The sequence below is a fragment of the Grampus griseus genome (assembly GCF_964374135.1).
Source record: "Grampus griseus genome assembly, chromosome: 8".
Lineage (NCBI taxonomy): Eukaryota > Metazoa > Chordata > Mammalia > Artiodactyla > Delphinidae > Grampus > Grampus griseus.
Genome location: NC_139002.1, coordinates 49,188,254 through 49,316,877, shown reverse-complemented (window position 1 = coordinate 49,316,877; position 128,624 = coordinate 49,188,254). Strand labels below are relative to the sequence as shown.

Below are 128,624 nucleotides of genomic sequence, written 5' to 3'. Positions count from 1 at the left end.
AAATAATGAACACTTTGTTGGGCAGGTGGGGAAGAGCAAGTTAAAGAATAAGAGCAAAAATGCACCCATGGGGTGCCCCAGTGAGGGATTAGAGGTGAGCACCAAAGGGAAAGAAAGAATGCTTGGGAAGTAAGAGGGTCTATAGGCAGAAAAGAGTAGAGACGGTTACCAAAATCCACTTAATTCTTGTCCTGGAGTTGGTCCTACTCCCTCCTCTAGAACTAGATGAAAGAGCTGGTTTACAGGGGATTAGAGGAACAACCTGACTTATCACCCCACTTTGGAAAAATTGAGGTAGAGATGGAGGACTAGCCAATTTTACTCATTGTAACCATAAGCTTCCTACTTAAAAGGGTTTTGAGTCTCTGGAATGCTGAGATGCCCACTTCAGTGTGTTCTGAAACCTGTTTCACTTGAGAAACTTCCTTCATAGTCAGTCCCTCACTTACCTCGAAATCCCGTGCAATCTGGTTTTTACATCTTGCCTATTTCATTAAAATTGCTCTCCTGAATATTATCAATGACTCCTTGCCAAAACCAGTGTGCTTTTCTTAGCCTCTTAATCGCTATTGGCCCACATAATTCTTTTTTTTTAATTGAATTTTTTTTTAATTTTATTTATTTATTTTTGGCTGCGTTGGGTCTTTGTTGCTGCTCACGGGCTTTCTCTAGTTGCGGCGAGTGGGGGCTACTCTTCATTGTGGTGCACGAGCTTCTCATTGTGGCTTCTCTCATTGCGGAGCACGGGCTATAGGCGTGCAGGCTTCAGTAGTTGTGGCACACGGGCTCAGTAGTTGTGGCTCACGGGCTCTAGAGCACAGGATCAGTAGTTGTGATGCACGGGCTTAGTTGCTCCACGGCATGTGGGATCTTCGTGGCCCAGGGCTCAAACCCGTGTCCCCTGCATTGGCAGGTGGACTCTCAACCACTGCGCCACCAGGGAAGCCCGGCAGGCAGATTCTTAACCACTGCACCACCAGGGAAGCCCAGGCATTCTTTTATAATTATCAGTTTATTAACGTTTTCTAACTCTTCAGCCAATTTTTAAAAAATTTATATTTTCCTAAAAATTGTCCAAGTCTGGGCTTCCCTGGTGGCGCAGTGGTTGAGAGTCCGCCTGCCAATGCAGGGGACACGGGTTCGTGTCCTGGTCCGGGAGGATCCCACATGCCACAGAGGGGCTGGGCCTGTGAGCCATGGCCGCTGAGCCTGCGCGTCTGGAGCCTGTGCTCCGCAACGGGAGAGGCCACAGCAGTGAGAGGCCCGCGTACCGCAAAAAAAAAAAAAAAAAATGTCCAAGTCAATTTTCAAGATTATAAGGTTACACTAAATAATTCACTTGTTTTCAAAGTCCCTAATATCTGTAATGTGTTCCCTTTGCTTCTGATATTGTTTTCTCTCTTCTTCTTCCTCAGATTTGCTGTCTGTTTATTGTTCTTTTTGAACATCAGCTACTATTATGATCAATTTTATTTTCTATTTCTTTAACTTCTGCTTTTATTTTTAATTCCTTTCGAGTTTATTTTGGGAGATTTTACTTTTTCTGCTTCTCTATGTTTCTGTTTCCTTTTCTAATCCTTTCCACCAAGTGTGTATCCTTTAAGAGTGTGCTGCCTTATTCCCTCAGCCTCAGTGTGTTTATCCATACAACAGAGCAAAAAAGTAATGCCTTTACCATTATTATATAAGTGGCTACAAACACTGTATTAATTTGGAGTTCAGTCATAGTGGGTTCCAACTCCCCACCACCTAGTTATGGGATCTTGGCCAAATCTTGATTTCTTCACCTGTAAAAATAGAAATAATAATACAGATTAAGACTATTTGCAAATCATTTAGCATAAAAACTGGCCCATATTAATAACTCAATAGATGTCTGGTAAGACAATAGGCCTCAGTTGCCCCATTTCCAAAAATGAGGGCATTGGGCTGACTAATCCCAAATTCCTTTCCAACTGAAAAATTTTACTTTTCTTACTTTTCTTTTGGCCACGCCAAGCAGCATGCAGCATCTCAGTTCCCTGACCAGGGATCAAACCCATGCCCCCTGCAGTGGAAGTGCAGAGTCTTAACCATTGGACCACCAGCAAAGTCCCTGAAAAATTTTACTTTCAATCTATCAGTTCATCCACCAGACAATCAACCAACCATCAACCCACTTACCCACACAACAGTTAGTAATTCCTTCCCTTCAACTAAGTATTCTAAATGTTAGGAATGCCATGATGAATAATGATACAGTTTCCACCTTCCAGAAGGTCAGAGTCCCTGGGGGGTAGGGGTGAGAACCACCTGTTAAACAGGTAATTGTAATACAGTATGATAAGTGGTCTAATATAGGATGTGGGAATTCAAGAGATTTCGAGGAGTATGCACAGCAAAATCAAAGATCTAGGTTGGAAACCTAATGCGAGGACTTAATACTTACTAGCTGTGTACCCTTAGGCAATTAACTTTGGTGCTGTACTTCTCTAACTGTAGTAAGGAACAGTAATACTATCCTGGTAGGTTAGGTGAAGGATTAAACAGAAAAACTAATATAAAGCGCTTAGTACAGTGCCAGATTCATCGTAAGAACTCAACAAATGGAAGTTATTAATGTTACAAGAGGCCATGAAAGTTAAAGAAAGGCATTTACTGTATTTCAAGAGAGGAAAGGTAGGGTCGGGGGAATTTGCCAGCTGTGTTCACTAAACAAAACCTGTGGCAAAAGGATAGGAAAAAACAGGGTAAAAGGAGAATCAAGGTGGGTGATGCCCTTGGAGGGCAGAGAATTCTAATTTCTGTATTTTCAGCTGCTAGCACAAGACCTGACCCATATATTTGCTATAAATATGAATGGAAGAATACACGTTATGCAGTAGGCTTGCAGAAAAAGATCTGGGCCAAAATGTTGAAAGTAAACATTTTACAGTGAAAGGAACCTTGGAGTCAGGAGACCTGGTGCAGCCTTTTGACTGATGACCTGTTTTTATACTGGCTTCACAACTTACCTGCTGTTGGATCTTAGCAAATTACTGATACCTTGAATCTCCTCACCTGTAAAATGGGGATAACACCTACCTTACAAAATTAGTGTGAGAATTAGTACCAAGCGATTATCAAAGAGCCTGGCAGTAGTAACACGCAACAATGATAGCGCTGCAGCTGCTAACTCCTCCGTTAGGTCTTTTGTCCATACTTATGAAATGATAGGGTAAGAATATATTTTCTCCAATGCTCCAACCAGCACTGAAAAATGACACTCGGTTTGCCGAGGATAAAAGGCCCTGCCCGGCCCGAGGCACACACGCAGGTCACCTACATCGACTGCAGTCCTGGAGTCTCCACGTGCGTCGCCGAGCCACGGCGGGCGCGACCTATGCCAGGCCGTTATAGAGGCGGGGCCTAGACAGGCTGAATGTGAGACCGAGCGGAACTTCATCGAAAACCGGTCCATTCCACAATCTCTAGAGAAGAAGCTTAGAGGTTAAAAAACAAAAAACAAAAAACAAACAAACAAAAAAAAAAATTGCAGGGAAGCCGGAAGTGACGCACGACCGCGAGGGAGCGGAAATGACCGCAGCACGCCGGAAGTTTACTCATTTCCAAGGCGACGGCTCCACCATCGCTGCAACGGCTGGAGTCGGGACGCTGGAAAGCGACTTAGAGGAGAGGGTACTCGCCGACGGCGGCCGCCGCCACAGTGAATCGCGGGGAGTAGCAACCGAAGACGGCGGCCGCCGCACCAGCCATCGCGTGTGGAGGATAAACGGCCTGCACGGCCATCGCGGCGACCAATCCAGGGAAAGAGTTAGCGAAGGCCAGGGCTTTAGTCGTAGCGAAGACAGGGAAGGAATCCGTGAAGGCAGCGACCACCGCTGCAGGGTACCGACGGGAAGAGCAAGTGAAGACGTCCGCTTCTCCCGCAATGACTCAAGAAGGGTCAGTGAAGACCTGGGCCACCGTCGCAGTGTCTCTCAGGAGAGAGTCAGGGGAGACCGTGGCCACCGTCCCAGCAACTCTTGGGAGAGAGTAAGGGGAGACCGCAGCAGCGACGTGAGTTTAAGTGAAGTCGGAAGCCACCCCACTAGTGACTCCGGGGGAACGGTCAGAGAAGACCGCGGCCTCCATCTCAGTGGGACTTGGGAGGGAGTCAGGGAGCTCCGGGGTCCCCGAACCAGCGACTCTGGGGAGAGAGGCAGTGACGACCACAGCCGCCGCCTCAGTGGCTCTTGGGCGGGCGGAAGTGTGGATGGCGGCCGCAGCCTCAGCAGTTCCTCGGAGGAGGGGGTGAGTGAAGACCGCGGCTACGTGGCCAGCGACTCCTCCGTCGTGAGCGTCAGCGAAGACGCCAGGCGCCGCCGCTTCTGGGAGAGAGAAAGCGAAGACGAAGGTTCCCGCTGCCGGGGCTCCTGGGAGAGAACGACGGAGGACGGCGTCCCCGGGCCTAGCGACGACGAGGAAGACAGCCGCTGCTGCACTGGCTCGTGGGTGACAGCGAGCGAAGACCGCCGCAGCAGCAGGGGCCTGGACTCGACTCCTCCCCGGAGTCCGAGGGGTCGCACCATGCCCGGGGTGTCCGGTTCAGGCCCCTTCACCTTCTGCACGGAGACTGCGACCCCGTGTGAGTCAGATTACTTCACTGGCCCTCATCTCTGCCACACTCCTTTTCTCACTTCAGCTCACAGGAGCTTCGCCCCTTCTGGCAGTTCCCTTTCTCACCTGTCACTCCTCATTTCCCTTAATTGATCTGTTTTCAGTAGGTCACAGAGCTGCTCACCTGGCCCCCATCCTTCCTCATTTCAGCTTTACTTCCTTTTTTATTTTTCTATCTGCGCGCATTCCTGAGACTTCGTTCCCAGCTGACATCAACTCTTGTTAAAATGTATGGACCCTTTTAAGTTCTACCGTCTCTGCAGTATTTGACTCTGGAGATAATGTTAGACTTATCTCATTTTCTTCCTTCCACTCTGCTGACTCTATCTATCTATCTATCTACCTACCTACCTATCTATCTACTTATCTACCCTGAATTTTCTTCTATCCTCTTTTTAAAACGTTGCTTTTTCCCTTGGATAGTGCCATTATTAGTGTTTTTTTCCTTGTCATGTACTATCTTCAACCCTAGTGACGACCCCGGAATCTGTTATTCATTCAGTCATCCAGTAAATATTTATTGAGTGCCTATTATGTGCTTTGTCTTAAGGATACGTAAGCAAAGAAGACAGGCACATTCCTTCCTTCTAGTGGGGAAGATGAATACTCAACAAGTAATTACTGGTGTGATGAATGCTATAAAGAAGAATAGAGAGCCGTTGGCTCCAGTATAGGGTGAGGTTGGGGATGAGAAAAAGCTGCCTAATACTGAGACACAGCTAACACTGAGAACTCAACTCCAGGCCTCTCACTGGAGCTGTAGACTCATATGTACAACTCCTTTCTGGAACTCTTCCATGGGCACCTCAAGATCAACACATTCAGAATATAATTTTGTATTCATATGCCCTCTCTGTCCTTTCGTGTTCGCTGTCTCAGTGGCAGTACACCACTTATGTAACTAAGCCAGACACCTTGGAGTTGTCCCGTTACTTTTCCCTTATTTCACCCACTATATCCATCCAAGTTCAATTCATCCTGCTTCCTTAATACATGTTGAATCTGTCTCCTTTTCTGTTCCTACTGCCATTCACTTGGTTGAGGGTCTCAACCTCTCTGGTGTAGACTACTGTAGATATCTTCCTACATGGTCTCCTTGAGTCTATACTCTTGCGCTTTGCTCAATGAATTCGCCTTACTGCAGCCAGCCATATACAAAGCATTACAAATCTGATCATTCTTATTCTTCTGCTTAAAATCCCTCAATGACTCCCCACTCTGCTCAAGTTCAGCAAGTTCCAGCACAGCCTGCCTCTTGTCTAATTCTAGCCTCTTTTCCTTCCACTTTATGCTTCAACAATAGGGTGGGTATTTTTATAGTTTCTTGACCTGTCCAGGATGCCTTTCCCCACATCCATTTCACCTGGCAAATTCCTGCTAATCCTTGAAGATTCATCTTAGGTGTTACCTTCTCTAGGAATCTTTTTCTGCTCTCCTTCCCTCCTACCCTAGCTAAGTTAGAAGTCTTCTGTGTTTTCATAACTTCTTATGAATATTTCTGTCATTGCTCTTACTACATTGTTTTGTAATTGTGTTTGTATATCTCTGTGAGTCCCTTGAGGATAGAGATCATGTCTTATCTTTTTATCCTTATGGTAGATACCAGATTAATGTTGAGTGGATAGATGGGTGGATGAATGAATAAATTGGAACGGAATGTGGTGAGAAAAAAGGCTGTCAAATTAGATGGAGCCAAATTATGGGAGGGCATAGACTGTCATACTGAGGGCTTGGATTTGGTTCTCTAGACTAGCAGTGGATAACCAGAAGCAGTTCAGAGTGGAGGAATGAAGTGATCAGAATAGTGTCCTTGTATACGATGGATTAGAGCGTCCCTGTATAAAATGTATTAGGGTGGGTAGAACGTCATTTGCAGTACTAATTTAAAGGAGAATAATGGAAGGCCCTGGAGGTCCAGTGGTTAAGACTCCGTGCTTCCACTGCATGGGGCACGGGTTCGATCCCTGGTCGAGGAGCTAAGACCCCACATGCCTTACGGCATGGCCAAAATATAAAAAAACAAACATAAAGGAGAGTAATGAAGGTCTGACCTAGGGGATTAACATCATTAAACATTTACCAAGTGGTTTGGTTTTCTCGGGGTGCTTCCTTACTCTCTTTCCAGTATGCATAGATCTTAATTGTTCTTCAAAGACTTGCTTTATTTTACCTGTAATCTCTTAGGATGTTACTGTCAGGTTTTTGATTTCATCGAATTTATCCCAATAGATTTTAAAGTGTCAGTGGAAAGAAAATGTCTTAAATTCATGTCTATTCATTGTGTTATCATAGCGCCTGGCATATGGTACATGCTCAAAGGACTTTTGAGTAAAATGCATAGCATTTTGCTAAGGGTTGGTATAAGAAATGATTTCAGCTGTCAAGAAATTAACATGCTAATTGTGGAGAGAGGACATATACATAGATATAAATAGTAATACAAGGCTGCATAGATTATCTGCCAGAGGTGTTGGTGAGTTCTTTTCAAAACAATTTGAGTTCAGGAATTGTGCCTGTTTGTTTGGTTTAGGAAATGCTTTGATTGAACTATTTACTTCTTCCTTCTCCAACAACTGTCTGTTCGTGCTTAGATACTTTTATTACTTCTGGTTCACAATGCACATTAAAATATTTCACGGTACAGTAAGGCTGACAATCCAGTCTTGATGTTTGGAACATTATATTATAAAATATAAGACGCTAGAATGTATGAAGTAAAAATTGTGACCTGCCATTCCTTTCTTAGTGTAGGACATATGAGGAAGATATGAAAAATATTAGTAAAATATATCTGCCTATGTGAGATAAGGTTCTGGTAAAGTCTTTTTCACTGGAGAGTAGGCCTTTGTTACAGAGAATAGTTGGGCAGATTTCAAAATGGTTACCTCTCTCCCCCTTTACCAAAGACATGAAGTGATTTTTCTTGGTTTTTCACAGTGATAACCTGGTGGCGTTTTGAAGGTAAAATCTATGAAAATGAGGGGACCTCCTAAGACTATGGCCCCGAGGAGTTTCTCACTGTTAGGCTACTACATACCCAGTCCCCAGCAATTTGTCAAAATTACTATTTAAGTGCTTTTAGAAGCTTATGGTTCTAGTGACTTCTGCTCCAGGTAAGCTGAACTTGACTGTGTTTCTCTGTATTTGCCTGTCTCTCCAAATTCAGGGTGGCCGTTTGCCCCGAGACCTCAATTCTTTGATGAGTGCAAGAAAAGTTGTTGACTTTGTTTGTTCTGCTTTTTTCCTGTATGGATGGGGGTGACAACGTCCGTGCTCTTTACATATTAGAGCTGAAATTGAAGTCAGATTAAGATGTTAATCACAAACATCTTTGTAGTAAATTATTTGGAAAGCCAAAGTGATTTTGTACTTTCAGTTCAGTTGTTGCTTTAGTCTTTTTTTAGTTTTGTAATATATTTTAAGCAATTTTGTTTTTCAGTGGGTGCCAGGAAGAAAGTGCATTTTGGTAGCATACATGATGCAGTACGCGCTGGAGATGTAAAGCAGCTTTCAAAAATAGTAGAACGTGGTACCAGCATTAATGAAGTTGACGTTCTCCATAAACTTACCCCTTTACATTGGGCAGCACATTCTGGCAGTTTGGAGGTAAGAAACTATATAAGTTATTAAACTGAGGTAAGTTTAGCGCTGTTGACAGTTCTGTAAATTTAGCAAACAGGACTGAGGCCTTATGCTAGGCACTGAAAATATTTTTCTTTTCTTTTTTTAAAAAAATTTATTTTATTGAAGTATAGTTGATTTACAATGTTGTGTTAATTTCTGCTGTACAGCAGAGTGATTCGGTTATACATTTATATACAAATATTTTTCTTTTCAGTTCAGTCTAACATTTGGGTGTTCTGGTTACCTTAGTAATAAGTTATCCTAAAACTTGGTGGTATAAAATAACTATTTGTTTATGCTCAGGAGTGAACCAAGAATTTGGATTTCAGGGACAGCTTGTCTCTACTCCATGATGTTTGGGGCTCCACCTAGAAGATTTAAAAGCCAGGGCTGGAATCTTCTGAAGGCTTGTTCATGCAGACATCTGGTAGTAGATGCTGGTTGTAGACTGCGCCCCTTGATCCCTCTCCACGGGGGTCTTTTTGTGAGGTCCCCACATGTGGGTTAGTCTGTGCTTCCTCACAGGGTGGCAGCTGGGTTCCTAAGGCAAGCATACAGGGTAACTTGCAGAGGATAACGTAATGCATACCTGGCTGTATGAAATCCTAATATTTTTGCTGTAGTTGCTTCAGATTTTTGGAAAAGAAATGGAGTATCACAGATACATTTGAAGTCCCTGAGCACCCCTCCCAGGTGTCATTTCTCTCCTTCCAACTCCAGAGATAACTATTACCCTGAATTTGGTGTTTATTATTACCATATATGTTTTATGCTGTTATTACATATGATTATATCACTGTTTTAAAGAACATGTTTTATATAAATGTCATCATATTATTTGTATCATTCTGCAGCTTGCTTTTTTTGTTCAACAATGTGTTTTTGAATTTTAACGACGTGGTTACATATATATACTCTAGTTCATTCCTTTCAGCCATGTTGTAATAGTCTATTCTTAGATGAATATCAGAATTTATCGATTTTTTTGATTGATGGATATTTCATTGGTTTCAATTTTTCACTAGTACAAGCAGTGTTTAGTGAATATTGTTATGCACAACTTCTTTTTTTATTAATTTATTTTATTGAAATATAGTTGATTTACAGTGTTGTCTTAATTTCCGCTGTATGGCAAAGTGATTCAGTTATACGTATGTATATATATTATTTTTTATATTCTTTTCCATTATAGTGTATCACAGGATATTGAATATAGTTCCCTGTGCTGTACAGTAGGACCTTGTTGTTTATCCATTCTGTATATAATAGTTTGCATCTGCTAATCCCAAACTCCCAATCCACCCTCTCCCACCCCCCTCCCCCTTGGCAACCACAAGTCTGTTCTCTATGTCTGTGAGTCTGTTTGTGTTTCATAGATAAGTTCATTTGTATGCACAACTTCTTATCCTTGGGCTGTGTGCAAAGCCAACTGGAATTTTTCTCACAATTCATGGTTGTGTGTGGGGAGCTTATTTTAGCTATTACATTTCTCCAGTCTGTAGGCTGCAGTAGGTCTATTCACTATGCAACTCTCTTTTTTCCCTGCCACACAAACAGAGTCTGCTTTCCATGAATATGGCTCCTCTGTGTGATTTCTTTGTTTGGGCTTTTCTGCTTTTTGGAACCAAATCTGGTCCAAAGAATCTCTCTGCACCAGTTTGTGTGCCCCACTTGAACTGTAGGGGTTTTTGCTTTGGCCTTTTAGTGGCTTCCTCTCACCTGGGAGAAATGTGCCTTGACGGGTCTTTCTGTGCTTGCAGCCCTGCATGGGGATTTTCTCTGGTGTTTGCTCCCACATTCCTGTTTGATCTATATTTTGGCAGCTTTCCCATCTGTTTTGTGGTTTCAGATATCTCCTAGCTTCATCAAAGATGGGGTTTTCTTGCTCTTTTTTAAATTTTTAAAATGATTTTGAAGAGAGGAGGAAATACTGATTTTACTCTGCCATATTTGAAATAAGATAGGACTTGTTGCTATACCATTTATTTCATCTCTTTCCTGGGATCTTTTCAGCTTCTCTGATTAACCTACCCTGCCTTCTCTAAAATTAGTGGTTTTCTTTATGCTTTTGCCAATGGGTGTCTCTCTTCAACTTTACACTCTCTCTCCAGGCCATTTTTAGACTTCCTTGGCTTAATCACTTCTACATAATAATTCATTGATTCGCTTTCTCTCCAGAATTTGAATTCTGGTTTCTGCATCCGGCGCTTATCAACAGCTCATACATATCTGACTGGCATCTTAAATTTAGTTGGTCTAAAACTAAACTGTTATTCTTTTCCCTCCCTTTCTTAGTTTTCCAGGCTAATGTCCTTTGCATCATATTGAGTTGTGTCAGGATTTTACAGAAGCAAAACACAGTATCAGCATTTGTCTAGGTCAAGTGCTTCATGATGCACATTGATGTAGTGAGAACTGATCCCTAAGTCAGTTGATTCTGTTCCATCTTTGTCTCTCAAATTTGTCCTTTACACCTTCATAGCCACTGCCTTAGAGCTACTTGATTTCCTTCTTTCCTCTCTTGTCTACTTCTAGTTCATAACGGGCATACAAAATTATTGCTCTAAAACAAAAATCTGCTATTACTTAAAACCTTCCTTAAGTCCCTGTAGTGACTCTCTATACCCTGTAGGATGAAGTTTAAGCTATTTAATATGGTAGACTTACCTCTCCAACCTCATCTCCCATCAGACTTGTTTCATGTTGCAGTACTGGTGACTACTCTCATTTCCCAAACTAGTCCACTGTTTCATATTATCATAGACTGTGTACATGCCGTTTCATCTGGCTGGTCTCACCTCTTCCCAGTGGTTAGCTTGTTGAAATCCAGGTCAGGTAGCACCCACTTGGCAGGGCCTTCTGTGTTTCCCCCCTCAGTATCCTCCAACTAGCAACTTTTCCCTCAATTTTATACACATTTAAAAAATTGTATTTATCACATTGAATTGCATTCTCTGTTAGATATTTTTTAATATTCTTTTATTAAAAAAATAGTTATTTATTTGTTTTTTATTTATTTGTCTGTGCCGGGTCTTAGTTGCAGCATGCGGGATATAGTTCCCTGACCAGGGATTGAACCCGGGCCCCCTGAATTGGGAGCACGGAGTCTTAACCACAGGACCACCAGGGCAGTCCCTCTCTGTTAGATTTTGAGCTCTTTGGGGCCTCCCTGGTGGCGCAGTGGTTGAGAGTCCGCCTGCCGATGCAGGGGACACGGGTTTGTGCCCCGGTCCGGGAGGATCCCACATGCTGCGGAGCGGCTCGTCCCGTGAGCCATGGCCGCTGAGTCTGCGCGTCCGGAGCCTGTGCTCCGCAACAGGAGAGGCCACAACAGTGAGAGGCCCGCGTACCGCAAAAAAACAAAAATAAAAACAATAGATTTTGAGCTCTTTGAAGGTACCATTTGGATTTTATTTATCTTTTTTCCCACAGCATCTAGCATAGTGTCTGGCATATTAGAGTCACATTGCGGGTTCCCAATAAATGTTTGTTGTATTGATGAATTTGTTGAATTAAATTTATATTTTTACTGTATAGCATAGTGCATAGCAGCTGTTCAAGAAATGTTTGTTAAATTTTAACAAAAATAAATCTAAATCAAAAGGTTTTGGCGACTTTCTACTTTCCCATTTGAGGATCATCTCCTAATTCTCTACTTGAGTACTGCATTAATACCTTTACATTTTGTTATCCTTTCTGAAATTTCTTAAGACTCATGGTACTATGTTGGTAGTATAAAATGATCACTAAATTAACAGCTGGTGAAAATTGTGCTTTGTTAGACTTCATTTTTTTTCTCCTGTCAGATGAAATCAGCTTTTGAGCCCCTGTAGTAAACTTTTATTTCAGATATACTTTGCACCTTCAGAATTTTCTTTTTTTTTTAAATTCTGTCTCTTTATTTTCTATTTGATGAATCATTGTCATCATATTTTTGTTTGATTCATTAAACATAAATTTTTAAAAATTAATTAATTTATTTGGCTGCATTGGGTCTTCATTGCTGCATGCGGGCTTTCTCTAGTTGCAGCGAGCGGGAGCTACTCTTTGTTGCAGTGCGCAGGCTTTTCATTGTGGTGGCTTCTCTTGTTGCGGAGCCCAGGCTCTAGGTGTGCGGGCTTCAGTAGTTGTGGCACGTGGGCTCAGTAGTTGTGGTGCACAGGCTTAGTTGCTCCACAGCATGTGGGATCTTCCTGGACCAGGGCTCCAACCGGTGCCCCCTGCATTGGCAGGGGGGTTTTTAACCACTGTGCTAACAGGAAAGTCCCAACATAAATTCTTTAAAAAATAATTTCTTTTAGTTCTCTAAAGCTATATGTAATAGCTGCTTTGAAGTCTTTCTGAGCTGAGCATCTGGGCCCTCTCAGAGATGGTTTCCTTTTTTTTCTTTTTTGTCCACACCTCATGGCATGTGGGATCTTTGTTCCCTGACCAGGGATGGGACCTGTGCCCACTGCATTGGAAGTGTGGAGTCTTAACCACTGGACCGCCAGGGAAGTACCTCAGAGATGGTTTCTATCGATTCCTTTTTATTCCTGTGTATGTGTTATACATTCTTGTTTTCTTTGTATGTCTCATAATTTTTTAGTTTGGACATTTTGAAAACTGGACATTTTATTTTTTGCAGTGCTTAGTATTTATTAGGTGCCTTGAGTTTTGGTATGTATTGACAAAGTATATTGTCTATTCCTCACAATAACTTTGATATTAGAATTCTTTTTTAAAAAATTTTATTGAAGTATAGTTGATCTACAATGTTGTGTTAATTTCTGCTGTACAGCAAAGTGACTCAGTTATACATATATATATATCCTTTTTATTTAATATTTATTTATTTATTCTAGGCTGCGTTGGGTCTTTGTTGCTGCGCACGGGCTTTCTCTGGTTGTGGCGAGTGGGGGCTATTCTTCGTTGCGGTGCGTGGGCTTCTCATTGCGGTGGCTTCTCTTGTTGCGGAGCATGGGCTCTAGGCATGGGGGCTTCAGTAGCTGTGGCACAGGGGCTTAGTTGCTCCACGGCATGTGGGATCTTCCCAGACCAGGGATCGAACCCTTGCCCCCTGCAGTGGGAGCGTGGCGTCCTAACCACTGGACTGCCAGGAAATTCCCCTCTTGTTTTTATTTTTAAGCCTGGCTTCATAGGGGTCACCCCTGGGTCAGCATAGCTTAGTGATCAGCCAGTGATTAATCAGAGGTTGTGCCTAAATACCTTGAGCCAGTAAGGAGTCCATCTTTTGCTGATAGATCTGTGTGTGGTTTGGGGAATGTTTCCAAAGTCCAAGCAGTTTACAAGTCAGCCTGGCTTTTTTTTTTTTTTTTTCCCCCTGTGTTTTCAAGGCCTTATGTCTAGCCAAGAATGTCTAGCCAACTTGGGACCTCTTCAGTCTTTCCTGAGTATGAGTGACTTTGTACATGTACACAGCTTTTTATATCACAAGGGATAAGTGGAATCTTAGCAAGGCCCACTTTGGCTGTCTCATTTCTTGTATTTTTCTGTCAATTTTCTAGGTGGTTTTTAGTTTTGTTGTTTGCCCCAACAAGTATCATGACTTCAGGCTAGCTCTGATGTTGGCTTTCCTAAATTGTTGCCACTGAGGATTAGAATTGTTTTTGAAAATGTGCCTGGGCATGGACTTTTCAGTCCCTCCAGCAGGGCAGTGGAGCTGTCCACCTGGGTAGAACTTATGCATCATGACGCTACGGGTAAGGATCCTTGTAGTCCCAGGCTACTCTGCCACGGGCTCTCTCTGTTCTAACTGAGAATCAGTAGATTTTTCTTGAATAAATGCTTCTCATTTTGTTGTATGCCTTCCAGAGTCTTTAAATGGTTTTTTTTTGGCCACACCACGTAGCATGTGTGATCTTAGTTCCCCAACCAGGGATCAAACCCGTGCCCCCTGCAGTGGAAGGTTGGAGACCTAACCACTGGACTACCAAGGAATTCCCTAAATGGTTGTTTTTGACAACTTTGTCTAGCTTTGTCATTGCTTCTTGGGGGAGGATTTACCAACCTCCTCACTTAGTCATTTCTGAAGACCTGCTGATTGGTCAGTTGATTTTTGACAAAGATGCAGAGGCAATCTAATGGAGAACAGAGAGTATTTTTATTAAATGGTGCTGGCACAGTTGGACAGTCATACATAAGAAAATGAGCCTCAACTCATACTTGGTACCATATGTAAAAATGTACTGAAAGCAGATGATAAACAAATGTAAAACTTAACCTTCTAAAACTTCTAGAAGAAAACATTGGAGAGAATCTTTGCAAATCATAAATATGACTAAGAACTTGTAGCCAGAATATATGAGACTCTTACAATTCAGTAGTAAGAAAACAACCCAATTAAAAATGGGCAAATGACTTCATTAGACACTTTCTCAAAGAGGACATGTGGATGATAATGAGCACATGAAAAAAGTGTTCAACATCATTAGCCATTAGGGAAATGCAAATTAAAACCACAATTAGGTGTCACTACACACCGGTTAGTATGGCAAAACAAAAACAAAAACATAACCCAGAGAAATGATAATACCAAGTATTGACAAGGATATGGAGCGACTAGAACTCTCATACACTGCTGGTAGAAATGTAAAATGGTACAGTCACTTTGGAAAACAGTTTGGCAGTTTCTTATAAAGTTAAACAACATATACTTACCTGTGTCCCAGAAATCTCACTTCTGCATATTTACCCCGGAGAGATAAATAACTTGTACACGAATGTTTACAGTGGTTTTATTCTCCAGTACCTGTACAGTGTTAGCATATAGTTGGTTCTCCATAAATATTTGTTGAGTAAATGAATGACTTACTGTGATTATTAGTGAGGTTCAACTCTACCCCTCCCCATATTTTATTGGCCATTAATCTCCATGACAGGCAAATGATACCTAAATGATTAGCCTTTTCAAAAAATGATATCACAATGATTGATGTGACAGTGTATCCCAATGATACAATCAATTCTTTTATAAAGAAAGAAACTTCTTTAAGGTAGAATCTACAAACTTGAATATATAAAGAGAGTAACACTATATGCGTCACAGACCTCTAGTACTGAATTATATTGAGACTTAAGTTAATTAAAAAAAATCTTAAATGAAGATGTGTTTTACTCCCTCACTTTGTTTAATATGCCACTTATTTTCTTAGAAAGTATCATCAGAATTACAGTGTCTTCTCTGATACAGAAGTTTCTGGACCCATTTAAAGATCTATGGCAGAGATTGTAAATTGGCAGCTGTTGAGTGAATTTGACCACAGATGTGTTTTGTTTGGCTTGCAGAGTATTGGTCAAACGTAAGATATGGACCAGCATTTCACTCACTGCAAAAACTGGCTAGAATTGAGTAGTATTTCACCTTATGGACAGGGAATGTGGTCTCCAGTTTGCCATAGCTCCTACCACTCCATATTGTTTACCCAACAGTAAGGCCAAATGTGGGTTACCATATCATTGTGCTTGTGCTTTTGTTTTTCTTATACCTGGCCCCCTCATTCACTTATGATGCTTCTCAGGCTGTAGTATTTCATGATGATAGACTAACTTTAAAGATATAAAAATGTTAAAAATATCTGCTAACATGGTTAACATGGGTATTTTCTTAACGTAGTGTCTTCATTGGCTCCTCTGGCATGGAGCTGATCTCTCACGAGCAACCATGAGAGGTTGGACAGCAGCTCACATAGCTGCCATCAGGGGACAGGATGCTTGCATGCAGGTAATAATAACTTTGGTTACTTTTTTTAAAAATTCAATAAGTTTAATTACTTTAGCATAGTTCTGTTGGGCTATTGCCTTTATTCTAATAATTTGATCCCATAGACTTAGTAGTTCTGTGTTCTAAACAAAAACTTACTGGATTCCAGGACTCATATTTTGGTACCAACTGTCACTCAGACAGATTGTATAAGATCGGAAATTATATTATCTCTAAAGCAGTTGGCTATCTGTTTGGGTTGTTTTAAGGGATGTCATAGTCATGCCCAGATTATCTTCTTTATAGCTTGCCATGCCTAAAATTCCTCATTTAATGTATTTCCTGGCCAGAGTTATACATTAATATGTGGCAGGATCTAGTTTATTAGAGTAAATAGACTTAATCAATGTTGTGAAATGGACTGGAGCTTCGAGGAATACAAAATCATATAAGCAAACAGTCCCTGCCTATAAGAAGCCTGAGATTCTATTGGGAATGACAGTAGCTTTACTCAGTGAGTTACAAAACAGTACAAATCACAGTCTCTGAGTAAGGTTCTCATGAAAAGTATAGATGAGAAAAACTGTAGAACTTAAGAGAAGATAAGGGAATCATAAATGGAGGAAATGAAACTTCAGCTAATCCTAAAAGAATAGGTCGATTTTAAAAAGATAAGTAGTGAAGAAGCATTGTAGGTAGGGACGGTGTCAGGAGCAAATAAAAATAATGATTTTAATTTATTGAGCACTTTTTATGTGTCAATCACCATCTCCCATGCATCACTTCATTTAATACAATAATCTTATGAGTTTCCCTTCATGTAGATTAGGAAACAGATTCAGAGAGTTAAGTTTGTTGCTTAAGTTAGTGACAAAGCCAGGGTTTGAACCCAGACTTTGTCCCATTAACCTTTATGCCGTAATTCTATGTGAAATCTTTGAATTGGAAAAATGAAGTGTGTTCAAGGAATATACCATTATATGAGTTTGACTGAGTGTAGATGATTTGTTCTGAACTAAGTTTAGATAAAGCCAGACTTGTAAAATGTCTTAGGAATAGAATAAAGATTCATTTGTATAGGAAAGAGAATTTTATATGTATACTATACACATGTATATGTGTGTATATATATGTATATACACACACATACATACATACACACACACATGCACATAGACATTAACAGGGGAATGTAGTAATGAAAACAATATTTCAAAAAATTATTCTAGCAAGATGTATCCAGGATTATGTAGGATGAAGAGGGTGTTTGGAAGCAAAATAATCAGAGACTTTTGATATTATCACTAACCATAGAGGGTGAGATTAGTTGGTGGCAGTGGGAAACAAAGAAAATTATTTAAAACATCTTGCATAGCAGGCATTGGCAAAGTAGTGAGACTGTAAGGTTTTGAGTCAGAACGACAGATAATTATGGCACTATAGATAGGGACATCTGAAAGGCAGGGGAGGTTCGGGAGGAAGGATGTTGAGTTCAACTTTGGCCCATGTTGAGTTTAAGGTGCCTATAGGTCATTCGGGTGCCGAAGGACAGGGCAGTTGAAAAGGACACTGGTGACAAAGATTTCAGGAGTAATAAAGCTTAGAGAAGAGTACAGAGTACTGAGGATTGAATGGTGAAAAATGTTACTAGTAGGGATGGGAGGAAGCAGCGAAATGAGTAAGGAGTTCAGAGGAGAAAGAGAGATAGAGAGTCAGGACCCATTAGCGCTGTGCAAATGAAGGAAGAAGTTGAAGTCAGGCAGAGTATCACTTACAGAATAAAACTAAGGGGAATAGCACTTAAGGAAATGCCATTGAACTAGCGAACTCTCTATAGGGAGAGGTTGGCTATATTTCTATGCAGTGATAGGGACAGCACCCAATTTGCAGGTGGATTTGAAGTCGAGGCATTGAGGTATTTGAAAAGTAGGCAGTGAAAGAAAGGAGCAAATACAATAGTAACTTAAGGGGATATCAGGGTCAAATGAAGCTTTACTTGTTGCTTTCCTTCCTCTAAGCATTAGTTTAACCCACTCCCTCTCCCTTGATTGTCCTTCTGTTCCCCAAAGTGATCTCTTCATTCTTAGAGCTTTTGTGATGCTTTGGGGTACTATACTTTGTAGTTGTTACTTACCAAGGACTGCTTTGTATAGTTGATTGTCTTTGTCTCTACATGTGTCCTAATTCCCTAAGTTGATATATCTTCATATTCTTTGTAGTGACATAGTAAGCACTCAGTATATGGTTTGTGATGATTATTGACTAGTTTGTTAATGGGAGTCAGGCAAAATCATGGATACTGTTCTTCCTAAAACTCTTGGGAGGAATTATGACTAAGTAAACTTTTGCTGAGATGCTGGTAAATATAGCCTGGTTAAAAGAAAAAAAGTCTGAGGGAGATAAAACTGAAAAATATTTGCTAATAATTTTTTAAACCAATTACTCTGTATATTATATAAAGGGGTGTGTTGTGTATATGATATAACCCATATACAGAAATTGGGCCAATTGTAAATTCAGATGGAATCTCCTCAGATGCCGTTAGAATTTTGATTTGGAGCTTAGAACTGGTTACTTTAGTAATGAAATCCTTTTATTGTATTCAAAACCCAGTTAATAAAAGATTCTGCTTTTGAAATAGAGGAAGTTTAAATTTCAATTTTATTAGCTTAGCATTAAATTATTTAGCTTAGTGGTTGTTAATCTGTGCTCATGAAAAGTTTGTTTTATAAATTGTATGTACATGCTCAAATCAGAATGTGAAATTGGGTATACATGTCTCCTAGGCAATGTTAAAAAGGATCTCAAGCATTTTCTTAGGACTAGCTAAGAATTTCTCACACTTTGTGTGTAGCACACATGTAAGAATTTACATAATAGCTTAGCTATAGGTTAACAAATTCCTTGCCTTTAAATAATCTGCATCTGCATTTATGATTTAACATCTATCTTCATATAAACTCATTCTTATGTCTCTACTTTCAGACTCTTATAATTAATGGAGCTAATCTGGCAGCTCAAGATGATCGTGGATGCACTCCTTTACACCTTGCGACAACACACGGACATTCTTTCACTTTACAAATAATGCTCCGAAGTGGAGTGGTGAGGGATTCCTGTTAATAAGTGAGAATGTATAATGATATGGACTATAGTCCATACAGTCCATATCATATGGACTAACATTTGTTAGTCTGGTTATCTCTTCCTGACTTTGTAAATCCCTTATGTGACTTTGAGGAAGTAATTTGATCTCTCTCTTTAGCTTTTCTATCTTTAAACATGGGAGCAATAATTTAGATAAATCATCAACAACAACAAAAAAAACAGCTTAATGGTACAAAATATTTCAGAGGCTATGAATTCTTCATGTTAGTTCAGAGTTTAACAGGGAAGATTCTGAAGCTTCCAGACACATCTTAACCAGGGATTGTAAATCTTTCTGACTTGCTGTGTGTTTACCTGTTTCTTTGGTAACTCTTATTTCATACACTAATTTAGAAAGTGATTTATATCTCCAGAAATTTCATTTATTGTGATATTTATTTTTAATATTACCCAGTGGCTGTAAAAAGTAACTTCTTATAAGAGTTAAATATTTTTTCATTAACTCTTTGGTTATGCTCCCAAGGATAATATTTGATCATTTGAATCCATCTCTTTCATTTTATTGGTCAGGAACTTGTGACCAGTAAAATGACTAGTTAAGTTCCTTTTTAAAAAGAACCGATTTTTATGTGGCTAGTTATGTTCTTTTTTAAAAGACTTTATAATTTCATTTGTATATTATTAGCTCATATGTTCAAATCAGTGGTTGCAGTAAATATTTCTATGATATTTAGTGTTTGCCTTATAGTTTTAAGGACAGCCTCCAATTCTCATTTGCAGAATTAAGCTGCTAGACTTAGTGTTTCCCCTACAAAACGTAAAAGAACTGAGTCCTTGTGAATGTTACCTCTAGGATCCCAGCGTGACTGATAAGAGAGAGTGGAAACCTGTGCATTATGCAGCTTTTCATGGGCGGCTTGGCTGTCTGCAACTTCTCATTAAATGGGGATGTAGCATAGAAGATGTGGACTACAATGGAAACCTTCCAGGTATTCGCAAAAGCAAATATTTTGTTTTTCTATTAATGTAAACTTTAACAATGTTTGATCATGTTTAAGAAATTTGAACTGTCATCATTCTGATATTTCCTAACAAAACTAAGGTAGTAAATATGTTGACATGAACATTTTTTATCTTATATTATGTCTATGTTATGTACCCATCATGTGACTGATTTTTTTTTCTGGAACCATATTAGCAAAAGAGAAATATCCAAAATTAAACTTGGATTTACTCTTCCCACCAGCTGTTTCCCTCATCTACTCTCTAGTGTTATTGTTTTTTAACTTCATATGTCTCTTCCCCACAGATTACTTAAAAAAGTAATAGTACAGATAGTGGACACTAGTATATTTGAGTTAATTTGCTAATTGCAGTTGTCTAGCCTGCGGTCAACTAGCCAGCTGAGACCTATACTCTTAAGTACCCTGTCTTCTTCTAAGAGGTGCTGTAGAAGTTCAGAAGAGAGTTAGACCACAGTGAGATTGGTTACTGAAACAATACTTGAACTATGTCTTAAAGGAATCTTAGGTAGCAAACAAATGAAGGGGAAGTCCAGGCAAAATAATCACTTTGATTATTAAAAACTCCCTAGATCCCAGTGGATCTCTGATTACTTAGCTTGGCATGCTGGGCCTTCATAATTTGGCTCTGACTTTCCTCCCTGCCCTCATCTTCCATCCCTTGACACTGCTATCTTGGATCATTTTGCTTCTTTCTGAAGGACATCCTTTAGTGTTCATTTAGTGAAGGTTTGTTGGTATGACCCTCTCGATTTTTGTGTATCTGGAAGTAACTCTTTTACTCTCAGTCTTTTTAAAAAAAATTTTATTTTTGACATATACATACAGAAAAACGCCCAATTCAGATGCACAGCTCACTAAATTTTCACAAGTGAACACTTCTCTGTGACCATCAGCTAAATCAAGAAACGGGGTAGTCTCCTTTGTGTCCTCTTTCTAGTTACTGCCAACTTCCAAAGTTAATCACTACCTTGACTTCCAACATAAAAACTAGTATTGTTTTTTTTCTGAACTCCATGGAATAAAATAATACACTGGTGTCCGTTTGTGTGTGGCTTCTTTTGACTTTCCAAAGTGGTTGTTATCAATTTATACACCCACAGGCAGTGTTTAAGGCTTTCAGTTACTCCACTTTCTCATCAGCACTTGACACTATCAGTTTTTTTAGTTTTCGTCATTCTTTTGAGTGTATAGTAATATCTCATTGTGGTTGTAATTTGAATTTTCTCTGATGACTAGAGATGTAGAACATCATTTCATATGATTAATGGCTGTTTAGTTATTTTCTTCTGTGAAATACCAGTTTGAAGCTTCTGCACTTTTTTTTTTTTTTTAACTATACGTGGGCCTGTCACTGTTGTGGCCTCTTCTGCTGTGGAGCACAGGCTCCGGACGCGCAGGCTCAGCGGCCATGGCTCATGGGCCCAGCCGCTCCGCGGCATGTGGGATCTTCCCTGACCAGGGCACGAACCCATGTCCCCTGCGTCGGCAGGCGGACTCTCAACCACTGCGCCACCAGGGAAGCCCTGCATTTTTTTTTTTTTTTTATTGAGTTGTTCCTCTTTTTTTCTAATTGAGTTGTAGGGGTTCTTTATATATTCTAACCACAAGCTCTTTGTCACTTACATGTGTTACAAATATCTTTTCCTTTTAAGTATCCTTTCCATTCTATTGTCTTGCCTTTTCATTCTTTTAAGATATCTTTTGATGAACAGAAGTTTTCATTTTACTGTAGTCCAGTTTAATAAGCTCTTCCTTTATGGTTAGTACTTTCTGAATCCTGTGAAAAAAAAAGTAAGGAAAGACTTTTTTTAACAGGATTCAGAAAGTCTTCATTTCATGAAGACACTCTTTTATATTATCTTCTAGGAATTTTATTATTTTATTTTCACATTTCCACCTGGAATTGACTTTTCTTCAATACAAGGTAGGGGGGAATTTCATTTTTATTTAGTTCTTTATTGAATTTGCCTGATCACTTTGTTAGTCTCTTGTTGCCCGCTCATTGAAAAAAAAATCAACTTTTATTTCCTTAAACATGTATAATTATTTTATAACCATGTGTAGTATATTTTTTAATAGTATAAGGTAGAGGTTAAGAATGTGGCCTCAGGACTAGACTGCTTATATTCAGACCTCTCTGTTAAAAACTATTAATTCAAAATTTATTAAGCATCTGTGTGTCAGTCCCTAGGTGCTGGGGATATCACTGCAAATAAAACAGACAAAAGTCTCTGCCTTTGTGTGTGGTGAGGTGGGAGACAGACAATAATAAAAATGAATTAACAGAATATATATTGTATTAAATAGGGATATGTGTTTAGATTAAATAGCAAAGGGGAGTAGAGTGTTACAGGGGATGAAGTTTGAAATAGGGTAGTCAGGGAAGCCTTCACTGAAGAGGTGACATTTGGGTGAAGACTTGGAGTTGAGGGAGCAAGTCTTGATATCCTGGGGGACGAACATTTTAGGAAGATGTAACAGCAATGTGTAAAGTTCCTGAGGCAGGGTCATGCCTTGCGTATTTGAGTAACAGCAAGTCAGTGTGGTTGGAACAGAAGTGAGGGTGTAATAGATGATGAGGTCAGAGAGGTAACAAGAGCCATTGAAGCATTTTGAGCGTGGGAGTGACATGATCTATGTTTAAAACCATCATTTTGGCTATTGTGTTTATAATACTAGATTGTAGTGAGGGTGTGGGCGTGAGTGGTTAGGAGCTTGATGCAATAATTCAGGTTACTGTTTGGTTGGACTAGATAATGAGAAGTAATTGGGGTCTGTGTATCTTTTACAGATAGAGCCAGTAAGATTTGCTGATTGATTAGATGTGGGGAGTGACAGAAATGGGAGTCAAGGATGGCTCCAGGGTTTTTGGCTTGACCTTCATGGAAAGGAGAGCATTTCCATTAACTGAGATGGAGAAAGCTGTGTAAGGAATATGTATGCAAAAAGGGTAAGGAGTTCAGTTTTTGACCTGTTAAGTTTGAAATGCCTATGATACATTTCATGTATATGATGAGTAAGCAGTTAGAGGAGTCTGAACTTTCAGAGGGAGTTTTTTAGTGGAAGGTTCAGCTGAGAAAGTGTACACTGTCATGTGCTAACTACTTGTGGACATTGTTACTTAATTGATTCTCCTGAGTTTTACTGGTGACTTGGGCACTGCCCTACTTCTCCAGAGCCAAGATTTGTATACAAATTGGAGTCTTTCCCAAATAGTCACTTCTCAAGAGGTGTAAAGGCTCTCTTGTTCTTTGTGATCATTGCCTCTAAGCTTGTAATACCCCAGAACCATTCCTGTTTTTTGCAGCTTTTGGGTTATGGCTGTCCCTCAATCTGATTCATTATATTGATATTTTCTTTCAGGGATTCCTTAACATTTCTTGTCTGTTCGTGGTGTTCTTGTCTGTTTTTCTTGTCCTTTATGGCTTTAAAAAATATCTTTCTATTATTTTCAAGAATTTAAGAGAAGAAATGGTGAGATAGTGTGTGTGCTTAGTCTGCAGTTTTGATCTAGTCTTCTTGTTTATAATAAAAATAATGTTTATGAAAAAGTGACAAAATACATAGTGATAAAAATAACATCACCCCTATTTGCATAGTGACTATTTTGGTTTATTTCTTCCACTTTTTTCCAAAATATTAAGATAAATTTATCTATCTAGCACCTATATTACATAGAAGGCATTTTTTTCATATAATTATAAGCTGCGCAGTTGGGATTTCACTTTCCAAGAGAATTGTCTGAGACCTGCTCTTTGGTGACCCTCACTTGGCCTCTCTACATTCACAGTAAGTGTAGCTATTCAACCATTTAATCTACTGCTGTGGCTTGACTAGAAGGCTGACTGAGTAAGGACATGTAAGCTGGAAAAATGGTCTGTTATCCTTGCATCCAGAGTACATCTCTGTTATATAGGATAGGGATAGTTGTCTCCCTAGGAGGTTTAGAGTTAATGTGTTGTTTCTTTTTTCAAGATATTTTATTGTCAATTTAAAATTAAATTATTATTATTTTTTCTCTCACCTATAGTTCACTTAGCAGCCATGGAAGGCCACCTTCACTGTTTTAAATTCCTACTCAGTAGAATGAGCAGTGCCTCCCAAGCTTTGAAAGCCTTCAATGATAATGGAGAAAATGTATTGGACCTAGCCCAGAGGTTCTTTAAGCAGAACATTTTACAGTTTATCCAGGGGGCTGAGTATGAAGGAAATGATCCAAAAGATCAAGAAAGTAAGTAATAAACCTGAAGTGTTTTAGCATTTAATAAGTAGAATAAATGGAGGAGGAAAAGAAAGGAGTTATAAGACATGTTATATTAAAATATGTTATGTATCATTGTCCACACATTCATCCAGATTCTCTTCTTTATATGAAATATTTTAAGCAGAAATATAGAGAGATTAATGTAATATAATGAACACTTCTTTTTTTTTAACATCTTTATTGGAGTATAATTGCTTTACAATGGTGTGTTAGTTTCTGCATTATAACAAATTGAATCAGCTATACATATACATATATCCCCATATCCCCTCCCTTTTGCGTCTCCCTCCCACCCTCCCTATCCCACCCCTGTAGGTGGACACAAAGCAGCGAGCTGATCTCCCTGTGCTATGCGGCTGATTCCCACTAGCTATCTGTTTTACATTTGGTAGTGTATATATGTCCATGCCACTCTCTTACTTCATCCCAACTTACCCTTACCCCTCCCCGTGTCCTCAAGGCTGTTCTCTATGTCTGTGTCTTTATTCCTGTCCTGCCCCTAGATTCTTCAGAACCATTTTTTTTTTAGGTTACATATATATGTGTTAGCATACGCTATTTGTTTTTCTCTTTCTGACTTACTTCACTCTGTATGACAGTCTCTAGGTCCATCCACCTCACTACAAATAACTCAATTTCATTTCTTTTTATGGCTGAGTAATATTCCATTGTATATATGTGCCACATCTTCTTTATCCATTCATCTGTCGACGGGCACTTAGGTTGCTTCCATGTCCTGGCTATTGTAAATAGTGCTGCAATGAACATTGTGGTACATGACACATTTTGAATTACGGTTTTCTCAGGGTATATGCCCAGTAGTGGGATTGCTGGGTCGTATGGTAGTTCTATTTTTAGTTTTATAAGGAACCTCCATACTGTTCTCCATAGTGGCTGTATCAATTTACATTCCCACCAGCAGTGCAAGAGGGTTCCCTTTTCTCCACACCCTCTCCAGCATTTATTGTTTGTAGATTTTTTGATGATGGCCATTCTGACTGGTGTGAGGTGATACCTCATTGTAGTTTTGATTTGCATTTCTCTAATGATTAGTGATGTTGAGCATCCTTTCATGTGTTCGTTGGCAATCTGTATATCTTCTTTGGAGAAATGTCTATTTAGGTCTTCTGCCCATTTTTGGATTGGGTTGTTTGGTTTTTTGATATTGAGCTGCATGAGCTGCTTATAAATTTTGGAGATTAATCCTTTGTCAGTTGCTTTGTTTGCAAATATTTTCTCCCATTCTGAGGGTTGTCTTTCGTCTTGTTTATGGTCTCCTTTGCTGTGCAAAAGCTTTTAAGTTTCATTAGGTCCCATTTGTTTAGTTTTGTTTTTATTTCCATTTCTCTAGGAGGTGAGTCAAAAAGGATCTTGCTGTGATTTACGTCATAGAGTATTCTGCCTATGTTTTCCTCTAAGAGTTGTATAGTATCTGGCCTTATATTTAGGTCTTTAATCCATTTTGAGTTTATTTTTGTGTATGGTGTTAGGGAGTGTTCTAATATCATTCTTTTGCATGTAGCTGTCGAGTTTTCCCAGCACTACTTATTGAAGAGGCTGTCTTTTCTCCATTGTATATTCTTGCCGCCTTTATCAAAGATAAGGTGCCCATATGTGCGTGGGTTTATCTCTGGGCTTTCTATCCTGTTCCACTGATACCTAGTTTTCTTTTTGTGCCAGTACCATGCTGTCTTGATTACTGTAACTTTGTAGTATAGTCTGAAGTCCGGGAGCCTGATTCCTTCAGCTCCATTTTTCTTTCTCAAGATTGCTTTGGCTCTTTGGGGTCTTTTGTGTTTCCATACAAATTGTGAGATTTTTTGTTCTAGTTCTGTGAAAAATGCCATTGGTAGTTTGATAGGGATTGCATTGAATCTGTAGATTGCTTTGGGTAGTATAGTCATTTGACAATGTTGATTCTTCCAATCCAAGAACATGGTATATCTCTCCATCTGTTTGTGCCATCTTTAATTTCTTTCATCATTGCCTTATAGTTTTCTGCATACAGGTCTTTTACCTCATTAGGTAGGTTTATTCCTAGGTATTTCATTCTTTTTGTTGTGGTAAATGGGAGTGTTTCCTTAGTTTCTCTTTAAGATTTTTTGTCATTACTGTATAGGAATGCAAGAGATTTCTGTGGTTTAATTTTGTATCCTGCTACTTTACCAAATTCATTGATTAGCTCTAGTAGTTTTCTGGTAGCATCTTTAGGATTCTCTACGTATAGTATCATGTCATCTGCAAACAGTGACAGTTTTACTTCCTTTCCAATTTGGATTCCTTTTATTTCTTTTTCTTCTCTGATTGCTGTGGCTAAAACTTCCAAAACTATGTTGAATAATAGTGGTGTGAGTGGGCAACCTTTTCTTGTTCCTGATCTTAGTGGAAATGTTTTCAGTTTTTCACCATTGAGGATGATGTTGGCTGTGGGTTTGTCATATATGACCTTTATTATGTTGAGGTAAGTTCTGTCTGTGCCTACTTTCTGGAGGGTTTTTATCATAAATGGGTGTTGAATTTTGTTGAAAGCTTTCTCTGCATCTACTGAGATGATCATATGGTTTATATCCTTCAGTTTGTTAATATGGTTTATCACATTGATTGATTTGCATATATTGAAGAATCCTGGCATTCCTGGGTTAAACCCCACTTGATCATGGTGTATGATCCTTTTAATGTGTTGTTGGATTCTGTTGGCTAGTATTTTGTTGAGGATTTTTCCATCTATGTTCATCAGTGATATTGGCCTGTAGTTTTCTTTCTTTGTGACATCTTTGTCTGGTTTTGGTATGAGAGTGATGGTGGTCTCGTAGAATGAGTTTGGGAGTGTACCTCCCTGTGGTATATTTTGGAAGAGTTTGAGAAGGATAGGTGTTAGCTCTTCTCTAAATGTTTGATAGAATTCGCCTGTGAAGCCATCTGGTCCTGGGCTTTTGTTTGTTGGGAGATTTTTTTTTTTTTTTTGGAGGTACGCAGGCCTCTCACTGTTGTGGCCTCTCCCATTGCGGAGCACAGGCTCCAGACGTGCAGGCTCAGCAGCCATGGCTCACGGGCCCAGCCACTCCGCGGCATGTGGGATCTTCCTGGACTGGGGCACGAACCCATGTCCCCTGCATCGGCAGGCGGACTCTCAACCACTGCGCCACCAGGGAAGCCCTGTTGGAAGATTTTTTATCATAGTTTCGATTTTAGTGCTTATGATTGGTCTGTTTGTTTTCTGTTTCTTCCTGGTTCAGTGTCAGAGGGTTGTGCTTTTCTTAGAATTTGTCCATTTCTTCCAGGTTGTCGATTTTACTGGCTTATAGTTGCTTGTAGTAATCTCTTATGGTCCTTTGTATTTCTGCAGTGTCAGTTGTTATTTCTCCTTTTTCATTTCTAAGTATATTGATTTGAGTCTTCTCCCTATTTTTCTTTATGAGTCTGGCTAATGGTTTATCTATTTTGTTTATCTTCTCTAAGAACCAGCTTTTAATTTTATTGATCTTTGCTATTGTTTCCTTCATTTCTTTTTCATTTATTTCTGATCTGATCTTTATGATTTCTTTCCTTCTGCTAACTGTGAGGTTTTTTTGTTCTTCTTTCTCTAATTGCTTTAGGTGTAAGGTTAGGTTGTTTATTTGAGATTTTTCTTGTTTCTTGAGGTAGGATTGTATTGCATAAACTTCCCTCTTAGAACTGCTTTTGCTACACCCCATAGGTTTTGGGTCATCATGTTTTCATTGTCATTTGTTTCTAAGTGTTTTTTGATTTCTTCTTTGATTTCTTCAGTGATCTCTTCGTTTTTAAGTAGTGTATTGTTTAGCCTCCATGTGTTTGTATTTTTTACAATATTTTTCCTGTAATTGATATCTAGTCTCATAGCATTGTGGTTGGAAAAGATACTTGTTACAATTTCTGTTTACTTATATTTACCAAGGCTTGATTTGTGACCCAAGATATGACTTATCCTGGAGAATGTGCCATGAGCACTTGAGAAGAAAGTGTATTCTGTTATTTTTGGATGGAATGTCCTATAAATATCAATTAAGTCCATCTTGTTTAATGTATCATTTAAAGCTTGTGTTTCCTTATTTATTTTCATTTTGGTTGATCTGTCCATTGGTGAAAGTGGGGTGTTAAAGTCCCCTATTATGATTGTGTTACTGTCATTTTCCCCTTTTATGGCTGGTAGCATTTCCCTTATGTATTGAGGTGCCCCTATGTTGGGTGCATAAATATTTACAGTTGTTATACCTTCTTGGATTGATTCCTTGATCATTATGAAGTGTCCTTCTTTGTCTCTTGTAGTAGTCTTTATCTTAAAGTCTATTTTGTCTGATATGAGAGTTGCTACTCCAGCTTTCTTTTGATTTCCATTTGCATGGAATATCTTTTTACATCCCCTCACTTTCAGTCTGTATGTGTCCCTAGGTCTGAAGTGGGTCTCTTGTAGACACCATATATATGGGTCTTGTTTTGTATCCATTCAGCCAGTCTATGTCTTTTGGTTGGAACATTTAATCCATTTACATTTATGGTAGTTATTGATATGTATGTTCCTGTTACCATTTTCTTAATTGTTTTGGGTTTGTTATTGTAAGTCTTTTCCTTCTTTTGTGTTTCCTGCCTAGAGAAGTTTCTTTAGCATTTGTTGTAAAGCTGGTTTGGTGGTACTGAATTCTTAGATTTTGCTTGTCTGTAAAGGTTTTAATTTCTCCGTTGAATCTGAATGAGATCCTTGCTGCGTATTTTTCCCTTTCATCACTTCAAGTATGTCCTGCCACTCCCTTCTGGCTTGCAGAGTGGCTGCTGAAAGATCAGCTGTTAACCTTCTGGGGATTCCCTTGTATGTTATTTGTTGCTTTTGCCTTGCTGCTTTTAATATTTTTTCTTTGTATTTAATTTCTGATAGTTTGATTAATATGTGTCTTGAGCATATGTGTCTTGGCACGTTTCTCCTTGGATTTATCCTGTATGGGACTCTGCGCTTCCTGGACTCCATTCACTCTTTCCTTTCCCATATTAGGGAAGTTTTCAACTATACAACTATAATCTCCTCAAATATTTTCGCAGTCCCTTTTTTTTTTCTCTTCTTCTTCTGGGACCCCTGTAATTTGAATGTTGATGCGTTTAATGTTGTCCCGGAGGTCTCTGAGACTGTCCTCAATTCTTTTCATTCTTTTTTCTTTATTCTGCTCTGCGGTAGTTATTTCCACTATTTTATCTTCCAGGTCACTTATCTGTTCTTGTGCCTCAGTTATTCTGCTATTGATTCCTTCTAGAGAATTTTTAATTTCATTTATTGTGTTGTTCATCCTTGTTTGTTTGCTCTTTAGTTCTTCTAGGTCCTTGTTAAACGTTTCTCATATTTTCTCCATTCTATTTCCAAGATTTTACATCATCTTTACTGTCATTACTCTGAATTCTTTTTCAGGTAGGCTACCTATTTCCTCTTCATTTGTTTGGTTTGGTGGGTTTTTACCTTGCTCCTTCATCTGCTGCATATTTCTCTGTCTTCTCATTTTGTTTAACTTACTATGTTTGGGGTCTCCTTTTCACAGGCTGCAGGTTCGTAGTTCCTGTTGTTTTTGGTGTCTGCCCCTAGTGGGTGAGGTTGGTTCAGTGGGTTATGTAGGCTTCCTGGTGGAGGGGTCTGGTGCCTGTGTTCTAGTGGGTTGGACTGGATCTTGTCTTTCTGGTGGGCAGGACTGCTTCTGGTGGTGTGTTTTGGGGTGTCTATGACCTTATTATGATTTTAGGCAGCCTCTCTGCTAATGGGTGGGGTTGTGTTCCTGTCTTGCTAGTTTTTTGGCATAAGATGTCCACCACTGTAGCTTGCTGGTTGTTGAGTGGAGCTGGGTCTTAGCGTTGAGATGGAGATCTCTGGGAGAGCTTTTGCTGTTTGATATTACTTGGGGCCGGGAGATCTCTGGTGGACCAGTGTCCTGAACTTGGCTCTCCCATCTCAGAGGCTCAGGCCTGACACCCGGCTGGAGCACCAAGACCCTGTGAGCCACACAGCTCAGAAGAAAAGGGAGAAAAAGAAAGAAAGAAAAGTAAATAAATAAATAAATTTATTTTAAAAAATATAAAATATTATTATTAATAAAAAATTAAGAAGTAAAATAAATAAAAAGGAAAGGAAGAATGGAAAACAAAAAACGAAAGAAACGAAAAAACAAATCCACCAATGATAAGAAGCGCTAAAAACTATACCAAAAAAAAAGGGACAGACAGAACCCTAGGACTAATGGCAGAAAGCTATACAGACAAAATCACATGAAGAAGCATACACATACACACTCACAAAAAGAGAAAAAGGGAAAATAAAATATATATATATTAAAAAAAGAGAGCAATCAAATCAGTAAACAAATCTACCAGTAATAATAAGCTCTAAATACTAAACTAAGATAAACATAAAACCAGAAAGAAATTAGTTGCAGAAAGCACACCCCAAGTCTACAGTTGTTCCCAAAGTCCACCATCTCAATTTTGGGATAATTCGTTGTTTATTCAGGTATTCCACAGATGCAGGGTACATGACGTTGATTGTGGAGATTTAATCCACTGCTCCTGAGGCTGCTGGGAGAAATTTCGCTTTCTCTTTGTTGGCACAGCTCCTGGGGTTCAGCTTTGGATTTGGCCCTGCCTCTGTGTGTAGGTCGCCTGAGGGCGTCTGTTCCCCACCCAGACAGGAGGGGGTTAAAGGTGCCACTGATTAGGGGGCTCTGGCTCACTCAGGCCAGGGAGAGGGAGGGGAATGCAGGGCGAGTCTGCTGCTGCAGAGGCTGGCGTGACGTTGCAGTGTGTTATCCCAGGGAAGTTGTCCCTGGATCAGAGGACCCTGGCAGTAGCGGGCTGCACAGGCTCCCGGGAGGGAAGCTGTGGATAGTGACCTGTGCTTGCACGCAGGCATCTTGGTGGCTGCAGCAGCAGCCTTAGCGTTTTATGCCCATCTCTGGTGTCTGCTCTGATAGACACGGCTTGCGCCCGTCTCTGGAGCTCGTTTTGGTGGTGCTCTGAATCCCCTCTCCTCGCGCACCCCAAAACAATGGTCTCTTGCCTCTTAGGCAAGTCCAGGCTTTTTCCTGGACTCCCTCCTGGCTAGCTGTGGAGCACTAGCCCCCTTCAGGCAGTGTTCACGCAGCCAACCCCAGTCCTCTCCCTGGGATCTGACCAAAGCCGGAGCCTCAGCTCCCAGCCCCCACCCGCCCCGGCGGGTGAGCAGACAAGCCTCTCGGGCTGGTGAGTGCTGGTCAGCACCGATCCTCTGTGCAGGAATCTCTCCACTTTGCCCTCCACACCCCTGTTGCTGTGCTCTCCTCCGTGGCTCCGAAGCTTCCTCCCCACCCACCCCCCGTCTCCGCCAGTGAAGGGGCCTCCTGGTGTGTGGAAACTTTTCCTCCTTCACAGCTCCCTCCCACTGGTGCAGGTCCCGTCCCTATTCTTTTGTCTCTGTTTTTTCTTTTGCCCTACCCACGTACGTGGGGAGTGTCTTGCCTTTTAGGAAGTCTCTGAGGTCTTCTGCCAGAGTTCAGTAGGTGTTCTGTAGGAGCTGTTCCACATGTAGATGTATTTTTGATGTATTTGTGGGGAGGAAGGTGATCTCCACATCTTACTCCTCTGCCATCTTGAGAGTCTTCAGTGAACACTCTTTATACCACTAGATTTAAGAATAAAATATTATAGATAAGATACACTTGAAGCTTCCTGGTTCTCTCTCCCTAATACCATTCATTTCCTTTTCTCCCTCAGAGGTAACCATTATTTTGGATTTATAATTCCATTCTATGGTTTTATATTTAGTATATATATATACTCACAAAAATTTGCAGTATCATTTTGTGTATTTTTAGTTTAACAGACTAAACTGTTATATCTAATAAGAAATCCTAAAATTCAGCAGCTTAAATTATATAGAAGTTTATTTCTTTTATATAATAGCCCTGGTTGGAGAGTGCATCTGTTCTATGTAGTCATTCAGGGACCTGTTATCTTCCTAACTAGCTCTCTCTAGTTGTTGCTAATCCAGCAGGAGGTGGGGAGAGAACAAGAGTATAAGCTAGGATTTTTTTTTTTTTTTTTTTTGCGGTACGCAGGCCTCTCACTGTTGCGGCCTCTCCCCTTGCGGAGCACAGACTCCGGACGCGCAGGCTCAGCAGCCATGGCTCACGGGCCCAGCCACTCCGTGGCATGTGGGATCTTCCCGGACCGGGGCACGAACCTGTGTCCCCTGCATCGGCAGGCCTATTCTCAACCACTTCACCACCAGGGAAGCCCTAAGCTAGGATTTTTAAGGTCTAATTTGCAGTCATCACTTTTGCTAACATTCTATTGGCAAGAGTTTAGTCACATGGCCACACCCAGCTGCAAGGAAGCCTGGATAATTTAGTACCCAGCTGAGAGGCCTCAGCTCAGATGCAGCTCTTGTTACTGTGGAAGGAAGGGGATTTTAGTGGACAACTAGAAGTCTTTGAAACTTCTTTTAAAACTTTATAAAAATGGCATGAAATAGTAATGTATACTTCTCTCTAACTTTCTTTTTTCACAAAATGTTATGATTTTTGAGGTTTATTAGACAGATAGATGTATTCTAGTTTATTCTTTTAAATTGTTTGTGGTATTGCATTTGATAAAACACTGTTTATCCATTCTCCAATTTGATGTTTAGATTGTTTACAGTTTTCAGAATTACAATCACGGTGGTAATTGATATTCTTGTATGTGTCCTTGTTTACATGCACAGGATTTTTTTTTGTTTGTGTTTTTTTTTGTTTTTTTTTGTGGTGCGTGGGCCTCACTATTGTGGCCTCTCCTGTTGCGGAGCACAGGCTCCAGACGCGCAGGCTCAGTGGCCATGGCTCACGGGCCCAGCCGCTCTGCGGCATGTGGGATCTTCCTGGACCGAGGCACGAACCCATGTCCCCTACATCGGCAGGCAGACTCTCAACCACTGCGCCACCAGGGAAGCCCCAGGATGTTCTTTAGAGAAGTGCTTCCCTACCCTTTTCACACTTTGCCCACATAGAAAATGATATTTGTGTGGCATACTGGTACTGTTGGATGAGGCTTCTTGAGGTACTGCCTATCTTCTCTGAAGATTGAGAGTTAAGAGCACTGCCTTGGTAAATAGTTGGGAAACTCTACTTTTAGGTTTTGCTTGTTGGGATATGCCCATTTTCAGTATAAATAGTTATAAATGCTGCATTCTTTATCAGAGTGGTTGTAGTAGTTTACACTCTCATCAGCAATGTTTGGTGAGAATTTAGAGAAACAATATTCAGTATTGTCAGACGTAAAAATTTTTGCCACTTAGTTGGGTATGAAGAGGTTTAACTTGTGTTTTTATTTGCATTTTTTTGATTACTAATGAGGCTGAACATTGTTTAGTAAAGTTATTGGCTGTTCTAGTTTTCTATTGAATTGCCTGTAAAATTGTGTTCTTTGTCCTTTTCTAAATAATTTGAGCTGTTTTATATAGTTCTGATACCAATCATTTATTAATTTTATCTGATATAGATATTTTCTCTCACACTGTGGCTTGTTTTTTCACAAATGATACCCTTGTTTAAAAAAAGCAACTTTATTAAAGTATGATTTACATAAAATAAACTGTATTTATTTAAAGTATGCAGTTCATCTCAAATGTTTTTTCATACCCTCTTGTAGTTCATCCCTCTTTTCACCCTGGCCGCACACAGCCACTGATTTGTTTTCTGTCACTATAGATTAGTTTGGGTTTTCTAATGGAAATGGATTTCTAATGGGTTTCTCTAATCTTTTGAGATTCATTTGTGTTGTGTATATTAGAAGTTCGTTACTCTTTATTGCTGAATAGTATTCCATTGTATGGATGCATATTTTGTTTATGCATTCTGTCTTATTGGTAGGTCTCTTTGCCAGTACTACAAAGTGTTTTTTTTTTGAAAGAGAGGAAGCAAGCTCTCGTGTCTTTCTTTTTTTTTTTTAAATAAATTTATTTATTTTATTTTTGGTTGCATTGGGTCTTCGTTGCTGCACGGGGGCTTTCTCTGGTTGCGGTGAGTGGGGGCTATCCTACTGTTCGTTGCGGTGCGCGGGCTTCTCATTGCAGTGGCTTCTCTTGTTGCGGAGCATAGGCTCTAGGTGCACAGGCTTCAGTAGTTGTGGTTCGTGGGTTCTAGAGTGCAGGCTCAGTAGTTGTGGTGCACTGGCTTAGTTGCTCTGCGGCGTGTGGAATCTTCCCAGACCAGGGCTCGAGCCCATGTCCCCTGCATTGGCAGGCAGATTCTTAACCACTGCACCACCAGGGAAGCCCAGTACTACACAGTTTTGATTACTGTAGCTTTATAGTAAGACTTACAGTCAGGTATTATAAGTCTCCAACTTTGTCCTTTTTAAAATACTCCTTGGGTATTCTAGGTTGTTTCCTTTCCATATGTAGAAATGAGAATAGCTACCTCAGGGTTGTTGAGGGGGTTAAATGAGGCAATCCTTACAAGTGCGTACTACCATGCTTGGCATTCAGTAAGGGCTCAGTATATCTCGTTGTTATCATTAAAAACATTTTATTAAGTATTTACTATGTGCTAGGCACTAGGTCAGGTGTATTCACACCTGTGTCTATGTTTATGTATAGATACACACATATACTTTATCTCCTTCCAGTTTCTTTTGCTTTCTTCACTTGTAAACGGGGAGGGAGTGGTCTATGCAAATGTAGGACTTGAGACCAAGTATGTCTTTATACAAAGGGTTGAAAATGACCATCTCCTTGTGTTTTGTGGTGGCCTGAGAGAAACAGGGAAGATGGCAAGAATAGTTCTGGTACCATATATTCCTGGCATGTTTGAGATCCTGAGGGATGGAAAGGCTACACAGTTAATAATAATCTTATTTTATGATTCTCTTTTTATTACTTGTCATTGCATCAACTGAACTAATTCCAATGTAACATTCTCATAGTTGAGTTAATACTGAAACCTGAAATGTGTGACTGATTAAGGCAGGGAAAAGGAACGAATTCCTATGTTTCCTGAAATGCTGAATTTTTAATTCATAGCTTTAGCATTTCCAGGTCATGTGGCTGCCTTTAAGGGTGATTTGGCAATGCTTAAGAAATTAATAGAAGATGGAGTAATCAATATTAATGAACGTGATAATAATGGATCAACTCTTATGCATAAAGGTAAGTTATGATTCCTGCTTCATCTTCAGTTCTGACACAATTACTGTTGAGTTATTTAGCTTTTATTTTTTATTTATTTTTTAAAAAAATTATTTATTATTTATTTTTGGCTGTGTTGGGTCTTTGCTGCTGCGCACTGGCTTTCTCTAGTTGGGGCGAGCAGGGGCTACTCTTTGTTGTGGTGCGCGGGCTTCTCATTGCAGTGGCTTCTCTTGTTGCGGAGCACAGGCTCTAAGCACACGGGCTTCAGTAGTTGTGGCACATGGGCTTAGTTGCTCCACGGCATGTGGGATCTTCCCGGACCAGGGCTCGGACCCATGTCCCCTGCATTGGCAGGCGGATTCTTAACCACTGCGCCACCAGGGAAGTCCCCCCTCAGGTTTCTTGACTGAGGTCACACAGCTAGTAAGAGCAAAGCTGAGGTTTCATTCATTTTTTTCCATTTATTTATTCATCAACTCTATAGACGTTTATTGAGTGTCTTTATATGCCAGCCACTTGCTAAGTTCTGTCCTGTCCTGCAATCTGTTGTTTAGTGGACCTAAACTCAGATCTTTTTAGACTGAGTTTCCCCCCAACAGTTTCCCTGCATTTTGAGATGGACCTAGAAGGAGGGGAGAAATTAGATGATCATATGATTGAGTGATGGGCACTAGGTGAGAAGACACATAAGCAGAGTTGTGGAGGTGAAAGTTAATATTGAGTGCATGTGTTTTAAGGAAAGGTGGTGAACAGTTTAGATAATCAGTGAGGGGCCCTGAACATTTTGAGTTATGAGGGTCAGAGGAATAAGCTACTTATACAAGATGGCAAAAGATTTTCAAAGTCTTTCACATTCACACAGATTGCACTTACATTTGGCCTGGTACAAGATTGGTCAGGAGCTATGAATACAGTAGATGAGCACTGGATAAGGATTAGAAAAAACCTAGATTATAGTTTCAAATCCATTACTTACTGGCTGTATGATGTTAAATAGCCTCTTTGAGCTTCAACATCTATATCTATATGTAAAGCTCTCTGCATAGGGGCTGAGTACAGCAGATACTTTATTAAATATTTGTCTAATGAATGAATAAATGAACTAGAGAAAATAACATCTGGCCAACCTACTTCTGCTGGTTATTGTAAGGATTAGTATTTACAAAAATACTCTGCAGTGGTACTGTCCAAAATTTTAGAAAATTGTTTTAATAACAGTAAATTTTTTGTGTGTACATTTTGTTTTGTTTTTACAGCTGCTGGGCAAGGCCACATAGAGTGTTTGCAGTGGCTAATTAAAATGGGAGCAGACAGTAATATTACCAACAAAGCAAGGGAGAAACCCAGTGATGTGGCTAAGAGGTATCCCTATCTGCTTTGCTTCTTTCTTTTGTTTTTAAAGTTTTGCATTTACTCTTCTATACTCAGAAATCTCTGAAGATTTCTGGATTATAGGACTCAGTCAAATGCTGATGGAATGATAATTTTCAAGCTGAATTGACATTTGACAACATATCAGCTCTTCTCTCTAAAGCAGTGATTCTCAGCTGGGAGGTAGTAGTCCCCCTTCTTGGGGGGTGTGCATTTGGAAATGTGGGGAGGGGGTTGTCACAGTGATGGAGACCATCACTAATGTTTCATGAGGTCAGGTCCAGGAATGCCAGACATTCTACAGTGCTCAGAACAGTAGTGTACAACAAAGAATTGTCCCACCCAAATGCTGGTACCTGTTGAGAAATGCTGTGTGATAAAAAGGAGTAATCAAAAGGAGTCACATGGATTTTGAAACAAATTTTAATATTTATATTTGAATTAAATGTAACACCTATTATAGAACACCTCTAGCTCATTCAGGTCAGGCCCTCACAGAATATTTAGTTCATCCATTTGTTCATTTGATTGTTTTTTCATTCAACTTCCTGTATACTTACCATGCTCCCCGTGCTATGGTTAGCATTAAGTTTACCAAGATGACAAAAAATAGTCCTTGCCCTCAAGAAACTTACAGTCTTGTGGAGAGACAAATGTACAAACATAACTTTTATTGATTATAATCAGTATGTCGTATTACATGTCATATATAAGGTGCAGTAAGAGCACAAAAGAAAAAGTGCCCAAGTATTCCTGTTCTAAAGTTGTGGGGGAGAAATGTTAATACAGATGATGGTAAGAGTTATGAAGGCAACTGCGGGGGACAGAATTTATATAGAAGTCTGGGAAAACTTTTTTTTGGAGAAAGCAACATTTATGCTGACACTTGAAGGAGGAAGAGTTTTAAGATAACACGTTGTTTGTCTGAGGAACGCATGTGGTTCAGAACTGCTTGAATCTAAACTAGGAGTGTGGGCTAAAAGTTACACATGAGGCTTGACGGGATGCAAGGGCCTAATTATTCATTAAATTGCCATGCAATTTTTGTTTGTGAGTTCATGTTCCTTAAAATTTTGTCTGTGGGATCTCTTTGAAGCCATGGAATATGGTTTTGTTTTACCACATAGTAGCATCATTATCAACTCAGGCCCACTATTTTTTATTTTTTAAAATAGCTTTATCAAGGTATAATTGGCATATAGTAAAGTACACATATTTGTACAGCACAAACTGATGAATTCTGATATATGTATATACCTGTGAAATCATCACCACAATCAAGATAGTGAACATATCCATCACCTCCTAAAATCTCCTTGTGCACCTTTGTAATCTCTCCCTCCTACTGCTTTCCACTGCCCCATCCCCAAACAGACACTAATTTGCTTTCTGTCACTATAGATTAGTTTGCATTTGCTAGAATTTTATATAAATGGAATCATACGGTATGTACTCTTATATATTTGGCTTTTTCCACTCAGCATAATTATTTTGAAAATCATTCATGTGTATTAGTGGTTCATCTCTTATTGCTGAGTAGTATTCCATTGACTGTGGAATTCCATAGTATTCCATAGTTTGCTTATCCCCTAATCTGTTGAAGGATATCTTGTTTGTATCTACTTTTTGGTGATTATGAATAAAGCTGCTATAAACATTCAGATACAGATTTTTGTGTGAACATAAGTTTTCAGTTCACTTGAGTAATACGTAGGAGTAGGATTGCTGAGTCAGATGCTAAGAGGGTGTGTTTATCTTTATAAGAAACTGCCACAGTGCCTTCCAAAGTGACCACACCAATTTGCATTCCATCAGCAGTGGATGAGTGTTTCTGTTGCTTCTTACCTTGCCAGCATTTGATATTGTCAGAATTTTTGATTTTCGTAATTCCAGTAGGTGTGTAGTGGTGTCTCATTGTGTTTTTTGTTTTTTCCTAATGGAAAATGATTTGGGGCATCTTTTCATATACATATTTGCCATTTGTATGTTTTCCTTTGGTGAAGTGACTGTTCAGATCTTTTATCCACTTTTAAAACTTGGGTGGTTTTCTTATTGTTGAGTTTTAAGAACTCTTTCTATATTCTGGATACTAGTTCTTTCTCAGATTTTTGTTTTGTGAAGATTTTCTCCCAGTTGTGGTTTGTTTTTTCATTCTCTTAACAATGAAGAGCAAAATTTTTTTAATCAATTTGCTCTTTTATGGGTTATGCTTTTGGTATCACATCTAAGAAATCTTTGATTTACACCAAGTCACAAAGATTTTCTTTTATGTTTTCTTTTAGACATTGTTATATATACAGTTTTAGGTTTTACATTAAGGTCTGTGATCCATTTTGAGTTAATTTTTGTATGTGGTATGAGGTATGTATCCAAGTTCTTTTTTTTGCATATGGATATCTAATTGTTCTAGCACCATTTGTTGAAAAAGCTGTCCTTTTTCTTCTATTGCCTTTGTGTCTTTGTCCACGTCAGGTGTCCATGTATGCGTGGGCTTATTTCCGTAGTCTGTATTTTATCCATTGATCTATTTGTCTGTCTTTATATCAGTATTACATGGGTGATTTAGTACTGTATCTGAATATATTCATAATTTCTGACCCACATTTCTTTGTCATTCATGCACCAAAGTGCTAGTGTGAGTGTAGTGTTATAGAAACAACCTTGAATCTGGCATAAAGCAAGTACTCAGTAAATGATAGCTGTGAAGTGACAATCTAGTAATAGAGATAACGAATTCTATTAACCGTACAACTTCCTATGTTTATTACTATATTGTTAATGATTTGCAGTACCTGGTGAAAGGTAAAGATATATGTGTGCATGTGCACATGGTTATGGAAGTGTGTGAACAAAATAAAATTTGAGGTTTTTATGTTTAGCGAGTAATTCTCCATGTCCTGAGAAAGCATTGAACATTTTTTTAAAAAAAATTAATTTATTTATTTTTGCTTAGGTTGGGTTTTTGTTGCTGTGCGCGGGCTTTCTCTAGTTGCAGTACGTGGGCTTCTCATTGCGGTGGCTTATTTTGCTGCAGAGCACGGCCTCTATGCGCACAGGCTTCAGCGGTTGTGGCACACGGGCTCAGTAGTTATGCCTTGCGGGCTCTAGAGCGCAGGCTCAGTTGCTGTGGCCCACAGACTTAGTTGCTCCGCGGCATGTGGGATCTTCCCAGACCAGGGCTCAAATCCGTGTCCCCTGCATTGGCAGGCGGACTCTCAACCACTGCACCACCAGGGAAGTCCCAGCATTGAACATTTTAATTAGCAAAACTGTGGGAAAAATAATGCAGATTACATACAATCACAACAACAACTTGAAAACCAAGGGTATATTATTAGAAGCTTCATAGAGATGTGGGAAAGATCAAAGAAAATAAGAAATGTGGATATGAAAGTCATTATTTTTCCATTAAATTTCAAAGCCATGCTGAGTGCTTTGAGGGTTGAGGAAGGATGACGATTAAGGGGGCTAGAGCTATAGTTTTCCCTAAAACTGGAACCAGAACTAATTCTATGATCTAAATTAGGCCATCAGGAAAAGGTAGTAAATACAGGTAAATCAAGTAGGGTGGTTCCGGGCTTTCTACTCAGTTGAGCAGTTCCGTTTGGGGACACACCAAATATTCTTTTGATATTGGGTCACTTCTTTCAGTTGGATTTTTGCCACTAAAAAATGGAATCTGGGAATTCCCAGGCGGTCCAGTAGTTAGGACTCCTCGCTTTCACTGCCGAGGGCCCGGGTTCAGTCCCTGGTCGGGCAGCTAAGATCCCACAAGCCCCGCGGCATGGCCAAAAAAAAAAATTCTGGAATCATTCTTTAATATGACTGCTTGTCCTTAGTTTCCACTAACTGTTTGAATTCCCCGCATTGCTGGATATGCATCAAATTGTCACTGACCTTCAGATACAGTTTTCGTTCTTCATTGGTGTGTGAGTTGGTGGGATAATGTAGAGTGTAATTCCCTAAATTAAATGCAAACTGCTATTTCAATTTGAAAAAGATTGTGGATCTTGTAATTACTAATTCTTTTCTACAGGTTTGCCCATTTAGCAGCAGTAAAGCTATTGGAAGGACTACAGAAATATGATACAGATGATGAGAGTGAAATTGATGAAAATGATATTAAGTTTTTCATAAGACATGGTGTTGAGGGAAGCACTGATGCCAAAGATGATATAGGTCTCAGTGAGTCGGATAAAACAGATGCCAGAGGTAAGTGTGCCAACTCTTCCATGATTTTTCCTTTAAAAAATACCACAGATTTGAGAATTATTTTAAAGACAACTACCATCTACAAGGTAAAATACTTTGATATTTTTTGGGGAACCAGAACTAGTACAGATTTTTGTACTAGGGGTTGTTGAACATATAAAGAATGTGAGACATGATCTTTGTCCCTCAAAGAGGAAAGGGGTATTTTCCTGCCATATAACCCTGATTTCACTTCTCATGATATTTGTCAGAGAGCCATGGTTCATATGAATGGATGAGAAAAACTGTTTCAATGGCACTCTTTCATAGAAGAAAGGTGAGAAGGATCTTTTTGAACGGAGGCTAACCAAAGCAAAGGCAGCTGTAGTAAAGTGAGCAGAGCTTGGCACTGGATTCAGACATCAGAGCTTCACCTCTTTCTAGCTGTGTTACTTTCTGAACCTTGGTTTCCTCATCTGTAAAAATGAGAATATTAACGTAATGTCATCCCACAGACTGCACTAGAGAATGGGAAGTGCCTAGAGGCTTAGTAAATGTCAATTCCCTTCCTCGTGATCTCTGGAAAGTATTTTCAGTTATTCTGGCAGGAAAAACTAGTACCAAAACTGTATTGTCTGAGAAAAACTTCTAATTCAGGTCTAAATTTTTAAAAAAAATTTTTTTTAAGAGCTCCCAGAACATCGTCAGGCAGAACCTCACTCTCCAGGTGATGGTAGAAGCCTCTTTCCTGGTGAATGCAACCTAAAAGATGCTGATATTAGGGGCTCCCAACAAGCAGCCCACCACAGTGAGGCTCAGAGTCAGTGATCCCTTCAGAATTTCCTGACAGCTTTATTTTAAATAGCTTCACTGAGATATAATTCACATACCATTCAATTTACCCATTTAAGGTGTACAATTTAATGGTTTTTAGTATATTCAGATTTGTGCAACCATTATTACAATAAAATTTGTAACATTTCCATCACCCCCCAAAAGAAACCTCATACCCATTAGTAGTCAATCCTCCTAACCTCTACCTTCTTCTCCCTTCCCCTCAAACCACCCCCCAATTAGGCAACTGCTAATCTACTGTCTGTCTCTATAGGTTTGCCTATTTGGGGCATTTCATATGAATGGGATGATACCATATATGGTTTTTTGTGACTGGTTTCTTTCACTTAGCACAATGTCTTCAAGGTTTATGCACATTGTAACGTGGATCATTACTTCATACTTTATTCCTTTTTATTGCCAAATAATATTTTTGTATGGATATACCACATTTTATTTTATTTTTAATTTTTAATTTATTTTTTCCTAAATTTATTTGGCTGCACTGGGTCTTAGTTGTGGCATGCAGGATCTTTGTAGCGGCATGCAAGCTCTTAGTTGCAGCGTGTGGGATCTAGTTCCCTGACCAGAGATCACACCCGGCCCCCCTGCATTGGGAATATGGAGTCTTAGCCACTGGACCACCAGGGAAGTCCCTATACCACATTTTATATATCTACTCATCAGTTGTTGGACATTTGAGTTGTTTCCACATTTTGGCTATTAAGAATAATGCTGCTGGGACTTCCCTGGTGGTCCAGTGGGTAAGAGTCCACGCTCCCAGTACAGGGGGCCCGGGTTCGATCCCTGGTTGGGGAACTAGATCCCGCATGCCGCAACTAAGAAGTCCGCATGTTACAACTAAAGATCCCGCATGCCTCAACGAAGATCCCACGTGCCACAGCTAAGACCCGGCACAGCCTAAATAAATAAATAAATAAATGTGAAAAAATAATGCTGCATGAACATTTGTATACATTCCTTTTTGAAAATGGAAATGTATTTTCATTGCTCTTGGATATACACCTAGCAGCTGGAATTGCTGCATCATCTGGTAAAAATATGTCTAACATTTTGAGGAACTTTCAAGCTGTTATGCAAAATAGCTGCACCATTTTATATTCCCACCAACAATGCCTGAGGGTTCCAGCTTCTCCCCTTCCTTGCCAATGCTCGTTATTGTTTGTCTTGTTAATAACTAAAACTGTTATAGTGAGTGTGTAGTGGTATCTCAGTGTAGATTTGATTGGTGTTTCCCTAATGAATAATGATGTTGAGTATCTTTTCATGTGCCCATTGATCATTTGTATATCTTTTGGAGAAATGTCTATTCAAATCCTTTGCCTATTTTTCAACTGAGTTGTTTATCTTTTTACTATTGAGTTTTAAGAGTACTTGCAGATATAAGTCCCTTATATCAGCAAGTATAAGTATTTGCAGATACTTTCTCCTATTCTGTGGGTTGTCTTTTAACTTTTTTTTTTTAACATCTTTATTGGAGTATAATTGCTTTACAATGGTGTGTTAGTTTATGCTTTATAACAAAGTGAATCAGTTATACATATACATACGTCCCCATATATCTTCCCTCTTGCGTCTCCCTCCCACCCTCCCTATCCCACCCCTCTAGGTGGTCACAAACCACCGAGCTGATCTCCCTGTGCTATGCGGCTGCTTCCCACTAGCTATCTATTTTACGTTTGGTAGTGTATATATGTCCATGCCACTCTCTCACTTTGTCACAGCTTACCCTTCCCCCTCCCCATATCCTCAATTCCATTCTCTAGTAGGTCTGCGTCTTTATTCCTGTCTTACCCCTAGGTTCTTCATGACCTTGTTTTTTTTTTTTCTTAGATTCCATATATATGTGTTAGCATACGGTATTTGTTTTTCTCTTTCTGACTTACATCACTCTGTAAGACAGACTCTAGGTCCATCCACCTCACTACAAATATCTCAATTTTGTTTCTTTTTATGGCTGAGTAATATTCCATTGTATATATGTGCCACATCTTCTTTATCCATTCATCTGATGATGGACACTTAGGTTGCTTCCATGTCCTGGCTATTGTAAATAGAGCTGCAATGAACATTTTAGTCATGACTCTTTTTGAATTATGGTTTTCTCAGGGTATATGCCCAGTAGTGGGATTGCTGGGTCGTATGGTAGTTCTAATTTTAGATTTTTAAGGAACCTCCATACTGTTCTCCATAGTGGCTGTATCAATTTACATTCCCACCAGCAGTGCAAGAGGGTTCCCTTTTCTCCACACCCTCTCCAGCATTTATTGTTTCTAGATTTTTTTGATGATGGCCATTCTGACTGGTGTGAGATGATATCTCATTGCAGTTTTGATTTGCATTTCTCTAATGATTAATGATGTTGAGCATTCTTTCATGTGTTTGTTGGCAATCTGTATATCTTCTTTGGAGAAATGTCTATTTAGGTCTTCTGCCCATTTTTGGATTGGGTTGTTTGTTTTTCTGTTATTGAGCTGCATGAGCTGCTTGTAAATCTTGGAGATTAATCCTTTGTCAGTTGCTTTGTTTGCAAATATTTTCTCCCACTCTGAGGGTTGTCTTTTCGTCTTGTTTATGGTTTCCTTTGCTGTGCAAAAGCTTTGAAGTTTCATTAGGTCCCATTTGTTTATTTTTGGTTTTATTTCCATTTCTCTAGGAGGTGGGTCAAAAAGGATCTTGCTGTGATTTATGTCATAGAGTGTTCTGCCTATGTTTTCCTCTAAGAGTTTGATAGTGTCTGGCCTTACATTTAGGTCTTTAATCCATTTTGAGTTTATTTTTGTGTGTGGTGTTAGGGAGTGTTCTAATTTCATACTTTTACATGTACCTGTCCAGTTTTCCCAGCACCACTTATTGAGGAGGCTGTCTTTTATCCTAACTTTCTTAATGATGTCCTTGCCAGTGCAAGTTTTTAATTTTGATGCAATCCATTTTATCTATTTTAAAATTTTGTTTGTGCTTAAATTTCTTTTTTGTTGATTGTACTGAGAATTAGCAAGGACTTATTAGCACTGCAGAAGATGAACAGTTGATTTGTAGAATTTCAGTGTCTTCTGAAATTAGTTGATTAGGAGATTTTTGTGAAGTGATCATTGTCAGTGAATCACAAAAATTTTAAAAGATGTTTAAGGAAAGACCAAGAACGAAGCTAGAACAGTTTCCTTCTGTGGTGTGTTTGACACAAATGCACTCTTACACCCTTGCCATATAGTGAGGCTCTGGCTGGTGCCCAGCTGGGGTGCTTGCAGCTAGTGAAGGTACTATATATGAAGTCATGTGCTATTTGACATAACTATTTAATTTTATTCCAGGGCAAAATCCAAAGGACTGGCCAGTCTCTTGGAATACTAGGTTTTGCCAGAGTGCCTACGGGGGACTGAATGGATTTCTTGTCATCACAGACTTCTTGGAACTGAGCCTCAATTCAGAGCATTCTTTAGTGAATTAGGTTTAGGGTCATGGCATCATAGAACCCCATTTGAGGTTTGATTCCTGGCTCAACATTCCTGTCACATGTCATCCAGCATCCAATCACCTTCAGTGACAAGGCCCCCACTATCACCCATGTGGCCCATTTCTACCTTTTGACAGGGGTAAATGTATAAGGCACTTATCGTAGTGTCCTTCCCATCACAGGCACTCCACAAATACATGATAGCTCTTAACTGTTTTTTTTTTTTAACATCTTTATTGGAGTATAATTGCTTTACAGTGGTGTGTTAGTTTCTGCTTTATAACAAAGTGAATCAGTTATATATATACATATGTTCCCATATCTCTTCCCTCTTGCGTCTCCCTCCCTCCCACCCTCTTAACTGTTTTTGTTGAAAAGTTTCGCCTTTGTTAAGATCTTTCTTCCTGGAACTAATCCCTATTAATCCTAGCTCTTACCTCCGATGATCCCATAGAACAGCCCTTTCAAAACATAGCCTTCAAATGTTAAAGAATTAAATATACCATCACAATTCTTTCCATTTTATGTAACATTAAAAAAAAATCCCCTCTACTTGTTTGCTATTAGTTATGGTGGATCCCAAACCTGTCTGCCTGTCAGAATTGTCTGAGGAGCTTTTACTAACTACTGATACCTGAATTTGTAGGACTGCTATGGGGCTCAAAAATATACATTTTTAAAAAGTACCCCAGTTGATTCTGATGTATGTAGTTTGGAACCTGCAGCTCTAACCTATTGAGAGATAAATCAGAGTGGTGAGTGTCAGGGAGAAGAGGCTGTGATTTGCTAACCTGGTTGTAAAGCAGAGTTTCTCAGCTTCTGTGTTATTGACATTTTGGGCCAGATACTTATTTGTTGAGGGGGGCCCACCTGTGCATTTTAAGGTATTTAGTAGCATCTTGAGCCTCTACATGCCAATAGTCTGTTTCCCTCCATGCCCCGAGGTTTAACAAGTAAAAGGTCTACAGATATTGCCAAGTGTTCCTTGGAGGAGAAGATCACCCCAGGTTGAGAACTTGTACCACAAAGGATAGAAAAAATCATGGTTTTGATAGCTGGAGAATAGCTCAAGGTAGCTCTTAACACACTTCCTTCTCAATATCCTCTTGCCTAGATATTACAAGTGACTAATCATAAAATTGGGGGGCTGAATTAGTTCTGATTTATCATAAATCAATCAAGCATATTTCAGTTTTTCTAATTTTCTGACATAAATAGATTGTGCATGGTCCTGTAATGTACAACTAGTCCTAAAACACTGCTAGCCAGCCTCCCTCCCCTCCCCTCCCCTCCCCTCCCTTCCCTTCCCTTCCTTTCCCTGGTATTAATAGTCATAACAGTGATATATCCTCCAACAGCAGGAACAGAATCCTCCATTTAGATATTTCACTGCTTGTTCACCCTAATACTCTGCTACTGATATGTGTCCTTCTATATAGACACCACCCTCCCTCCATCTCCTTCCCCGAACCATACAGACACTGACCATGCAGACACTGGCTTTAGAGGAAGAGTATGCTCCAGGACCAGCATCCTGTGAGCTCATGAGCTGTTATCTGTCTAAACTAGGTTCCTGTTCAACTTTGTCTTGCAGTGAGAGCTTATAAGAAAATTGTAGAATTGAGACACCTCCTGGAAATTGCAGAGAGCAACTATAAACACTTGGGAGGCATAACAGAAGAAGATCTAAAGCAGAAGAAAGAACAGCTTGAGTCTGAAAAGTAATGTCCTCAAAACTTTGATGGTTTGTTTTTACTTACCTTTCTAAATGCCACGTGAGGGTTTGTTGATTAACAACTTATTTTTTCATCCCCACCAAAGGGTGTGAGTTTCCAACTTGTTTTCCTCCTAAGCCCCCAGATGGAGAAGGTGTTAAGATTTTTAAAAAATTGTGGTAAGGGACTTTCCTGGTGGCACAGTGGTTAAGAATCCACCTGCTAGTGCAGGGGACATGGGTTCGAGCCCTGGGACGGAAAGATCCCACATGCCGCGGAGTAACTAAGCCCGTGCACCACAACTGCTGAAGCCCGCGTGCCTAGAGCCTGTGCTCTGCAACAAGAGAAGCCACCGCAGTGAGAAGCCTGTGCTCCGCAACAAAGAGTAGCCTCCACTTGCTGCAACTAGGGAAAGCCTGCACGCAGCAACAAAGACCCAACACAGGTCTTCGTTGTGGTGCCAAAAACTTGTGCACCAATTTAAAAAAATTTTTTTTTAATTTTTTAAAAATTAAAAAAAATTTGTGGTAAAATACACATAAGCATAAAATATATCTTAACTACTTTTAAGGCAGAATTCAGTAGTGTTAAGTACATTGCACATTTTTGTATAACCATCCTCCAGAACTTTTTGTCTCGCAAAACTAAAACGCTAAGAAGAGTTCCTGTTTTCGTTTTTTTGTCTGTTTTTTTTTTTTTTTGCGGTACACGGGCCTCTCACTGCTGTGGCCTCTCCCGTTACGGAGCACAGGCTCCGGACGCGCAGGCTCAGCTGCCATGGCCCGCGGGCCCAGCTGTACCGCGGCACGTGGGATCCTCCCGGACCGGGGCATGAACCCGTGTCCCCTGCATTGGCAGGCGGACTCCCAACCACTGCGCCACCAGGGAAGACCCTTTGTTTTTTTTTTGTTTTTTTTTTTTTGTTTTTTTTTTTGCGGTACGCGGGCCTCTCACTGCTGCGGCCCCTCCCGTTGCGGAGCACAGGCTCCAGACGCGCAGGCTCAGTGGCCATGGCTCACGGGCCCAGCCGCTCCGCGGCACGTGGGATCTTCCCGGACCGGGGCACGAACCCGCGTCCCCTGCATTGGCAGGCAGACTCTCAACCACTGCGCCACCAGGGAAGCCCGACCCTTTGCTTTTTTGAGACCACAGCTACTTTGAGCTTTTCAATCAACACAGTCTCTAGCCATCCCTATCGAATTGGACTGCTTGCTTACAAGTCACCAACCTAGTCCTATGATCACGGACAGTGGCACCCCTCAGAACGCTTGCATATTCCCTCACCTTTCACTTCTTGCACCTGAAATTGGCTCTCGGTACATATGGTACCTCTCTAGTTAATTAATGGCTGCTGGGATAGAGGATGCAAAGTGCTTATTTCCTCCCACTGCCTCTTTTCTTGTCTCTGCTTTCCACAGTGGACAGGGAACACAGGGAGACAGGAGGGGAGACTTGTAGTTTAATCAAAACACGGGTCTGTAAAGAGCAGTGCACATGGATTCTCCACTTCCCCTGCCCTTTCCTTTGGTTGGGTCTCTTTCCCTCATACTCTTAGAACCTCCTGTTTCTCTTGCATTCACCCTCTTCTGAATTTAATCTCAGTAAGAGGTCTGGTAAATGTATTCAGAGTAACATCTAAATCTTTGATAAGATGGGTACTTGGGAGTTTGAACAGAAGACAAAATCTTAAGCCAAAATACTCTGTCTCTTAATGGGATTTTAGGCACCAGGAAGTTGTGGTAGACCAAAAAGAAATTTTCTTTTTTTTAATCAGGGGCCTTCTTGGTATCTCATAAATCACATCACATAAGTAGCTGTCCACTGCCTGTCTCTCTCTCTCTCTCTCTCTCTCTCTCTCTCTCTCTCTCTCTCTCTCTCCCCCTCTCTCTCTCTCTCTCTCTCTCTCTCTCTCTCTCTCTCCCTCTCTCCCTCTCTCTCTCTCTCTCTCTCTCTCTCTCTCTCTCTCTCTCTCTCTCTCTCTCTCTATATATATATATATGTATGTATGTAGGTATGTATATTTTGGCTGCATTGCACAGCATGCAGGATCTTAGTTCCTTGACCAGGGATTGAACCCGTGCCCCCTGCAATGGAAGCGTGGAGTCCTAACCACTGGACCACCAGGGAATTCCTGACTGCCTCTGTATTGATTAAAGTGTTTGAGATGTAGAATATTTTTAGTATTGGCCTCTGCCTAAGAACCTAGCCGAAAGTTCTTAGCTCCCTTGTAGTCTAGAAAAGTACTTCACAGTAGAGCAATTATTTCCTAGATAATGAGCTTTAAATTTTGTTCCCTTTACCTCTCTTCCAAGACATATTACTGTACTACTGCTAGGGATGCTTGTAGTACTTCTGAGCACTACTGTATGGTAGGCACTATATAAGCCTCTTGTATATATTGTTTCATGCAGTCTTCACAGCTCCATTAGCTATTATCTCAGTACGTGGATTAGGAAACCAAGACTGAATTTACAAGTAACTCGCATGAAGTCACAAAGGGAGGACTAAGCGTGGGGGATGGAGCCAGGATTTGTGTCTGAGTCTATATGACTCCAAACCTATTATCCAAGGTCATTACAATTTTAATAATAGTCTTTAATGGAACGTTTAATTCTAATGTTCACATTTCAGTGTGAAATGGTTATTATATTGATGTAAGTCATTTGAGCAGGATTTTTTTTTTTTTATAAAGATTGCTTTAGCCTTTGTGCCAGATTGTAGTTTCCTATTAGCTGAGACTGCAGTGTTTCCTCTGAGTAAGCTTTACTTCTTCTCTAGTATGTGTTTCTCACTTTGTGTTGAGTACATCTGAAGACATTTATTCTTTGGGTACAAACTCCTGATCTTATATCTAATTGTAAAGGAAACCTGGATAAGTATTAGTTTGAGAGATGTCCTTTTGCCTTTGTCATTATTGATTGGTTAGATGAAACTCAGAATACAGCAAAACGTGGTTGTGTTATTCTGTCCTGGGGCTGATTTTCTCTTCTCATTTGCTGAATTCTAGGTTTCCACAGTTAATGTTCTTCTTTCCTATCTCTAACCTCAACCCCACTCACTTCCATACCAGGGCTACTACTGTATACTCTTAGATTGCCCTCCTTCAGACCTGACATCCAACTCAACATGCCTTGGGAGTTCTGGTGCCCTCACCATCCAGCAATAAGGCAGAAAGAAACCCTGGTTCCAGTCCTGGCATCGCTTGTCTGGGTATATTCTAACATCTTCCTGATATGTCTCCCAACTTCCTGTCCCTGCTCCCTCACGCCCCACCCTCATCCCCTGCAGTCTGTTCACCATGCTAAAACCTAAGTCAGATAAATCTCACATATTATTGACTGAAAGAATCCAGGCACACAAATGAATATAATGTACAATTTCATTTACAAGCAGAGACAAAACTAATCTAACACGATAGGTATTCAGAAGTGTGGTTACCTCTGCGAAGTGAGGGTTGCCTGGGAAGGGCATGAAGGAACTTTCTGAGATGATGGAAGTATTTTGTATCTTGGTAGTCATGGTGGATGCATTAGTGGAAACTCATTGAATTGTTTAGTTGATATTTGTGTAATTCACTCAAAGTAAATTTTACATCATTAAAAAAAACAAAGCTAAACAAAGCAAAAGACATTTAAGTTAGAGCATGCCGTTTCTCTGTTGAGATCCTCTAATGGCTTCCCATTTCACTCAGAGTAAAAGCCGAGTCCTTGTTGCGACTTACCAGGCCCTACTTGTTCTGGCTCCCTTTTACCTCTCTGACTCTACTCCAGCCACATTGGCTTCTTTCTTCGAGTTCACCAGGTGTTCTTCTGCCTTAGGGCCTTTGCACTTGCTATTCTCTCTGTCTGGGATGCTCGTCCCCCAGATGTCTACTTGATTATCTCTTATTTCCTTTTGGACTTTGCTCACAAGCCCCCTTCTCAGTAAGGCCTTCCCTGGTCATTGTGTATGGGGTATTAACCCCCTCCTCAACAACATTTCTATTATTTTCTTGCTTTATTTTTTTCTCCCTTAGCATTTATCACCTTCCAGCATACTTATATTTACTTACTTATATTGAAATACATATATTTACTTATTTATTTTCTTTACTGTCTTCCACCACTGCTGCCAAGGTAGGCCCCACAAGGGTAGATTTGGCCTGTTTTGTTCACTGCTTTTATCTCCAGTATGTATAGATCAGTGCTGGCTCATAGTACACTCTCAGTATATATTTGTTGAAAAAATGCTTTCTTTGTTTTATTTGCCTTAAATATAATGTATATAATGTATGGATACTTTATTACCAAAAATAATTGCTAGTTGATATTGGAGATTGATTGAAACCAAATTTTTTTGACAGGACTATCAAAGAGCTGCAGGGCCACCTAGAGTATGAACGACTACGCAGAGAAAAATTAGAATGTCAGCTGGATGAGTATCGAGCAGAGGTAGATCAACTCAGGGAGATGCTGGAAAAAACTCAGGTTCCCAACTTTGCGGCTGTGGTTAGTATCCTTCTTAACACATTTATCTTTCTCAAGAAGTAGTATACAAGAGTAGCTAAGAGTACCAGCTTTGGAGGGGGCTATTTGGGTTTGAATCCTGGCTGCAGCCCTTTTTGGTTTGGACAAGTCATTTAACCTCTCTTTGCCTTATTTGTAAATTGGAGTTAATAACATATTTTCTAGGAGTAAGGAGTAAAGGAATATACATATACACATACATATATATATATATACACACACACACACACATTACTCTATAAAACTATATATACATACACATACATATGCGTCTATGTACCTACCTATCTCTCAGTTGGAATAGCAACCTGGTTCATATGTGTGCAGTAAGTTTTATTATTATTGTATCATGTAAGGAAAAAAATTTTATAAGCAGAGTAATCAATAAGAATTCTGAGACAGCTATGGAGTATGTATGTTTTAATTCTAAATATCCAAAATAAACTGCTCTAAAAAGAAACTGACATGAGAAACATAACAAAGAACAAATGAAGAAAAGCAGGTGGAGTATAGAAAATAGAGTGAAAGTGACAGCAAGAAACCCCCAGTGGTGCTTGCCTTTCAGGCCATCCAGTCTCAGTAGAACAGGCAGAAAGCTCACCAGGGAAACTTTGACCCTCACTCTCCCCTGCTCTGAAGATGTGGCCTTTGTGGACAGTTCATGTGACATAGTGTAGGGATTCAGGTACGTTTCATATTTTCTTTCCATAGGGAATTTTTTTCTTCAGTCCTCGTGGGTAAGTTAATTTTGTTCAGATCTACATAACCTCAAATATGATATATAATAAAAACTTCCTGGCTTCTTTTTATTTTGTACAAACTAATCATTAGTCTCTTTAATAACCACTTAAAAAGTATTAATATATGTGCTTATTGTAAAATGTTAAAAACAGGGCAGACGCTCCTCCCCATATCAAGTTCCACTCTCCAGAGGAAGTCGCTATTAATGGTTTGGTCTCATATTAGACAACATTCTGTTCATCTGCATACGTGTGTATTTCTGTATACAAATTCACTTTCTCTGGGTTTTGGTATCCACCAGTGCTTAATTTTCCAAGGGATAGAAATAATCATCATAATCCATTATCTTCATTCTTGCAGTGACCATCTTATACCACGTTTAGCCTCTGGGAACACTTTAGTATGGAGAGGCTGGCTGGGGCAGTCATGTGGTGTTGGCTAGCGGACATACACCTTTTATAAACTACCACTGACACTCCAGATCCGCTCCCTCTCCACCTTGTGGCAGGAACTCTGCCTATTCTAGTCTCCTCAGAGGCAAGAACATACATTGTTCTTCGCTAGCTAGCTGCCTAGATCTTTTGGAGATCACCCGAGCTGCACACCTTTTGAGTCAATCCAGATTGATGGTCTACATAGAAAATTTTTGGGTTTTAGCTATTTAAAATTATTCTTTTCTTGCCCAGAAATGTCTGTTCCCAGGGTGGTTTGATGTCATACACTAATAGAGCACATCCTTCCTAAGACCTTGCTCTCTACCAACAATGTGTAGCTTTCAGGAGCGCTGACTCGAGGTCCCTGTACTCTGGGCCCATCGTTTTTTGCGGTCCTGCTGTAGGTTACACGAGTTTTTGTAAATGAGCAAATGTCACTGACCTCTAATGGCAGCTGCTTATTTTCTGTTCTGCAAGAGCTTCTGGGTCTCAATTTCCTCATCTTTAAAATGAGGATAACACCTACCTCATGGGATGGTATTGATGTTAGATGAAATACTGTGTAGAGCTCCTGAGGTATTTTCTGTCTACTAGTATTCATGGTATTCTCCCTTCCTCATATCCTTTTCTTTTTTTTCCTTTCTTTCAATTTTCTACATTTGAGTTGTATAAACAGTCAGTGGATAAATGTGTGTAGCCCTATGCATCTGAAAGGAGAAGGAATTAGTTTATTGTGGAGTCTAAATATGTAAAGTATAAATAAAATGAACTTTTGATTCAGTGCTCATTTATATAGAGGCTTCAAGAAGCTCTGACTAAATCTCTCCTGCCACCTTCTGGTAAGGACCTATGATTGCATATGACTTTTTCCCCTATAAAAGAATCTGCAAGAGCATAATTTTTAGCCAGAAAAAAATTCCTAGGATAGTCTGACATAATGCACTTAAATAGGTTTTTTATAATAATAATAACTGGTTTTGATAATAATACATTTTTATAGTGCTTTCTCACATATTGTCTCAGCCTGCATTAACCCACTTCACAAGCCTTATTTTCTATTCTCCTACACGTCGCCTACCTTTTCTGAACTTGCCCCACACTTTCCCACCCCCAAGCCTTTGCTCGTTTTGTCCATATACCTTGAAGCCTTTCTGTCAACTCTGCCTCTCAAAATCCTCTTTAGGAACCATCTTGTTCATCAACCTTGTCCTAACCCCCCGGACCACAAATGATCTGTCCTCCTTTCAGCAAGCACTTTGTACTGCTCTGAGGGCACCTCACCATTTGTATTATAGTTCAATTGGCTACTTTACACACAGCACTGAAAATTTAAATTCTGTGAGATCTAACTTGCCTTGATTAATAGCATCATCAACAGTTACTGAGTACTTGCTATGTGTTGCGCTCAGTGCCAGGAACTTTATATCTGGCAGATGTTATTTCTTCATTTTACAAATAACAAACCAAATCTCAGAGAAAATAAGGAATTTGCGTAAAGTCACACAGCTTGTTAGATGGGCAGCCATGATTTGAACCTAACTGCCTAACCCCCTTTTAGTGACACTTGTTACTGTCACTTGTGTAGCCCCTTTGCCCTTCCAGCTCACTCACTGTGCTTATGAGAAGATTTAGTTTGAAAAATTGGTCTTAAAAAATTTTTTTTAAAGAAGATGTTGGGGGTAGGAGTTTATTAATTTTATTTATTTTTGCTGTGTTGGGTCTTCATTTCTGTGCGAGGGCTTTCTCCAGTTGTGGCAGGTGGGGGCCACTCTTCATCACAGTGCGCGGGCCTCTCACTATCGCGGCCTCTCTTGTTGCGGAGCACAGGCTCCAGACTCGCAGGCTCAGTAGTTGTGGCTCACGGGCCCAGTCGCTCCGTGGCATGTGGGATCCTCCCAGACCAGGGCTTGAACCCGTGTCCCCTGCATTAGCAGGCAGACTCTCAACCACTGTGCCACCAGGGAAGCCCGGTCTTTAAAATTTTTGATGTTAGGTCTTCAAATAAGTGAATTTATTTATGAAAATTTAAATATAAAATTTATAGTAATTTGATAAAATGTTACTTATACTGGAATTATACACAGTAATTCAAACATTTATTTCAAGATATGTCTTAAATACAAAGTTGAGGTGATGAAGCTTCCAAAAGATAACACAGTGGGATATCTTTGTGACCTTGGGGTAGAAAAAAAATTGATAGATTTGACTTTATTAAAATAAGACTTCACTTTATCAAGGACAACATTAATAAAGGCAAGCCAAAGAGTAGGAAAATATATCTCCTTCCTTATTTTCCTTCCTTCTATCCAAAAGCACAAAGAACTTACACAAACCAGTATGAAAAAGACAGACAACCCAGTAAAAAACCGGGCAAGACAGGATCAGGCGCTTCACAAAATAAGATATACAAGTGGCCAATAAACATGAAAATGTACTCAGAAGTGTTACCAGAATTATTAGTTATCACAAATATAAATTAACACCCAACAAGATGTCAATATACCACCAAAATGGCTAAAACAATACAAAACAGACACTACCAAGTATTGATGGGGATGTGGAGCAAGTGGAACTCTTATTCACCACTGTTGGAGTGTAAATTGATTTTTAATCACTTGGGACAATTGTTTGGCCACATTGAGTACAGCTAAACATATACACATCTGTGACTCAGTTCCCAGTGCAATGAGTACATGTCTCTTGATGTACACAGATGGGCACCAAAAGACATGAACAAGAATATTCATATTAGCATTATTATAAATATCCCCCAAACTGGATAAAAAATTCTACCAACAGTAAGAATAAATACATTTTAGTATAATCATACAATGGAATATTATAAAGCAATGGAAATGTATGAATTACTGCTCTACACATCACTATGGGTCAATTTCACAAACATAATGCTGAGCAAAAGAAAACTACAGTATGATACCATGCAGTCCCAAAATATGTAAAATAAATCAAGTTAATAGTGCCTGGGAGGAGGCAAATGGATGATTCTGGGATACAGGTAATGTTCAGTTTCTTGTTCAATTTCTTGATTTCAGTTGTGGTCACATTGGGTGTTTTCACTTTGTAAAAATTCATCACACTGTACACTTTTTGGGGTGCTCTTTGATAGGTGTATTGTACTTAAAAATGTTTACTTAAAAAACGTAAACTAAATGGGAACTATAATAGCTTTGGTAGAGATGTCTGTCTACAGATTGATGCAGGACTGAACTCGCTTCCATCTCCAAAACCAGTATCATTCGAGAAGTCGCTGGTCTAAAGCTTTGGGCCATGCTTGCTAATCAAGAACAGCCAACCTGGAACTGGTAATATTCTATGAATACTTCTGTGTTTAACTTACCCTTGTTTTCTCTCTCTGCTGGGCTTCTCCCTGTCCTCTGACATCCTAGCCTGTGAGCCTGTAAGGGTCCTTGGAGCCTGTAAGGGTCCTTGGAGCAATCTGAGGGCTTAAGTGAGTTTATCCAATCTGAGCTGTTAGTCTAAGGAAGTTCTAGAAATTTGTGATTTCTCTCTATTGGTTACTGCTTTGACACTCTGATAAGAGACTGTTCTGGTAATCAAAGTGGGATTTATCTCCCTTTAGTTGTGTATGCTTCCCAAAACTTATCAGAGTGCATGAAATTGTTTTAAAAACAAGAATTCCATATACCCAGGCAATAATTTGTAGACACATAACCTGTCAGCAGTTTCACGCAGTATTATTAATCTCTTCAACAAACCTGTAAATTCTTTCAGATGGAAACCGGTTAATATTTAAAATATATACATTTTCACATAGGGGTGGTGGTTTAATTTACACTTAGAATTGCTTTAGGTGTCTAAGCACCATGAATCATGTGTTTAATATCTCAGTATTGCAGTTCTCTTTTCCTGAGTTTGCGAGAAAACACATATTAGGGAGAAATATGTTTCTGTCTATAATTTATGATGAGGAAATGACTAATCATGGTGAAGAATGTTCCCCAAATGCAGAAACTTCTGGAATTTGGAAGTTTGGAACTTTCAACGAACACTTACTGGAGGCCTATTGAGTGCCAAGCACATATTTTCTTTTGAACTAGTTTACAGTAAGGCTTGCTTGGTTTGATAGAACAACATACATATTTGATGTTAGTAGATGCTTTGGTATTTGACCACTATTTCTAGAGTATTTGGGATTGTTTAAACTCCTTCAGGAGTTAGCATATATGAAAAGTAAAGGAAAATAAATATTAACTGTTTCTGAAAGTCTGGTAACTATTAAGCACTAGAAAATTGGCTACCTCTGACAAGTAGCTTCCTCTCTTTTCCTACATTTTCTATATTCTTTCTCTAATTCTATCTATCTAGTTGGATGAGGTTAATAAACTCCTGCCCTACCTCAGTGTTCTTTCATAGACATTTTTGCATTCATCCCCTAATGATCTTGAGGACCTCTTGAAAGCTGGGGAGTGAACTGAGCACCTCTTTTATATCTGCTATTCCACCACAGACTCCTGAGTGGGAATCAGATCTCATTCCTTTTTGTATACCTGTAGCATAGTATACACAGTATACAGTGTAGTTTTAGGAACTGAATGAGCAAATTTTTTGCTGGAAGACAGGATGGAGGAATGGTTACAACATGAACTTTGGTGTTGGACAAAATTTGGATTTGAATCCTGCCATTTACTTAGTTTTGTGACCTTGGGAAAAGTTGATTAATGTCTTTGACTTCTGTCCTTGTATCTATAAAATGTTGTTAATACAACCTATTTCACCTTGTTATATATGTAAAGTATGAAATACAGTGGGTACCATATGCTAAGACCCAGTAAAAGGTTTGTTGTTACTGGTCTTCAGACTGGTTGGTAAGATTTTTCAAGAGAAGGGACCATCATGTTGCCCTATGCTTACCAGTGCCTGGCCACTATATGGGAGGGCCAGCAGATTCCCCATCTATTCCTCTCTCAAGGGGTAGGGAACGTGTGTGGTTCTGTTTTCCTGGGTGGTGTTGGAAAAACAGCAGTTTGCTTCTATGTTCACACACTTCTATGAGTTAAGCTGACTGACCTCATTAGCAAAGGTGTAGGTGGGAACACCTTGGGGAATCCTACCTCCAGCCAGGGGCTCTCCTGATGGACATGTGGCCTTGTGATGTTCCTGAAACTCCTGCATTCAGATCTGTCCTGCCCAACTGGGTGCAGAGCACTTTTCTGACTACAAGAATTATTCAAAGATGACTGACATCTAGTGAGTATCCACTGTGTTTCTAGTCCTCTCTTACTCCTTCCCAGAGCATGTATTAAGAATCTTCTGTGCTAGGTACTGAGAGTACCACAACGGATGAGAAATATTCAGAAATGGTGTGTGGCAGGGCAAAGTGAAAGAGACAAGAGCAGTTGAGGGATGTTTTGTGAACAGAGGAGGAAATACAGGATCCAGGAAATGTGATTCCTAACAGAATGGGGCTTGCATAGAATCCAGAGGATGCCATGCTAATGCTTTGTGTTATTTTGTTTAGTAATATGTTGTAAAATGTTGGTCTAAAATAGAAGCAGAAACAACAAGGTGTTCTGTGTGGGGGATGTATGAGGTAAAGGTAGGACTGGATGATTTCTCAAGGTGCCTCCCAGTCTGATGAATCAGCACAATATGAACTGGTGCTTCTGATGTAAGTATTTACACAAAATTCTAAAGGAAATGTAAATCAGAGTTGAAAATGTTGTCATGGTTAAATTTTTTCTTTTGGAACAGTAACGTAGAAAGACAAAAATGTGTCTAGCATAGAAATCTTATTTGGCTCTCTTTTCCTTTGTAGGAAGATGACCCTTCTTGTGAGTCAAGCAAAGAGAAGAGGCAAGTGAAGAAAAAGGTGTCTTCTGGGGGAGTTTTTGTGAAAAGGTACTAATCAGTGAAATAACTTTAAATAAACCTGCTTGATTTTTCTTTTCTTTTTAAATTGATATAAATGTAAATCTATAAATTCTTCTCAGAATTACTCAGACATGCTGTTATTCCAATTCTGAAGGCAGAAATGTATAATGTCAAACGGATTAAAATTACATGGACTCAGTTGTATTCCCCCTCCCAATATACTTTTTATATATTTATGTAGGCAAGTCAAAACTCTAGATTTATGAGTAGTTAATTTTGCAAGTATTGACATAAACTTTACAATATAAGATAACACAGTAATCAAAAGGTCTAGTTATAAAGATTATTAGAAGTTCTATTATGGCTTCATAATAGAATTATATTTCTTTTACTTTCTGTAGAGAGTACCCTTTTACTAGTGTAGGTATAGCTTTTCTCCCAACTTTTCAAATGACTTGATTTTTTTAAAAAAATTTATTTTATTGAAGTATAGATATATAATGTTAATTTCTGCTGTACAGCAAAGTGATTCAGCTATACACACACACACATTCTTCTCCATTATGGTTTATCACAGGATATTGAATATAGTTCCCTGTGCTATACACTAGTATCTTACTTGTTTATCCATTCTATATTTAATAGTTTGCATCCCAATCCATCCCTCCTCCACCTTTCTCCTCCCTTGGCAACCACAAGTTTGTTCTGTGTTAGTGAGTCTGTATTTGTTTGGTAAATAAGTTCATTTGTGTCATATTTCAGATACCACATGTAAGTGGTATCATATATGTCTTTCTCTGATTTACTTCATTTAGTATGAAGTAAATGTTGCTGCGAATGGCATTATTTCATTCTTTTTATAGCTGAGTAGTATTCCATTGTGTATTTATACCACATCTTCTTTATCCATTCAGTTTTTTTTTTAACGGTATGCAGGCCTCTCACTGTTGTGGCCTCTCCTGTTGCAGAGCACAGGCTCCAGACGTGCAGGCTCAGCAGCCATGGCTCACGAGCCCAGCCGCTCTGCGGCATATGGGATCCTCACAAACCGGGGCACGAACCCGTGTCCCCTGCATCGGCAGGCAAACTCCCAACCACTGCGCCACCAGGGAAGCCCTATCCATTCAGTTCTTGATGGACACTTAGGTTGTTTCCATGTCTTGGCTATTGTGAATAGTGCTATGAACATAGGGGTACATGTATCTTTTTGAATTATAGTTTTGTCTGGGAATATGCCCAGGAGTGGGACTGCTGGATCATATGGTAGCTTTATTTGTAGTTTTTTGAAGGCACCTCCATACTGTTTACCACAGTGGCTGCACCAATTTACATTCCAACTAACAGTGTAGGACAGTTCACTTTTCTCCAGACCCTCTCCAGCATTTGTTATTTGTAGATTTTTTTTTATTTTGTCTACATTTTTTTAACATCTTTATTGGCGTATAATTGCTTTACAGTGAGTGTTGTGTTAGTTTCTGCTGTATAACAAAGTGAATCAGCTTTACATATACATACATCCCCATATCTCCTCCCTCTTGGGTCTCCCTCCCACCCTCCCTATCCCACCCTCCCACCCTCCCTATCCCACCCCTCTAGGTGGTCACAAAGCACCGAGCTGATCTCCCTGTGCTATGTGGCTGCTTCCCACTAGCTATCTATCTATTTTACGTTTGGTAGTGTATATATGTCCATGCCACTCTCTCACTTTGTCACAGCTTACCCTTCCACCTCCCCGTGTCCTCAAGTCCCTTCTCTAGTAGGTCTGCGTCTTTATTCCTGTCCTGCCCCTAGGTTCTTCATGACCATTTTTTTTTTTTAGATTCCATATATATGTGTTAGCATATGGTTATTTGTTTTTCTCTTTCTGACTTACTTTACTCTATGACAGTCTCTAGGTGCATCCACCTCACTACAAATGTTGCCATTCTGACGGGTGTGAGGTGGTACCTCATTGCAGTGTTGATTTGCATTTCTCTAATGATTAGCGATGTTGAGCATCTTTTCATGTGCCTATTGGCCATGTGTATGTCAAATGACTTGAGTTTTAAAAAATCTGAACTTAGGAGACAAAGACAAGTAAGTTTTAGAAAAGGACAACTTTTTACAATAACAACCAAATATCTCCAGGGAAGTTTACATAAAATGAAAATCAGCTTTCATAAAAAGAAAAAAAATCGTAACGCATGTTTGCCAAAAATATACATTTAAATAATCTGCTTTAGAATTCAACCAACCATAACAGAGATGAGGTTGACTGGACAGGATGAAAAATATGTGGCTTTATTATTCTTTCTTCTCTTTTTTCTCTTTTCCCTTGACTTTGCTGACCAAAGAACCACCATGGCATTTCATTTCAGTTCTGACTTCAATTCCCTCACTTTTCCTACTCCACCCTTTTCTTCCTTGAGCTAGCAAAGACGTGTGACTCTCTTGGGGCACTTGTGTAGTTTCTGCCTCCCTCTGAAGATCTGATTGCTGGCTTTGAGCTTGCTTCACTGGCATCAGCCTTCCTACCATACCCCAGACTGCCCATCTCTAGGCCCTGGCAAGTACCTTACATGGACAGGCCATTTTGGCCCAGTATCATCAGGACCAGTTTGCCCTGACACAAGTGCATTTGATTGCTAAGACCAGTTTAGGCTGGTCAAAGGCCTGTAAGGAAGTGTTCAAAAATGGTTTACCTATCCTTTTCATAACCTTTATAGTCATTATTGTTAGTTTCTCTGTGGTTTCCAGTAGGCTTTCAATCTGTAGTAAAAACATTTGTCAACATTTATTGGGCACTTACTATGTGTGTGATCTGTACCAAGTCCTTTACATGTATTACTGCTTAATTCTCACCACAGCTGTATGAAAAGAGGTACAGCATTTCATACATGGAGATTAAGAAAGTCACCCAGTCACACAGCAATGTGAAGCTGGGATTCTAACCTTAGGAGGGGAATTTCAGAGTCTGCATTCTGGAATTCCCAAAGCCAACATTTCTCTCACTTTCTGGGACTACACACAGCCTTACCTTTTCCTTCTAGCCTGGTGACTCTAAAGTAATCCCAACCCTGGAAATAGTTTGTTACACTTCCTCCTGTTTTCTCAAGGCCACATCTCTAGTCTCTGTACAAGTGAGGTAGGAAATACCAGAAGAGTGTTGTAATAGAAGCATGCACCCTTGTGGCAGAGGTTCCCTGGATGTCTCCCAATACCTCTTTCTCCCCTTTTTCTATAGTATTTATTAGGGTTTACCTGGGCTTGTGGCTGCTCAGGATAAGGACTGACTTCCCAGTCGTCTTTGCAGCTAAGATACCAAGTGTGGCCAATAGAGTGTGAGCGAAAATGGTGTGTAAAACCCTAGGGGTCATGTCCCTAAAGGGAAACGGCTTTCCCACACCTTCCCCTTTCTTCTTCTGGAATGTGGGGTGGTAGCGAGTCACTGAACTTTGCAAATGAGAGCACTACCAGGGGTGATGGAGCATAAGACAAAAAGGAGCCAGGACACATGGAAAGAAGAGCCTGGACAGTATTGCTAAGTATTAGCAAAATGCAAATCACAACTACAGTGAGTTCTCAGAGAACTCAACTTGGAGATTACTCTTACTATCGAGTAAGAACATAAAATCTTGAGTTAAAGTCTTGTGACTTATCTGCCATGTGATCTTGGCAACCTCACCTGTGTGAAGTTACAACTGTGTGACCTTAACTTCACTTACCTGGTTTCTTTAGCTGTAAAATGAGGATAATACCACCTACCTAAGAGAACTGTGATGAAAAACAGGTGAGTTGATATATATCATTTAGTATATTCACTGTTATATATATAGTCAATGTAGCTATTCTACAAAATGACAATCACTAATTTTAGTGTTGGTGATGACCACAGTGCTTTCCACTGCCTCATTTTTTTCCCCTTTATAAGTAGAGGGATGTGGAGCTCACCTCCTCCCACAAATACATCAAAAAATCCAGCCACGTGTGGAATAGTTCTCACAGAACACCACTGAATGCTTTCAGATCTCATACAACCAAAGCTTCAAGAAAGATCCCCATGTAACTGGGTAGGATGAAGGGAAAAGGGAGAAGAGGAGGAATTGGAATGGGACCTGCACCCCTGGGAAGGAGCTGTGAAGGAAGAATGCTAACCTCACCGTGGGAACCTCCTTCACCAGCTGGGAGGTATGCCAGGACAGATAGGGAACTTCAGAGGCTGAAGAGGAGGGTATGGGAGTTGGCCTGAGACACTGCAGGGTATGGAGAGACCAACACAGAAGGTCCTGACCACATCACCACGCTTCCCAGCCCAAGATGTACGCCTGCTGGTGTGCAGAGCGACTGGGTGCTGAAACTCAGGCTTCAGCAGACAGACCCAAGGAGAGGACTCTGGTTGGTTGCATGGAGATAGACCAAAGGGTCTGAAGCATGGTCCAGACCATAACTGGGGGCGTGTGCATGTGGAGGTGGGGCTGAAAGCTGAACTGATAGCTGGCCATCCCACTGTGGTTGCTGGGATGCAGCTCTGGCAGGTTCCTGCTCTGGCGGACTTTTCACTGGAACCACACATGTGTGCCTGAGGGCACCCTGGGCTGACTGCGGGTTCAGGGGATGCAGCTCTAGTGGGTTTATGTGCTGGTGGCTTGGTGAGCGCGTATGCTCTGAACTTATTACCAGGAGGTGGGCCCAAAGGGCAGTGCCAGCAACACTGATCTTTGTGGGTGCACACACCAGGTGGCAGGCGGCATCACAGAATCCCACGTCCTGGCAGGCAGCTCCTGGGGAGGAACATGCAGTGGCTCCTCTCCCAGAGGGAGCGCTCCAGTCCTGCCTACTTCACACCACAGCTGAGAACCAGATCTGGGGATCTGCACTACAACAGCTGGGGAGCAGACCCTGCCCCTGACAGGGCTGTGACACCCAGAGAGCAAAGAGGAGGACTTGCTCAACATCCATTATGGGCTCTGGTCACCATGACACTAATCACACTTCCCTATCAAGGGGATAATGGCTGGCGCACACACAGGAAAGACGTGGCAAGCATCGATACCAAAAACAGCTCTTGCACCAAAGATATTGGACTCAGGCAGGCTACACTGGGATGTTCCCACATAAAAATAGCCCTTCCAGACCACAGTAGATAACTGCTTCTCCTAAATTCATAGAGAAAATATAAGAAAAAAGAAGCAAAGGAATTACTCCCAATTAAAAGAACAAGAGAAATCCCCTGAAAGGACAAACAGTGAAACAAACCTCTACAGTCTACCAGACCCTGAGTTCAAAAAGGAGGTAATAAAAATGCTGAAGGAATTAAGAAATGCTATTGATGATAGAAATGTAGATCACTGTAACAAGGAACTAGAAACTGTAAAGAGGAGCCAATCAAAATTAGACAACTCAATTGCCGAGATGAAAACCGAAGCTAAAGGCAATAAACAGCAAAGTAAATAATGCAGAAGAACAAATAAGTGATCTGGAAGATAGAATAATGGAGATCACCCAGTCAAAACAGCAGACAGAACGTATGCTATCTATGGGATAATATAAAGCACACTAATCTACTACGTCTAATAGGGTTCCCAGAAGAAGAAAGAGAAAAGGGGATTGAAAATGTATTCAAATAAATTATGGCTGAAAAGTTCCCAAACCTAAAGAAGGTATTAGATATCCAGGTCCAGGAAGCACAGAGGGTCCCAAACAAGATGAACTCACACAGATCTACTCCAAGATATATCATAATTAAAATAGTAAAAGAGAGGATTCTAAAGGCAGCAAGAGAAAAACAGTTATAAAGGAACCCCATAAGGTTATCAGCTGATTTCTCTACAGAAACTTTGCTGGCCAGAAGGAAATGGCAAGACATATTCAAAGTCCTGGAGGGGAAAAACCTGCAACCTAGGATATTCTACCCAGCAAGATTATCATTTAGAATAGAAGGAGACAAAAAGAATTTCTCACACAAGCAATAACTAAGAGTAAACAGCAATATTAAACCTATCTTAAAAGAAATATTGAAAGCTCTTCTCTAAATTGAAAAGAAGCAACAATCTATAGGAAAGGGAAAAATCACAATAGAAAAGGTAAATATATAAAAGGATTGAAGATCATTTAAATAAGACAGTACACAGTTAAAAAACAATCCAAAAAATTCTGTGAAAATGATTGAACAGAAAAGGATAAACATGAAGATGTAAAATAGGACATGAAAATCACAAAATGTAGGGAAGGGGAGTAAGAAATGTAGATCTTTTAGAATGTGTTTGAGCTCATATGACTACCAGTCTAAAGCAAGTAGATATAGTGACAGTTAACATAGTTGAAAACCAGAGTAACCACAAATCAAAAAAACATACAATAGATTCCCAAAAACCCAAAAGAAAGGAACTCAGGCATAATACAAAAGAAAACTATCAAATCAAAAAAGGAAACACAAAAAGAAGAAAGGAACAAAGAAGAAATACAAAATCAACTGGAAAACAAGGTTTAAAATGGCAATAAATATATATTTATCAATAATTACTTTAAATGTCAATGCACTAAATGCTCTGATCAAAAGACACAGAATGGCAGACTGGATAATAAAACAAGAACCTACAATATACTGCCTACAGGAGATCCACTTTAGGGTGAAGGACACACACATAGATTGAAAATGAGGGGATGGAAAAAGATATTTCATGCAAATGGAAATGACAAGAAAGTGGGGGTAGCAATACTCATATAAGACAAAATAGACTTTAAAAAACAAAGGCCTTAAAGAAAGATAAAGAAGGACCCTGTATAATGATAAAAGGATCAATACAAGAAGAGGGTAGTACACTCATTAACATATATGCACTCAATATAGGAGTACCTACATATATAAAACAAATGCTACCAAACATAAAGGGAGAAATTGACAGGAATACAATAAGAGTAGGAGACTTTAACACTGCACTGTCATTAATGGACACAGATCTTCCAGACAGAAAATCAGTAAGGCAACAGAGATCCTAAATAGCACAATAGAACAGTTAGACTTAATTGATATCTTCAGGACATAACACCCCAAAAAACCAGTATACACATTCTTTTCAAGTGCACATGGGACATTCTCTAGTATAGACCACATACTAGGACACAAAACAAGCCTCAACAAATTTCAGAGGATAGACATTATTTCAAGAATCTTTTCTGACCACAACCCATGACATTTTTCACAGAACTAGAACAAATAATCCTAAAATTTATACGGAACCACAAAAGACCCAGAATTGCCAAAGCAATTCTGAGGAAAAAGAACAAAGCTAGAGGCATAACCTTCCCAGACTTCAGACAATACTACAAAGCTACAGTAATCAATACAGTGTTGTATTAGCACAAAAACAGATATCTGGATCAGTGGGACAGAATAGAGAGCTGAGAAACTCACACACCTATGGCCAATTAATCTTCAGCAAAGGAGGCAAGAATATACCATGGAGAAAAGACAATCTCTTCAATAAGTGGTGTTGGGAAAACTGGACAGCTACATGTAAAAGAATGAAATGAGAACATTCTCTAACCCCATATACAAAAATAAACTCAAAAAAATGAACTGATATAAGGACCTAAATAATACCTTTATTTACTGATAAAACGGATATTGGAGAATGTGGTTAATATCTTCAGTCCAGTAAACTTATCACTGACCCCCGAATCGGACTTACCTTGTCCCAAGTATCACTGTACTAGAGCAGGCCTCACCCTGTAGAGGTGAACTTGATCCTACAGGAGCAGAACAGAATGAATGTTCTCTGTAGACAGGCTGGTCCCAAACAGGAATGGGGAGAAGTGGCTGGGCTACTTGGGCCTTGTTTCTCCTTTCACCTTACTTAATCACCTAGGGCAGGGTGGTTGAAGGAAGAGTGATTACAATATCATGCTATTGGAGCTTCCTTCACATGGAGGAAAGAAATACTCCCTCTCAGTATTTTAGCATATTTTAAATTGTAACAAATGAATAATTTACCTGTTTACTGTCTGTCTTCTCCAACTAAGATTGTCAGTTCCATGATAAGGAAGCCATGTTCAGCTCTGTGCACATGGGTACCAGCATGTTGTCTGGCCCATAGCAGGCATTCTTATTTACTGAGTGAGCAAATGTACTGTAGAGTTTATTACAATGGAACCTATATGGTCTTTATTTATTAATCCAACACAAATTTATCTACAGTGTGCCAAGAATTTTCTTAGGCAAGAGGATTCTGAGATATTTTGAATCAAAATACAGAAAGTTTTGTTTTGAAAACAAGCCAACTGTTAGCTCTTTGAAAAAAACTTAGTTGGAGAGCCTCTGATTCTCACTCGCTGGACCATACAAGGTCAGTCTTTTGATTGCTCTATACTTTAGATTCCCTATTTATAACTAAACAAGTTTGCAACACATACCAAAGAAATCCTGTATGATTTACAGTTGTTCAAGCAAACAAGAAAACTCTGGTTCAGTTTCTATGAGCTATCAAAAGGATAAAGACAAAATGCCTGTCTATCTCAAATCAATCAGGTTTTGAATGGCATCTTTTCAACATAATGAAATAAAGACATATATAAAAAACAAAGACAAAATACACCTTCCCATTCTAAAACATTTCCTTTAGTCCATATGTACTTTAAATAATCTTGTATTAAGTTTCTACTGCAACTTTCAATGTTCAGAGTAAATCCATCCTGGCACAGTGTTTGTTCTAAAAAGTCAACAGCAGCAGGAGTAGGAGCATAATATAGTAGTTTCACTGTTATTTCCAGAGTCTATAAAATCCCAACGCTATTGCCAGGCAAGTAAACACTGAGGCTGTGAAAAGAAGAAAACATGTTATAGGTAATGCATTTGTGATTATCTTGCAGAGACAAAGAGAATAATGTCATCTTCAATTTAAATTGAAAGCAAAATCAGGAAATCCAACCAGTTTTCTTTTCTTTGCCTGCATTGAGCGGCATGTGGGATCTTAGTTTCCCAGCGAGGGATCAAACCCACGCCTCCTGCATTGGAAGCATGGAGTCTTAACCACTGGACCACCAAGGAATTCCCAATCCAACCAATTTTCTACTTTAGGTTTTTAATTCCCTAGAAAATTAAGCTAAGGATAAAGGGTATCCATTAGGGCTGGATTAATATCAATTCTTCTTAAAAGCTTCCTGTATTTTAAACCAGAATAAGGATGACAGTAATTTAAAAGTGTACATTATGTCAGTTAGAATCTATAAAGTGTTTAAAGTCATTATTAACATTAGCACTATTAACAATGACTACTTTAAATAATTACAAACTCTAATTTTAGAAATAATTTATAAGTGAAAAACCACCTTTCTTACATGTACTGAAAAATTACGTAGTTAAGCCAGTAAAACAGACATCCGTATCATCCAAAAGAAAATTTTAATTGCCTTTTCAGTACATTTAAAAATGATTTCGTGCCTGCTGAGCTCCCAGGCCAGTCCCCTGCCCTCCAAGGCTCCCTCTTCGCCACCCTCCCACCCAGCTGCATTGGTACTGGGGGCATAGGAAGGAGGCTGGGGAGATCAGGAGTGGCAGGCAGGAGGGGCACTCCCAGACCCCAGACTGGAGGAGCAGGAGAGGAGGGCGTTTGCCCTGCCCACTCGAGCCCAGGAAGCCTGCTGGGCTCCAAGGTGAGGTCCCCTGCCCTCTGAAACGAGGGGTGGGGGGCACACCTGGGTCCCTTCTGTTGCTTGAGCCTAAGCCCTACCCCCTGGAGCCCCCGGGGCCTTTTCCAGCCCTGTGGGTCCTGAGCATTGGCCCTGCCCATCGCCCAAACCTCACCCTTGCTAAGGTCCTGCTCTCCACAGCCAACGCCCTCCCCCCGATCTTTTTTCTTTTTCCTCCTCCTCGTTTTTACTATTGTGGTACTGATGTCCCTTCCGGTTGTCGATTCATCTATATTTTTATTTTTACATTATTTCTAACATATCTGTTAGTTTCCTAGTCTAATTTTATTTTTTACTTTGTTATTTTTTTTTTGCCACCCCATGCAGCTTGCAGGATTTTGATTTGTGAGCCCAGGGTTAGGAGGAAGCTCCTGTGGGGGGAGCTCCAAGTCCAAACCACTGGACTAACAGAGAACCTCAGACCTCAGGGAATATTCATCAGAGTGAGGTCTCACAGAGTTCCTCATCTCAGCACCAAGACCCAGCTCTACCCAATAGCCTACAAACTCGTGTTGGAAGCCTCAAGCCAAACAACCAGTAAAACAGGAACACAATCCCACTCATAAGAGAAAAAAAAAAAAAGAGATGGCAAAAAAAATATGTCACAGATGAAGGAGCAAGGTAAAAACCTACAGGACCAAATAAACGAAGAGGAAATAGGCAATCAACCTGAAAAAGAATTCACAGTAATGATATTAAAGATGATCCAGAATCTCAGAATGGAAGCACGGATTGAGAAAATACAAGAAATGTTTAACAAAGATCTAGAAGAACTAAAGAACAAACAAACAGAGATGAACAACACAATAACTGAAATGAAAAATACACCAGAAGGAATCAATAACAATAACAGAGGCAGAAGAACAAATAAGTGAGCTGGAAGACAGAATGGTGGAAATAACTGCTGAGGAGCAGAATGAAGAAAAAAGAATGAAAAGAATTGAAGACAATCTCAGAGATCTCTGGGACAATACTAAACGCACCAACGTTTGAATTACAGGGGTCCCAGAAGAGAAAAAGAAAGGGTCTGAGAAAATAATGTGAAGAGATTATAGTGGAAAACTTCCCTAATGTGGGAAAGGAAATAGTCACCCAAGTCCAGGAAGCACAGAGAGTCCCATACAGGATAAACCCTAGGAAAAACACACCAAGACACATATTAATCAAACTAACAAAAACTAAATTCAAAGGAAAAATATTAAAAGCAGCAGGGGAAAAACAAAAAATAACATACAAAGGAATCCCCATAAGGTTATCAGCTGATTTTTCAGTGGAAACTAGCAGGCCAGAAGGCAGTGGCAGGATATACTTAAAAGTGATGAAAGAGAAAAACCTACAACCAAGATTACTGTACCCAGCAAGAATCTCATTCAGATTCGATGGAGAAGTCAAAAGCTTTTCAGACAAACGAAAGCTAAGAGAATTCATTAACACCAAATGCTAAAGAAACTTCTCTAAGTGGGAAACACAAGACAAGAAAAAGACCCACAAAAACAAACCCAAAACAATTAAGAAAATGGTAATAGGAACATACATATCAATAATAACCTTGAATGTAAACGGATTAAATGCTCCAACCAAAAGACACAGACTGGCTGAATGGATACAAAAACAGGACCTATATATATGCTCTCTACAGGAGACCCACTTCAGACCTAGAAACATATACAGACTGAAAGTGAAGGGATGGAAAAAGATATTCCATGCAAAAGGAAATCAAAAGAAAGCTGGAGTACCAATACTTACATCAGATAAAAGAGACTTTAAAATAAAGATTGTTACGAGAGAAAAGGAGGGACACTACATAATGATCAAAGGATCAGTCCAAGAAGATATAATAATTATAAATGTTTATGCACCCAACATAGGAGTGCCTCAATACATAAGGCAAATGCTAACAACCATGAAAGGAGAAATCGACAGTAACAATAATAGTAGAGGACTTTAACACCCCACTTACACCAAAGGACAGATCATCCAAACAGAAAATAAATAAGAAACACAAGCTTTAAATGACACAATAAACTAGATAGATCTAATTGATATTTACAGAACATTCCACCCAAAAGTGGCAGAATACACTTTCTCCTCAGGTGCACATGGAACATTCTCCAGGATAGATCACATCTTGGGTTGCAAATCAAGTCTCGGAAAATTTAAGAAAATTGAAATCATATCAAGCATCTTTTCTGACCAAAATGCCGTGAGACTGGAAATCAATTAAGAGGAAAAAAACTGTGAAAAACACAAATACATGGAGGCTAAACAGTGCACTACAAAAAAACCAAGAGATCACTGAAGAAATCAAAGAAGAAATTAAAAAATACATAGAAACAAATGACAACAAAAACACGACGACCCAAAACCTATGGGACGCAGCAAAAGCAGTTCTAAAAGGGAAGTTTACAGCAATTCAATCTCACCTCAAGAAAAAAGAAAAATCTCAAATAAACAATCTAACCCTACGCTTAAAACAACTAGAGAACGATGACCAAAGAAAATCCAAATTCAGTAGAAGGAAAGAAATCATAAAGATCAAAGCAGAAATAAATGAAATAGAAACAAAGAAAACAATAGCAAAGATCAATAAAACTAAAAGCTGGTTCTTTGAGAAGATAAACAAAATCGATAAACCCTTAGCCAGACTCATCAAGATAAAAAGGGAGAGGGTGCAAATCAATAAAATTAGAAATGAAAAAGGAGAAATCACAACGGACACTGCAGAAATACAAAGGATTATAAGAGACTACTACAAACAACTATATGCCAATAAAATGGACAACCATGAAGAAATGGACAAATTCTTGGAAAGGTACAATTTTACAAGACCGAAACAGGAAGAATTAGAAAATATAAACAGACGTATCACAAGTAATGAAACTGAAAGCATAATTAAAAATCTTCCAAGAAACAGAAGTCCAGGACCAGATAGCTTCACAGGCGAATTCTATCAAACGTTTAGAAAAGAGCTAACACCAATCCTTCTCAAACTCTTCCAAAAAACTGCAGAGGGAGAAACACTCCCAAATTCATTCTACGAAGCCACCATCACCCTGATTCCAAAACCAGAAAAAGATATCACAAAAAAAGAAAATTGCAGACCAATATCACTGATGAACATACATGCAAAAATCCTGAACAAAATACTAACAAACAGGAATCCAACAGCACATTAAAAGGATCATACACCATGATCAAGTGAGATTTATCCCAGGGATGGAAGAATTCTTCAATATATGCAAATCAATCAATGTGATATACCACGTTAACAAATTAAGGAATAAAAACCATATGATCATCTCAATAGATGCAGAAAATGCTTTTGACAAAATTCAGCACCGATTTATGATAAAAACTCTCCAGAAAATGGGCATAGAGGGAACCTACCTCAACATAATAAAGGCCATATTATGACAAACCCACAGCAAGCATCATATTCAATGCTGAAAAACTGAAAGCATTTCCTCTAAGATCAGGAACAAGACAAGGATGTCCACTCTCGCCACTCTTATTCAACAGTTTTGGAAGTCCTAGCCACAGCAATCAGAGAAGAAAAAGAAATAAAAGGAATACAAATTGGAAAAGAAGAAATAAAACTGTCACTATTTGCCAATGACATGATACTATACATAGAAAATCCTAAAGATGCCACCAGAAAACTACTAGAACTAATCAATGAATTTGGTAAGGTTGCAGGATACAAAATGCACAGAAATCTCTGGCATTCCTATACACCAACAAAGAAAAACAAGAAAGAGAAATTAAGGAAACACCCCCATTTACCATTGCAGCAAAAAGAATAAAATACCTAGGCATAAATCTGCCTAAGGAGGTGAAAGACTTGTACTCAGAAAACTATAAAACACTGATGAAAGAAATCAAAGATGACATAAACAGACGGAGAAATATACCATGTTCTCTGACTGGAAGAATCAATATTGTGAAAATGACTATACTACCCAAAGCAATCTACAGATTCAGTGCAATCCCTATCAAACTACCAATGGCATTCTTCACAAAATTAGAACAAAAAAATCTTACAATTCGTATGGAAACACAAAAGACCCCGAATAGCCAAAGCTATCATGAGAAAGAAAAACGGAGTTGGAGGAATCTGGCTCCCTGACTTCAAACTATACCACAAAGCTACAGTAATCAAGACAGTATGGTACTGGCACAAAAACAGAAATATAGATCAAGGGTACAGGTTAGAATGCCCAGAGATAAACCCACGCACATATGGGCACCTAATTTATGACAAAGGAGGCAAGAACATACAATGGAGAAAAGACAGCCTCTTCAATAAGTGGTGCTGGGAAAACTGGACAGCCTCATGTAAAAGAATGAAATTAGAACATTACGTAACACCGTACACAAAAATAAACTCCAAATGGATTAAGACTTAAATGTAAGACCAGACACTATAAAACTTTTAGAGGAAAACATAGGAAAAACACTCTTTGACATAAACCACAGCAAGATCTTTTTGAACCACCTCCTAGAGTAACAGAAATAAAAACAAACACATGGGACTTAATTAAACTTAAAAGCTTTTACACAGCAAAGGAAACGATAAACAAGACAAAAAGACAACCCTCAGAATGGGAGAAAACATTTGCAAATTAAACAACAGACCAAGGAATAGTCTCCAAACTATACCAACAGTTCATGGAGCTCAATATCAAAAAAACAAACAATCCAGTTAAAAAATGGGCGGAAGACCTAAACAGACATTTCACCAAGGAAGACATACAGATGGCCAAGAAGCACATGAAAAGATGCTCAACATCACTAATTATTAGAGAAATGAAAATCAAAACTACAGTGAGGTATATCACCTCATGCCAGTCAGAATGGCCAGTATCAAAAAAGTTAGAAACAATAAATGCTGGAAAGGGTGTGGTGAAAAGGGAACCCTCCTACACTGTTGGTGGGAATGTAAATTGATACAACCACTATGGAAAACAGTATGGAGGTTCCTTAAAAAACTAAAAATAGAACTACTGTACGACCCAGCAATCCCACTACTGGGCATATACCCTGAGAAGACAATAATTCAAAAAGAGACATGCACCACAATGTTCACTGCAGCACTATTTACAATAGCCAGGACATGGAACCAACCTAAATGTCCATCAACAGATGAATGGATAAAGATGATGTGGGACATATATACAATGGAATATTATTCAGCCATAAAAAGAAATGAAACTGAGTTATTTGTAGTGAGGTGGATGGACCCAGAGTCTGTCATACAGAGTAAGTCAGAAAGAGAAAAATACCGTTATACTAACGCATATATATGGAATCTAAAAAAAAAAAAAAAAAATGGTACTGATGAACCTAGTTGCAGCGCAGGAATAAAGAGGTAGGCATAGAGAATGGACTTGAGGACATGGGGTGGGAGGGCAAAGCTGGGAGAAAGTGAGAGGAGCATCGACATATATACACTACTGAATGTAAAATAGTTGGCTGGTGGCAAGCAGCAGCATAGCACGGGGAGATCGGCTTGGTGCTTTGCGATGACCTAGAGGGGTGGGAAAGGGAGGATGGAAGGGAGGCTCAAGAGGGAGGGGATATGGGTACATGTGTATGCATATGGCTGATTCGCTTTGTTGTGCAACAGAAACTAACAGTATGGTGAGGCAATTATTAAAAAAAAATGGCAAAAAGAAAAAGTGATTTCATAATTATTAAAAATTTATAAATAAAAAATGAAATTTTAATGGAAGCCCCTTAAAAAAAAACTCAATGAGGTAGAAGAAAAGGCAGAGAAAGCATCAGCCTTTTTATTTTTTTAAAAATTTATTTATTTATTAATATGTTTGTGTTTGGCTCTGTTGGGTCTTCATTGCTGCCTGTGGGCTTTCTCTAGTTGTGGCAAGCGGGGGGGATACTCTGTTGCGGTGCGTGGGCTTCTCATTGTGGTGGCTTCTCATTGCAGAGCATGGGCTCTAGGAGCACAGGCTTCAGTAGTTGTGGCACATGGGCTCAGTAGTTGTGGCTCGCGGGCTCTAGAGTGCAGGCTCAGTAGTTGTGGCGCCCCGGCTTAGCTGCTCCGCGGCATGTGGGATCTTCCTGGACCAGGGCTAGAACCCGTGTCTACTGCACTGGCAGGCGGATTCTTAACCACTGTGCTGCCAGGGAAGGCCTGCATCAGGCTTTTTAAACAGTTAATATACCACCTGTTCTCTATGTTACATCATACTGGATAGAAAACCTTTCTGTTCTCCTTAAGAAGGTGAATTTGGGTGAGGCTTTTAGGGACTCCCTAGATTCTAGTCTGTTTAAACACCCATGATTTTAAAATAGAGACTCTGAGATGAAGAGCAAACTTCTATGATTAAAGACACAAGAGGGACTTCCCTAGTGGCACAGTGGTTAAGAATCCGCCTGCCGATGCAGGGGACACGGGTTTGAGCCCTGGTCTGGCAAGATCCCACATGCCGCGGAGCAACTAAGCCCGTGCACCACAACTACTGAGCCTGTGCTCTAGAGCCCCTGTGCCACAACTACTGAGCCCATGCACCTAGAGCCCGTGCTCCGCAACAAGACAAGCTACTGCAATGAGAAGCCCGTGCACTGCAATGAAGAGTAGCCCCCGCGTGCCGCAACTAGAGAAAGCCTGCACGCAGCCAAACAACTAAAAAAAAAAAAAAAAAAAAAAGACATGAGAAACAGCCTTTCATAGTTAAGGCTATCCTATTTTTTTAATGTGTAAATCTAATTATACATTATCCCATTTGGTCACACTACTTACTGAAACTTGATTAATGACAAGATCATTTCCTTTAAGAAATGGGATTAGGTCTCTCTGAGACACAGGGGGAAGCTGGACAGTTGAGGAGAAAGAATAACACTTAAACAGTTTCTTGTCTTGTTGCCACTGGTCAATTATACATTCTCTCATTTGATCTTACTACTTACCATGCTACTACTTACCATGTTCCAGATAGTGTGCTAAAGAATTTCATGTATCACCGTATTTATCCATAATTAAAACCCTATGAGGTTGGTGATAGTATTCCCATCATACAGACGAGGCAACAAGCCCAAAGTTTTACTGCTAGCAAGTGGTGGAAGCAGGACTCAACACTATGTGTACCTGTCTCCAAGGTAGTTGCTGTTGCTCTTAAAAATAAAGGGTGGTGCCTTCAGAACTGTTAGTTGTAAATCCACAGTGAAAAAAGGAAAGGAAGATAACTCTTTAGGTAAATACATTAGAAGAAGCTGAGTGGAATACAAAGCTCTTCCTAACCTGGGGTGCTTTGAGGTCTATTTTGAAAGTGGGAATGAACACTGCAAACTGTGCTGATTTGGCATTTCCTGTTAGCATTCCTATTGGACAGATGATCTCTGGTTCCAGAGACTTTGCTAGAATAGGGGTTTTCAAATCTTGTTTTAGCCTTAGAACCCTTTCTTCAAATGGATCTTAGATGCTAAGTCATTCAAGTTGAAGAGAGGAAGGGGGAGTCGGGGTGTGCATCAGCTGAGGGCTAGGGGCTCCATCTCTACTCCTGCTGCCGCTTCAACATAATTAGTGCCTACCCAGAAAATCACTGATGGTATAAAGCAGCAATTTTATTTTGGACAATTCAATAACATAAAAATTTTAAATGTGCCTATCTTTTTGACCCCAATTTTTAGATGTGCATAAGCAATTTATTATACAGAAATACTAGCATGATGGCATAAAGGGGTGTGTGTGTATTTACTCACACATATATAGGGCTACTTGGTCCAATATTTTTTAAAATAAATTTATTTTATTTATTTTTGGCTGCATTGGGTCTTCGTTGCTGCACGTGGGCTTTCTCTAGTTGTGGTGAGCAGGGGCTTCTCTTGTTGCGGAGCACAGGTTCTAGGCACATGGGCTTCATTGCTCCATGGCATGTGGGATCTTCCCGGACCAGGGCTTGAACCTGTGTCCCCTGTGTTGGCAGGTGGAGTCTTAACCACTGGCACCACCAGGGAAGCCCGCAATATTGTTTTTAATAAAAACAGTTGGGAGCAGAATGTCTGTTAATAGAGGTTTGGATAAATAAATTATGGTATTTTCATACAATGGAATAGTATGTTTTCTAGTAAAAAAAAAAAAAGTCTATATATGTATTCATGTGGAAAGATAATCAAAACATTTGGTTAAATTTTTAGAAGTTGTACTCTGTACAGTATCATCTAATTACTGTTTAAAAAATCTGCAATGTTCACATATAGAAAGAAAAGCCTAGAAAGATATATACTACTAATAGTAAATACACATGGGGAAGGAGAAGGCTTTCACTTTTACTATATTGCTTTTGAATTATATGAACAATTTAGGATGAAAATGTATTACTTTTTTATACAAAGAAAAATGTACTACTTGACTAGGGCATTCTTTCTAACTCCTTGGGGCTCTGTAAATTGGTCAGGTCACATGGTACTTGAGGAACTCAGTATGTGACAAATAATCTAATTCTGGGTAGTATCCCTGCTCTGTCAGTTGGATTCAAGATAGGAGGTAGTTTTTGCCCCTTTGCTTGCTGTGGTTTTTAATGGTCTGTATCTATTTTGGTGATCTTTATCTAAAAATTTTCGTTTTTTTCATTGTGGAATACCCAGTGTATCTTTGCATCGTTTTGTACTTGTGTTTATGTTTATCTTTGACATCCATATGCTTTTTCCCATTAGGAGGATGCAGAGTTGCCTGTTAAACTTATATCCTAAATTTACTGCCTGTTAAACTTACATTTTCCAAGTACTCCAGGGAACCAAACAATAAAGGAGATCTGTTACAGCTCCTCCTTTTTTCTTCTGTACCCCATGGCTACCTTGGGAGGTAGGAGCTAATAAGTCCGAAAATCAAATGACAGTAATTCCTTTCTCTGACAAACACAGCCTTACCTGCAAGGTAACGAATTGTCTCAAGCTTGTTAGACTCCATTAGGGTTTTTAAAGAAGCAATTTCAGTGTCAATTTTGTTACCGGTCTCTGAAATAATACCTCTGGTTTTGGTATCCTGTAGTAATTAAGAATAAGACAATTAAATTTTGTCCCTGTGTATCATGGAGAAAAATGTTTACTTTAGAAATCCTCACTTATGGGCTAATTTTGTGTAACAAAAGTTTTAAGTGGGGAAACAGTAAAAAAGCACAGTGATATTAAAAAGAAAAAATAACACTACATGAATACTACAAATTGACAAAAGTATTCCTTCCACTTTGATATTTGGAGACTATTTCTTAGGATTATCACATTCTGGGCACCTTCTACTAAAAACCTCACAGGAAGATACAGGCATACCTCATTTTATTGTGCTTCGAAGATGCTGCATGCTGTTTTTAAACAAATTGAAGCTTTGTGGCAACCCTGAGTCAAACAAGTGTATCGGCGCCATTTTTCCATGAGCATTTGCTCACTTCATGTCTCTGTGTCACATTTTGGTGATTCTTGCAGTACTTCAAACTTTTTCATTATTACTATATTTATTATGGTGATCTGTGACCAGTGATCTCTGATGTTACTATTGCAAAAGATTACCATGCACTGACAGCTCAGAAGATGGTTAGCATCTTTTTAGCAGTTATTTTTAAATTAAGGTATAGATATTGTTTATTTAGATATAGTGCTACTGCACACTTAATAAACTACAGTATATTGTAAACATAACTTTTATATGCACTGGGAAACCAAAAAATTTGTGTGACTCACTTTATTTCAGTATTTGCTTTATTGCTGTTGTCTGGAAATGGACCTGCAATACCTCTGAGGTATGCCTGTATTTGAGACCTAAATATATGAGGATAAACTAAGAAGCAAAAATGTTAGTCACAGAACTATCACCTTATTTGTATAAAGTCCTTAGGATATCATAGTTAAAACTTTAAATATATTTTGCAAAAGGAAAAACCAACTGGGTTTATAATATGAACTGGCACCAGTATTTAAAGGAGATGGCAGAAATGCTTGTTGGGTAACACTGAATGCTATATGCATAGGGACTAAGGGGTAGAAAGAGAAATGAGATGATATTTATAGCTCAGAAATTAGCTGGGAGAGAATTTGTTGATTTCCTTGTTTATCTCCTTTATCTGGCCAAGAAGTTAGAGAAGGGAATATAGGCTGCTTAGAACGGCAAATGGGACCTTCGCGTCTACTGAATTATAATCAAGAGTGATGTCTCTTATGTTAGACTGTAGACTGAGTGACTTCTTAACTTTTAAGAAAAGGACTAGGCTGAGTCAGAAAGCTAGGTTTTACTCAGCCACAGAGGTTAATTAATGATCACAATTTAGGATTACTGAGAGGTAAACAGTAGTTATGAGTATGGAATTTAGAATCCAGGCTGACATCTGGCTCTACCACTTTTTAGTTGTGTGACCTTAACTTCCTTCTGCCTCACTTTCCAAATTGGTAGAATGGGAATAGAGTGCCTACCTCACACAGAGGCTGATATGAGGATTAAATAAATTAATAGACAAAAAAGTTAAGTAAAACAGTATCTAACATAAAAATTTTTTATTTGACTGAACCTAGGCATTCCTTAAATACTAATTGTGAATCCTTGTCTTTTTAAAAAAATAGTTCTCTTCCATATAATTAATTCCAATAATTTAGTTAAAAAAAGGTATGCTACCTGGAAAGCTTGATTCTGACTCAGAAGTCACAGCTCAGGTACTCCCCTCCACCTGGTAGCAGCCTCCCCCAAAGTACTGGTTAACTATAACAGCTATGAGGAAATCATGGAATCTATAGGGCTAGCTTGTTGAAGTCCAAACTTATAAAATGATACATATAAAGGCAGTTACATAAGGCATGAGAGCTATACAGAAGAGAAACTTTTACATGGCAGCTTACATTTTTGGTAAATTCTGTGGTTGCCTCCATAAGTTTCTTTTCTTGATCTGTAAACTAAACGATATGGTTTATCAAGAGGTTAAAAAAAAGACTAAAAGGAATTAAAAAGGAGTAAGTGCAAAAAAGTACATTTAAAAGCACATTACCATATCTGTTACTCTGCTCCTTTCTAGGTTGATATCCAGTTTATTATCTGCTCTGATTCGACTGGTTTCATTCTTTAAAGAAAAAAAAAATTAAGAAAGTGATCTTGTAATGAATATTTGTTCTGAAATTAATGAACTATTCTGAAGTGGGGAAAAAAGTTTCACTTACTATCAGTTGTTGCTTAACTTGTTCTAATTCAATTTTCATTTTCTAGGTATAAAGAAAGATCACACACAATTGGTGTTAAATCAAAGTCCATATTATGATTTATTAAAAAAAATCTGAAACCTTGCATAAGCAAAAATTGGACATTCTGTGGATTTCTAATACATTATCTGATAAAGAATAAAGACAAAAAAAGAACTAATAGTTCATCGTATTCAGAAAATAATTATGAACATAACATTAGACAATGTATTTATGTTTCAATACAGTAGTCCCCCCTGATCCACTGGGGATATGTTCCAAGACCCCAAGTGGATGAAACCTCGAATAGTACTGAACCCTATATGTACTATGTTTTTTCTTATACTAATGGGTAGGTAGCATATACAGTGTGGATACACTGGACAAAGAGATGATTCATGTCCTGGGGGGAATGGAGTGGGACGGTGAAAGATTTCATCATGCTACTCAGATCAGTGTGACATAAACATATGAACTGTTTATTTCTGGAATTTTCCACTTAATATTTTCAGACTGCAGTTGACCACAAGTAACTAAAACTGTGGAAAGCGAAAATGCAGATAAGGGGGGACCAACTGTATTCTACTTAAGAATAAAAAAAGATTGATATTCTAAATTTTAAAATATTTTAAGCTAGTGGGTAACAACAAAGTTCTGACTGAATTACAGAAACATTTTTCTCTTAAGTGACAAAATAATTATTACAGAACCAAAAAAATGGAAAATGCTACATTACTGTCAGTTCTGAGAACATTATTCTGAACTACACTAGAAATTTAATAAAATATATGTAGATCAAAGATTTCCTTTTATGTGACCTGTTTAAGATACAACTGTCATTCTTTAGTATGCAAGAAACTATGATGTATACATAGATTAGGTATGGTTAACCATGTATACTTTTATCTAAAAACTTGCTAATAATTATTTAATAACCACATGAAATTGTTTTGGGGTCCTATTCTTCACCAAGTAGGATACTTATGAAATCAGTTATTTTATTAGTAATAAACTGAGACTTGTATCACCTGGTTCTCTGCTCGCAGATTTGCAAATTCACTTTTCTCTAGGATGACCATGTCTTTCCTGATGGAGTCCAAATGAGCCATTAACTGCTGTACTGTTATTTCCTAAAATGAAAAATTAAAATAACTGAGTGATGCCATCCCCTTGCATGGAGTTGTTCATGAAAATTAAAAAAAATTATTGTCTTGCTACAAGGTATAATGTTGCTTGGCTAAGTAAAAAACAAAACAAATGAAACCTATATATCTGAAATATCAAAATTAAAAGAAGTAGGAGATTCAAGGAAGAAAAAGTATTTCCCAGTGAAGAGAAACACATGTCTAGGTCTTTTCAATGAAAGAATCCCAATTAAATGCTTACTTAACCTCCAAGAGCTCCTCAGCAAATACTCTTTTTTTATTGTTTATTTATTTTAAAAATATCTACATGGGAAAGTTTTTATCTTTCATTGCTTTGCTTTTTTTTTTTAGTTTTTATTTTTTGGCTGCGCGGCTTGCGGGATCTTGGTTCCCGACCAGGGATCGAACCTGCACCCCAGACAGTGGAAGCACGGAGTCTTAACCACTGGACCGCCAGGGAAGTTGATTTTGAAGGATCTTCTACCATCAGAAATTTCTAGGATACTGAATAAGACTTAGAAGTCAGGTAATAAAATAGAAGTATCGTTTAAATAATTGTCAGTATAACATAGTTTGGTTTAAATTCCTGAGTATCTTTCCTATATTTGGCACTACAAAGAATTTGTGAAAGAAAAGGTGGCCCCTATCTGATAGATTTATTTTTTTAAGTTTTTAGTTAACACCTCCATCACCACACAAGTTCGTTCTTTTTTTAAAATTTATTTTATTTATTTTTGGCTGTGTTGGGTCTTCATTGCTGCGTGTGGGCTTTCTCTAGTTGCAATGAGCGGGGGCTACTCTTTGTTGCGGTGCACGGGCTTCTCATTGCAGTGGCTTCTCTTGTTGTGGAGCACGGGCTTCAGGAGTTAGCGGGCTCTAGAGCACAGGCTCAGTAGCTGTGGTGCACGGGCTTAGTTGCTCCGTGGCATGTAGGATCTTCCCAGACTAGGGATCGAACCTGGGTCCCCTGCATTGGCAGGCGGATTCTTAACCACTGCACCACCAGGGAAGCCCTATCTGATAGACTTATAAACTTTTACTTTGCTAGGGAGGGACATTTTTGTAGAAATGATTTAAAGCAGTCTTACAAGGCAAATGTAACGTTAACCACTAAACTTCTCAAAATCGTGTAGCTTGCTGACTCATCTTTTATCTCTTTTTAATCAAAAGAAAAAGTAGATGAAGGTGTAACCTTGAAAAAGACCCTCTATAACAGGGTTTATAAACAAAACAGAAAAACCCAAACAAGAACAGAATGACTAGTGGAACTCCCATTTTGTCATAGTTTGTGGCTAGGAGTGCATTGTTGGGGTTACAGTCCTCCACTGACCACGATATGGGTGAAAAAGGCTATTTCAAAACTGCCTTGACGTTTAGAAAACAGAGGCTACAGTAGTTCCAGATGCATGGCTACGGAATGACTCAGTCTTCAAAGGGTCTGGAATGCACACATGTTCTCTAAGAACAGCGGTCAGATGGCACAGCCACATAGACTGGAGGTTAAAAATGTGAGTTCTGGAGTCAGGCTGCCTGGGTTTGAATCCAAACGCTGACATTTACTATGAGCCTTTGGGCACGTTATTTAGCTTCTTTGACCTCCTCTTTGCTGAAATGGGAATAAAAACTACCTATATCTTATAGAGTTGTTTTGAGGACTAAATGATATAATGCATGTAAAATGCTTACAGTAATACTTGGTGCACAGTTAGCATTCGATGAATGTGATGAGACAGGTGTCTAATGGCTGAAGCAGGACAGTGTGACTCCAATGTTTTGATGTGGAGGGAGTTTTGCTTTAAATATTATTCCTATCATAAAATGAAAAAGTATTTTTTACTGTGTACAATAGACATCCCTGACTCTTTCCCTATCCCTGACTAATGCTTTCCCTATCCCTCATCTATATTATTGGGGAGGGAGGTTCATTTTCTTTTATGCAGTTCTGCTTGAAATATTCATGAGAATTACCTCAGAAATCATACAGAAGTGGCCTCTAGGGGTTGTCGGTCTTGTTCCCCCCAAATATCATTATGAAGGAGTTCGAAGACATTAACTATAATATTATTTTTGTTTAAGTCTTTAATAAAATGTTATTTTATTACCAGAACTACATACAGAAGAGTAGAAAATGTAACTACATACTTCTTATAGACTCTGAACCTGAGAATAAGGAATTACTGTACTGTGACTCTAAACTCTTTCTATCTCCCTTTCCGCCTCTAAATAGTTTGGGACTCAAAAAGCCTATAAGATAGCACGTATGTGCATCTTCAAAAACTTTAAGTGGAAAAATTTAATACAGTCAAATCTATTAAAAGTGTGATCATTGTAACTATTGTGGCGCCACCAGAGAATATGAATGTTATTCAGACAATAAGCAAATTCAGAATATAACCGAATTCTCAGACTGAGCACACTTGACTTAGCATGGCTCTTTCTGAAGTGATCAGGTATGAAGCTTGTTTGCCTCATGGCCTATGGCTCAAGGATGGAATGGGATTTTGATTTCATACACCAGTAATAAAAAACCCAAAAGTTCAGTAGTAGTGTTCCTACATCCAATCCTACATTTTGTGTGTGTGTGTGTGTGGTACACGGGCCTCTCACTGTTGTGGCCTCTCCCGTTGATGCGCAGGCTCAGCGGCCATGGCTCACGGGCCCAGCCGCTCCGCGTCATGTGGGATCCTCCCAGACCGGGGCACGAGCCCGTGTCCTCTGCATCGGCAGGCGGACTCTCAACCACTGCGCCACCAGGGAAGCCCCTAATCCTACATTTTAAATGTAAGATTAAATGGCCCTGGCAGCATAAAAATTCCTCAAAAAAGTTTTAATTCACTGATTATATTGCAGAGAAACTTAAAAATCTGATTTAAGAGTACCATTAGCTCTTTCAGGATAGCTCAAAGGTTTGGGGGGGATTAAATGAGTGGCTTTTTCTTTGGTGGATTTAATATTAATAGTCTGTTATGATCCTGAATAAATTTAGCTAAAATAATACACATACAAATTTAAAGTTAAGTTAAATCTAGGGGCTGAATGCTTTTAATTCTAAATACATAATTAATTGGATATTACAGAAAAAAATCTTTTAAAAATTTCGCTCTTTCATGACCTTTGAAGTAATGACATTTTATGCAAGAGCTCCTAATTTTATGTAAGAAAGAAATCCTAATATTTCTCTGCTGTGAAATATTTATCTGAAGAAGAAAGCCTAAATTTAAAAAATTAAAAAAATATAACCAGAGAAAGAAAACGGATTCTTCAACACAGTAATTAATTCATGATTGACAGATTATGAATTATTATTCTACAGTTAAGTTCATTTAGCTTATTCTATCCTTCATATAAAATTATTGCTTTTTGTCCATAGCACCACAATGACAACTCTTGCAAATTACTGAACCTCTCTGATCCTTTCTTCAGTGGTAAAACAGAATAATTCTACCTACTTTTCAAGGTTGTTAGAGAGATTAAATAAGATCATATATGAGCAGTCCCCAGCACTGCCTCTCACTTCTTAAGTTCTTCGTAAATGGTATTACTTGGCGTTTAAGGATTCAGCTATCTGGTCAGATTAAAGCATCTTAGGTGATTTATGAACTCCTTCCCAGCCATGTATGTAAGTCCCTTCCAGCTTTCCAACTTTGTGAAAATTAACCAGAACATACACATGACTGCAGTAAACTGGTCAGCTCTTCTACTGTGGTGGGCTTTCTATGTGGAAAAAGTTGTTTCACTAACAACCTACCACCATCCCATGACTCAAATAATATAATTATCTTACACAATGAAAGATCTGACAAAATTTTACTCTTTGTGTTACCATAATTTTGTGATGACTATTCTAACTCCTCAGTCTCTCTGGATACTGACTTTGCTACACGTTTTTCGTTTTTGGTTCCTTTAGAGAGAATAATAAGGAAGATGCAGGTGTGTTTAGAAGGTGGGTGGCTAAACAGAGATGCAGTTATGAAAAAGATTGTCTAATGAAACTGTCAGAAGTGATAAAAATGAAAACATTACCTGTTGAGCTTGAGTGACCATCTCCTTATAGATAGTATCGAGGCTGACATTCGATAAAATGGTTAATGCTGATACAATTGTTTCTGCTTGTGCTTTGTCAAATCCTACAAGTGGCAAATAGGTATTTATATTTTTTAAAAAGTGCACATCCTTCTCAAAATAGACAGCTAGAATAACTTCTATCATTTAAATTTTCATGCAGTTGACTCTTGAACACATGGATTTGAACTGAGTGGGTCCACTTAGATGCAGATTTTTCTCAATAGTAAATACTACCATACCACACAATCTGTGGTTGCTTGAAGCTGTGGATGTGCAATTGCGGATACAGAGGGCCACTATAAAGTTACATGCAGATTTTTGACTACACAGGCGGTCAGTGCCCCAACCCCTGTGTTGTTCAAGGGTCAACTGCAGTCTTTTAAAAAAATGGTTATAATTAAAAATCGACAGATTATGCTAAATTACTCTCTAAAAAGCACTCTCCAATTTTAATTCCACTGATCCATTTCCCCACATTTACATCAACATGGGTATTACTAGTCTTTTTTGAGTGTATAATTGGCATTAAAATGGTATTGCATTATTATTTTTATACTTAAAATTTGCATTTCCTTGATTAAGCATCTTTACGTACATTTATTGGTAATTTATTTTTCTGTGAACTGTTTATGGCCTTTGTCCATTTTTCTATAAAACTGCTTAACTTTTCTTATTGATTCATATGAATTCTTTGTATATTAAAGCAATAGGCTCACTGTCATATGTGTTGCTAACATTTTTAACCTTACGGATCATATCCTTCGATACACAGATTTAGATAAATATTTCTGTAGTCACATCTGTCAGTCTTTACTTTTACTTTCATTGCTTTTGAGTTTTGTCTTGCTTCCTTACTCTATAAGTCAAAAAATATTTCTATATTATAATATTTTTCGTAGTCTTTCTTTTTTTTACATTTAGCTTTTCATCAATCTGGAATTTATTTTTCAGTAAGGGAATCTATTTTTTTCCAATGGCTAGTCATTTATCATAGCTCATTTATTAAACAGTCCTTCCTTTCCCTAATTTGTAATGCCTTCTTTATTGCTTTCTAAGACACACGTTTCTGAATACCATTCTATTCCATTAAATCAACTCTTCTATTCCTATAGTTTCATATACTTTATTTATTTATTTTTGCGGTACGTGGGCCTCTCACTGTTGTGGCCTCTCCCGTTGCGGAGCACAGACTCCGGACGCGCAGGCTCAGTGGCCATGGCTCACGGGCCCAGCCGCTCCGCAGCACGTGGGATCTTCCCGGACTGGGGCACGAACCCATGTCCCCTGCATCGGCAGGCGGACTCTCAACCACTGCGCCACCAGGGAAGCTCTTCATATACTTTAAATAACTGTTTTGACATCTGGTAATTTTTTGTGACATTCTTTGATTTTCTTTTTTTTCTATTCTTAAACATTGTGCTTGTACTTCCACATAAACTTTAGTATCAGCCTAGAAACTACAGTTGTTTTTTTACATAATTGGAATCATTCTGCACATGTATCTTGAGCATTTCTCACATCAGTAAATACTCTTCAAACTATACCATTTTCGTGACTAAAATATTCTATTTTATGGATGTTTATGGATGGTTCATATTTAAATAGTGACTTTTTTTTTAACATCTTTATTGGAGTATAATTGCTTTACAATGGTGTGTTAATTTCTGCTTTATAACAAAGTGAATCAGTTATACATATATCCCCATATCTCTTCCCTCTTGCATCTCCCTCCCTCCCACTCTCCCTATCCCACCCCTCTAGGTGGTCACAAAGCACGGAGCTGATCTCCCTGTGCTATGCGGCTGCTTCCCACTAGCTATCGGTTTTACATTTGTTAGTGTATATATGTCCATGCCACTCTCTCACTTTGCCCCAGCTTACCCTTCCCCCTCCCCATGTCCGTAAGTCCATTCTCTAGTAGGTCTACGTCTCTATTCCCGTCTTGCCCCTAGGTTCTTCATGACCATTCTTTTTTTTAGATTCCATATACATGTGTTAGCATACGGTATGTTTTTCTCTTTCTGACTTACTTCACTCTGTATGCCTGACTCCAGGTCCATCCACCTCACTACAAATAACTCAATTTCGTTTCTTTTTATGGTTGAGTAATATTCCATTGTATATATGTGCCACATCTTTATCCATTCATGCAGCTCAATATCAAAAACACAAACAACCCAATCCAAAAATGGGCAGAAGACCTAAACAGACATTTCTCCAAAGAAGATATACAGATTGCCAACAAACACATGAAAGAATGCTCAACATCATTAAATCATTAGAAAAATGCAAATCAAAACTACAATGAGATATCATCTCACACCGGTCAGAATGGCCATCATCAACAAATCTACAATAAATGCTGGAGAGGGTGTGGAGAAAAGGGAACCCTCTTGCACTGTTGGTGGGAGTGTAAACTGATACAGCCACTATGGAGAACAGCATGGAGGTTCCTTAAAAAACTAAAAATAGAACTACCATACGACCCAGCAATCCCACTACTAGGCATATACTCTGAGAAAACCATAATTCAAAGAGTCATATACCACAATGTTCATTGCAGCTCTATTTACAATAGCCAGGACATGGAAGCAACCTAAACAGTGACTCTTAATTGTTCATAATGGTGATGTTGTCTTGACTAGGTAATTTGTTATGAGTGCTGCTGATATTCTTTCAAAAGGGACCCATGTTTCTCACCATGAGTTTCCAAGTCCTGAACCAATGCATGCGTATCAAACGTTAATTTCCTTTGTTCTAAAGGAGTTATGTCCACTGGCCTCATATCATATCCTTCCTTGGTTGCGGTGGTGAAGAAATCTGAAAAGAGAAGGCAGTTTTTTTTGTAGTAACTAATAGAAGCATCACATTTTAGCTTCTAAAGCATTTCCCCCCATCTATTTGTAATACAGTTCCAGCTCTTCTACTTGGGAATTCTGTAATTTCAAGCAAGATAAAGGATTTATCTGAGCCCCTGATTCTTTTTTTTTTTTTTCGCCACGCCATGCAGCATGCAGGTTCTTAATTCCCTGACTAGGGATCGAACCCATACCCGCTGCATTGGGAGGGTAGTCTTAACCACTGGACTGCCAGGGAAGTCCTTGAGCCCCTGATTCTTTTATTTGAAAGTCTCTAACATTATTCTGTACGTAGTAAACATTCAGTAAATGTTTGCTGTCTTTTAGTATTCCAAAATTTTAAGAGTCAGTCTAACATCATAACATAATATACATCAAAAGCTTTGGGGGGGACTTTCCTGGTGGCGCAGTGGTTAAGAATCCGCCTGCCAATGCAGGGGACATGGGTTCGAGCCCTGGTCTGGGATGATCCCACATGCCGCGGAACAACTAAGCCCGTACGCCACAGCTACTGAGCCTGCGCTCTAGAGCCCGTGAGCCACAGATACTGAGCCCGCATGCCACAACTACTGAAGCCCACGCGCCTAGAGCCCGTGTTCCGCAACAAAGAGAAGCCACCACAATGAGAAGCCCGCACACTGCAACGAAGAGTAGACACCGCTCGCCTCAACTAGAGAAAGCCTGCGCACAGCAACAAAGACCCAAAGTAGCCCAAAGTAAATAAATAAATTTATTAAAAAAAAAAAAAAAAGCTTTGGGTATTGCTGGCACACCTCTAATTACTGGAGAGCAGAAACTGTCCAGCAACTCTCCTTCTTGCTCAGAAGTCTTTCATAGAGCTGTGATAATTTTTAGACATATACCCCCGTCTAAAGTAGCTTTCTGTCCTCCCACTCTTTATATATCCACAGTTTATTTCCTACACAGTTCTCAGTTCTAATCTGAAATTATCTTGTTTACTGCTTGTCTCTCTGAACCAGAATGTAAGTGCCATGAGGCCTGGACTGTGTCTTTCATCTGTATCTTTAGTACCTAAAACAGTGCTTGGCAAATAGTTGGCTCACAGTATTTTATTGTTGAATCAATCAGTGAATCGGATTTTAAATCCGGAAGTATTTAGTGGTATCAACACAAAAGACCTAGGACATTGTTCTCATTTTTGAAATAAATGTCCTATTTCAATAAATTCCCAATTTTTAACCTAGACACATAATGGTTCCTTTCTATCTACTGCTGATGAATTTATTAAAAAGTATTTTCTTTGGGGGAGAACTCTGTCTATATACAACTTTATTGCCATTACTATGTATTATGTGAAATAACTGCTAATTAGTATAAACTACTAATCAAACACAAGGTACTATACTAGATACTTTATATACTACTAAGGCATCATGGTATTATTCACCTTTTTAGATAAGAAAATCAAGCCTAGGAAAGGTAAAGCCTAAGGTTTTGCCTAAGGTCTTGCCTAAGGTCATAGAGTCTCTGGCAGAATCAGGATTCAGATCCAGGTCTTCTGACTCCAAATCTCATGCTGTCTTATACCCCATGCTGTCTTTTTTATCCTAAGCCACTTAAGACATCTAGGTACTTAAAAGACAAAGCTGCAACCTCAGGTATTACTTTTCTGCTAGTATAGTGTAAGGCAAATGTGATTCCTTCCTATATAACTTTCTAGTCAAGAAACATCTGAGTGCCAGGCACTGTGTTAGGCACAGGGGATGATGAGCAAAACCAGACATAACAGATGTCTTCATTGACTTTATAGACTAATAAACAGGAAACAGATGTTTTTAAAAAAAATCTAAAGATAAACTCTAATTCAAATAATGGAAGAGTAATGTCTAGTCCTTTATATTAATTAATTCAAGTACTCAGATGAATTCTGGTTAACCAGAAATAAAAGGAAGCAGATGTAAAGGTGGATCAATTTTGAACACACACACACTCATTAGCACAGAGGTCGACAATCTTTTTGGCTTTGAGTGGCATCTAGAAGAGTTAAGCAGTGTGCCTGTGGGTCAATATTAAACCTAAGGAGGGAGAGAAAAAGAAAATTAGAGGAAAAAGAGGGGCAGATTTCTATAACAACTGCATTAGGAACAATGATTGGTACCCTTAGTTACCTATCCTTGATTAGAAGTTCATTCAGTTGATTAGAAGTTCAGTCTTTTATTTGGGGTTTAGGGGAAAAAATCAGTAATAATATTTATACAACATGTTACTATTTTCACACCTATTACTTTATCCTTAAAATTCTCATGTTGTGGATGAGGAAAACTGAGGCTCAGAGGAGCTAAGTAATTTGAGATCTTATGGTCTCAGAGCAAGGCATATTAGTACATAGTTCCTCTGACTTCAGTCAACAAACTCTGAATACCTTCCACAAGGAAAAGCTTCCTACTTGTTGACTGAAAAAAAAAAAAGTGCAACCTAAAAGTTGAGAATTATGTTTTATTCAGTGGATTTTCTGAGGACTTAAGCCTGGAGGACAGCCTCTCAGATCGTCTGAGAGACTGCTCCGAAGAGGTAAGGGAGGAGCCAAGATATACAGGAGTTTTGCAACAAAAACCAGGTAGTTGGAACATCAAAAGATTACTGTTAAAGAAAACCAGACATCTCAAGTTAATGAATTTAGCACTTTACTATGTATGGGAAGATGCAAGGGTCTGGGCTCACTGAAATCATTCCTTTGATATGCACCTTAACTATCTAGGACCGGTGTCCTGCTTTTCTCCACCCTGAATCCCCTCAGAGTGCATAGCTGAGGGTGGCTGCAGTGGCTGGTGGCTGCAGCATCCTTCGTTTACTGATATGGCAGGCAACATTGTTCATCCACGGTGCCTCGCCTTGCTCATAAATCCAACCATCATTTGGGAAGCATTTCATGACCAATTTTGTCCCATGGTGCTAGGAAGGCTCATTCCTAGATCAGGTGAAGATTCTGTTGATAGGCTATACTCAATGTGTTAATTTTTGGATTAGGCCCTGTTGATAATCTGAACTTCTCTGGATCACCTGTCTTACTAGTCTCTTTTGATCCAGGAAATGTTTTCCCTTGTTGCTTCTTCCCATAACTAGAGTTGTACTATTACAGTTATTTTATGTAGGTTATGTATATATAATCAACAGTCTGAAGACTTTTAGCCATCATTAATTTTGCTGGAGACCTGGTTACACATTGGGTAATGCAAAAGACAACAATTTTTTTTTTTTCCTGGCCACGCTGTGCAGCTTGTGGGATCTTCCCCGACCAGGGATTGAACCTGCAACCTCAGCAGTAAAAGCTTGGAGTCCTAACCACTAGACCACCAGGGAATTCCCCAGTAGACAATAATCTTATAAAACAGACAGGATGTAGGTAACACAACTAATACAGCTTTATACATTAATAAAGTCATAGTACAGCAGAGACAGAAAGTATAAACAAATTGAAAACAAGGAGAACAAATTAAAGCAATGATTAGTATAACTAGTTGTAATCTGGTTGCAATAAACCATCAGGTTCACAGGGGAGCCAGCTGGAGAAGCCAAATTCTGGAAGGATCAGGCAGAGAGAAAATGATATATATTTCATCTTTGTTTACAAAGGTATACTTTATCAACTTGTTGTAGGTCATAGCATAAGAGGAAAGCTTTTCCTGTTTTCCTGGAAAACAAGGATTAAATCCAGTATATTTCAGAAAAAGTGATAAAATTATAAATCATATTCATCAGTTCATTTAGTCGCATGTAATTAATTCCTGAAGATCTGAATGCAGTCATCAGGTCTCCATCCGAATTCTGTAATATCTTACCCAGTTCAGTGGTATGATCTGAAAATTATCAGAAACTTATATTTGTCAAAAAGTCATTTTTACGAATCTTCTTTAAGATCTTCATTTTATAAAAGCATCAGAGTAAAACAATGATTGTTTACAAATGACAAGACTTAAAATGGCACGGTTAAAGATCTGATTACAATGCAATTGACAAGAAACTTGGATATTTATGTGATGCACATTTTAAGATAATTAGACTTATGACTGATAACTTATACCAGGGCACATCAGATTTTTAGGTATTCCATATAAATTTTGGAATATCTGTATTAATGACATTTTTCTATACACTATAACCTATGGTTCATCTCCAATCACTTGATGATGCTTCTCAAGTAATTTAAAATACCAAATAAGCCTAATTAGTTTAATATTCTTCTCTGAGAGGTCTCAGGGTTCCTTCAAAGCATCCCAGAGTCAGCTGGAGGTCAAAAGAACTTTAGTTAGAATTTCATATTTGGGGGACTTCCCTGGTGGTGCAGTGGTGAGGAATCCACCTGCCAATGCAGGGGACACAGGTTAGATCCCTGGTCTGGGAAGATCCCACGTGCCGTGGAGCAACTAAGCCCATGCGCCACCACTACTGAGCCTACACTCTACAGCCTGTGAGCCACAACTACTGAGCCCACGTGCCACAACTACTGAAGCCCGTGTGCCTACAGCCCTGCACCACAACAAGAGAACCCACCTCAGTGAGAAGCCCGCACACCACAACAAAGAGTAGCCCCCACTTTCTCAACTAGAGAAGCCCGCGCACAGCAACGGAGACCCAACACGGCCAAAAAAAAAAAAAAAAAAAAAAAAGATGTTAGCGGAACTATTAAAAAAAAAAGAATTTCATATTTGGGAAGTTTGTCAAAAACATCAAAAAGGTTTCAAAACACTTGGTCAAATAGGATCATAGGTTATTGTGAAACAGTACTTCAAAAAACAAATACAGATCACTTAAAGGCAAAGAAACTCACACAATCTGTTTCAAATAGCAATACTCCAAGAAAACTTTGTTCTCTTAACAAAGAGAGGAACCAAATCCAGTTTTGCACCAGCCTACTTTTAATAACAAAATCTATTTACCTAATTAGGTAATTTACCTAATTAGGTAAATTTACCTAAATTTAATTAAATTTAATCTAATCCCAGCCTGACTATGTACAAAACTCCTTTTTCAGGGCTCCCTTTCTACATACCTTCTAAGACTTTTTGTATATGTATTAGTTTATCCCATATTTTTCCATCCAAAAATAACCAGTTCTAGGACAATCATCTTTTCCCCTTAACAAAATGTACTTTCATTCCTCACACCTTCTTTTGCTGAAAACACCCATCCTACTTTCCTTGCATATTGAAATGTTTCCCGTATTATTTTTAGTAATTTTAATTACATATTCCACCTTTAACCCTTAAAAACCTTACTCTCTACCAAAAATCGACAATCAGCAAGTAACTGTAAACTGTCATACCAGCATTTCCTTATTGGAATATCCTATAACCTCTAGAAACATATAACATAATTTCTTTCCTCAATGTGGTATAAGATATGGGTCTAATAAACCCAAACATCTTTAGTTTCCCTCTCGTAAGGAGACAAAAGTAGGTAAATTTAGATCTGTTTAGCAATTACTGTTCCAGTATTTTATCTTATTTGAAATGACCTGGATATTCAGTGAACTGCCATCATTTAATTTAACTTAGCAAAACTCAACTTACCAAAAATCTGGAGAAACTATTTTAAATAAACATACCCCAAACATAATTATTCCTAAAGGGTTCACCTAAAAACTCTCATTCCATTCCCCTTTATTTTATAACTTATGAAAATACTACCATACCAAGTTAAAAAAAATTTTTTTTTTTTTTTTGCTGACAAACTCTGTAACAGAAATAACATGAACATGTTGACCTTTGGTAAACTTACTTTTATTATAAAAGTAAGATATGTCTACATTGATTAAACCAGCAAACTTAAACTAGCTTTAATACCAGACGTTAATTTAATATTGAATATTTCCTAGATCATGTGACCCTGAAATTCCTTCCGGCCAGTTTCTTTCATATTTAGAAATATTTAATTTGTAAGCACTTACTTTTAAGTCAATTAAATAGAGCTCTTTATAAATTTAATTTTGATAATATTTCCCAGAGGTAGAGATATTTCATACATATAATGTCTACACAGACACATAAACAGACAAATTTAGAGATCTCATAGCTTCACTTTAAAAACTTAATTATGATTCTTGTACTACAATGTAAATTTACTAGTTATTTATAACAGTTGGAGTAAGTTAAATTTCTTTGCTCAGATGACAAAGGCTTTACTATTTGTGGAAAAGACTTTTAATATTTGTATTCGTCCTTGATAAACCCTTAAGGAGGCTATGAATTAGATTTTGGCTAAGGGAGCCTTTCCAGTGGTTTGAGTTTAAAAAGGCCACTTTTTCCCGTTTTCCCTCGTTGGTTTCAGGTTCTGAAACCTGACTGAGCTAATTAGGTTCAGTCTCAGATCATTGTGGGCTGTATTTACATTTCTGATTTATAGAGATTTGCAAGACAAAGATGTTGCTTTTAATTCCACAAAGAACGGGTCTGTCACCTAAATGATATTAAAAGATTAATTTGCCCAACTATGTTTTCTTTAATTTCCTTTTTTATATCAGTGAGAAGATTTCCAACTAAACTGCAATTCGGGAGTTCTGTGTTCTAGGATTTCAGGGCTTAATTTATCATGCCTTCAAAAGCTTGCATAAGGCATTCAACAAAGGCCCTCTTTCTCAGTTTTACTTTATACTGTGTGGGCTCAGGTAATGCTACTGGTTTCCTTTAGCATGTTTAATTAATATTTCCTGAGGGGGCAAATTCATATGCCCTGCCTTATAATACCAAGCAGGGGAAGCATTCACCAGTAAAACATGTCTATTCCACGATATAATTAAGCAAAAGAGATGTAACCATCTTATATAAAGCCCACTTAAAATGGGTACATTTTTATAAATTTTCATCTCAATTCTATCAACTTTTATTCTTTTAACTTTAGTTTCCACGAGGACTCAATCGACAAGTGTAGGTCTTACAAGGAGTCCTAGAAGCCTTTCTTTTTATCCTGACCATTATATCTATTTTTGTATAAAACGCTCTGGGATCCCCAGTGGGGAGCTGAGCCAAGGGTTTCAAGCCCTTTTCTCAATCTTTTAACTTTATTGGCCTGTTGCCCCAAGTAACTGTTGGTCAGGTATCTGAGTGTAATTTTCTTCCAGCCTTTTAAATATATAAATACATAAATACAAACAAATAAATAAAACACTGAGGTAAACAGAGTGGACTTGTCTGGGGCCCTGTAATGTTGGGGACAGCAAGGGATCCCTTTGGCCCATCCAACCTCAGGTAGTGCTGTATCAAACCTTTGATTTAATCCCATTAATTTCCATTTTATTTACTCCATTTAAAAATAACCATCTAAAGATTTCTTTATTAATTTGGGACACTTCCCTTTAAAATTTCCACCTGGTTGGGAAAAAGTCTCTAGAATTTCCCTTCAGTTTTTTTTCCCCCTGTTAATCAACCTAGTTAACATGAATTATTCTAATGTTTTTAGTAGCATCTGTAAGACCCACTGAGGGGAAGTGGAGACCACAAACAAGGCTTCCCAAACCATTTGTATTTTTGGTTTGTTTTAAACTAAGGGAGTTTTTAGGTTAACCACTGCCAACTAAAAACTTGCATTTGCCATCTGCCTCTCTAAGGATTAAGTCACTAGCCACTGCAGTCACTGACCTTCAACACACCCTGAAAGGAGTTCAGGGCGAAGATCAGGAATGAGGCACTCTGTGCTCTGGGAAAAATTGACAGAACAGGCCTTCAGATAGTTAGATATTTTCAGGAGAAGGTTTTATGAGCCCAAATTCTTGTATCTTTTCATATTTAGAAAAGCACTAAAATCATCAAGGGAGACATCTGCTTCTCATGACCAGCAGTAACCTTCTGCAAAAATGTGTGCGGGACTGCACATATCCCCCCACCCCTTTCACTAAAATCATATATATACTGACCTTTCCCTCTCCCTCTTTGGAGCAGTTCCTCAGAGCTATCTGAGAGGCTGTCTCCTGGGCTATAGTCCTCATTATGCCCCAAATAAAACTTAATTCACAGCTCTCATGTTGTGCATGTTTTTTTCAGTCAACACCATTATGTGTATTTCCCACCTTTTGTTTTCCCCCCCATAGGTACCAATAAAACAGCTGTTTATAATGAGCTCTCTAAAAATTTACCAATTGAAGTTTCTCAAATTTGAAGGATCCATCATCTAGTCATTAATGAGATGTACCTTAATAGTGACTCAAACCAGTAAGATGCAAGAGGCTTCCCCGTAAGAGAGTGCAAAAGATGGAGCCTAAACAAGATCCAGAAAGTTTACTCCCCAAAACAGTTAAGAAAGTACAAGACTTCATTGTACAGGTTGACTCAACAAAGGTTAAGATGGCAAAAAGCCCCTGAGAGGTGGTACAGTCACACAAAAGACTGCTCAGAATCCCAGGCTATTCGATAGGTTGCCAAATGTATACCATATGTGCACCTTTTGGATGGCAGAGACCAAGTTCTCAAAACACACACACACACACACACACACACACACACACACACACACACACACACACACACACACACACACACACACACGAAGATCAGGGAGTACATTTACATTTAAAAGACAAAGGAAGAGAAATGCAAGTTCCCCCTAGAAGGGCTTTTGTTTAAGGTCAGAATTCTGAAAAGACATTTTTATCAGGCTGGCTTTTTCTAACTTAACTGTGTACACAAAAAAAGAGCTCCATCTTGGGAGAGAGCGGCCAAGATGGTGGAGTAGAAAGACCCTGAGCTCATCTCTTCACACAAGCATAGCAAAATCACAACTATCTGCAGAGCAACCATTGATGAAAAAGACTGGAACCTACCAGAAAAGATCTTCTACAACTAAAGTCATAAAGAAGGAACCACAACAAGATGGAGAGGAGGGGTGAACACATGATATAATCAAATCCCATCTCCACAAACTGGAGAATAATTGTGTTGCAGAGGTAATCTCACAGGAGTGAGATTTCTGAGCCCCACGTCAGGCTCTCCAGCCCAGCGGTCTGACACCTGTAAGATGAGCCCCCAGAGCGTTTGACTTTGAAGGCTAATGGGGCTTAACTGCAGGAGCCCCGCAGGACTTGGGGGAATAAGAGACTTCACTCTTAAAGGTCCACACAAAAATCTCACGCACTCCAGGACCCAGGGCAAAGCAGTCACTTGATAGGCGTGTGGGCCAGACCTGCCTGCTGGTCTTGGAGAGTCTCCTGGAGAGGCGGTGAGGCAGATGGCTGTGGCTCACCCTGGGTACATAGACACAGGTGGCAGAAACTGGGGAACATTCAGCTGTGTGAGCACTGCTGCTGCTGGCAGCTGCTATCTTGGCTCATTAGCCAAGACCTAGTACCACCCAACAGCCTGCAGGCACCAGGGCTGGGAAGCCTCAGGACAAACAACTAACTGGGCAGGGACACGGCTCCACCCATAAGCACTGAAGCTGCCTGAAGACTAAAAAGCCCACAGCCATCTCTGGACACACCCCTAGACAAAGCCCAGCCAATAGGAGGGCCAACTCCCAGCCCCAACCACTAGTGGGCAGGCACCGGTCCCTCCTGCCAAGAAGCCTGCACAGGCCCTTAGACCAGCCTCACACACCAGGAGGCAGACACTAGAAGCAACAAACCTATGATCCTGCAGTGGAGGCCAGACCCTACCCTGGGGCCAGCTGGGTCCTGGCCCTACCCACTAGCAGGCCAATGCAAACTTTGGAACACCCTGGACCCCAGATCCAACAGTGTCAGGAGCTGGCCCCACACCAACAATCTGAAATGAACTCTGGGATCCCTGGGCCCTGCAGCCAGACTCAGAACCAGCTCTGCCTGACAGTAGCCTGGCACTAACACCAGGATCTGGCTTCACTTGCCAGTGGGTGGGCAACAGCTCAGGAGACTTTGGGACCCTGACTCCACCTACCAGTGAGTGAGCACTAGCCTTGGGACCCCTTAGGATTCCACGACCATCCATGTCATGACCAGGCCCCACTAAATAGCAGCTAGCAGCAACCACACAAGGCAGGCTGTGGCAACCAACTAGATTAGGGGCCAACCAAACCTACCAGACTGCCCACACAGCCCTCTTAGGGGGAACCCCTAGAGCATACAGCTTGGGTGACAAGAGAGGAGTGCACCACTGCGATGCACAGGATGCCGCCTACAGAGGGCCATTTCCAAGGTAACTAACCTGCCACATACATAAAAATACAAATAGCAAATCAGACAAAATGAGATAGCAGAGGAATACATGCCTGACGAAGGAACAAGATAAAACCACAGAAGAAGTAACTGATGTGGAAATAGGCAATCTATGCAAGAAAGAGTTCAGGGTAATGATTGTAAAGATAATCAAAGAACTCAGGAGGAGAATGGATAAACAGAGCGAGAAGTTAGAAGTTTTTAATGAAGAGGTAGAAAATACAAAGGACAACCAAGCAGAGATGAAGAATACAATAACTGAAATGAAATTACACTAGAATGAATTAATAGTAGACTAAATGATTCAGAAGAACAGATCAGTGAGCTAGAAGACAGTGTAAATCACTATAGCTGAACAGAAAAAAGAATGAAAAGAAATGAGGACCGTTTAAGAGACCTTTGGAAAACATCAGCACAATAATATTGCATTATAGGGGTCCCAGAAGGAGAAGACAGAGAGGGCCTGAGAAAATATTTGAAGAGACAGTAGCTGAAAACCTCCCTAACCTGGGAAAGGAAACAGTCATCCAAGTCCAGGAAGTGCAGAGATTCCCATAGAGGATTAACCCAAAGAAGAACACACCAAGACATATTGTAATCATAATGACAAAGTTAAAAATAAAGAGAGAATACTAAAAGCAGCAAGGGAAAATCAACAAAAAACATACAAAGGAACTCCCATAAGGCTATCAGCTGATTTTTCAGCAGACCTCTGCAGGCCGGAAGGGAGTGGCACAATACATTTAAAGTGATGAAAGGGGAAAACTTACAACCAAGAAAACTCTACCCAGCAAGGCTCTCATTCAGACTCGATGGAGAAATCAAAAGCTTTACAGACAAGCAAAAGCTGAAAGAATTGAGTACCACCAAACCAGCTTTACAACAAATGATAAAGGAATTTCTCTAGATGATAAAGACCACCTAGAAGCTAGAAGCAAGAAAACAACTAGAAACAAAATTACAAAATGAAAAAGCTCACCAGTAAAGGCAAACATACAGTAAAGGTAGGAGATCACCCACACACAAAGCCAGTAGGGAGTTTAAAAGACAAAAGTGGTAAAATCATGTTTATCCACAACAAGCAGTTAAGGGATACACAAAACAATTAAATGTAAAATATGATATCAAAAACAGCAATTGTGGGGACTTCCCTGGCAGTCTAGCAGTTAAGACTCTGAGCTCCCAATGCAGGGGGCATGGGGTCGATCCCTGGTCAGGGAACTAAGATCCTGCATGCCGTGCAGTGCGGCCAAAAAAAACCAAAAGCAAAACCAAAACAAACGAAAAATCTCCCAGTAATTGTGAGGGGAAGACAGTACAAATGAAGGGTATTTAAAATGCATTTGAAATTAAGAGAGCAGCAACTTAAAACAATCATCTATATACATAGACTGCTATACAAAACCCTCATGGTATCTGCCAACCAAAAACTTACAATGGATCTACACACAAGAAAGAAAAAGGAGACTTCCCTAGTGGCGCAGTGGTTAAAAATCTGCCGGCCAATGTAGGGGACACAGGTTCCAGCCCTGGTCCGGGAAGATCCCACATGCTGTGGAGCAACTAAACCCGTGTGCCACAACTACTGAGCCTGCATTCTAGAGCCCACAAGCCACAACTACTGAAGCCCATGCGCCTAGAGCCTGTGCTCCGCAACAAGACAAGCCACCGCAATGAGAAGCCCACACACCAAGACAAAGAGCAGCCCGCACTAGCCACAACTAGAGAAAGGCCACACACAGCAACGAAGACCCAGTGCAGCCAAAAATAAATAAATAAATATATTTTTTAAAAAAAGAAAAGAAAAAGGAATCCAAACACAACACTAAATATAGTCATCAAATCACAAGAGAAGTGAACAAAAGAAGGGGGAAATAAAAGACTTACAAAAATCCAGAACAGTTAACAAAATGGCAATAAGAACATATATATAGTTAATTACCTTAAATGTAAATGGACTAAATGCTCCAACCAAAAGACACAGACTGGCTGAATGGATACAAAAACAAGACCCGCGTACGCTAACTACAAGAGACTCACTTTAGATCTAGAGAAACATACAGACTGAAAGTGATGGAAAAGGTATTCCATGCAAATGGTAATCAAAAGAAAGCCGGAGTAGCAATACTTATATCAGACAAAATAGACTTTAAAAATAATGACTGTCACAAGAGACAAAGAAAGACACTACAAAATGATCAAAGGATCAATCCAAGAGGAAGATATAACAACTGAAAGTATATATACACCCAACATAGGAGCACCTCAAAATATAAGACAAATATTAACAGACAAAAGAGAAACTGACAGTAACACAATAATAACAGGGGGACTTTAACTTACACGTTACATCAATGGACAGATCATACAGACAGAAATACAGGCCTTAAATAACACATTGGATGAAATGGGCTTAATTGATATTTATTGAGCATTTCACCTGAAAGAAGTAGAATAAACATCCTTTTCTCATGCACATGGACCATTCTCCAGGATAGATCACATTCTAGGCCACAAAACAAGCCTCGATAAATTTAAAAAATTGAAATCATATCAAGCATTTTTTTCCGACCACAACACTATGAGACTAGAAATCAACTACAAGAAAAAAACTGCAAAACACACAAACACGTCAAGGCTAAACAATACGCTACTAAACAACCGATGAGTCACTGAAGAAATCAAAGAGGAAATAAAAAAATACCTGAAAAAAGGAAAATGACAACATGATGATCCAAAACCTATGGATGCAGCAAAAGCAATTCTAAGCGATACAAGTTTACCTCAGGAAACAAGAAAAATCTCAAATAACCTTATGTCGAAAGCAACTAGAGAAAGAATAAACAAAACTCAAAGTTAGGAGGAGGAAAGAAATCATAAAGATCAGAGGAGAAATAAATGAAATAGAGATGAAGAAAATAATAGAAAAGATCAATGAACCAGGTTCTTTGAAAATATAAGCAATATTGATAAACCTTTAGCCAGACTCATCAAGAAAAAAAAGGAGAGGGCCCAAATCAATAAAATCAGAAATGAATTACAAAAAGTTACAACCAACACCACAGAGATACGAAGGACCATAAGAGACTACTACAGGGAACTATATGCCAATAAAGTGGACAACCTGAAAGAAATGGACAAATTCTTAGAAAGGTGCACACTCCCAAGACAAAACCAGGAATAGAAAATATGAGCAGACCAAGTACCAGTACTGAAAATACTTAATTAAAAAACTCCCGAGCTTCCCTGGTGGCGCAGTGGTTGAGAGTCCGCCTGCCGATGCAGGGAACACAGGTTCATGCCCCGGTCCGGGAAGATCCCACATGCTGCAGAACGGCTGGGCCCGTGAGCCATGGCCACTGAGCCTGCATGTCCGGAGCCTGTGCTCCGCAACGGGCGAGGCCACAGCAGTGAGAAGCCCGCGTACTGCAAAAAAAACCAAAAAAAAAACTCCCAACAAACAAAAGTCCAGGACCAGATGGCTTTACAGGTGAAATCTACCAAACATTTGGAGAAGAGTTAACACCTACCCTTCTGAAACTATTTCAAAAAATTGCAGAGGAAGGAACACTTCTGACCTCCTTTTATGAGGCCACCATCACCCTGAAACCAAAATCAGACAAAGCTATCACAAAGACAAAAACCACATTCACAGAAAGATAAACAAGATGAAAAGGCAGAAGGCTATGTATAAGATGAAGGAACAAGATAAAACCTCAGAAAAACAACTAAATGAAGTGGAGATAGGCAACCTTCCAGAAAAATAATTCAGAATAATGATAGTGAAGATGATCCAGGACCTCGGAAAAAGAATGGAGGCAAAGATCGAGAAGATGCAAGAAATGCTTAACAAAGACCTAGAAGAATTTAAGAACAGAGACGAACAATACAATAACCAAAATGAAAAATACACTAGAAGGAATCAATAGCAGAATAACTGAGGCAGAAGAACAGATAAGTGACCTGGAAGACAGAATGGTGGAATTCACTGCTGCAGAAAAGAATAAAGAAAAGAGAATGAAAAGAAATGAAGACAGTCTAAGAGACCTCTGGGACATTAAACGCAACAACATTCACAATATAGGAGTCTCAGAAGGAGAAGAGAGAAAGGACCCGAGAAAATATTTGAAGAGATTATAGTCGAAAACTTCCTAACGTGGGAAAGGAAATAGCCACCCAAGTGCAGGAAGCACAGAGAGTCCCAGGAAGGAGAAACCCAAGGAGAAACACGCCAAAACACACAGTAATCAAATTGGCAAAAATTAAAGACAAGGAAAAATTACTGAAAGCAGCAAGGGAAAAACGACAAATAACATACAAGGGAACTCCCATAAGGTTAACAGCTGATTTCTCAGCAGAAACTCTACAAGCCAGAAGGGAGTTGCATGATATACTTAAAGTGATGAAAGGGAAAAACCTACAACCAAGATTACTGTACCCAGCAAGGATCTCATTTCGATGGAGAAATCAAAAGCTTTATAGACAAGCAAAAGCTAAGAGAATTCAGCACCACCAACCAGCTCTACAAAAAATACTAAAGGAACTTCTCTAAGTGGGAAACACAAGAGAAGAAAAGGACCTACAAAAACAAACCCAAAACAATAAAGAAAATGGTCATAGGAACATACATATCGATAATTACCTTAAACGTGAATGGATTAAATGCTCCAACCAAAAGAAACAGGCTTGCTTAATGGACACAAAAACAAGACCCATATATATACTGTCTACAGGAGACCCACTTCAGACCTAAAGACATATACAGACTGAAAGTGAGGGGATGGAAAAAGATATTCCATGCAAATGGAAATGAAAAGAAAGCTGGAGTAGCAATACTCATATCAGATAAAATAGACTTTAAAATAAAGAACGTTACAAGAGACAAGGAAGGACACGACATAATGATCAAGGGATCAATCCAAGAAGAAGATATAACAATTATAAATATATATGCACCCACATAGGAGCACCTCAATACATAAGGCAACTGCTAACAGCTATAAAAGAGGAAATCGACAGTGACACAATAATAGCGGGGGACTTTAACACCTCACTTACACAAATGGACAGATCATCCAAACAGAAAATTAATAAAGAAACACAAGCTTTAAATGACACAATAGACCAAATAGATTTAATTGATATTTATACGACATTCCATCCAAAAACAGCAGATTACACTTTCTTCTCAAGTGTGCATGGAACATTCTCCAGGATAGATCACACCTTGGGTCATAAATCAAGCCTCAGTAAATTTAAGAAAATTGAAATCATATCAATCATCTTTTCTGACCACAACTCTATGAGATTAGAAATCAATTACAGGGAAAAAAACGTAAAAAACACAAACACATGGAGGCTAAACAATACGTTACTAAATAACCAAGCGATCACTGGAGAAATAAAGAGGAAATCAAAAAATACCTAGAGACAAATGACAATGAAAACACGACGATCCAAAACTTATGGAATGCAGCAAAAGCAATTCTAACAGGGAAGTTTATAGCTATACAAGCCTACCTCAAGAAACAAGAAAAATCTCAAGTAAACAATCTAAACTTACACCTAATGGAACTACAGAAAGAAGAAAAAACAAAGCCCAAAGTTAGCAGAAGGAAAGAAATCATAAAGATCAGAGCAGAAAGAAATGAAATAAAAACAAAGAAAACAATAGCAAAGAGTAATAAAACTAAAAGCTGGTTCTTTGAGAAGATAAACAAAATTGATAAGCCACTGGCCAGACTCATCAAGAAAAAGAGGGAGAGGACTCAAATCAATAAAATTAGAAATGAAAAAGAAGTTACAACAGACACTGCAGAAATACAAAGCATCCTGAGACTACTACAAGAAACTCTATGCCAATAAAATGGACAACCTGGAAGAAATGGACAAATTCTCAGAAAGGTATAACCTCCTAAGACTGAACCAGGAAGAAATAGAAAATATGAACAGACCAATCACAAGTAATGAAATTGAAACTGTGATTAAAAATCTTCCAACAAACAAAAGTCAGGAGCAGATGGCTTCACAGGTGAATTCTATCAAAAATTTAGAGAAGAGCTAACACCCATCCTTCTCAAACTTTTCCAAAAAATTGCAGAGGAAGGAACACTCCCAAACTCATCCTATGAGGCCACCATCACCCTGATACCAAAACCAGACAAAGATACTATATAAAAAAAGAAAATTACAGACCAATATCATTGATGAATATAGATGCAAAAATCCTCAACAAAATACTAGCAAACAGAATCCAACAACACATTAAAAGGATCATACACCATGATCAAGTGGGATTTATCCCAGGGATGCAAGGATTCTTCAATATACACAAATCAATCAATGTAATACACCATAATAACAAATTGAAGAATAAAAACCATATGATCATCTCAAGAGATGCAGAAAAAGCTTTTGACAAAATTCAACACCGATTTATGATAAAAACTCTCCAGAAAGTGGGCATAGAGGGAAGCTACCTCAACATAATAAAGGCTATATACGATAAACCCATAGCAAACATCATTCTCAATGGTGAAAAACTGAAAGCATTTCCTCTAAGATCAGGAACAATACAAGGATGTCCACTCTCACCACTATTATTCAACATAGTTTTGGAATTCCTAGCCACGGCAATCAAAAGAAAAGAAATAAAAGGAATACAAATTGGAAAAGAAGAAGTAAAATTATCACTGTTTTTAGATGACATGATACTATACATAGAGAATCCTAAAGATGTCACCAGAAAACTACTAGAGCTAATCAATGAATTTGGTAAAGGTACAGGATACAAAATTAATGCACAGAAATCTCTTGCATTCCTATACACTAATGATGAAAAATCTGGAAGAGAAATTAAGGAAACACTCCCATTTACCATTGCAACAAAAAGAATAAAATAACTAGGAATAAACCTACCTAGGGAGACAAAAGACCTGTATGCAGAAAACTATAAGACACTGATGAAAGAAATTAAAGATGATACCAACAGATGGAGAGATATACCATGCTCTTGGATTGGAAGAATCAATACTGTGAAAATGACTATACTACCCAAAGCAATCTACAGATGCAATGCAATCCCTATCAATTTACCAATGGCATTTTTTACGGAACTAGAACAAAAAATCTTAAAATTTGTATGGAGAGTCAAAAGACCCTGAATAGCCAAAGTAGTCTTGAGGGAAAAAAACAGAGCTGGAGGAATTAGACTCCCAGACTTCAGACTATACTACAAAGCTACAGTAATCAAGACAATATGGTACTGGCACAAGAACAGAAATATAGATCAATAGAACAGGATAGAAAGCCCAGAGATAAGCCCATGCACCTATGGTCAACTAATCTATGTCAAAGGAGGCAAGGATATACAATGGAGAAAAGACAGCCTCTTCAATAAGTGGTGCTGGGAAAACTGGACAGCTACATGTAAAGGAATGAAATTAAAACACTCCCTGACACCATACACAAAAATAAACTCAAAATGGATTAGAGACCTAAATGCAAGACTGGACCGTATAAAACTCTTAAAGGTAAACATAGGAAGAACACTCTTTGACATAAATCACAGCAAGATATTTTTTGATCCACCTCCTAGAGTAATGGAAATAAAAAGAAAAATAAACAAATGGAACCTAATGAAACTTCAAAGCTTTTGCACAGCAAAGGAAACCATAAACAAGATGAAAAAACAACCCTCAAAATGGGAGAAAATATTTGCAAACGAATCAACGGACAAAGGATTAATCTCCAAAATATATAAACAGCTCATGCAGCTCAATATTAAAGAAACAAACAACCCGATCCAAAAATGGGCAGAAGACCTAAATACACATTTCTCCAAAGACATACTGATGGCCAAGAAGCACATGAAAAGCTGCTCAACATCACTAATTATTAGAGAAATGCAAATCAAAACTACAATGAGGTATCACCTCACACCAGTTAGAATGGGCATCATCAGAAAATCTACAAGCAACAAATGCTGGAGAGGGTGAGGAGAAAAGGGAACCCTCTTGCACTGTTGGTGGGAATGTAAATTGATACAGGCACTATGGAAAACAGTATGGAGGTTCCTTAAAAAACTAAAAATAGAATTACCATATGACCCAGCAATCCCACTACTGGGCATACACCCAGAGAAAACCATAATTCAAAAAGACACACGCACCCCAATGTTCACTGCAGCACTATTTACAATCGCCAGATCATGGAAGCAACCTAAATGCCCATTGACAGACGAATGGATAAAGAAGATGTGGTATATATATACAATGGAATATTACTCAGCCATAAAAAGGAACGAAATTGGGTCATTTGTAGACACGTGGATGGATTTAGAGACTGTCATACAGATACAGAGTGAAGTAAGTCAGAAAGAGAAAAACAAATGTCACATATTAACGCATATATGTGGAACCTAGAAAAATGGTACAGATAAACTGGTCTGCAGGACAGAAACTGAGAAACAGATGTAGAAAACAAACATGATCCTATACATAGAAAATCCTAAAGACGCCAAAAGGAAACTATTAGAGCTCATCAATGAATTTGGTAAAGTTGCAGGATACAATATTAATATACAGAAATCTGTTGTAATTCTACACAATACAACGAAAATCAGAAAGAGAAATTTAAGGAAACAATCCCATTTACCATCACATCCAAAAGAATAAAATACCTAGGAATAAACCTGAGGAAGCAAGAAGACCTGTATGCTGAAAATTATAAGACACTGATTAAAGAAACTGAGGACGACACAATAGCCAAAACAATCTTGAGAAAAAAACAGAGCTGGAGGAATCATGCTCCCTGACTTCAGACTGTACTACAGAGCTACAACAATCAAAATAGTATGGTACCAGCACAAAAACAAACACATCGATCAATGAAACAGGATACAAAGCCCAGAAATAAACCCATGCACTTATGATCAATTAATCTATGACAAAGAAGGCAAGAATATACAAGGGAGAAGGGACAGTCTCTTCAATAAGTGGTGCTGGGAAAACTGGACAGCTACATGTAAAAGAATTAAATTAGAACATTCTCTTACACCATACACAAGAATAAACTCAAAATGGATTAAAGACCTAAATATGAGACCAGATACTATAAAACTCCTAGAGGAAAACATAGAACACTCTTTGACATAAATCACAGCGATATCTTTACGGATCTGTCTCCTAGAGTAATAGAAATAAAAACAAAAATAAACAAATGAGACCTAATTAAACGTAAAAGCTTTTGCACAGCAAAGGCAACCATAAACAAAAACAAAAAGACAAACTATGGAATGGGAGAAAATATTTGCAAAGGATGCAACTGACAAGGGATTAATTTCCTAAATATACAGTTTATACAGCTAAATATCAAAAAATAATACAATCAAAATTTGGGCACAAGACCTAAATAAATTCTTGGCTTGACAGCTTTCTATCTTTTAGTAATTTATAGATGGTGCCTCAATGTTTTCTCAATTGCATTTTTTTCAAGAAGAAATCTGATGTCAGTCTTATCTTTGTTGCTCTGTATTTAGTATGCCTATTTCATTTTTTTACCTGGATGTTTTTGTTATTTTTTGATCTTTGCTTTTTAAACAAATTTTATAATGATGTGCCTTGGTTGTTTTCTTCATGTTCCTTGTACTTGAGTGTTTGTTGAGCTTCGTCATTTTATAGTTTCTCTCAAATTTGAAAACTTTCACCCATCATTTCTTCAAAATTTTTTTGCTACCTTCTATTTTTAGGCCTCAAGTTACACATATATTAGGCCAACTGAAGATGTCTCTGAGCTCACTGGCACCTTTTTTCTACCTCCTCCTCCCACATTCTTTTACACTTTGGATAGGTTTTTATTGCTATATTTTCAAATTTTCCAATCTTCTCTTCTGCAAGACTAATTATTTTTTCTGAGCTCAGCAGAATTTTATTTACTTTTTAAAAATTTATTCATAGGAAAGGAACATTATTTTGTGACAACATCAAGACTACCAAACTCAGGAACAACCAGATGGAAGAGACACATAGGACAAGTTATATTGAAAGGCAAATTTGTTGGGAATTCTATCTAATGCAGTTTTCATATAAAACCTTCTAGTTTTGATATCTAGAAACTCAACTTAGAAGATAGGAAAGGTAAATCTATCAAGTTTTTAAACATGTTTATGTCTGATAATTCTTACATCTGTCAGTTCTAGCTTGGTTTCAAATTATTGATTTTTTCTCTTCATTATAGGTTGTGTGTTCCTGATTTTTTCATGCTTGGTGATTTTTGATTGGATGCTAAATAATAAGTTTGTTATTTTGTTTGGTGGTGGATATATTTATAAGTATTCTTGAGCTTCATTCTGGAATGCACTGAAATTACTCAGAAACGGTTTGATTTTTTTAGGTCTGGATTTTAATATACATTATTCAGGCCCAGAGTAGTGGTCAGTCTAGGGTTATTTATCCCCAACTAATGAGGTAAAACCCTTAAATGTATCCTACCCAATGTCCCATGAATCATGAGTTTTTTCCCATCTGGCTGATGGAAACAGACATTGTTCCTGGTCCTGTAGGTGTGTGGGCTACTGTTCTCCTTAAATACATGTAACTATACATATATGTGCGGGTGTACATACATGGTATATATATATATATATATATATATATATATATATATGGTGGTTCTTTCTCTAGTCTCAGGCAGTCTTCTCATATGTACACACTGTTCACTACTCCATTAAGTACTCTAAGTGGATCCTTTGCTAATCTCTGAAGTTCTCTCTCTGTGCACATTCTCCTCTATGGTATCTGTTCTGTGAACTCAAGTCATTTTAGTCTCCCATACTGTCAGTTCCACCTCTTCAACTCTTAAGAATGTGCCAGGTATAATAACCAATCATCTTACTTGGCCTGGAACTGAGGGATGGATAGTCCAGGGCAAATCAGACTATATTTGTCACCCTATCACTAGGTTTTCTCTGAGTTCCCCCTCCCTGAACCACAGCCAGAAACTAAAGGTAACAAGCGAGGGTAATAATAGTTTCCTTAGAAGATAAATATGGTGCCTGATAATCCCTCTTAGAAGGAAGCCAAAAACTAGGTAGCCTTCCTTATACAGATACTTCTTCAGCACTCTTCACAGTACCCAACTCTTAACAAGGATATTTATGCTTCATACCTTTAAAATTAATCAATAAAAATCACTTCATGAGTTGTAAAATAGTTGGATTTGCGGTTTTAGCAATAGGTTGGGGATTTCTGTAAATTCATGGGGTCTCAAACAAGATTTATTCTAAATGAGTAACACTGGAAATGGAGATGATAAGGGAAATGTAAACCTGCTGCATAAAAAAAAAAAAAGTTCACGTAACGTATATCCTGGTTGGACTTCCTAAAGAGAAGCAGAGTAAAACAACCAGGCTAGTTTTTATACCGTGTCCCAAAAGAAGAAATACAAGTCAGATTCTGCTAAAAACAAACAAACAAATGAAACATTCAGGAAGATTAAAAAAAAATCTGGTGTCTGGAGAATGGCAAGTTCTATAATACTGCTACAAAGGTAGGAGAGTAGATACAGGGAATAGGGAGAATGGACTAGAAAGATAGACTGGCCCAGACTGTGAAGATCATGGCTTGCAATGCAATGGTATTTAAAGTTTATCCTGTAGGCCAGTGGTTCTCAACCCTATCTGTATATCAGACTCAACCGTAAGGATTCTGAAGAATAACTATACCTAAACATAACTGTTAGAGTTATTTGTGTAGTAGTTCTGAGGTACAGTCCAAGCCTATAATGCTTTAAAATCTTAACAGGTAGCCCTGATGCACAGTCAGATTTCTAAGTCAAAGCAGCCACTATAGGCCAAAGTTCTATGAAAACAATAACGATAATAAATATATTCTTCAACATTTGTACTCTGTACCTTTTTTGGCTCTTCAAAGAATCCAAGTTGAGAAAAAATGTAAAACTGAAGCAAACTATAGAGTCCACACATAGCTGCTGCTCTTCATCCCTCACCTCCCTCACTCTGACAGTGGTCTGCTTTCTTTCCTGAGTAGGAGAACTGCAGAGGCAGCTGGGAATACTTTGTGTAGGCATGTGATTTTTATGTAAATCACATGCAAAGAAACTAAGAATCATTTCTCAGGCGGCCCAAGTGAAGAATATTTGTCTCAGGGGAGAGATCAAGATGGCAAAATAGAAGGGCGTGGAGCTCACCTCCTCCCACAAATACATCAAAAATCCATCTACATGTGGAACAATTCTCACAGAATACCCAGTGAACACTGGCAGATCTGATACAATCAAAGCTTCAAGAAAGATCACCATGTAATGCAGTAGAACTAAAGGAAAAAAAAAAAAAAAGAATTGGGACAGGACCTATGCGCCTGGGAGAAAGCTGTGAAAGAAAAAAGCTTCTGTCACTCTGGGAACCCCCTTCACTGGCTGGGAGATCAGCTGGAATAGATAGGGCGCTTCAGAGACTTAGGGAATAGTGCAGCAACTGGCTTGCAGCATGCAGAACAGAGACCAGCATAGCCAGTGCTGGCCACTTCACTGCACTCCCCATCCTGAGATGCGCATCTGCTAGTGCCCCTGGGGGCTGGGGGCTGAAACTCGAGCTTCAGCAGACAGACCCGGGGAGAGGACTGATGTTGTCCGAGAAGAGATAGCACAAAGTGGCTGGAGTGTGGTCCAGGCTGCAACTGGGAGTGTGTGCAGAACGGAGCCTGGGTCTGCCACAGAAGCCCCACTGTTAATGCATGTGTGAAGGGAGAGGCAATACCCCACCATAGCAGCCTGATTATCAGCATGCTCACAGCTGGTATGGCTCTGACTCTATTAGCTCTGGGAACGTGCAAGTGCCAGTGGCTTGCCCATACCCAGAGGTGGGGCTGAAACCTGAGCAATATCTCCAAGGATGTGAGAGTTTGGCAGATTTATGATGCTGGTGCCTTTGTAAGCTCAGCGCCTGTGGGTCATCCGAGCTGTTTACTGGTGTTCCCATGGCTGGGGCAGGTCTGGCATTAGCATGCACACAGAGGTGGGGCTGGGGTCTGGGCTAATTCTGTGGCTCCCACAGCAGTACTGGTGCCTGTGTGATTGCAATGGAAATGCACTAGGGACCTGTGCTGGTGGCTTTGTGAGCATAGCACCTGAGGGACATTTGGGCTGATTGCTGCATTCCAACAGCTGAGGTGGGGCCAAGCGCAGTGCCAACAACAGTGTACTCTGTGAGCACACAGGGGTGACAGGCAACATGACAGAGTGACAAAAACATTGTACTCTGTGAGCACACACAGATGACAGGCAACATGACAGAGTGCACTTCCTGGTGGACAGCTCCTGCGGAGGCATATTCAGTGGCTCCTTTACCAGAAGAAGTGCTCCAGTCCTGCCTAACTTACACCACAGCTCAGACATGGATCTAGGGGCTTCTACTCCAACAACTGGGGAGCAAACAAACCCTGCCCCTGACAGGGCTGTGACAACCAGACCAAAGGTGAGACGATGCTCAACATCCAGTGCAGGCTCTGGTTACCACAACACCAATCACACCCCCCTATCAAGAGGATAACGACCAGAACACACTGAGGGGATATGTGGCAGACATCCGTACTAAAAAGTGTCCTCACAGCAAAAATATTAGACTCATGGAAGCTATGCAGGGACACACCAACATAAAAACAGCCCTTCAAGACCACAGTAGATAACTGTTTCTCCTAAATTCAGTCAGAGAAATATAAGTAAAATTAAGCAGCAGAAGAACCACCCCAAATTAGAGGATCAAGAGAACTAGCTTGAAAGAAGAAACAATGAGTTCAAAAAGGAGGTAATAAAAATACTTAAGGAATTAAGAATAGCTATTGATAGAAATACAGATCATTTTAACAAGGAACTAGAAACTATAAAGGGGAGCCAATTAAACTAGAAAACTCATTTGCTGAGATGAAAACCAAACTAAAGGCAATAAACAGGAAATTAATAATGAGAATAAAGAAGTGATCTGGAAGACAGAGTAATGGAAATCACCCAATCAGAACAGCAGACAGAAAGACAAATGAAAAAAAAAAGATGAAAGCAACATAAAAGACCTACGGGATAATATAAAGTGTGCCAATCTATGCGTAATAGGGATCCCAGAAGGAGAAGAAACAGAAAAGGGGATTGAAAATGTATTTGAAAAAATTATGGTTGAAAACTTCCCAAGCCTAAAGAAGGAAACAGATATCCAGGTACAGGAAACAAGAGGGTCCCAAACAAGATAAACCAAAACAGACCTACACCAAGATATTTTATAGTTAAAATGGCAAAAGTTAAAAAGAGAGGATTCTAAAGGCAGCAAGAGAAAAATAAAGAATTAGTTACAAGGGAACCCCCATAAGGCTATCAGCTGATTTCTCTATAGAAACGTTACACGCCTGGAGTGGCAAGATATATTCAAAGTAAGGGAAAACCCTGCAACCTAGGATACTCTACCCAGCAATATTACCATTTAGAATAGAAGGAGAGATAAAAAATTTCTCAGACAAGCAAAAACTAAAAGAATACAGTAATACTAGACTTATCCTAAAAGAAATATTTAAAAGTGTTCTCTAAATAGAGAAGCAAGAATCTATAGGAAAGAGAAAATCACAATAGGAAAGTAAATCACTTAAATAAACCACTACAGAGATTAAGAAAAAAATTTTATGAAACTGATTATAACTACAATGCACAGAAAAGGATAAACATGAAAATGTAAAATAGGACATCAAAATCACAAAATGCGGGCAAAGGGAGTACGAAAATGTTGATCTTTTAGACTGCGTTTGAGCTTATATAACTACCAGTCTAAAGCAAGTAGACACAGTAATGGGTTAACATATTTGGAAACCAGGTAACCACAAATCAAAAACATACAATAAATTCACAGACACCAAAAAGAAAGGTACTCAAGCATAATACAAAAGAAAACCATCAAGCCACAAAAAGAAATACAAAAAGCAAAAGAAACAAAGAAGAAATACAAAATGAACTGGAAAACAAGGTTTAAAATCGCAATAAATACATATTTATTTATTCAATAATCACCTTAAATGTCAATGAACTAAATGCTCCAACCACGAGTGGTAGACTGGGTAATAAAAGAAGAACCTACATTATGCTGCCTACAAGAAACCCACTTTAGGGCAAAGACACACATAGACTGAAAGTGAGGGGAAAAAGACACTTCATACAAATGGAAATGAAAAGACAGCAGGGGTAGCAATACTCATATCAGACAATATAGACTGTAAAACAAAGCTCATAAAGGAAAATAAAGAAGGACACTGTATAATGATAAAAGGATCAATACAAGAAAAGGATATTACACTCATTAACATATACACACCCAATATAGGAGCACCTAAATACCTAAAACAAATACTAACAGTCATAAAGGGAGAAACTGATGGAAATACAATAATAGTGGGAGACTTTAACAGTGCACTGACATCAATGGACAGATCATCCAGACAGAAGATCAGTGAGGCAACAGAGATCCTAAAGGACACAATAGAACAATTAGACTTAACTGATATCTTTAGGACATTACATCAAAAAAAAACCCCAGAATACACATTCTTTTCAAGCACACATGGAATATACTCTAGGACAGACAATATACTAGGACATGAAACAAACCTCCAAAAATTTAAGAGGATAGAAATTATTTCAAGCATCTTTTTTTTTTTTTTTGCGGTACGTGGGCCTCTCACTATTGTGGCCTCTCCTGTTGCAGAGCACAGGCTCCGGACGCGCAGGCTCAGCGGCCATGGCTCACGGGCCTAGCTGCTCCGCGGCATGTGGGATCTTCCTGGACCAGGACACGAACCCGCGTCCCCTGCATCAGCAGGCGGACTCTCAACCACTGCGCCACCAGGGAAGCCCCAAGCATCTTTTTTGACTACAATGGCAAGAAATTAGAAATCAACCACAGAAAAAGAAACACTACATGGTGGGTAAACAATGTGCTACTAAAAAACCAATGGGTCAATGACAAAATCAAAGAGGAAATTTTAAAATACCTTGACACAAATGACAATGAAAACACAACCATAAAAAATCTATAGATACAGCAAAAGCAGTTCTAACACGGAAGTTAATAGCGATACAGGCCTTCCTCAAAAAAAAACAAGAAAAATCTCAAATAATCTAACCTACCAGCTAAAAGTATTAGAAAAAGAACAAAACTTGAAGTCAGCAGAGAAAGCAAATAATAAAGATTAAAGAGAAAATAAGGAGTTCCCTGGTGGTGCAGTGGTTAGGACTTGGCACTTTCACTGCCTTGGCCTGGGTTCAATCCCTGGTCGGAGAACTAAGATCCCACAAGTCATAGCATGGCCAAAATAAATAAGTAAACAAAATAAAGAATTAATTTTAAAAAAAGGGATTCCCTGTTGATCCAGTGGTTAGGACTCTGTGCTTTCACTACCGAGGGCCTGGGTTTGATCCCCGGTTGGGGAGCTAAGATCCCACAAGCCATGTGGCATGGTGCAAAAAAAAAAAAAAAAAAAAAGAGGGAGAAAGAGAGAGAAAATAAACAGATTAAAAGAAAGTAGGGGGCTTCCCTCGTGGCGCAGTGGTTGAGAGTCCGCCTGCCGATGCAGGGGACACGGGTTCGTGCCCTGGTCCGGGAAGGTCCCACATGCCGCGGAGCGGCTGGGCCCATGAGCCATGGCCGCTGAGCCTGCGCGTCTGGAGCCTGTGCTCCGCAACGGGAGAGGCCACAACGGTGAGAGGCCCGTGTACTGCAAAAAACAAACAAACAAATAAAAGAAAGTAGGAAAAAAAATCAATAAAACCAAGAGCTGGGGAATTCCCTGATGGTCCAATGGTTAGGGCTCCGCGCTTCCACTGCAGAGGGCAAGGGTTCAATCCCTGGTTGGGGAACTAAGATCTTGCAAGCTGCGTGGTGTGGCCAAAACAAAACAAAAAGAATAATCTTAAAAACAAACAAACAAAAAACCAAGAGCTGGTTTTTTGAAAGGATAAACAATATCTATAAATCTGGCCAGGCTCACCAAGAAGAAAAGGGAGAGGACCCAGATAAACAAAATAAGAAATGAAAGAGGAGAAATAACAACTGAAACTGCAGAAATACAAAAAACTGTAAGAGAATACTATGAATAATTATATGCCAATAAATTCGTCAACCTAGAAGAAAAGGACAAGTTTCTAGAAACATAGAGCCCACCAAAACTGAATCAAGAAGAGAGAATACGAACAAACCAATTGCTAGAAGTGAATTAGAATGTATAATTTAAAAACTCCCTGCAAACAAAAGTCCTGGACTGGGATGGCTTCACTGGAGAATTCTACCAAACGTACAAAGAAGAACTTATACTGATCCTTCTCAAACTCTTCCAAAAGACTGAAGAGGAGGGAACACTTCCAAAGTCATCCTCTGAAGCCACCATCACCCTGATACCAAAACGACACAAAGACACTACCAAAAAAGAAAATTATAGGCCAAATATCTTTGATGAATATAGATGAAAAAATTCTCAACAAAATAACAGCAAACCGAATCCAACAACACATAAAAAGGATCATACACCACGATCAAGTTGGATTCATCCCAGGATCATAAAGATGGTTCAACATATGCATATTAATCAATGTGATAAACCACACCAACAAAAGAAAATACAAAAAAAACCACATGATTGTCTCAACAGAGGCAGAAAATGCACTTGATAAAATTCAACATTCATTCATGATAAAAACTCTTGCCACAGTGGCTATAAAGGGAACATATCTCAACATAATAAAAGCTATTTATGACAATCCCACAACCGACATAACTCAATGGTGAAAAGCTAAAAGCCTTCCCGATAAAATCTGGAATAAGACAAGGATGCCCACTCTCACCATTTCTATTCAACATAGTATTAGAAGTCCCAGCCACAGCAATCAGACAAGAAAAAGAAAAGGTATCCAAATTAGAAGAGATAAAGTTGTCATTATGTGCAAATGACATGACACTATATACATAAAACCCTAAAGACTCCACACAATAACTACCAGAACTGATAAACGAATTCAGCAAGGTAGCAGGATACAAGATTAATGTACAGAAATTGGTTGCACTTCTTTACACTAACAATGAAATATCAGAAAGGGAAAGTAAGACAACAATCCCTTTTAAAACTGCATCAAAACAAAACAAAACAAAACAAAAACTTAGGAATAAACCTGACCAAGGAGGTGAAACACTTATATGCTGAGAACTATAAAACACTGATAAAGGAAACTGAAGGTGATTCAAAGAAATGGAAAGATATCCCATGCTCTTGGATCGGAAGAATTAATATTGTTAAAATGGCCATACTACCCAAAGCAATGTACAGATTTAATGCGATCCCTATCAAATTACCCATGACATTTTTCAAAGAACTAGAACAAACAATCCTAAAATTTATATGGAACCACAAAAAAAACACACCCACAACTGCCAAAGTAATCCTGAGGGAAAAGAACAAAGCTGGAGGCATAACCCTCCAAGACTTCAGACAATACTATAAAGCTTACAGTAATCCTAACAGCATGGTATTGCACAAAAAGAGACATATGGATCAATGGAACAGAACAGAGAGCCCAGAAATAAACCCACACACCTATGATGAATTAATCTTTGACAACTGAAGCAAGAATACACAACAGAGAAAAGACAGTCTCTTTAGCAAGTGGTGCTGGGAAAGCTGGACAGCTGCAGGTAATCAATGAAGTTAAGGCACTCCCAGGACTTCCCTGGTGGTCCAATGGTTAAGACTCTGTGCTTCCACTGCAGGGGGCATGGGTTCCATCCCTGGTTGGGGAACTAAGGACCCCGCATGTCGTGTGGCGCAACCAAAAAAAAAACCCCCCAAAACAAAAAAACCCCACTCCCTCACACCATACACAAAAATAAACTCAAAATGGCTTAAAGACTTAAATGTAAGACGTGACACAATAAAACTCCTAGAAGAGAACATAGACAAAACATTCTCTGCCATAAATCATATCAATGTTTTCTTTGGTCAGTCTCCCAAGGCAACAGAAGTAAAAGCAAAAATAAACAAGTGGGACCTAATTAAACTTAAAAGCTTCTGCACAGCAAAGGAAACCATAAACAAAACGAAGACCACCCTTAGAACTGGAGAAAATATTTGCAAATGAAGTGACTGACAAGGGATTAATCTCCAAAATATACAAACAGCTCATGCAGCTCAATATCAAAAAAACAAACAATCCAATCAAAAAATGGGTGGAAGATCTAAATAGATATTTCTCCAAAGAAGACATACAGATGGCCAAAAGCACATGAAAAGATGCTCAACATCACTAATTATTAGAGAAATGCAAATCAAAACTACAATGAGGTATCACCTCACACCAGTCAGAATGGCCATCATGAAAAAATCTACACACAATAAATGCTGGAGAGGGTGTGGAGAGAAGGGAACCTTCCTACACTGTTGGTGGGAATATCAACTGGTACAGCCACTGTGGAGAACAGTATGAAGGTTCCTTAAAAAAATAAAAACAAGGCTTCCCAGGTGGCACAGTGGTTGAGAGTCTGCCTGCCGATGCAGGGGACACAGGATCGTGCCCCGGTCTGGGAAGATCCCACATGCCGTGGAGCGGCTGGGCCCGTGAGCCATGGCCGCTGAGCCTGCGCATCCGGAGCCTGTGCTCCGCAACGGGAGAGGCCACAATAGTGAGAGGCCCGTGTACTGCAAAAAAAACAAAAACAAAAACAAATAAAATAAAATAAAAACAGAGCTGCCACATCATCCATCAATCCTACTCCTGAGCATATATCCAGAGAAAGCCATAATTTGAAAAGATACATGCACCCCAATGTTCACTGTGGCACTATTTACAATAGCCAGGACATGGAAGCAACATAAATGTCCACTGATGGATGAATGGATAAAGAAGATGTGGTACAACGGAATATTATTCAGCCATAAAAAAGTACGAAATAATGCTGTTTGCAGCAACATGGATGGACCTAGAGACTATCATACTAAATAAAGTCAGAGAGAGAATGACAAATATCATATGATATCACTTACATGTGGCATCTAATATAATACAAATGAACTTATTTACAAAACAGAAACAGGCTCACAGACATAGAAAACAAACTTATGGTTACCAAAGGGGAAAGGGTGGGAGGAGGGATAAATTAGCGGTTTGGGTTTAGCAAACTAAACCCAAACCAGATACAAACTACTACAAACCAGATACAAATTACTATATATATCAATAAAATAGATTAAAAAAACAAGGTCCTACTATATAGCACAGGGAACTATATTTAATATCTTGTAATAAAGTATAATGGATATACTCAATATCTTGTAATAACCTATAATGGAAGATAATGTAAAAAAAGAATATATATATGTATAACTGAATCACTCTCCTATACATTTAGAACTAACACAACATTGTAAATCAACTATATTTCAATAAAAACTTTTTAAAAAGACAAAAATAAAGTATGGAAAAGAATCTGAAAAATATATATACGTGTGTGTATATATATATATATATAACTGAGTCACTCTGCTGAAACTAACACAACATTGTAAATCAACTATACTTAAAGAATTTTAAAAATTTACTGCTAACTTCAGAGGTGCAACACTTCAGTGACGTGGGTGATCATTAATATATATTTTTACATGCTGGTCTGTAGACGTATGCTTTGCTAGATGCATGAGAATTATCAGGATTAATATATTAAATAATAAACTAACACAGAGATCTATGGGCTCCACCTCTCCAAACTGACTCAGTAGTTCTGCGGGAGGGCCAAAAAACCTGTGTTTTTTAAAGCACCCCCAGTGTTTTTGATGTTCTGCTAAGTTTGGGAAGTTGTAATGAACTAGGAATCCAGCACTATTGGTCACAAAACTTAGACAAACCTTCCTGTGCCTTCCTTTATCTTTAAATAGGGAATCGGACTAGATGATAGTTAACTAAGACCCTTCCCTTGGTCAGAGGTCAAGGTTTTCAAATTCCTTGATTACTGACATTATGAGGCAAGCTTAAACTACTTGTACCCAGTAAACATTCAATAAATATTTGTTTAATGAAGAGGGACACAAATCATATTAGCTCTAAAACTTTACAAAGGATTGAGGCTGCGGCGATTTTCCAGGGTTCAAAAAAATGCTACGTCCATTTTGTAAAGCCCATAATGATGTGCGTGTATACTAAACACCTAAATATGTAAAAATACCTTGCCAAGGACCCTGGGAACTAAACAGCGGTCTTATAGATGGGGGATCTACAACTGCAGTCTTGCTTGGGTGAGTAAAACGAAACAATGAGCAAAACAGCACAAAGTAGTGGTACTGGGCGACTCAGTTCACCCGGCACTGAAGATTTAAGGTGAATAGACAATGGTTATTACGAAGTGCCTACTCTGCGGACAACCTTAAAGAGTTTTAAAATTAGGGGAAAAAAGATTCTGGAAACGTCTCTCAAAGTCAGACGTCCAGGACACACTGCTAACAGCTGCGCCTCCCAGTCAACCCTTGTAGTTACGGCATTCCCGTTTTCTTTTCCTTCTTTTTTTTTTTGAAAGGCTACTAGGTGATTACAGAGTACTGAAAATCAGCGAAAATAAAGCGGACCTGACCTGAAATGTACTCTGTAGTTTACCAGAGACCTGGGTTCGAGGACTGCACCTAAGCAACACAGTCTAAGTCTGAACAGGCCGCGAAAAATATACGGCCTCTCCGAACACAGATTACCTTACGGTTTCTCCCGACACACCTACGAGAGGGCGGGGATTATCAGCCCCATTTGATAATAATAAGGAGAAGGGTTCAGAAAGACGCCTGGCGGGGCTCTAGTGGCGGAGCCAGGCGGGAAGCCAGGCCTTCAGAGGCAAGCCCATCTAAGAGGAAGGCGGTCCTCTTCTCCGTCCTCGACCCTCCCGCCTCAATCCCTCGGGGGGAGGCCCGGAAGCAGGGTCGCCAGGACCCGGAGCGGGCTGGAAGGCGTGGCACCCTCGCCTCACGCTCGCCCAAGCATGCACGAACCACGGGCACCGTCTTTCTACAGAGCACGCAGGCATCGGTGATGCGGTGCCTTTTCTCACCTCTCCTCAGGGCCGGGGGAAAACGCCCGCGGGGAGTTGAAACTCGGCAGGCCCCGCTGCCTTCAGAACGCAGTAGCCGCCCTAACCAGCGACCCCACATGTCTTCGGCTTTCCAGCTGGCGGGGGAGGGCGAAAGGCTGGATAAATCGCGCTCAGGCTTTTGGGTAAGGTAGTTCTGGTACCGTGAGGATGCTGGGAAGTGTAGTTTTCGGCCTGTCACACGAACGTCTCTCGGCGCAGGCTCACACCAATGTCCCGCAAAGCTGGGCCTCTTCACAGAGGGACCCACAGTTCCATAGCATGGTTCAGAGCGGCTCCGCTTTTCCCACCGCCCCTCCCTAACCCGTGCACGCTGTTACCGCCCTAAGAAAGCGGAATCTTGTTTGAGAACCTTCCGGCTCCCGTTTCCAGGTAATGAGATGTACAGCTCAACAGCCAACTCCCACCGAAGACCCAGTGCCCATTTTCAGTTTGGCTCAGTGGGAGACACAGTCACGTCTAGCCCCACGGCAACCTGGGAAGTGCAGTCCTCGGCCGCTGAGCATCCCGGGGGATCGCGCAGAGACCTTCTGGGAAGTGTAGTCCCGCGGGCCCCTCATTCTTGCTCCTTCATATACTGCTGCTTCGCCCTCTCGTGCACAGGAGGACGAAATGTATTTGGTTTAGTCGCTTTCTTCAGGGAAGCTGAATTCCTTCGTTTCTACAGTAGACAAGATTTTAAATCTTTATCCCTCTCAGACCTCAGTACTCCAGACTTTTCCCCACATGGTAAAATGTTGAAAATAACAACACACAGTAGTTGTGGGGTTCAAATGTGCCAATATATTCTGTGTAAATTCTAAAATGGTAAACAATTGTTAGGTTTTAGTGGCTTAATTATTCTTACAAGGATGTAAAACAGTTACCACTGGGTTGGCCAATCTATGAGTTTGCTTTTAAAGCTTTGTGAGCGTCAGCTTCTTGACAAGCACTATTCTAAGCACTGAGGCACATTAAAAGAACGTTGATTCCTGCCAGGGCTTTAACAGAAAAATAAATAGAGAGGAAATATAAATGCCTTAAAAAAAAAAAAGTTTAATCTCACCAGTTAAAAAAAAAGTAAAACCTAAATATAGACCATTCTTACCTGTTAAAGATTTTCTGAAAAATAATGATCAATTCTACCAAATAAGCCATCAGATAGGGTCACTCAAGCTGCTGGCAGGAATTTATGTTAGTATAACATATTTGGAAAACAATTTTAATAATATACATAAAACTCGAAAAATTGAATATATACATATATATCCCCAATGTGACTATAATTCTGTTAAACGATATGAGTAAAGTCAACAGGCATTGTTAATAAAAACAGCTGCAGCTGCTCACAGCCTGGGAGATACAGATCAGTAAGTGGGAACACAAATTACCTTAAATTCAGTAATGATTATGATAAAAAGTGTACCTCTTTTATACCTCTTGTTATTTATATTACTGTAAAATTCTCTCCCCAACACAAATAAACAGTGTTCATGATGGGCCAATCATATTCTTTGGAATTGAATATGGAATTGGCGATTGGATTCAGGGATTCTTAATCATCTTCTGAAGTTCGCTGGCACTACAGCAAGTGAATTTGGGAGCTGGCACAGTCACAATTTTGCCAGAGAAGTACAGAAAGGCAGAAGCAGAGATAGCAGATGGAGTGAGAGTCCAGGTGGTATTCAGCTAATAGATTTAGCCACTTCCTGAGACCTTCCTAAGGCTCCTGTGTTTCCAAATTCTCCATTGTTGCTATCATTTGTATGCTGAAAGTCTTAATTGATAAAAATATTTTTCCATAAATGTGTTAATATTTTCTCGTGTGTTGAGAGGAATAAAGGAGCTGATGCATATAAAATACTCAGCTCGGTACATGGCACATATGAACACCTAACAAGCAGTGGCTATTTTTATTATTAATGCCTGTTGACTTTGCTCAATGTTCAGAAGTAATTCTCCATGGGTCTCTCACGCTTCTGCATGGCTCGTTAGCAGAGGCTCTCTTTGCCTTTTGTTATGGACTCTCTTTTTAAGGAAGTTTGTATAATGAACAGCCTTGGGAAGTACAGTGTCTCCCTCTGGAGCCAAATGGAGCCTCATGCTTACTGCCTATTATAAAAACTTTGGGTTTTTCTAGCTCAGGGTTCCTCTCTGTAATGCAATCCACTGCACACTCAGGCACACACCTGGGCCTATCTGCATCACAACATGGGACTCAGGGGAAGGGGAACTGATGCAAATATGCTGATGATCAGGCAGCTTGCTGTGCTGTAATTACATCCTTTGTCTCTGGCCCAGGAGCCTCATGTCTTCTGCCAACATCCAGGCAACTGTGGCAGGCTAACTTGTCGTCTTGCAAATAGGTAAGATCTTAGACCCTTCACAGTTCTTAACAATCATTGCCTTTCATTGGACTTTAAACCATTTTTCATTTTTTTAATTTCACTCACAGAAATATCTGTATGCCAGCTAGTTAGTTTAAGGCTAGATGTGTGAGGAATGTAAAGAAACATAACTCAGTCCAACAACTATTTGGGTCCTACTATATGCAAAGACTTCTGCTCTCCCAGAACTTGTAATATAACTGGGAGGATAGAACAAGTGTGCTAATAGCTTCCACACAAGGCAGTAATGGATTGGTGTCATTTAAATGTTACAGAAAAAAAAATCCTTTGGTTCAGTTGAGGATGATACTTTTTGGTCATGGTTAGCAAGAGAAGATAAGATTTGAGGGTTTTTTAAGGGTTTTCGTGGGCAGAGATTGTAGGGACAAGGTCTAGGAGAGAGGATTGGAGTAAACAAAGACATTTAATTCATTAATTAATTAAATTAATCTCCATGCTCCTTCCCACTTTGGGGCCTCTGTGCATGGTGTTCTCTCAAGTTGGAGCCCTTTCTCCTCCTCTTTACCTGGTTCATTCCTTCCTATCCTTCAGATCTTAGTTTAAATCACACCCGTTTGGGGGGGGTCCCTCCTCTCCCCACATGTAGATTTCGTCTATTTGTTATGGACTCCTGTAGCAACCCAACTTTCCCATGTCACGACACTTCTTACTTGTATCCTGCATGATGGTAGAGGCACGTCTGTCACTGTTTTCACCAACACCTAGCATAAAGCCTGGCCCATAATGAGCCTTTGGTAAACATGTGTTGAATGAATGAATAAACGTTCAAAATATAATCATAATTTGGTGAGAAGACCTGACAGATTGGGGCATAGGAGTTATTTGGAAGATTGGGTGGAATTTGGGGAGATACAACTGAAAAAAGAAGAAGAAAAAAGGACTAAATAATTTGGGTAGAATTTTGAGTAGACTCTCAGGAGATTTCAAAAGTTTTTGAGCCCAAACAGATAAAAGCGAGTGTGAGCACCTTTCCAGAAAACACTATGTGCCATTCACTAGTGCAGGCTGAAGAATCTTTGCTACTCCCAATGTCTGATGAGGGGACCTGGCCATGAGACATGTTCCCTCTTGAAAGCAACCTAGTTAATCCATACCTCAGAGGCCAGCCAGTAGGGTAGCAGGGAAGTGGGTCCTGAAGTTTTCACTGTGAAGGACCACTTTTATTATGTTTTTACCCTTATGAGTCCCCAGTTTAAACATATCTTGTACTCTTTACCCACCACATACGTAAAATCATTACTTATTTTCCTATTTGCAATTAATTCAAGGCATAGGTAACTACCACTTAGCAAGTGGGAGAGAAGCAGTGACGATCCAACACCAAGCTGATTAATTCCAGCTGAAGGAAAAGGTACTTGCCAATTTCTTTGGTGGTTTCCAATTTCATCTCCAGCTACAGTACGATTTCCTTAGGCATTTTGAAATGTCAGGACCCTCTCGAGGACCCCCATACTCTTTCCTCTGATGCCCAGAGGTCTGGGGACCCAGGTTGGACATAATTGCATGAGATAGCCAGATGTCCTCCAGCTCTGTGAATGTCGCTCTGGTGACTTCAAGGAGAGTGGATGCAGCCTGGGCCACTCACATCGGTCAGTTATTTTCTCTTAGAATAGGTGATATGAAGGAATCCCAGTGTATTTTTTAAGGCAGGTGAGTGAGGCATTGAGAGAGAGACCGTTGGGACCCAATGGACTTCATTTCCTTCCTTAGCTTACTTGAAGTTTTTGACACTAGAGGGCGTATGTGGACTGAACCGAAGACAATCCTTTGCCCTATTTCTGCAACGAATTTTACAGTTTTTCTGTAATCTTTGAGTCAGAGGGGCCCATTGTCACAAAAGCTTTGTGTTACTTTATATTAACATCACATTTTTCATGGCTTGAAAGGGACCACCAACCCCTGTCCCCCACAAATATGGGGAGAAATTTTTCCTGATTGTATTAGGGGCCTGGCAATGACATCCCATTACAAGTTTGCTAGTTACAAGGAATCAAAGGAAAGAATGATTGAAAGAAAAGAAAAAAAACTGTTAAAACATTATATACCTTGCAATGTTACACTGTATTTGATAGTGTCTCTCATTGAGTTTTCATTTATTCCTTCAACTAATCCTTGAGCAGTATTTATGGTGCCAGGCATGGTGCTAAGCCATGAGAATCCAGACATAAGACACAGTCTTGCCCTCTGTAGAAGATACCCAGTCATCTCTGGGTCTTCCACAGGAAAACATCCATCCCCTTTCACAAAGAATTCCCCATCCACTTCAAAAAGAAATGGGTCTTCCCTCAAAAGGTTAAACATAGAATTATCATATGACCCTGCAATCCCACTCCTAGATGTCTATCCAAAGAATTAAAGCAGATACTCAAGTAAGTACATATACACACATGTTAATAGCAGCACTAGTCATATTAATCAAAAGGTAGAAACAGCCCAAATGTGTCTATCAAAGGATGAATGGATAAACAAATTGTGGCATATATATATATGAATGAGGTGTATGTTTTCCTGTGGAAGAACCGGAGGACCAGAGGTGACAAAGGTATCCTCTACAGATTAACAGAATATGTGTAGGTTGGATATGAGAGAATTTGAAATGGAGAAACAGCAACACTCCACACTGCTATGGGCAGGAGGGAACGTTTGTAAGACATGAGAAGTAGCCTGGGGTAGAGGACCTCTAGGTGGTGGGGGACCCCTGAAGATGGCACTTCGTTTGGAGGCGGTGCTCTTCCCTTGAAAGGCCGAGGGATACACATGTAACACTGCTCAGCTGCAAGCAGCTGCAGAAAGGCAAGCAGGATTGCAAGCCTCTTTAAGTTGGAGCATTTTGTAGATATTTGCATTGATATATGAGGAATGATGGCCACTAGAACCATAAAAATATTGGTTTCATGATTCTATCAGCACTTAAGGCATGAACTTGGAACTACAGAAAGGGAGACGTGATAGACATTCAAGATGGTGGAAGAGTAAGACGTGGAGATCACCTTCCTCCCCACAAATACATCAAAAATACATCTACATGTGGAACAACTCCTACAGAACACCTACTGAACGCTGACAGAAGACCTCAGACTTCCCAAAAGGCAAGAAACTCCTCCACGTACCTGGGTAGGGCAAAAGAAAAAAGAAAAAACAGAGACAAAAGAATAGGGACAGGACCTGCATCTCTGGGAGGGAGCTGTGAAGGAGGAAAGGTTTCCACACGTGAGGAAGCCCCTTCACTGGTGGAGATGGGGGGATGGGTGGGGGGAAGCTGCGGAGTCACGGAGGAAACCGCAGCAACAGGGGTGAGGAGGGCAAAGTGGAGAGATTCCCGCACAGAGGATCGATGCTGGCCAGCACTCACCAGCCCGAGAGGCTTGTTTGCTCACCCGCCGGGGCGGGCAGGGGCTGGGAGCTGAGGCTCGGGCTTCGGAGGTCGGACCCCAGGGAGAGGACTGGGGTTGGCAGTGTGAACACAGCCTGAAGGGGGCTAGTGCACCACAGCTAGCCGGGAGGGAGTCCGGGAGAAAGTCTGGAACTGCCTAAGAGGCAAGAGACCATTGTTTCGTGGTACGCGAGGAGAGGGGATTCAGAGCACCACCTCAACAAGCTCCAGAGACGGGCGCGAGCCGCTGCTATCAGCGCAGACCCCAGAGACGGGCATGAGACGCTAAGGCTGCTGCTGCCGCCACCGAGAAGCCTGTGTGCGAGCACAGGTCACTCTCCATACCTCCCTTCCGGGGAGCCTGTGCAGCCCGCCACTGCCAGGGTCCTGTGATCCAGGGAAAACTTCCCCGGGAGAACGCACGGCGCGCCTCAGGCTGGTGCAACATCACGCCGGCCTCTGCCACCGCAAGCTCACCCCACAACCGTACCCCTCCCTCCCCCCGGCCTGAGTGAGCCAGAGCCCCCGAATCAGCTGCTCCTTTAATCCCGTCCTGTCCGAGCGAAGAACAGACGCCCTCAGGCGACCTACATGCAGAGGCGGGGCTAAATCCAAAGCTGAGCCCCAGGAGCTGTGGAACAAAGAAGAGAAAGGGAAAACTCTCCCAGCAGCCTCAGAAGCAGTGGATTAAATCTCTACAGTCAACTTGATGTACCCTGCATCTCTGGAATACCTTAAGAGACACTGAATCATCCCCAAATTGAGGCGGTCGACTTTGGGAGCAACGATATATATATATTTTTTCCTTTTCCTCTTTTTGTGAGTGTGTATGTGTATGCTTCTTTGTGTGATTTTGTCTGTATAGCTTTGCTTTTACCATTTGTTCTAGGGTTCTGTCCTTTTTTTAAAAAATTTTTTTAGTATAGTTTTTAGCACCTCTTATTATTGGTGGATTTGTTTTTCGGTTTGGTTGCTCTCTTCTTTCTAACTTTTTTTTTATAATTTTTTTCAACTTTTTAATTTTTTTATTTGTAATAATTAATTTTTATTCTAATAACTTTATTTTATTTTATTACTTTTCTCTCTTTCTGTCTTTTTTTCTCCCTTTTCCTCTGACCTGTGTGGCTGACAGGGTCTTGGTGCTCCGGCCGGGTGTCAGGCCTGTGCCCCTGAGGTAAGAGAGCTGAGTTCAGGATATCGTTCCACCAGAGACCTTCTGGCTCCACATAATATCAAATGGCGAAAGCTCTCCCAGACATCTCCATCTCAACACTAAGACCCAGCTCCACTCAAAACCAGCAAACTACCGTGCTGGACACCCTATGCCAAACAACTAGCAAGACAGGAACACAACACCACCCATTAGCAGAGAGGATGCATAAAATCATAATAAGTTCACAGACACCCCAAAACACACCACCGAATGTGGTCCTGCCCACCAGAAAGACAAGATCCAACCTCGTCCACCAGAACATAGGCACTAGTCCCCTCCACCAGGAAGCCTACACAATCCAGTGAACCCACCTTAGCCACTGGGAGCAGACACCAAAAACAATGGGAACTACGAACATGCAGCCTGCGAAAAGGAGACCCAAACACAGTAAGTTAAGCCAAATGAGAAGACAGAGAAACACACAGCAGATGAAGGAGCAGGGCAAAAACCCACAAGACCAAACAAATGAAGAGGAAATAGGCAGTGTACTTGAAAAAGAATTCAGATTAATGATAGTAAAGAATATCCAAAATCTTGGAAATAAAATGGAGAAAATACAAGAAACACTTAACAAGGATCTAGAAGAACTAAAGAGCAAACAAACAAAGATGAACAACACAATAAATGAAATTAAAAATTCTCTAGAAGGAATCAATAGCAGAATACCTGAGGCAGAAAAACGCATAAGTGACCTGGAAGATAAAATAGTGGAAATGACTACCACAGAGCAGAATAAAGAAAAAAGAATGTAAAGAATTGAGGACAGTCTCAGAGACCTCTGGGACAACATTAAATAAACCAACATTCGAATTACAGGGGTCCCAGAAGAAGAAGAGAAAAAGAAAGGGACTGAGAAAATATTTGAAGAGATTATAGTTGAAAACTTCCCTAATATGGGAAAGAAAATAATCAAGTCCAGGAGGCACAGAGAGTCCCATACAGGAGAAACATGCCAAGACACATATTAATCAAACTATCACAAATTAAATACAAAGAAAAAATATTAAAAGCAGCAGGGGAAAAGCAACAAAAAACATACAAGGGAACTCCCATAAGGTTAAGAGCTGATCTTTCAGCAGAAACTCTGCAAGCCAGAAGAGAGTGGAAGGACATATTTAAAGTAATGAAAGGGGGAAACCTACAACCAAGATTACTTTACCCAGCAAGAATCTCATTCAGATTCGATGGAGAAATTAAAACCTTTACAGACAAGCAAAAGTTAAGAGAATTCAGCACCACCAAACCAGCTTTACAACAAATGCTAAAGGAACTTCTCTAGGGAGGAAACACAAGAGAAGGAAAAGACCTACAATAACAAACCCAGAACAATTAAGAAATGGTAATAGGAACACACAAATCAATAATAACCTTAAATGTAAATGGATTAAATGTTCCAACCAAAAGGCATAGACTGGTTGAATGGATAGAAAACCAACACCTGTATATATGCTGTCTACAAGAGACCCACTTCAGACCTTGGGACACATACAGACTGAAAGTGAGGGGTTGGAAAAAGATATTCCATGCAAATAGAAATCAAAAGAAAGCTGGAGTAGCAATTCTCATATCAGACAAAGGAGACTTTAAAATAAAGGCTATTACAAGAGACGAAGAGGGACACTACATAATAATCAAGGGATCAATCCAAGAGGAAGATATAACAATTGTAAATATTTATGCACCCAGTGTAGGAACACATCAATGCATAAGGCAAATGCTAACAGCCATAAAAGGGGAAAGCAACAGTAACACAATCATAGAAGGGGACTTTAACACCCCACTTTCACGAATGGACAGATCATCCAAAATAAAAATAAATAAGGAAACACAAGCTTTA

General features: G+C 39.4%; 2 protein-coding genes across 2 annotated transcripts; one reads left to right on the top strand and one right to left on the bottom strand.

The window, feature by feature from the left end:
- The first annotated feature begins 8,088 nt into the window (after positions 1-8,088).
- On the top strand, positions 8,089-88,167 carry ANKRD42 (ankyrin repeat domain 42). The gene is made up of 14 exons (XM_082659773.1): positions 8,089-8,244; positions 8,566-8,746; positions 15,878-15,985; positions 18,950-19,069; positions 19,926-20,061; positions 24,128-24,328; positions 35,385-35,510; positions 36,749-36,854; positions 40,900-41,075; positions 46,958-47,084; positions 51,421-51,565; positions 58,556-58,638; positions 80,946-81,120; positions 87,955-88,167. Exons 1-13 carry the CDS (start codon positions 8,180-8,182, stop codon positions 81,034-81,036), a joined length of 1,665 nt encoding a protein of 554 aa, XP_082515899.1. The 5' UTR covers positions 8,089-8,179; the 3' UTR covers positions 81,037-81,120; positions 87,955-88,167.
- Positions 65,999-120,247, bottom strand: CCDC90B (coiled-coil domain containing 90B). Its single transcript, XM_082659774.1, has 9 exons — positions 119,776-120,247; positions 87,360-87,479; positions 84,618-84,721; positions 80,478-80,579; positions 79,432-79,473; positions 79,263-79,334; positions 79,117-79,170; positions 77,164-77,278; positions 65,999-67,405 (listed from the first exon to the last, which is right to left on the bottom strand). The coding sequence occupies exons 1-9, from the start codon at positions 119,873-119,875 to the stop codon at positions 67,350-67,352; spliced, it is 765 nt and encodes a 254-aa protein (XP_082515900.1). The 5' UTR covers positions 119,876-120,247; the 3' UTR covers positions 65,999-67,349.
- Positions 120,248-128,624: the final 8,377 nt, after the last annotated feature.

Excerpts from the sequence above, each read along its gene's own strand:
- ANKRD42 (XM_082659773.1), top strand. The coding sequence starts at position 8,180 with ATGAAGTTGACGTTCTCCATAAACTTACCCCTTTACATTGGGCAGCAC. Across the intron at positions 41,076-46,957 it reads GGATAAAACAGATGCCAGAG|TGAGAGCTTATAAGAAAATT; the intron begins GTAAGTGTGCCA and ends TTTGTCTTGCAG. Across the intron at positions 58,639-80,945 it reads GGGGGAGTTTTTGTGAAAAG|TTTTTATTTTTTGGCTGCGC; the intron begins GTACTAATCAGT and ends TTTTTTTTTTAG.
- CCDC90B (XM_082659774.1), bottom strand. The coding sequence starts at position 119,875 with ATGTGGGGTCGCTGGTTAGGGCGGCTACTGCGTTCTGAAGGCAGCGGG. Across the intron at positions 80,580-84,617 it reads TGGTCACTCAAGCTCAACAG|GAAATAACAGTACAGCAGTT; the intron begins GTAATGTTTTCA and ends TTTTCATTTTAG. Across the intron at positions 79,335-79,431 it reads AAGTTAAGCAACAACTGATA|AATGAAACCAGTCGAATCAG; the intron begins GTAAGTGAAACT and ends TTTTCTTTAAAG.